At 47.7% G+C, this 144179-nt stretch overlaps 3 protein-coding genes across 12 annotated transcripts in view; 2 read left to right on the plus strand and 1 right to left on the minus strand.

Moving 5' to 3' along the window:
* The first annotated feature begins 13455 nt into the window (after positions 1–13455).
* timmdc1 (translocase of inner mitochondrial membrane domain containing 1) lies at positions 13456–52321 on the plus strand. Of its 5 annotated transcripts, none has more exons than XM_038803777.1 (8): positions 13456–13552; positions 32532–32804; positions 34537–34702; positions 45097–45185; positions 47807–47874; positions 49162–49240; positions 50426–50536; positions 51095–52321. In XM_038803777.1, exons 1-8 carry the CDS (start codon positions 13497–13499, stop codon positions 51231–51233), a joined length of 981 nt encoding a protein of 326 aa, XP_038659705.1. In that variant the 5' UTR covers positions 13456–13496; the 3' UTR covers positions 51234–52321. The 5 variants fall into 5 exon arrangements, with proteins under 5 accessions (XP_038659705.1, XP_038659708.1, XP_038659707.1 ...); XM_038803780.1 differs by lacking the exon at positions 13456–13552 and adding an exon at positions 20357–20390; XM_038803779.1 differs by lacking the exon at positions 13456–13552 and adding an exon at positions 20366–20443.
* Positions 52322–57159: 4838 nt separating this feature from the next.
* poglut1 (protein O-glucosyltransferase 1) lies at positions 57160–82699 on the plus strand. The gene is made up of 11 exons (XM_038803776.1): positions 57160–57238; positions 61163–61253; positions 64262–64405; positions 68374–68509; positions 68603–68724; positions 69448–69507; positions 71079–71178; positions 72300–72358; positions 79666–79833; positions 81131–81187; positions 81523–82699. Exons 1-11 carry the CDS (start codon positions 57160–57162, stop codon positions 81677–81679), a joined length of 1173 nt encoding a protein of 390 aa, XP_038659704.1. The 3' UTR covers positions 81680–82699.
* A 28025-nt stretch (positions 82700–110724) lies between these two features.
* LOC119969738 (death-inducer obliterator 1-like) overlaps positions 110725–144179 on the minus strand; it is a 188794-nt gene continuing 155339 nt past the window's right edge. For all 6 annotated transcript variants that reach the window (XM_038803761.1, XM_038803758.1, XM_038803760.1 and 3 more), the window contains 6 exons: positions 138080–138209; positions 136454–136982; positions 132468–132621; positions 130574–130663; positions 127972–128167; positions 110725–113220 (listed from right to left, as the gene is read on the minus strand). In XM_038803761.1, coding sequence (XP_038659689.1) covers positions 110954–113220; positions 127972–128167; positions 130574–130663; positions 132468–132621; positions 136454–136982; positions 138080–138209 — 3366 coding nt within the window. In that variant the 3' untranslated portion in view covers positions 110725–110953. The remainder of the gene's footprint in view (positions 113221–127971; positions 128168–130573; positions 130664–132467; positions 132622–136453; positions 136983–138079; positions 138210–144179) is intronic.

Raw genomic sequence — 144179 nt, forward strand, 5'->3', positions numbered from 1 at the left:
CAGGAACGACCTCAACTCTGTCGTGTTCTTGGGTGTCGGGGACGCATTGATGGTTTGGAATTTCTCCTTTACTGAGTGCAACCCGTCTTTGTCAACCTGGTATCCCAGGTATAAACTGCTTTTATCTGAAAGACACATTTACCCCTCTACAGGCAGACACCTACTTCTGAAAATTGACAAAGGACGTCTTCTAGATTGTCCAGGTGTTCATTCTTGGTGGCTCCTGTAATGAGTACATCACCCAGGTAATAATAATAATAATAACCTTTTATTGTAAGTATGAAGTCACTGTGAGAAGCCCGTAGTCGCCACATTCTGGCACCTGGTAAACAGCCACCCTGGGGAGCCCTTGGAGGATGCCCTTCTATTACCCACTAGAAAATTGCACATGCAGACGACACCCCAAATGGGAGCTGGATGTACTCACACAATCTCCTGTGGGTGTTAATGGTTATCTATTTTCTGGATGCTGCGTCTAACTCCAACCGGAGGTACACGTGGCTAATGTCCAGCATCGTGAATGAATGGCCCCCGCTCGTGAGTGAGCGCTGCCCACTCTGCGAATTGGACCGGGCTTACAATGCTTACTCCGGTTTATTAGTCCAGTGACAATATCACTATGCCATCACCTCCCCGGCCGGTACACAGTCCTCCAGGAGTGGTCTCACCATTGTCCTGTACAACTGAAGCATAACCTCTCTACTTTTGTGTTCAATTCCCATCACAGTGAACAATAACATTCTACCAGCTTTGCTAATTACTTGCTGCACTAGCCGACTAACCTTTTGCGATTCATGCATTGTTTAAAATTACAGATGTGTTACCTTTGCAGTTAGTTGAGTGACTGGATCAGTTCTCCAGAGTCATGGACTTGTAATCGGGAGATTTGGGTACAAATTCTACCAGGGAAGTGGGGAATTTCAATTCAATTATTTCCCCTCTGTACATAAGAACATAAGAACATAAGAACTAGGAGCAGGAGTAGGCCATCTGGCCCCTCGAGCCTGCTCCGCCATTCAATTAGATCATGGCTGATCTTTTGTGGACTCAGCTCCACTTTCCGGCCCGAACACCATAACCCTTAATCCCTTTATTCTTCAAAAAACTATCTATCTTTACCTTAAAAACATGTAATGAAGGAGCCTCAACTGCTTCACTGGGCAAGGAATTCCATAGATTCACAACCCTTTGGGTGAAGAAGTTCCTCCTAAACTCAGTCCTAAATCTACTTCCCCTTATTTTGAGGCTATGCCCCCTAGTTCTGCTGTCACCCACCAGTGGAAACAACCTGCCCGCATCTATCCTATCTATTCCCTTCATAATTTTAAATGTTTCTATAAGATCCCCCCTCATCCTTCTAAATTCCAACGAGTACAGTCCCAGTCTACTCAACCTCTCCTCATAATCCAACCCCTTCAGCTCTGGGATTAATCTAGTGAATCTCCTCTGCACACCCTCCAGCGCCAGTACGTCCTTTCTCAAGTAAGGAGACCAAAACTGAACACAATACTCCAGGTGTGGCCGCACTAACACCTTATACAATTGCAACATAACCTCCCTAGTCTTAAACTCCATCCCTCTAGCAATGAAGGACAAAATTCCATTTGCCTTCTTAATCACCTGTTGCACTTGTAAACCAACCTTCTGTGACTCATGCACTAGCACACCCAAGTCTCTCTGAACAGCGGCATGCTTTAATATTTTATCGTTTAAATAATAATCCCGTTTGCTGTTATTCCTACCAAAATGGATAACCTCACATTTGTCAACATTGTATTCCATCTGCCAGACCCGAGCCCATTCACTTAACCTATCCAAATCCCTCTGCAGACTTCCAGTATCCTCTGCACTTTTCGCTTTACCACTCATCTTAGTGTCATCTGCAAACTTGGACACATTGCCCTTGGTCCCCAACTCCAAATCATCAATGTAAATTGTGAACAATTGTGGGCCCAACACGGATCCCTGAGGGACACCACTAGCTACTGATTGCCAACCAGAGAAACACCCATTTATTCCAACTCTTTGCTTTCTATTATTTAACCAATCCTCTATCCATGCTACTACTTTACCCTTAATGCCATGCATCTTTATCTTATGCAGCAACCTTTTGTGTGGCACCTTGTCAAAGGCTTTCTGGAAATCCAGATATACCACATCCATCGGCTCCCCGTTATCTACTGCACTGGTAATGTCCTCAAAAAATTCCACTAAATTAGTTAGGCATGACCTGCCTTTAACGAACCCATGCTGCGTCTGCCCAATGGGACAATTTCTATCCAGATGCCTCGCAATTTCTTCCTTGATGATAGATTCCAGCATCTTCCCTATTACCGAAGTTAAACTCACTGGCCTATAATTTCCTGCTTTCTGCCTACCTCCTTTTTTAAACAGTGGCGTCACGTTTGCTAATTTCCAATCCACCGGGACCACCCCAGAGTCTAGTGAATTTCGGTAAATTATCACTAGTGCATCTGCAATTTCCCTAGCCATCTCTTTTAGCACTCTGGGATGCATTCCATCAGGGCCAGGAGACTTGTCTACCTTTAGCCCCATTAGCTTGCCCATCACTCCCTCCTTAGTGATAATAATCCTCTCAAGGTCCTCACCTGTCATAGCCTCATTTCTATCAGTCGCTGGCATGTTATTTGTGTCTTCCACTGTGAAGACCGACCCAAAAAACCTGTTCAGTTCCTCAGCCATTTCCTCATTTCCCATTATCAAAACTCCCTTCTCATCCTCTAAAGGACCAATATTTACCTTAGCCACTCTTTTTTGTCTTATATATTTGTAAAAACTTTTACTATCTGTTTTTATATTCTGAGCAAGTTTACTCTCATACTCTATCTTACTCTTCTTTATAGCTTTTTTAGTAGCTTTCTGTTGCCCCCTAAAGATTTCCCAGTCCTCTAATCTCCCAGCACTCTTTGCCATTTTATATGCTTTTTCCTTCAATTTGATACTCTCCCTTATTTCCTTAGATATCCACGGTCGATTTTCCCTCTTTCTTCCGTCCTTCCTTTTTGTTGGTATAAACCTTTGCTGAGCACTGTGAAAAATCGCTTGGAAGGTTCTCCACTGTTCCTCAACTGTTCCACCATAAAGTCTTAGCTCCCAGTCTACCTTAGCTAGTTCTTCTCTCATCCCCTTGTAATCTCCTTTGTTTAAACACAAAACACTAGTATTTGATTTTACTTTCTCACCCTCCATTTGTATTTTAAATTCCACCATATTGTGATCGCTCCTTCCGAGAGGATCCCTAACTATGAGATCATGAATCAATCCTGTCTCATTACACAGGACAAGATCTAGGACCGCTTGTTCCCTCGTAGGTTCCATTACATACTGTTCTAGGAAACTATCGCGGATACATTCTATAAACTCCTCCTCACGGTTGCCTTGACCGACCTGGTTAAACCAATCGACATGTAGATTAAAATCCCCCATGATAACTGCTGTACCATTTCTACATGCATCAGTTATTTCTTTGTTTATTGCCTGCCCCACCATATCGTTACTATTTGGTGGCCGATAGACTACTCCTATCAGTGACTTTTTTGCCTTACTATTCCTGATTTCCACCCAAATGGATTCAACCTTATCCTCCATAGCATCGATGTCATCCCTTACTATTGCCCGGATGTCATCCTTAAATAACAGAGCAACACCACCTCCCTTACCATCCACTCTGTCCTTCCGAATAGTTTGATACCCTCGGATATTTAACTCCCAGTCGTGACCATCCTTTAACCATGTTTCAGTAATGGCCACTAAATCATAGTCATTTACGATGATTTGTGCCACCAACTCATTTACTTTATTCCGAATACTACGAGCATTCAGGTAAAGTACACTTATGTTGGTTTTTTTACCTCTGTTTTGAATCTTAACATCTCCAGTTTTATTCCTTTTGTTATTACTGGGCCTATTCACTGTGCTCCCCTCAGTCACTTTACCTTGTACTGTCGCCCTTATGGATTTCTGACTATGAAATAGTACAGCTCTGAAGTTTAATCGTACAATGATGCTGAGGATTTTTGCTCCCTAATTCTTTTGTCCCTAATGCGAGGTACTGCTACACAGCATCTTGTATCATTTTGTATGTATCAGTGTGTGTGGCTTCACATTCAATTTGATACTTTCCAGTCACCGGCGATCCACGCAATCGACTACTGATAACCTTTTCTACCAGGGAGCCGCAGCTGCCTTATTTCGGAGCCTTTAAACAAACAATGCATGAGGCCAAATAGTTTTGTGAAGGAAAGGAAAAGCAATGTTTTCAATCAGATTGATAGCTGTACTCTCAGCTGCGGCTAAAACTTCTAAAATGATCACTTTCATCGTGTGAAATATACCGGTAGATTTTTATTCCATTTGCGTCCTTGTGTTCAAAGTCCCTCCATGGCATTGGGCTTCCCTATCTCTGTAATCCCCTCGGTACACAACCCTCCGAGATATTTCCATCAACACTGGCCCCTTAAGCATCCCTGGCTTCCATCGTTCTACCATTGCTGGCCCTGTCTTCAGCTGTCTAGGCCCCAAACTATAGGATGTTGTCCTTAAACCTCCCTACCTTCCTCTCCTCCTGCCAGGTGTTTCTTATAACTTACTTATTTGACCATATCTCTTTATGAGGCTGACTATGAAATTGTTTCATAATGCTCCTGCAAATCACCTTTGGCCATTATATGATGTCAAAGTTGCAATGTGAACGCAGGGTTGTTGGTGACTGTCACTGACTTTGGTGAGATTACTGGGCTCACGAAATGTGAAGCAAATATTGCCACTTGCGTGCCTCGGGTAACAGTCAATTTGCCCTGAGCGTAAAACCATCAGAGCTGGTCAGACAGAATTATAAAAACCACTGGATTTTCCTGACTATTCTCCCCCATCCCGCGCTCACTATTTCCTGCAAAACGTTTGCCGCGTGATAACGGCCCATATTTTCCTTGAATGGGGCATCGCAAGGTGAGTCGCATTAGGTAGACTTTGGGTGGGATACTCTACCCCCACCCCCCCTACCCCCCACTCCCCCACCCCAGCCGCGTGTTTCTCAGCGGCGCACCGTTCGCTGGAGGCGGGATTCTACTTTCCCACCATTTGTCAATGGGATGGTCCATTGTAACCAGCCCACGCTGCCACCAGGGTAGGGGGGCGCTGCCGGCAGGAAAAGTGAATAGCAACGAGCGGGGAATTCTGGCCTTTCTCTCTCACCTGCACCGTAAGTGGCTGGAAGTGTGAGCCAAGAACACAAACCTCAGTGAATGCCAGGACCAACGGTCTGTCATCCAAAGAGATTGAGACTGGAGATCGAGAAAGGGACGACGGAGAATGACGGAGAATGACGGAGAATGACAAAGAATGACGGAGAATGACGGAGAATGACAAAGAATGACGGAGAATGACGGAGAATGACAAAGAATGACGGAGAATGACGGAGAATGACAAAGAATGACGGAGAATGACGGAGAATGACGGAGAATGACAAAGAATGACGGAGAATGACGGAGAATGACGGAGAATGACAAAGAATGACGGAGAATGACGGAGAATGACAAAGAATGACGGAGAATGACGGAGAATGACGGAGAATGACAAAGAATGACGGAGAATGACGGAGAATGACAAAGAATGACGGAGAATGACGGAGAATGACGGAGAATGACAAAGAATGACGGAGAATGACGGAGAATGACGGAGAGAAATAAAGAGAGAATTACGTGGAATGTTAATCGCAGAAACAAACCATTTGGAACAATCAGTGTATGCTGGCTTGCGAAAGAAACAGAACATAGAAAAGACTTTTAAAATTTGTAACCTTTAAAGCCACTTGGGGGCGATTAATTATCCATCTTAGTGGGCAGCACGGTAGCACAGTTGTTAGCACAATTGTTTCACAGCTCCAGGATCCCAGGTTCGCTTCCCGGCGTGGGTCACTGTGCGGAGTCTGCACATTCTCCCCGTGTCCATGTGGGTTTCCTCCAGGTGCTCCGGTTTCCTCCCACAGCCCAAAGATGTGCGGGTTAGGTGGATTAGCCATGCTAAATTGTCCTTGGTGTCCAACAAGGGTGGGTGGGGTTACTGGGTTACGGGAATAGGGGGGAGGCATGGACTTGAGTAGGGTGCTCTTTCCAAGGGCTAGTGCAGACCTGATGGGCTGAATGGCCTCCTTCTACACTGTAAATTCTATGATTCTATGATTCTAAACAAGAGTCCACATTTCAATTTTTTCTTGTCTGGGCAAGAGAGATTAAGTTGTGTTGTTGGATCATAATGCTGCCCTTTTAAAAAGGTACTTACGCTCTTTAGTGCCAGCCCTAACTTTCTGTGGAAAGTTTCACGTGTAATTAATGTTAGTGCAACAACTTCCCAAAACACATGGTGAGGCTAACAGGTGCAAATTGTTTTGAAACTTGGGTGATCCCCAATTCATGGGACAACTCCCCCTCGCCTCAAGATGCTGGACAATTTGCCACTGAGCAGTACTACACTCCGTATGCTTCATCCGATGTCCGTATCTATGCATTTACATTGTGTATTTATTGTAAGTCCTATGTTTTTCTTTTTTTTTTACGCTTTCAAATCGATGGCCTTTATTATTTTCTCTCTAAACTATACGCAAGTGTAGGCAAAACTACAAATGGCTGTCTTTTCCAATCATTATTGCACTTATCTTGTTTACCTCTGGGTGGAATTAGTACCCGTTGGGTAGGTTTCAAACTGGAAGAATGCCGGCATTAGCGTTAGATTCTGTTAAACTTTTCTTTCCGTTGGTACCCCATGTCTTTGACGATATCTGCAGCACACACGACTCCGCTATTCTCTCCTGCTCGGCTGTGGTGTCTCTCCCCCACCCTGGAGGTGACTGGAGGGCGAGGTGGAAAGGCCACTCTCCCGGGGCTGGTTTAGCACACTGGGATAAATTGCTGGCTTTGACAGAAGACCAAGGCAGGCCAGCAGCACGGTTCAATTACCGTACTAGCCTCCCCAAACAGGCGCCGGAATGTGGCGACTATGGGCTTTTCACAGTGACTTCATTGAAGCCTACTCGTGACAATAAGCGATTTTCATTTCATTTCATTCGTCCTATGTTTTTGATGTGTGGGACGATCTGTCTGGACTGTATGCAGAGCAATACTTTTCCATTGTACCTCGGTACACGTGACAATAAATTCAAATCTAAAATCATTAATAATGGCAAAGGTTTACCCAATCTCTCGGGGTACTACTGGGCAGCCATTGTGTCGATGGTGCGCAAGTGGGTGATGGAGGGGGAGGGGGCAGCATGGAAACGGATGGAGAGGGCGTCCTATGGAGATACAAGCCTGGGGGTCCTGGTAACGGCGCCGTGGCCGCTCCCTCCTACGAGGAATACCACGGGTCCGGTGGTGGCGGCTACCCTCAAGATTTGGGGGCAGTGGAGGCTACATTAAGGGGGAACCATAGGTTCGTCCCGGGGAACATTGATGGGGGATTTCAGGGTTGGCACAGAGCGGGCATCAGACAGCTGAGGGACCTGTTTACTGATGGGAGGTTTGCGAGCCTGGGGGAGTTGGAGGAGAAATTTGGGCTCCCCCCGGGAAACATGTTCAGGTATCTGCAGGTAAAGGCATTTGCTAGACGGCAGGTGGAGGGATTCCCTTCGCTTCCCGCGAGGGGGGGTGAGTGACAGGGTGCTTTCGGGGGTCTGGGTCGGAGAGGGGAAGGTATCTGATATCTACAAGGTTATGCAGGAGGTGGAGGAGGCGTCAGTAGAGGAGCTGAAAACTAAGTGGGAGGGGGAACTGGGGGAACAGATCGAAGACGGGACATGTTTGACTATGTTTGTTTATTTAATTTAAATTTATTTTTAAGTTCTTTTGTTGGGGTTGGGGGGGTGGGGGGGATATGATACATGCGTTGAGGCGGTCTGGGGGGTGTTACAGTTGTTATGGGTTATTTTGTTGCATTTCATTGTTTGTTGTTATATTTTATATTTTCTGTAAAAAATTCCAATAAAAATTATTTAATTTAAAAAAAATAATGGCAAACGTTTCTAATCTCACCATTTCTCTGGCAGCCAAAATCTGACGAAGATGTTGCCCCTTTAAGATTAGAAACGCTCTTTGCGACATTTCTGAACATGCTGTCATCAGGTAAGAAACTGTCAACATGGAGGGCAGTATGTGACTCACAACCGACACATTAGTGATGGCAATCTACTGTTGTGGATTAGTGATTCATAGCACAGGAGATTGCAAGCATACTGCATCTGTGCAGAAATATCACACCGGTCACTCTGCAGGCATTTTCCTGCCCATTATGTCTCATTGCCTTATCACAGAGGTATTCCCATTTAGAATTTTGTACGTACCGTTTGCATCATCCGCCTTGATCACCATCTGTTCGCGAAAGAGGTGCTACAGAATGTGCCGCTTTAATCTGCTGGCAAGCAACAATGAGCTTGTCGTATTGTTCCTGCCTCCCAAAACTTGCCCCCTGCTTCATTCCAGCTACCAGCGTCCTGACTCGATTATGATTATCGAGTTTAATCATTTGTTTTGTCTTGAGGGGAAATCTTGCGAACACCAACACTCCCGTTACAAACCTCTCCATCAATAACTCCCCATTTCTCCTCGCCCCCGTGCTATCCATTTCATCCGACACCTTGCCCTATTAAGACGACACAGAATTGCAATGAAAACAGAAAATGATGAGCAGGTCAGGCAGCTTCTGCGGCGAGAGAAACAATCCTGGTAAATTTCAGCTATCTCTCTTGGGTTTTAAAGTTATACGTTTTAAGTCATCGACCCCAAGGTTTACAGATTGGGTCAATGGCCTTTAAGCAGAACTCGGAACTTCTTGATTCTGTCTGGACAGGACTGATTATAGCCTGAGGGTCGGCAGCACTTGACCAAGTTAATGGTTTAAAGCAGGGTTTATCAAAGTGCAGTTCGCGGTCCGCAGGTGGTTCACAGGCGGGTGTCGGAAGGGTCACCGAGTGATTGGTCACAGCACTCCTGCAGTGGCACCAATCACAGGAGAAGCAGCCAATGGCCACTACCGGCATTTTTATTGAGAACAGTGGCCGGTATCTCATTTTAAGTGAGAAGGAAATGAGACTGTGCACAGTCTTTCGGCCAGAAGCAGCAGCGGTAAGAAGGTCATGTGCCCTGCACCGACACTTGACACCAAGCACCCTGTATGGACGCTTTTGGTGCCAAATCACGGTGGAGATGACTGTGAAGATGGATAGTTTTGTTGCAAGGAAGAGATGGTCAGATACACAAATAGGCAAAGTACTTACTGGCCAGGACTTCACATCTGAATCTGCTGGAGAGAGCTGCCCAGGAGGGTCCAGGGCAGGACAGAGCGATGCTAGTGTTAGCTCTGTACACAGCTTCAGGGCCTCTGGTTAACAGCCTACAGAGAAGAACCTTAACTCGGGAACAAAGCTGTATAAAGATGATTTCTTGAGGTATGGTTTTGTCATTCTGTCAGTGCAAATAAGGATGCAAAGTTCATGTGTGTTATATGCAGGGAAGCACTGGCAAATGAGAGGAGAGGTCTTCTGAATAAGAAGTGGTGGGCGATTAATTCCTTTTGAGGCTGAGACCTCAGAATCAGTTATTAACTGAAAGCTGGCTCCAAATGAAAAGACTATGCTGCTGTCCCTGACCTGTGACAACACATTACAAACATAGCAAAAGCCCATGAGGTTTTCAGCATTCTGGAGTAGGATCTCCTACGAGTATTCAGCGCTGAGTAAAACAAGCAATTTGTTTCTCTAATAATAACCTTTATTGTCACAAGTAGGCTTACATTAACACTGCAATGAAGTGACAGTGAAAAGCCCCTAGTCGCCACATTCCGGTGCCTGTTCGGGTACACTGAGGGAGAATTCAGAATGTCAATTCACCTAACAAGCATGGCCTTTGGGACTTGTGGGAGGAAACCGGAGCACCCGGAGGAAACCCACGCAGACACAGGGGAGAGCGTGCTGACTCCACACAGACAGTGACCCAAGCCGGGAATCGAACCTGGGATCCTGGAGCTGTGAAGCAACAGTGCTAACCACTGTGCTACCTTGCCGACCTATTGCACTTCACAGTGGCCTACTTGCGCAAGATTGGATTTTCCATTCTCACAAAGGTGAAGACGGCACAAATGAACTGGGTGAACTCTGCAGCTGATATGTACATTGCCCTCTCCCCCTGTGAACCTGCTTGGAGTGAGATTGTGAGGAACAAGCAGGCTCCCTTTTCACATTAAAGGTAAGCGAACGTGGCATGGGTTGTGAAGGTCGGCCAGTTTGCAAAAGTGATTCCCGGGAAAAAAAGTTTGATAAACACTGGTTTCATCTTTCAAGCAATGGTGACTGTCCTTCCCTCCTCTGTTTAAAGATCAAAATAAAACACCAAGAGCAATTGGATGTGCATTGAAAACCGACGTGGCCTGCTACGATACTGGTTAACATTGCCAGTCAGAATCATAGAGCTGTGCATCATGGAATGAGGCCATTTGACCCATCACATCTTTGCCAGCTCTTTCCGGGGACAATCAGGCTTACCTTTTTTCTGCTGAAATGCTTTCTCTCTCAAGTATTGATGCAATTCTCTTTTGAAATCTACTATTCAATCTGTACCTGCCAATCAGGCAGCGTATTCCAAAACTAAACTACTTGTAGCATAAAAAGGTTTCCCCATGATTGCCTCAAGTTCTTTTGCCAATCATCTGAAATTCTGATGAACTGAATCTGATAAGTTATTGATTACAATAAATGTTCTTAAAGACCTACCAATTCACCGAAGTTCCTTTGACAGTACCTTCCAAATCTGTGACCTCTCCCATCGAGAAGGACAGTGCGGATAATGATGGGAACACCACCACCCTCCAAGCCACTCACCATCCTGACTTGGAAATATATCGGCTGTTCCTCCATTGTCACTGGGTCAAAATCCTGGAACTCCCTTCCGAACAGCACTGTGGGTGTACCTACATTATGGGCCAGGGTTTAGAGACCCCAAAGTGTATCATGGAGTTCACCTGACCCACAACTTTTAATAGATTGGGGTATGGGGAGCACACGGCCCACTCTACAGGTGTGGTACAGCAGAAATGGAAAAGTATTTTTTAAAGCAAAACAATGTTTGTGCTATGAACTCAAGTTAACCTTTTTGAAATATACAGTGAACATCTTAGCAACCATCAATTCAAATACAACCCCCAAAGAATACAACACTAAGTAATTCTTAATAACTTCCCAAACAACATCCAGAAGACAGAAGAAACACCTTTCAACTGAAGCACATTAGGTTGATATTCACTACTGAGAACATTTATAATTCTGAATTCATCAAATGATGAAGAGATAGTCTTTTGATGGCAGAGAGAACAGCAGTACACCTGCTTGGTCTGGTTTCAGCTCCAACACTAAAAGCGAAACTAAAAACACTCTGCAGCAAACAGCCTAAAACAAAAGTAAAAAGCTGACAGACAGCCCAGCTTCACTCACACTCTCTGACATCACTGCAGTAATAAACACCCATTTCGCAAAGGTTCTGTCACATGACACCTACACCACATGGACTGCAGCGGTTCAAGAAGGCAGTTCAGCACCACCTTCTCAGGGGGCAAGTAGGGTTTGGGCAATAAACAGTGGCCAAGCCAGTGAACGAATAAATTTTAAAAATATAACAAATGGCTACAATTGTTCCTCGTTACCCTGAACGGTGCGATTTGATGGGCCATTTCTGAGGGCAGTTAATAGTCAACCACGCTGGTGCAGGCATTATACATAGACCATTAACGAGGAATCTTAAACCAGGTGGGTTTTAAAAAGACAATTGGAAACTTTAAAGATGCTTCATGGTCGGGATTCTCCATTGCCCGATGGCGAAATCATAATCGGCGATTGGGCGGAGAATCAATTCCGAGGGTGGAATAGGGGGTGCCGCCGATTTGACGGCAATTCTCCGCCCCCTCCAAACGCTGTCACCGTGACGCACCGTGTGCGGAGTTGCAAGGCCGTTGGCGCCTCATCGGCCAGCCCACCTGCGATGCTCCGCCCCCAATGGGCCGAATTCCTGAGGGTGCGGGACACGTGTGGTGTGAGCCGGCAGGCCGGCTGTAGGCTGTGTCCAGCGTCACCACACCCGTCCAGGGTCCGTGCCACTGGCCGGGGGGGGGGGGGGGGTGTCTGCTAGGGCTGGGGGGACTGGTGGGGGGGTGGACTGTGGGGTAGCGGTTTGCGGGTTAGTATACGCCACGGTGCGACCGGTGCAGGTCTTCAGCCAAGCGTATTGGCGGCCCCGGAGCAGGCCATTCTCTGGCTGCTTTCAGCCTGAACCGCAGGTGTTTCACTTGGCGCTGATGCCAGCTCCTCACCGGTACCGGAATCGGTGACAGGTTTGCTCCAATTGGCGGGTCGGGAAACACCACGGGCTGGATTCATCGATCCCCGACGCCGAAATCATGTTTGGCGACGGGGGGGGAGAATCCTCGATGACGCCGAAACCGGGGGTGCCACCGCTTTCGCGATGCTCCGCCGCCTGAAAAGCGACACACTCACAGATTACGGCGCACGCCGTATCCACGGCCTCCGTACGTTACCTGAGGCCCGCACCCTCGATGCTCTGCCCCCAACCGGCCGAGTTCCTGACGGCGTGGGACACGTGTGTCTCACCCTATTTTGCGGGCCGGTCCGTGAGCAGCCTCCGCTATGACGCACGGCGCGGCGGCGCTGCCTTGCAAACACGTGGCCACGAACCCGGCAATTCTCCGGGCCATATTGGTAGCTAGAGCCAGGTGCTCTACGCTGCCTCTCTGCTAGCCCCTCCGGAATGGAGATTCGGTGGCTGTTTCACAACAATATTTCCATCGTGAAACGCCACCGTTTTCATGTTGGAGTGGGGACATAGTCTCCAGACGGAGAATCCAGCCCCACGGGTCTCACGCTGGCATCGGCACTTAGCCGCAGAAATGGAGAATTCCGCCCATTTGAAAAGCTATTAATTTATATACTCAAATGTCTTGATGGGATATAAACTTAAATCCTCTCAATTATTAGTTTAAAACTCAGGATTACTGGTCTAGTAATATGACTACCAGATTGCCGTACTATATTAGCCCGGTATACTTTCCTCCCCTGTTGTGGTGTTGATTTACTCTCAATAACAGCCGTTCAATCTTGAGTTGATTCGATCAGATAGTCTGTACTATTCAGGCCCGCCTCCACCTGTCACTTCAATATGGAATGTAAGACAGCAGTGTGACATATTTTTGCATGTTCTGGAGCACAGCCAAGTCTTCAGAGTGAAAGCTTATCTATGATGAGTACATTTCCATGTGTGGGACTTAAACAGGACCAACGGCCTGTCCTGAAACTGAAATACCACTCGTGCTTTAGAAATACCTTCCAGCCAACGTTCTATATAAAGCACTCTCATCCAGCACTGGGTTAAACCTCGACAAGGCTGAACTTTCAGTTCCTCACTCTCGGTGCTCCTCACACAACGATGAACACTGAGCCCAGGTCTCCGAGGCCAGGCAGCAAAGCCATCAGGAAATTCAGGTGCGTCTCTTTGGTGGGCAGCTTGACCAGGAATTGGCAGAAATGGGCAACTGAGCATTCGCATAAACAGAAAACAGAGCCTCAAGGCTGGCTACCTGACGGATTTAAAGATGAAGATTCTGTCAATCAAGACACAAGCAGGGTCACCAATGAGCCATGCTCAGTAAAGGTGGCCCCGCGTAAATCCCAAAACACCCTCAGCTGTGGAAATGCGGATTCCAGCCAGGGGCTGAATGGATGTCAAGGAACTGAATCGACCATCAGAACCATTCCCGTCACTAAAACAGTTGGCACCAAATCCAGTTCAGGGAGAAATGAGATGGTGAGCTTCATGGCCGGCCGCTTCAATCAGACGGTGCCAGATGTGGCGCCAAAACCATTCTTGAGCAACAGGTCACCAACCAGAAGGCGGTTGTGTCAGAACAAGGCGTCAGAGATCTCACAATCATGGGAGAAGGAAGGGGAAGATCTGTTAAACTTCAACCGCAGTGTGGCCAACAATGCTGAAAGCAATGAGGAAGGGAAGAGGAAAGAGGCGAATGAGGAAGAGCCCAAGGAGAAGGATGGAAGGGTCGACTTGGGGAAGAAGAAGAGGTCAGTTCCGCGCATCCAGGTGCGCACAATGCAAGACCTGAAGAAGGCCTGGCTGAGTTGGGCCGAGGATCACGTCGAGAGGCAAAAGACCAACCCTTTCAGTGACGACTTTGACTATGATTACGCCAAGGGGCTCCGATTAAAGAAGGGAGATGAGGGCTACGGGCAGCCGAAGGAGGGGACCAAGACAGCAGAGAGAGGCCAGCGAGCTCAGAAACATGTGCAGAAAGAGATGCAAGAAATGTGCTTCATTATCAGGGGCATGGGTGCCCAGGGAGGAGACGGTAAGATCAGGGTCACCTTTGGCAGACTGTTTGACAGATACGTCACTGTCTCAGATAAAGTGGTTGGGATTTTGATGAGGGCTCGGAAGCATGCACTGCTGGATTTTCAGGGTGAAATGTTATGGAAGGGAGAGCACGATGATGTCGTTATCACTCTTAATTAATGACTAACGACAGGCCAGTGATTTGGAATCAAATGCATTGCATGTGCACTGATTGGTTCTTTAAAATTTCTTTCAAAATGAAAGTGCGTTATCTCCTTGGAGTAGATTGATTGGGTTTGAAGCTCCAAACATGGAGAGTTTTGTATTTTCTTTCAATGCTTGTATTCTGATTTCCGATGTCAGTGTTTCAATCAAAATAAAGATGTGTTGTGTTGAAGATTTGATTTGATACACTGTCCGTGACAAATGGATCATTTTTAAGTAGACCGGGAGGGAAGTTTAAAGAGGGAATTCCAGAGCTGGGGACCCAGGCAGCTGGAGGTACAGCTGTCAGTCATGGAGTGATTAATATCGGGGATATTCAAGAGGTCAGAATGTCTGGAGTGAGTGTCGCATGGCTGGAGGAAGTTATATAGGTTTAGAGAGATCCCATGGAAGGATTCGAAAATAACACAAAGCACTCTCCCCACCCCAACACTCCCACAGAAAAGCAGGATCATATTATCCGATATTTGTACATTATTGGGACGGAGATAGAGGTGGATTGGGAAGGGAGGAAGGCACAAGGCAGCAACATAACTCAATGTGGGTCAATTTTCAAATGTGGGTAGACTTCAATGAGCAGCAGTACAAGTCTCCAAACCTATTCACCAAACAAACATCCCAGAAGCTTTTTCCATAAGCTAGATAAGGTTAATTTTCCTTCACGATGCTGTGCTTAGATTTAATGAACGTACATCTTGTGGTGAATGAGATTCACATGGCATTATAGTTACCAATGTCACTCTGTTCCAAGTAGACACATGTATCAATATTGTAAGTGTAGTTGCACTACCTGACCACCAAGGGGAGTAGCTCTGGGAGTACTCGAGAGTTTGTACTGGGCTCCTCCCTTGGCTCCGCCCAGAACTCCTCCCCCTGGAGCTGCTGTATAAAGATCCGCGTCACAGAGTCAGCCAGCCAGTTCACAGAAAGTTCAATGGCTAACAGGCTGGCTCTGTTGTAAGTATATTAAAAACGCTATTCTAATCCTACAAGCAAGTGTCCGTAGAATTGTTGGTTCCAACACATCTTTCATATGGGTCGCTGATGTTGCCACAGATATGAATGTTGGATAAACACTGTGGCCTGCAAGAGACGAGAGAGCCAACACCGTGGGTTAAATTGTGAATCCGGGATGTATCTCGGGAATTTGTTCACGCAACACCTGTTTTCAGACAATATTTATATTCTGTTTATTTTTAAAGACACGTGTGTGAGAGGAATTAGATCCATCAGAAGCATTGATCATTCTGCTCCAAGTATTCCTCCATTCCACCATTCTCAATTCCATACCTCCCATCCACATTTGTTATCTCTCTTTCGCTAATTTACCCTCCCCATCATTTCTCCTGGATTCTGCTCCTGCACCTCAAACTCCTGTCCATGTCCACTCCACTCTCCCCACATCACCCTCAGCCTCCGCCTCCATCTTCCTCCTCTGTTCCATCCCACCTCCCTCACCGCTGACCCCACCTCTTCCCACCCTAGCTCCCCTCATACCTTCCCCCCCCCGATCTAACCCATCACGTCTCCACCCACTCCGCCCCTCCCTCTTCCCCTTTTCTACCCTCTCATTCTCTCCCACCTTGCCCCTCTGTTCACTCTCATCTCCGCTCCCCCACCTTTCTCCAAGTTCCCTCAACTCTTCCACCTCCCCCTTACTATTCCTGTCCTCCTCCTTCTCCATCCCTCTTCTCCCCCTCCAACCTCATTCCCCCCTTCCCACCCTCCTTCACCAGCACCCCCCATGCTTGCCTCTTCCTCCTCCCTCCTCCTTCCCATCCCTCCTCAACCCCTCCTCCAAGCACTCTTACCCCTTCCCCCACCCCAATGCCTCTTTGCCCTCCCCAACCACATGCCCTCTCCCCCACAGCACCCCGGCCTTTCTCCCCCTCCCCAATGGTTCATTGACCTCCCCCAAGCCCAATTCCCCCTCACCTACCCCATCCCTCCTCCACAATGCCTCTTCTCCCTCCCCCTCATCTCCCTGGACCTTACCCCAATTCTCTTCCACATTCTTCAACTTCTCCCCTCCCCAATCCTTTACCCATCCCCCATCTTCCCACCTCCCCTAAACCATCTAAACTCCTCTCCATCTTCCCACCTCCCCCAACACTTCCACCAACACGTCTACCCCAACCCCACTTCCAACAATCCCTCTTTCCCCACTCCTTCCAACACCTCGTCTTCCTCCCTCCCTTCCCCAACCCTTTACCCCCAAATCCACCTCCTCATCAACTCGCCCTCCCAAACCGCTATTAGCCCTCCTCTCAAGCCATCTTTCCCCAACTCATCTTCCCCTTCCCCATCTCCTCCCTTCTTCCTGCCTTCTTAACCTCTATTCCCCTCTCCTCCTGCCTCTGCACCAATCTCCCCCTCAAACACCTTTTCCCCAACCCTCCCCCCACCCATCCTCCCCCCAACATTTATTTCCCCTACCCCCTCTTCCATCCTTCATTCCTCCTGCCCACTCACGCCTCCGCCCTGCACAACCTTCTCCCTCCATTCCCCCTTCCTTTCCCCATCCCTCTCCCCTCTTTCCAGTTCCCCCCTCCTCCCCCTCTCCACCCTTCCCTCCCCTTACATAGAACAGTACAGCACAGAACAGGCCCTTCGGCCCTCGATGCTGTGCCGAGCCATGATCACCCTACTCAAACCCACGTAACCACCCTATACCCGTAACCCAATAACCCCCCCTTAACCTTACTTTATTAGGACACTACGGGCAATTTAGCATGGCCAATCCACCTAACCCGCACATCTTTGGACTGTGGGAGGAAACCGGAGCACCCGGAGGAAACCCACGCACACACGGGGAGGACGTGCAGACTCCGCACAGACAGTGACCCAGCCGGGAATCGAACCTGGGACCCTGGAGCTGTGAAGCATTTATGCTAACCACCATGCTACCGTGCTGCCCACTTCTTCCCTCTTCTCTTCTCCCGCTCCCTTCTCCCCCGCCCCCTTGCATCACTCCCCTCCCCCTCCTGCTCCTCACTCGCCCCCCTCTTCCCCAATCCCCCCTCAACAGAAACAGGAGAAAGGAAGGAAATTATGGGGTTCAGAGATACAGGAGGGGGAAAGATTCAGTTGGGGGAATAGCCGGAGCGATCAATACTCAGCCTAGCCCAGGCCCGTGCAGACTCTCAGCTAAGATCAAGCATCAGATCACATCCAAAATCAGGTCTGATGCCTTATCTTGCCAGCTTGGATCTAGTTTCTCCCTTTTATGGGGACCAGGAATTGGATTCAAATTGAATTGGTTCCTTCAATCGCCAAAACCCCACTCCCACCCTTCCCCCACTTTGCCATCACTCCCCCATGCTTGCATCATCCCCCTCCCTCCCACACTTCCCCTAATCCCCCTCCCCAGCAACTCCTCTCCACAATGCCTATTACCTCAGCCCATCTCAGAATCATAGAATTCTACAGTAGAGAAGGAGGCCATTTGGCCCATCGAGTCTGCACCAACCCTCCGAAAGATCACCCTACCTAGGACCACAACCTCTCCCTATCCCCGTAACCCCACCTAACCCTTGGACAATTAGGGACAATTGATCATGGCCAATCCACCCAAACTGCATATATTTGGACTGTGGGATAAAACCGAGCACCTGGAGGAAACCCACGCAGACATGGAGATAAAATACAAACTCCACACCCGAGGCCGGAATCAAACCACGGCGCTGTGATGTAGCAGTGCTAACCATTGTGCCACCCATCGTCTCCCAACCTCCTACTGAAACCCTCCCACCACCTCCCCAACCTCTTTACCTCAACCTGCCCTCCCCTCTGTCCATCCTTCTTCGCCCCCTCCACTACACCCTCACCACCTCCTCTCCTCCCCTCATCCCATCCGCTCCCCCTCCCTTTACCCCTTCGCCTTTCTCCCTCTAACCTTCCACTATCACCCTCCCCTCCCTCCTATTTCCCCATATCCCCCAACACCTCCCACTCCCTCCTCACCCCCTCCACCTCTCAGCAGCCCTCTTCCTCCACCTCTTCTACCCGTCCTTTTCTCTCCTTCCACTTTTCTCCCCCTCTCCCCTCTCCTACCCCTTCCCTCCATCTCACACCCCTCCCCAGTTTCCCCACCTCACTACCCTCCTCCTTCTCTACTCCTCACACTCCCCTCCTCCTCCTCAGTTTCCTCACACTCACTCCCTCCTCCTCTCCCACCCCTTCTCCTGCCCTCTCCGCTCTCATGCATCCCCTCCCCTCTTGTCCACCTTCCCTCTTCCACCTTCCTCCATCTCCCTCCTGTACCACCTCCCCCCATACAATCCCTACATTGCAGAAGGAGGCCATTCAGCCCACCTAGTCTCACCAACACTCCGAAAGAGCACCCACCTAGGCCCACTCCCCCACCCTATTCCCACAGCCTCACCTAACCCGTACACCTTTGGACACTTAAGGGGTAATTTAGCCAATCCACCTACTCTGCACATCTTTGAACTTTGGAAGGAAACACCAGAGCACCCAGAGGAAACCCACGCAGACACGGGGAGAATGTGCAGACTCCGCAGTCACCCAAGGCCAGAATCAAACCTGGTTTCTTGTGCTGAGAGGCAGCAGTGATAACCATTGTGCTGCCCTCCCCTCTCCCTTCCTCCTCTTCCCCATGACCCATCCCCACCATCCTCCCCCACTCCTATGTCCCCTCCTTCTCCCCCTCCCTGCACATAGTCCTGGGCTTTGGAATGTGGCAGTCTGCAAAACTCAGTCAGGGACAACTCTTTGCGCTGGAAGACCAACAAGTTTCGGGCAGACCAAAGAGCATCTTTCACCGAGCTGATGATCCTCCAGCAATCGCTGAAGTTCGTCTCAGTGTGTGTCCCTGGGAGCAGCCCGTAGAGCAGAGTCCTGCGTCATGGAGCTGCTCGGGATGAACCTTGACAAAAACCACCTCATCCCTCTCCAGACCTTCTTTCCAAAGCCACATTCCAGAGGAAGTGGGCAACTGACTCTGCCCCACCGCAGTCATGTCAAAGGTAAGATGCAGATTTCAGGAGCCTCTGGGCACGTAGGAAAGATCTGAAGGGGAGGGCCTTTCTCACCACCTGCCAAGCTAGATCTTGGTGCTTGTTTGAAAGTTCTGGTGATGAGGCGTTCTGCCAAATGACCTGACAGTCTGCTCAGCGAACCAGCTGGCTCAATCCGCCATCTTCTTTTCCCACAGGGCCTTCAGGACGTTTTGTACAGACTGATGGACTAATATTCAAAGGGGTTTCTCTGCATTACCACGAGGGACAAGTGGTAAAGTGGTACGGCACGGTCCAACTACTTGGAGCCTGGCGCAGCAGCGCAGCCAGATGCGTCCCAACACCGCGGACAGGAAGAACCACCGCACATGGTGACACTTGGTGTTTGCCAACCCAGGGTCTACGCAGCCACACACAGAGGTGGCCATCAGGATTAGAGTGAACCCGGCCCACGCAGACTGTTAGATCAGATGGAGCAGCAATTCAAGCCCAGGTGTCAAGATCAGGTTTCATGCCTTATCCTCTCAGTTTGGGTCTTGTTTGTCCCACTTGTGGAGACCAGGGGTCCGCGCCTGCGCAGACTCTCAGTCTTGCCGGGAACGGCGCCTGCGCAGACTCTCAGCCTTGCCGGGGACGGCGCCTGCGCAGACTCTCAGCCCTTCACGGAACGACGCCTGCGCAGACTCTCAGCCCTTCAGGGAACGGCGCGTGCGCAGACTCTCAGCCTTGCCGGGGCCCGCGCCTGCGCCTGCGCACTCACATCCTTGCTGAGGTAAGCGGCTGGCGGGGGAAGCGAACCAGATCCGAGCTGCTGCTGTCACCCCGGTGGGTCTGAGCCGCAGCTGGGTCGGGAATGGGGAGCCGGAGTCCAAGCCGGGGCAGAGAGGCAGCTGCATTTCTGTAGCGCCTCCCTGGGCGTCCCAAAGGCGCTACTGAAATGTAGTCACCTCAGAGGCGGGCAGTGAGGAGGAGGAGGAGGAGGAGGAGGAGGAGGAGGAGGAGGAGGAGGAGGAGGGGTGGGGGGGGGGCAGTGAGGAGGAGGGGTGGGGGGGGCAGTGAGGAGGAGGGGAGGGGGGGGGGCAGTGAGGAGGAGGGGGGGGGGGGGGGGCAGTGAGGAGGAGGGGGGGGGGGGGGGGCAGTGAGGAGGAGGGGAGGGGGGGGGGCAGTGAGGAGGAGGGGTGGGGGGGGGCAGTGAGGAGGAGGGGTGGGGGGGGGCAGTGAGGAGGAGGGGTGGGGGGGGGGCAGTGAGGAGGAGGGGTGGGGGGGGGGCAGTGAGGAGGAGGGGTGGGGGGGGGGCAGTGAGGAGGAGGGGTGGGGGGGGGGCAGTGAGGAGGAGGGGTGGGGTGGGGGCAGTGAGGAGGAGGGGAGGGGGGGGGGCAGTGAGGAGGAGGGGTGGGGGGGGGGGCAGTGAGGAGGAGGGGTGGGGGGGGGGGGCAGTGAGGAGGAGGGGTGGGGGGGGGGCAGTGAGGAGGAGGGGTGGGGGGGGGGGCAGTGAGGAGGAGGGGTGGGGGGGGGGGGGGGGGGCAAGTGAGGAGGAGGGGTGGGGGGGGGCAGTGAGGAGGAGGGGTGGGGGGGGCAGTGAGGAGGAGGGGTGGGGGGGCAGTGAGGAGGAGGGGTGGGGGGGGCAGTGAGGAGGAGGGGGGGGGGGGGCAGTGAGGAGGAGGGGTGGGGGGGGCAGTGAGGAGGAGGGGTGGGGGGGGGCAGTGAGGAGGGGGGGTGGGGGGGGGCAGTGAGGAGGAGGGGTGGGGGGGGGCAGTGAGGAGGAGGGGTGGGGGGGGGCAGTGAGGAGGGGTGGTGGGGGGGCAGTGAGGAGGAGGGGTGGGGGGGCAGTGAGGAGGAGGGGTGGGGGGGCAGTGAGGAGGAGGGGTGGGGGGGCAGTGAGGAGGAGGGGTGGGGGGGGCAGTTGAGGAGGAGGGTGGGGGGGGCAGTGAGGAGGAGGGGTGGGGGGGGCAGTGAGGGATGAGGGATGGGGGGGCAGTGAGGAGGAGGGGGTGGGGGGGTCAGTGAGGTGAGAGGGTGGGGGGGCAGTGAGGAGGAGGGGTTGGGGGGGGCCAAGTAGTAGGAGGAGGGGTGGGGGGGGGGCAGTGAGGAGGATGGGTGGTGGGGGGGGCCAGTGAGGAGGAGGGGTGGGGGGGGGGCCAGTGAGGAGGAGGTGTGGGGGGGCATGTGAAGTGAGGGAGGGGTGGGGGGGCAGTGAGGAGGAGGGGTGGGGGGGGCCAGTGAGGAGGTGTGGTGGGGGGGCAGTGAGGAGGAGGGGTGGGGGGGCAGTGAGGAGGCGGGGTGGGGGTGGCAGTGAGGAGGAGGGTGTGGGGGGGGCAGTGAGGAGGGAGGGGTGCGGGGGGCTAGGCAGTGAGGAGGAGGGGGTGGGGGGCCAGTGAGGAGGAGGGGTGGGGGGGGCAGTGAGGAGGAGGGGTGGGGGGCAGTGAGGAGGAGGGGTGGGGGCAGTGAGGAGGAGGGGGGGGGGCAGTGAGGAGGAGGAGGAGGAGGGGTGGGGGCAGTGAGGAGGGAGGAGGAGGGGGGTGGGGGCAGTGAGGAGGAGGAGGAGGAGGGGTGGGGGCAGTGAGGAGGAGGAGGAGGGGTGGGGGCAGTGAGGAGGAGGAGGGGGGGTGGGGGCAGTGAGGAGGAGGAGGAGTGGGGGCAGTGAGGAGGAGGAGGAGGAGGGGGGCAGTGGGAGGAGGAGGAGGAGGAGGGGTGGGGGCAGTGAGGAGGAGGAGGAGGAGGGGTGGGGGCAGTGAGGAGGAGGAGGGGGGGGGGCAGTGAGGAGGGAGGAGGGGGTGGGGGCAGTGAGGAGGAGGAGGAGGGGGGGGGGCAGGAGGAGGAGGAGGAGGAGGGGGGGGGCAGGAGGAGGAGGAGGAGGGGTGGGGGCAGTGAGGAGGAGGAGGAGGGGTGGGGACAGTGAGGAGGAGGAGGAGGGGGGGGGGCAGTGAGGAGGAGGAGGAGGGGGGGGGGCAGTGAGGAGGAGGAGGAGGAGGGGTGGGGGCAGTGAGGAGGAGGAGGGGTGGGGCAGTGAGGAGGAGGAGGAGGGGCGGGGGCAGTGAGGAGGAGGAGGAGGGGTGGGGGCAGTGAGGAGGAGGAGGAGGAGGGGTGGGGGCAGTGAGGAGGAGGGGTGGGGGCAGTGAGGAGGAGGAGGAGGAGGGGTGGGGGCAGTGAGGAGGAGGAAGAGGGGGGGTGGGGGCAGTGAGGAGGAGGAAGAGGGGTGGGGGCAGTGAGGAGGAGGAGGGGTGGGGGCAGTGAGGAGGAGGAGGGGTGGGGGCAGTGAGGAGGAGGAGGGGTGGGGGCAGTGAGGAGGAGGAGGGGCGGGGGCAGTGAGGAGGAGGGGCGGGGGCAGTGAGGAGGAGGAGGAGGAGGGGCGGGGGCAGTGAGGAGGAGGAGGAGGAGGGGCGGGGGCAGTGAGGAGGAGGAGGAGGAGGGGTGGGGGCAGTGAGGAGGAGGAGGAGGGGTGGGGGCAGTGAGGAGGAGGAGGAGGGGTGGGGGCAGTGAGGAGGAGGAGGAGGAGGAGGGGTGGGGGCAGTGAGGAGGAGGAGGAGGAGGGGTGGGGGCAGTGAGGAGGAGGAGGGGTGGGGGCAGTGAGGAGGAGGAGGGGTGGGGGCAGTGAGGAGGAGGAGGGGTGGGGCAGTGAGGAGGAGGAGGTGTGGGGGCAGTGAGGAAGAGGAGGGGTGGGGGCAGTGAGGAAGAGGAGGGGTGGGGGTAGTGAGGAAGAGGAGAGGTAGTGAGAAGGAAGGGGTAGTGAGCATGAGGAGAGGGTAGTGAGGAGGGGGGGGGGGTAGTGAGGCAGAGTGGAGGGGGTAGTGAAGAGGAGGGGTAGTGAGGAGGGAGGAGGGGTCGTGAGGAGGGGTGGCGGGTAGTGAGGAGGGGTTGGGTAGTGAGGAAGGGTGGGGGTCATGAGGAGGGGTGGGGGTAGCGAGGAGGAGATGGGTGGTAGTGAGGAGGAGATGGGGTAGTGAGGACGAGGAGGGCAGAGTTGGGGGGGGGGGCAGAGTTATTGAGCTGGGGAGATGGTACAGAGGTGAAGCCATGGAGGGATCTGAAAACAAGAATGAGAATTTTAAAATCAAGATATTGTTTAACTGGAGGCAGATGTAGTTCAGTCAGCCCAGGATTGGATTGGATTGGATTGGATTTGTTTATTGTCATGTGTACCGAGGTACAGTGAAAAGTATTTTTCTGCAAGCAGCTCAACAGATCATTCAGTACATGGGAAGAAAAGGGAATTAAACAAAATTCAAGAAAATACATAATAGGGCAACACAAGATATGCAATGTAACTACATAAGCATTGGCATCGGATGAAGCATACAGGGTGTAGTGTTAATGAGGTCAGTCAATAAGAGGGTCATTTAGGAGTCTGGTGACAGTGGGGAAGAAGCTGTTTTTGAGTCTGTTCATACGTGTTCTCAGACTTCTGTATCTCCTGCCTGATGGAAGAAGTTGGAAAAGTGAGTAAGCCGGGTGGGAGGGATCCTTGATTATGCTGCTTGCTTTCCCCCGGCAGCGGGAGGTGTAGATGGAGTCCATGGATGGGAGGCAGGTTCGTGTGATGGACTGGGCGGTGTTCACGACTCTCTGAAGTTCCTTGCGGTCCTGGGCCGAGCAGTTGCCTTACCAGGCTGTGATGCAGCCCGATAGGATGCTTTCTGTGGTGCATCTGTAAAAGTTGGTAAGGGTTAATGTGGACATGCTGAATTTCCTTAGTTTCCTGAGGAAGTATAGGCGCTGTTGTGCTTTTTTGGTGATAGCGTCGACGTGAGTGGACCTGGACAGATTTTTGGTGATGTGCACCCCTAGGAATTTGAAACTAGGTGATGGACGAACAGGGTTGTGAGAGTTGGGACACAGACAGCAGAGTCTAGATCATCTTAGGCTTACAGAGACTGGCCAAGGTGTGTTGGAAAAATACCAAAGCCAGGAAATGATGTTAAACCCCCGAAATCGCTGGTTAGCCTTCAGCTGGAGTATTGTGTCCTGTTCTGGACACCACATTCGAGGAAGGGTGCAGAGGTGATTTATTCACATCAGAGTTGAGGGACTTCTAGAGAAGCTGGAATTGTTCCCCTGAGAGCAGAAAAGATTAAATAGAGGTATGTAAAATTAGGAGGAGTTTTGATTAAAAATAAATAGGAAGAAACTGTTTCTAGCAGCAGGAGTCAGTAGCCAGAGGGACACAGGTTTAAAATAATTGGTAGAAAACACAGAGGAGCTGAGTATTGTGCACAGATTTGGTCCCCTTATTTGAGGAAAGATATAGTGGCTTTGGAGGCAGTTCAGAGGAGGTTCCAGAGATGAGGGGTCTGTCGTGTGAGAAGAGATGGAGCAGTTTAGGTTTATACCCTCTAGAGTTTAGAAGAATGAGGGGAGATCTAATTGAGGTATACAAGATGTTAAAAGATTTGGATAAAGTAGACATTGAGCTGATGCTTCCTCTTGTGAGGCAGCTAACCTACACGAGTACGAAACCACCGTCACAAACATCATCAGTAAGTGTGTTGAGGACTTTGTACCAAAGACGACAATATGGGTATTCCCCAATCGACAACCCTGGCTCAACCAAAAGGTTCACTCCCTGCTGAAGTTCCGGACAGAGGCGTTCAAGCATGACGACCCTGACCTATATAAGAAATCCAGGTACGACGTACGGAAAGCCACCAGGGATGCAAAAAGACAATACTGCATCAAAATAGAGTCCCAGGCCAACGACACTAACCCACGACGACTATGGCAGGGCCTACACAGGATCACAGGCTATAAAGCAAGGCCAGGCGGAATATCTGGCGCTGGAGCATCCCTACCCGATGATCTGAACATGTTCTATGCCCGCTTTGAGCAGTCAGCCAATGTATCAGTGCCACCCGCCCCAACAGCCCTGGACACACCCATACCCACTATTACAGCCTCGGAGGTAAGAGCTGCCTTCTTGAAAGTGAATCCGCGGAAAGCGACGGGCCCTGACCGAGTCCCTGCGCGAGCACTCTGAGCCTAGGCAGACCAGATGGCGAGTGTATTCGCAGATATCTTCACCACCTCTCTGCTCTGAGGTCCCCACCTCGTTCAAGAAGACCACCATAATACCAATACCTACCAGTACCAAAGAAGAACAAGGTTGCCTGTCTCAACGACTACCGACCGGTGGCCCTGACGTCTGTTATCATGAAATGCTTGGAGCGGTTAGTCATGAGACGGATAACTGCCAGCCTCCCAGACGGTCTCGATCCACTGCAGCTTGCTTATCACTGCAACCGGTCCACAGCAGATGCTATCTCCCTGGCTCTCTGAATCAACACTCGGAACACCTCGACAACAAGGGCACCTATGTAAGACTGCTGTTCATAGACTACAGCTCCGCCTAAAACACCATTATCCCAACAAGACTAATAAACAAACTCTGCAATCTTGGATTTGACCCCTCCCTGTGCAGCTGGATCCTCGACTTCCTCACCAACAGACTGCAATCTGTCAGGATAGGCAACAGCACCTCCTCCACAATAGTCGTCAACACCGGGGCCCCGCAAGGATATGTGCTCAGTCCTCTACTGTACTCCCTATACACACATGACTGTGTGGCAAGATTTAACTCCAACTCAATCTATAAGTTTGCGGATGAGGCAGCGCGGTAACACAGTGGTTAGCACAATTGCTTCACAGCTCCAGGGTCCCAGGTTTGATTCCCGGCTTGGGTCACTGTCTGTGTGGAGTCTGCACATTCTCCCCGTGTGTGCGTGGGTTTCCTCCGGGTGCTCCGGTTTCCTCCCACAGTCCAAAGATGTGCGGGTTAGATGGATTGACCATGCTAAATTGCCCATAGTGTCCAAAATTGCCCTTAGTGTTGGGTGGGGTTAGGGTGGGGGTGTGGGCTTGGGCAGGGTGCTCTTTCGAAGAGCCGGTGCAGACTCGATGGGCTGAATGGCCTCCTTCTGCACTATAAATTCTATGATCTATGAAACGACTGTGGTGAGCTATATCTCAAACATCGACGAATCAGACTGCAGAAGGGAGATAAATCACTTGGTTGCAAGGTGTACCGAAAACAACCTCTCTAAATGTTGGAAATACCAAGGAACTGATCATTGCTTCAGGAAGCGCAGCACGACACACACTCCTGTCTGCATCAATGGCTCCGGAGTGGAGATGGTCGATAGCTTTAAGTTCCTGGGGGTCACCATCACCAACAGTCTGTCCTGGTCCACTCACGTTGATGCAACAGTCAAGAAAGCCCAACAACGTCTCTACTTCCTACGGAAATTAAAGAAATTCGGCATGTCTGCATCGACTCTCACAAACTTCTACAGATGTGCGATAGAGAGCATCGTATCCGGCTGCATCACAGCCTGGTATGGCAACTGTTCGGTCCAAGATCACAAGAAACTGCAGAGTGTGGTGAACTCAGCCCAACGCATCACACAAACTTGCCACCCCCACATTGATTCTGTATACACCTCCCGCTACCTCAGGAAGGCAGACAGCATTATCAGAGACCCCTCCCACCGAGGCATTGCCTTCTTCCAGACCCTTCCATCAGGCAGAAGATACAGAAGTCTGAAGACCCGCACATCCAAACATAGGAACAGCTTCTTCCCCACAGCTACAAGACTCCTCAACGACTTCCCCTCGGACTGATCTGTTCCCTGTAAGAACACTATTCACGACGCCCTCTGCTGCTCTTGCTCATGTATTTGCTTTGTTTACCACCTTGTCCCGCACTGTAACCAATCACTGTTTGTCGATGTACCATTTGTTTATGTTCTCTGTTGATTATTCTTGTGTCTACTGTGTGTGTTCCTCAGCCGCAGAAAAATATTTTTCACTGTACTTCGGTGCATACGACAATAAATCAAATCAAATCAAATTCTAAAACCAGAGGTCATAATCTTAGAATGAAACAGATTTAAGAAAAACGACTTCTCCCAAAGGGTTGTGAATCTGTGGAATTTGCTATCCCAGAGTGCGGTGGATGCTGGGATAGTGAGTAAATTTAAAGAGGAGTTAGACAGATTTTTAATTGGTAATGGGTTGAAGGTTATGGAGAATGGGCAGCACAGTGGCGTTAAGGCCAGGATGGGATCAGCCATGATCACATTGAGGGTGTTAGGCTCGGGAGGCTAAATTGCCGACTCCCACTCCTAGGTACTAGGGAGGAGATGACCTGGCTGATTTTGCAATCCAGCTCTTGGCCTGTAACATTGTAGGTAGTCCTGATAGAATGACGGAGCAGACTCGATGGGCCTAATTCTGCTCCTATATCTTACGAACTTTTGAATTAAAGGGTGATGGAAGCAGATTCAATAATAATCTTCCAAAGGCAACTGGATAAATACTTGAGAAAATTTTCAGGGATGTGGGGAAAGAGCTGGGCAGTGGCATTAGCTGGGTAGCTATTTCAAAAGAGCTGGTACAGGAAGGATGGACTTACTGTAAAATCCTGTAAGTATGCATCCTGTAACTGAAGGTATCTTGCATACATTTAGCTTTGGAGGTGAAAATCTGACTGAGATTACAAAAGGTGCATGATATTTTCCATATGTAATTATCATTTTTAATTTCCGACATACATACCTGATGCCAATTTTCCAAACACTGAATCAGATCATGGTTCTCAGCGCAGGCAGTAGCAGGGGCTGGATTCTCTGTTTTTGGGACAGTAGCAGGGGCTGGATTCTCTGTTTTTGGGACAGTAGCAGGGGCTGGATTCTCTGTTTTTGGGACAGTAGCAGGGGCTGGATTCTCTGTTTTTGAGGCAGTAGCAGGGGCTGGATTCTCTGTTTTTGGGACAGTAGCAGGGGCTGGATTCTCTGTTTTTGGGACAGTAGCAGGGGCTGGATTCTCTGTTTCTGAGGCAGTAGCAGGGGCTGGATTCTCTGTTTCTGAGGCAGTAGCAGGGGCTGGATTCTCTGTTTTTGGGACAGTAGCAGGGGCTGGATTCTCTGTTTTTGAGGCAGTAGCAGGGGCTGGATTCTCTGTTTTTGGGACAGTAGCAGGGGCTGGATTCTCTGTTTTTGGGACAGTAGCAGGGGCTGGATTCTCTGTTTTTGGGACAGTAGCAGGGGCTGGATTCTCTGTTTCTGAGGCAGTAGCAGGGGCTGGATTCTCTGTTTCTGAGGCAGTAGCAGGGGCTGGATTCTCTGTTTTTGGGACAGTAGCAGGGGCTGGATTCTCTGTTTTTGAAGCAGTAGCAGGGGCTGGATTCTCTGTTTTGAGGCAGTAGCAGGGGCTGGATTCTCTGTTTCTGAGGCAGTAGCAGGGGCTGGATTCTCTGTTTTTGAGGCAGTAGCAGGGGCTGGATTCTCTGTTTTTGAGGCAGTAGCAGGGGCTGGATTCTCTGTTTTTGAGGCAGTAGCAGGGGCTGGATTCTCTGTTTTTGGGACAGTAGCAGATGCTGGATTCTCTGTTTTTGAGGCAGTAGCAGGGGCTGGATTCTCTGTTTTTGAGGCAGTAGCAGGGGCTGGATTCTCTGTTTTTGAGGCAGTAGCAGGGGCTGGATTCTCTGTTTTTGAGGCAGTAGCAGGGGCTGGATTCTCTGTTTTTGGGACAGTAGCAGATGCTGGATTCTCTGTTTTTGAGGCAGTAGCAGGGGCTGGATTCTCTGTTTTTGAGGCAGTAGCAGGGGCTGGATTCTCTGTTTTTGGGACAGTAGCAGATGCTGGATTCTCTGTTTTTGGGACAGTAGCAGATGCTGGATTCTCTGTTTTTGGGACAGTAGCAGATGCTGGATTCTCTGTTTTTGGGACAGTAGCAGATGCTGGATTCTCTGTTTTTGGGACAGCAACAGGGGCTGGATTCTTTGTTTTTGAGGCAGTAGCAGGGGCTGGATTCTCTGTTTTTGGGACAGTAGCAGGGGCTGGATTCTCTGTTTTTGAGGCAGTAGCAGGGGCTGGATTCTCTGTTTTTGGGACAGTAGCAGGGGCTGGATTCTCTGTTTTTGGGACAGTAGCAGGGGCTGGATTCTCTGTTTTTGGGACAGTAGCAGGGGCTGGATTCTCTGTTTTTGGGACAGTAGCAGGGGCTGGATTCTCTGTTTTTGAGGCAGTAGCAGGGGCTGGATTCTCTGTTTTTGAGGCAGTATCAGGGGCTGGATTCTCTGTTTTTGAGGCAGTAGCAGGGGCTGGATTCTCTGTTTTTGAAGCAGTAGCAGGGGCTGGATTCTCTGTTTTTGAGGCAGCAACAGGGGCTGGATTCTCTGTTTTTGAGGCAGCAACAGGGGCTGGATTCTCTGTTTTTGGGACAGTAGCAGGGGCTGGATTCTCTGTTTTTGGGACAGCAACAGGGGCTGGATTCTTTGTTTTTGAGGCAGTAGCAGGGGCTGGATTCTCTGTTTTTGGGACAGTAGCAGGGGCTGGATTCTCTGTTTTTGAGGCAGTAGCAGGGGCTGGATTCTCTGTTTTTGGGACAGTAGCAGGGGCTGGATTCTCTGTTTTTGGGACAGTAGCAGGGGCTGGATTCTCTGTTTTTGGGACAGTAGCAGGGGCTGGATTCTCTGTTTTTGAGGCAGTAGCAGGGGCTGGATTCTCTGTTTTTGAGGCAGTAGCAGGGGCTGGATTCTCTGTTTTTGGGACAGTAGCAGATGCTGGATTCTCTGTTTTTGGGACAGTAGCAGGGGCTGGATTCTCTGTTTTTGGGACAGTAGCAGGGGCTGGATTCTCTGTTTTTGGGACAGTAGCAGGGGCTGGATTCTCTGTTTTTGAGGCAGTAGCAGGGGCTGGATTCTCTGTTTCTGAGGCAGTAGCAGGGGCTGGATTCTCTGTTTTTGGGACAGTAGCAGGGGCTGGATTCTCTGTTTTTGAGGCAGTAGCAGGGGCTGGATTCTCTGTTTTTGAGGCAGTATCAGGGGCTGGATTCTCTGTTTTTGAGGCAGTAGCAGGGGCTGGATTCTCTGTTTTTGGGACAGCAACAGGGGCTGGATTCTTTGTTTTTGAGGCAGTAGCAGGGGCTGGATTCTCTGTTTTTGGGACAGTAGCAGGGGCTGGATTCTCTGTTTTTGAGGCAGTAGCAGGGGCTGGATTCTCTGTTTTTGGGACAGTAGCAGGGGCTGGATTCTCTGTTTTTGGGACAGTAGCAGGGGCTGGATTCTCTGTTTTTGGGACAGTAGCAGGGGCTGGATTCTCTGTTTTTGAGGCAGTAGCAGGGGCTGGATTCTCTGTTTTTGAGGCAGTAGCAGGGGCTGGATTCTCTGTTTTTGGGACAGTAGCAGATGCTGGATTCTCTGTTTTTGGGACAGTAGCAGGGGCTGGATTCTCTGTTTTTGAGGCAGTAGCAGGGGCTGGATTCTCTGTTTTTGAGGCAGTAGCAGGGGCTGGATTCTCTGTTTTTGAGGCAGTAGCAGGGGCTGGATTCTCTGTTTTTGAGGCAGTAGCAGGGGCTGGATTCTCTGTTTCTGAGGCAGTAGCAGGGGCTGGATTCTCTGTTTTTGAGGCAGTAGCAGGGGCTGGATTCTCTGTTTTTGGGACAGTAGCAGGGGCTGGATTCTCTGTTTTTGAGGCAGCAACAGGGGCTGGATTCTCTGTTTTTGAGGCAGTAGCAGGGGCTGGATTCTCTGTTTTTGGGACAGTAGCAGGGGCTGGATTCTCTGTTTTTGGGACAGTAGCAGGGGCTGGATTCTCTGTTTTTGGGACAGTAGCAGGGGCTGGATTCTCTGTTTTTGAGGCAGCAACAGGGGCTGGATTCTCTGTTTTTGAGGCAGCAACAGGGGCTGGATTCTCTGTTTCTGAGGCAGTAGCAGGGGCTGGATTCTCTGTTTTTGAGGCAGCAACAGGGGCTGGATTCTCTGTTTTTGAGGCAGTAGCAGGGGCTGGATTCTCTGTTTTTGGGACAGTAGCAGGGGCTGGATTCTCTGTTTTTGGGACAGTAGCAGGGGCTGGATTCTCTGTTTTTGAGGCAGTAGCAGGGGCTGGATTCTCTGTTTTTGAGGCAGTAGCAGGGGCTGGATTCTCTGTTTTTGGGACTACGTCCCCACGCCGTTGTCAAAACTGTGGACTTTGCCGGCAGTAAGGGGCCACATATTCCTCGCCCTGCAGGGGGCTAGCAGAAACACGGCGTAAATCGCGCAGCTTTTGCTGCAGACACGGGGCCCCCCGCACTTCCGGATGGGAGGCGGCGTATTGTCACGGCGGCGGCCTCCAACGGCTGTGCTCCATGGCGGACTCCAACCCCGGATCTGGACACTAAAAATAGGCCTCCCCGATCGGCGACACGCCCGACTGCCCGCCTGAACATTGCCCGGCCGAGTATAAGGCCCACCCTGTCCTCTGATCGGCCCACCCCCCGACGAGGACGGACGTGGACTGAGTCCGCAGCCGCCATGCTAGCATCCCGAACGGCAGGACCATGTTAGATCCACGCTGTCAGGACTGTGGCTGGTCGGGGGTGGAGAATGACGGGGTGGGCCTCCAGCAATGGCCTCAGATAGGTGCTTTGCGGCGCATGTATGCCGCTTACCGGGGCCTGGAGAATCGGGGAACCGGTGCCGGGCCCAATTTCATGCGCCAAAATGGATTCTCTGCCCCGGCGCCAACCGCGATTTTGATATCAGGATGCGGAGAATCCAGCTCCAGATTACTCTCAATCAAGGCGATTAAGACAATCCTCATCTAATGGAAGGTTGGGGGACTGTAGGAAGAGCAATCTTTTACAGCACATTATTGTTTCATTTAGAAAGTATTAGCAAACTGATGCATAGTGTGTTATGTGAGCATTCGTTTTATATTTGTAATTCTCCCGTCTGATTTCTCAAAAGCTAGCTTTGTAATTATCTCCCACCCTGCACCCCTCACTGAGTCAGGGTGACCAGGAGCTGCTCCCATAAGTTAACCCTGAGATCGCCCGTAAAGAAGGTTGAACTGATGTCACCAGTGCAACCTAGTTGTTTGGTGGTGGGTGGCTATAAATGGATACTAAGATTTGGCTAATTCCTGTTGTCAATTTGTAGTGGGACGTTGCAGGCAAGGATGAAAGATGAAGGAAGAGGAATGGTTGAGACCAATGCATCAGACTGCAAACTTGCACGTACGACATGGAATTGTCAGGCAGTGCGTTTTCTACAGATCTATCAGAACTGCTCTTTGAGAGAAATGTTTCACTTCCCTCGAGTACATGCAGCAGAAGATGTGGGAAGGCAACCTGAAAATCTCCCTAAGTATGTCGGCAGTCCCCAGGCACCAGAATCCGGGTGGGACAGAATCCGGGAGCTATTTGATCGCGAGTGAGTATGACTTCACCGAGTTAATGTATCGATTAAGCCAGAGAAAATGTCATATTTTTAATATAAAAGTCTTGGAAAGGTATGTGACAAGGAGGCAAGAACAGCGTGCGCGGTCTCGAACCTCTGAGCATCATGAAAAATAATCTCTCGTCCACTATTCTCTCATGGAATGTTGTTCTTATGAGGTTTGCTGCCTGTGTGTATTCTGCATTATTATTGCCTGCCTCGTGCTGTTCACTGCCAGCAAGATTGATTTTTTTGTGCCTTGTATTGTGCAGTTGCCATTTCTTTAGACTATGTTCTGCATTTGCCCTTTCTTCTTGTCCAGTATGATTGCCTTGTCTTGTGATCTCAGTTCCACTCTGGCTCAAGATCAAAACCTTGCAACTTGTTTTGGATTATTGGCTATGGATTCCAGCTCTGGTCACCACACTTTGCGGAGGATCCTTGAGAAAGTCCTGAAGAGATTGACCAGCTTGGCTCCAGGACTTTAGTTACAAGGTCATATTTGAAAAGTCGGGGCTGTTCTTCTTGGAAATTGAGAGGATATTTGGAGAGTTGTGAAAGACTATGACAGGTTTAGATATGGCAGATAGGCAAAAACCGTTCCTGTAAATTGATAGTACAATGACTGGGGGACATAGAATTTTGGACCAGGGATACAAGGGAGGAATATCCAAGTGTTCTTTAAATGCAGCGGGGGTTTCTGCCTCTTGCACTCTTTCAGGCAGTGAGTTCCAGTTCCTACCATCCTCCAGGTAAAAGTATTACTCCTCAACCCTTCCCCCTAATCCTTCCAACAATTATTGACCTCTCTGCAAGTGGGAGTAAATCCCGCCTTCCCACTGTATCCCTGCCGCTGTAATGTTTTACACCTCAATTGAATCTTCCCTCAGCCTCCTCTGCTCCAGAGAAAACAAACCCAGCCAATGTAATCTTATCGCGAAGATCCTCCATTCCGGGCACCATCCTCCCAAATCTCTTCTGTACTGTCTCTGGTGTGGTCACATCCTTCCTGTAATGTGGTGACCAGAACTGTGTGAAGCACTCTCGCTGGAGTCTAATTAACTGTTTACACAATTCTAGCGGAACCTTCCTGCTGCTGCTATACTCGGGGTCTGGCTAATGAGGGAGGATATCCCTTAACCCCCCCCCCCCCCCCTTTCTCCACTTTATCTACCTGCCCTGCTACCTTTAGGGATCAGGAGACATTCACGCCAGGGACTCTCAGTGACTGTATACATTTCAGAATCCTACTATTCACAATTAGCCGTAGTCCTCAAGGGACCCTAGGCATCTCGCTCTTTCAGAGAGAGCTTGAGGGTTACTACTCTGCATCGGGCTGACCAGGAATCTGTCCCACTCTCACCGCCTGCCATGGGCATGTTGGATGGATTAGTAGGTTGAATGTCTATCATGAACCTTCCTTGGCCAACATGTCCTGCCGTGCGCTTTGAACCCAGAGCGTCTGGTTCAAAGGCAATGCCATTGCACCACAAGAGCCCTACTCACCAAAATCCAGCAGTTCATTGTGCATTCCCTTGCCTTGTTTGTCCTCAACAAATATATTCTTGTTTAATAAATGTTTAATTTTCTGGCAATAGCATTCTAGTTTGGCAATCATAAAGTTTGCAACAAATGGCATCTTCAAAACCGAAATGCTTTTGACGGAGCACTGGATAGGTGTTTTAAAATGACAGCGTGCAACTGAATCCATGTACTATGCACACAGTGAGCTGAAGAGGTATCCGGAGGAAATAACCAACATCTGGAAGAGTGTTATCGTAGCTGCATGCGTTGGGATGTTGTACGGTGGCATTCCCGCTGCCAAACATGCTAAAATACGTTACATCGAGCAGAGTCAAGCTGAGGTGTACAAAAATCGTTTGGAGGCTGTGGTGAGTTTGCTGGGTGAGAAATTGAGTTACGCAAGAAATCAGGAGGTGACTTTTATTTTGGAGGGAATTGTCCTGGGGAGGAGGGGCACCGATAGCAGCAGAAAGTAGCTTCAGCCCATCTGTCAGGCTCATTTTCTGCTGTGACTTTAGGTGGTGCTCAAGCAGGTGTGAATAGAAGCCGATCGCAGGCTGCACGCCAGTATTTCTTTAGGAAGATGATGCATCCTTGCTCCTCTGAGCTGAGAAGTTGAGTGAGAGAGATACCTTCCTGAACCCACCACCTCTCTCTGAGAAAGCTGTCTGCTTACACTCTGCAATGGGACTAAGAAACCTCTGCAATTGAAACAGGATAAATCTCCAAGCTCTCTGTGAGTTACATTCTACCCTAATCCACAGGCCATCTTGTGGAAACATGCCATCCTGCTTGCATATCTCCTTTAATATCCCTTTTACACACAATCAATTCTCTTTCAATAAAATTCATGTGCCTTGCTTCAACAATGGACAATTTTCACATCCTGATCTCCCCATTAATTATGTTACTGACCACCAAGGTGTGCGCGCACATTTCCACATGATTGAGCAGTGAAAGCTATCGTGTGTGTGCAAGAGTTGTACGGAGGCATTTTCCCAGATGGAGTGGGAATTCTTATTGATCATATTTGGCTGAACCCTATCCTTCAACGGCTGCCTCATCCAATCTGCATCCCCCTCCCCACAAGCTTCCAAACAATTGAGTCAGGCCAACTCTGGTAATGCAAATTTAACTGTTCTCAGGATGGAGAAAGCCACCCTCACTAAGGATGTCTCCACACAGGTCTCAGAGTCTGACCCCCTGCCGGTCACATTTGGCCTTCAAATTCATACGGGGGATTGTAACTCCAAACCCTTTATAGTCAAAACATATCCTCCAAACTCCCTCTGCCCATCCTGACCAGAATACAGACAGATGGAACTATCGGCCGACTTCATCCTTGAGAAGGGAAAAGAATAAAAGTGAATGTCCCCCTTAACCACTCTGACAGAAACATTAACAGAAAAACCTGATCCAGAATGTAAATTACGCAAAAAGATGGAAACCCTACTTTTGAGGTCTGGGTATCTAATCCTCCAGTCTGAACCTTGCCATTTTAGTTACAATTGATTTCACTGTATCTTTCCAAGTCCAAAGATGTGCGGGTTAGGTGGATTGGCCATGCTAAATTGCCCGTAGTGTCCTAATAGTAAGGTTAAGGGGGGGGAGTTGTTGGGTTACGGGTATAGGGTGGATACGTGGGTTTGAGTAGGGTGATCATTGTGCAACATCGAGGGCCGAAGGGCCTGTTCTGTGCTGTACTGTTCTATAATCTATAATTTCCCCCACATTGTGCTAATCCACAATGATCTGTATTTGCCACCTATCCAACCAGTCCACCAGCCTGCCGTATATCCTCTTATTCCACAAAGTTTGCCAGATGCCATCATTTTGTATCTCCACCAATCTTTGATATCACATAAATCATGTATATCAATGGAAATGGATGTCAGCAACAATCCCCGTGATAGACACACACATTCCCCAATCCCCGTGACACACCCACTCCCCAATCCTCATGACACACACACTCCCCAATCCTCATGACACACACTCCCCCAATCCCCGTGACACACACTCCCCAATCCCCGTGACACACACACACTCCCCAATCCCCGTGACACACACTCCCCCAATCCCCGTGACACACACACACTCCCCAATCCCCGTGACACACACACTCCCCAATCCCCGTGACACACACACACTCCCCAATCCCCGTGACACACACACACTCCCGAATCCCCGTGACACACACTCCCCAATCCCCGTGACACACACTCCCCAATCCCCGTGACACACACACTCCCCAATCCCCGTGATAGACACACTCCCCAATCCCCGTGACACACACACTCCCCAATCCCTGTGATCGACACAATCCCCAATCCCCGTGACACACACACTCCCCAATCCCCGTGACACACTAACACTCCCCAATCCCCGTGACACACACTTCCCAATCTCCGTGACACACACACTCCCCAATCCCCGTGACACACACACACTCCCCAATCCCCGTGACACACACTCCCCAATCCCCGTGACACACACACTCCCCAATCCCCGTGACACACACACAGTCCCCAATCCCCGTGACACACACTCCCCTATCCCCGTGACACACACTCCCCAATCCCCGTGACACACACTCCCCAATCCCCGTGACACACCCACACTCCCCAATCCCCGTGACACACCCACACTCCCCAATCCCCGTGACACACCCACACTCCCCAATCCCCGTGACACGCACTCCCCAATCCCCGTGACACGCACTCCCCAATCCCCGTGACACACACACACTCCCCAATCCCCGTGACACACACACACTCCCCAATCCCCGTGACACACACACTCCCCAATCCCCGTGACACACACACACTCCCCAATCCCCGTGACACACACACACTCCCCAATCCCCGTGACACACACACACTCCCCAATCCCCGTGATAGACACACTCCCCAATCCCCGTGACACACACTCCCCAATCCCCGTGACACACACGCCCCAATCCCCGTGACACACACTCCCCAATCCCCGTGACACGCACACTCCCCAATCCCCGTGACACGCACACTCCCCAATCCCCGTGACACGCACACTCCCCAATCCCCTTTACACACACTCCCCAATCCCCGTGACACACACACTCCCCAGTCGCCGTGACACACACACACACTCCCCAATCCCCGTGGCACACACTCCCCAATCCCCGTGGCACACACTCCCCAATCCCCGTGACACACACACTCCCCAATCCCCGTGACACACACACTCCCCAATCCCCGTGACACACACACTCCCCAATCCCCTTTACACACACTCCCCAATCCCCGTGACACACACACTCCCCAATCCCCGTGACACACACACTCCCCAGTCGCCGTGACACACACTCCCCAATCCCCGTGGCACACACTCCCCAATCCCCGTGACACACACACTTCCCAATCCCCATGACACACACTCCCCAATCCCCGTGACACACACACTCCCCAATCCCCGTGATACGCACACTCCCCAATCCCCGTGACACGCACACTCCCCAATCCCCGTGACACACACACACACACACCCCAATCCCCGTGACACAGACATGCACCACACAGACACGCGCACTGCACACAGAGGCACACGCACTGCACACAGAGGCACACGCACTGCACACAGAGGCACACGCACTGCACACAGAGGCACACGCACTGCACACAGAGGCACACGCACTGCACACAGAGGCACACGCACTGCACACAGAGGCACACGCACTGCACACAGAGGCACACGCACTGCACACAGAGGCACACGCACTGCACACAGAGGCACACGCACTGCACACAGAGGCACACGCACTGCACACAGAGGCACACGCACTGCACACAGAGGCACACGCACTGCACACAGAGGCACACGCACTGCACACAGAGGCACACGCACTGCACACAGAGATTTGCACCGCATGCAGACACACATTTCCCTCCCAAACTAAAGAAAAATTAATTTTCACAGATTTTTATTTTCTGCCTGCACTGCACTGCGTTTAAATACCATTGATACGGTTACTGCTGGCAGTGTCCAAACCTGGCAGTGAGATTTGTTTATGGAAATCATGGAGATATTTATAGATATAATACACTACACCATCAAAGTTACTATTTGAAGCTTATTTGGATCGTGACAATATCACAAGTTCAACGTTGCTGACTTAAAGGTTATTAATGTATGTAATAATCTTAGACATTAATCAATTCAAAGAGCAGGATAATTATTATTTAACCTCAGAGGTCTGACATGTGTTTATTTATTTCCAACGGTTTGGGAGAGTCCACAGTAGCTGACATTGCCCATGATCTGTTAGACTGCGGTATTGGCTGAAGGGCCTTTACTTCTGTCAGTTTCCAAGTGCTGGGCCCAAGTGGAGCAGAGCCTGTGATAGCTGTTCAATAAGCCAATCAGAGTAGAGCAGGGAATCCTGTAATCTGTGTGAATGTAATGGGAATATGCCTGTTTTGTAACATTACATAAGAACATAAGAACTAGGCTCAGGAGTAGGCCATCTGGCCCCTCGAGCCTGCTCCGCCATTCAATGAGATCATGGCTGATCTTTTGTGGACTCAGCTCCACTTTCCGGCCCGAACACCATAACCCTTAATCCCTTTATTCTTCAAAAAACTATCTATAGAACATAGAACATAGAACATAGAACGATACAGCGCAGTACAGGCCCTTCGGCCCTCGATGTTGCACCGACATGGAAAAAAAAAAAAACTAAAGGCCATCTAACCTACACTATGCCCTTATCATCCATATGCTTATCCAATAAATTTTTAAATGCCCTCAATGTTGGCGAGTTCACTACTGTTGCAGGTAGGGCATTCCACGGCCTCACCACTCTTTGCGTAAAAAACCCACCTCTGACCTCTGTCCTATATCTATTACCCCTCAATTTAAGGCTATGTCCCCTCGTGCTAGCCACCTCCATCCGCGGGAGAAGGCTCTCGCTGTCCACCCTATCTAACCCTCTGATCATTTTGTATGCCTCTATTAAGTCACCTCTTAACCTTCTTCTCTCTAACGAAAACAACCTCAAGTCCATCAGCCTTTCCTCATAAGATTTTCCCTCCATACCAGGCAACATCCTGGTAAATCTCCTCTGCACCCGTTCCAAAGCTTCCACGTCCTTCCTATAATGAGGCGACCAGAACTGTACGCAATACTCCAAATGCGGCCGTACCAGAGTTTGGTACAGCTGCATCATGACCTCATGGCTCCGGAACTCAATCCCTCTACCAATAAAGGCCAACACACCATAGGCCTTCTTCACAACCCTATCAACCTGGGTGGCAACTTTCAGGGATCTATGTACATGGACACCGAGATCCCTCTGCTCATCCACACTACCAAGAATTTTACCATTAGCCAAATATTCCGCATTCCTGTTATTCTTTCCAAAGTGAATCACCTCACACTTCTCCACATTAAACTCCATTTGCCACCTCTCAGCCCAGCTCTGCAGCTTATCTATGTCCCTCTGTAACCTGCAACATCCTTCCGCACTGTCTACAACTCCACCGACTTTAGTGTCGTCTGCAAATTTACTCACCCATCCTTCTGCGCCCTCCTCTAGGTCATTTATAAAAATGACAAACAGCAACGGCCCCAGAACAGATCCTTGTGGTACGCCACTCGTAACTGAACTCCATTCTGAACATTTCCCATCAACTACCACTCTCTGTCTTCTTTCAACTAGCCAATTTCTGATCCACATCTCTAAATCACCCTCAATCCCCAGCCTCCGTATTTTCTGCAATAGCCGACCGTGGGGAACCTTATCAAACGCTTTACTGAAATCCATATACACCACATCAACTGCTCTACCCTCGTCTACCTGTTCAGTCACCTTCTCAAAGAACTCGATAAGGTTTGTGAGGCATGACCTACCCTTCACAAAACCATGCTGACTATCCCTAATCATATTATTCCTATCTAGATGATTATAAATCGTATCTTTTATAATCCTCTCCAAGACTTTACCCACCACAGACGTTAGGCTCACCGGCCTATAGTTACCGGGGTTATCTCTACTCCCCTTCTTGAACAAAGGGACCACATTTGCTATCCTCCAGTCCTCTGGCACTATTCCTGTAGCCAATGATGACTTAAAAATCAAAGCCAAAGGCTCAGCAATCTCTTCCCTGGCTTCCCAGAGAATCCTAGGATAAATCCCATCCGGCCCCGGGGACTTATCTATTTTCACCTTGTCCAGAATTGCCAACACTTCTTCCCTACGCACCTCAATGCCATCTATTCTAATAGCCTGGGTCTCAGCATTCTCCTCCACAATATTATCTTTTTCTTGAGTGAATACTGACGAAAAGTATTCATTTAATATCTCGCTTATCTCCTCAGCCTCCACACACAACTTCCCACCACTGTCCTTGACTGGCCCTACTCTTACCCTAGTCATTCTTTTATTCCTGACATACCTATAGAAAGCTTTTGGGTTTTCCTTGATCCTACCTGCCAAAGACTTCTCATGTCCCCTCCTTGCTCGTCTCAGCTCTCTCTTTAGATCCTTCCTCGCTTCCTTGTAACTATCAAGCGCCCCAACTGAAACTTCACGCCTCATCTTCACATAGGCCTCCTTCTTCCTCTTAACAAGAGATTCCACTTCCTTGGTAAACCACGGTTCCCTCGCTCGACCCCTTCCTCCCTGCCTGACTGGTACGTACTTATCAAGAACATGCAATAGCTGTTCCTTGAACAAGCTCCACATATCCAGTGTGCCCAACCCTTGCAGCCTACTTCTCCAACCAACACATCCTAAGTCATGTCTAATGGCATCATAATTGCCCTTCCCCCAGCTATAACTCTTGCTCTGCGGGGTATACTTATCCCTTTCCATCACTAACGTAAAGGTCACCGAATTGTGGTCACTGTCTCCAAAGTGTTCACCTACCTCCAGATCTAACACCTGGCCTGGTTCATTACCCAAAACCAAATCCAAAGTGGCCTCACCTCTTGTTGGCCTGTCAACATATTGTGTCAGAAAACCCTCCTGCACACATTGTACAAAGAACGACCCATCCAATGTACTCGAACTATATATTTTCCAGTCAATATTAGGAAAGTTAAAGTCTCCCATAACAACTACCCTGTTACTTTCGCTCTTTTCTAGAATCATCTTCGCCATCCTTTCCTCTACATCTCTAGAACTATTAGGTGGCCTATAGAAAACTCCCAACAGGGTGACCTCTCCTTTCCTGTTTCTAACCTCAGCCCATACTACCTCGGAAGAAGAGTCCCCATCTTGCATCCTTTCTACCACCGTAATACTGTCCTTGACTAGCAGCGCCACACCTCCCCCTCTTTTGCCCCCTTCTCTGACCTTACTAAAGCACCTAAACCCCGGAACCTGCAACAACCATTCCTGTCCCTGCTCTATCCATGTCTCTGAAATGGCCACAACATCGAAGTCCCAGGTACCAACCCATGCTGCCAGTTCCCCTACCTTATTTCGTATACTCCTGGCATTGAAATAGACACACTTCAAACCACAGACCTGAACACTGCCGCCCTCCTGCGAAGTCAAAACTGTGCTCCTGACCTCTCTACTCTCAATCTCTCGCACCCCAAAACTACAATCCAGGTTCCCATGCCCCTGCTGAATTAGTTTAAACCCCCCCAAAGAGTACTAACAAATCTCCCCCCCAGGATATTGGTGCCCCTCAGGTTCAGATGTAGACCATCCTGTCTATAGAGGTCCCACCTTCCCCAGAAAGAGCCCCAGTTATCCAGAAATCTGAATCCCTCCCGCCTGCACCATCCCTGTAGCCACGTGTTTAATTGCTCTCTCTCCCTATTCCTCATCTCACTATCACGTGGCACGGGCAACAACCCAGAGATAACAACTCTGTTTGTTCTCGCTCTGAGCTTCCATCCTAGCTCCCTAAAGGCCTGCCTGACATCCTTGTCCCCTTTCCTACCTATGTCGTTAGTGCCAATGTGGACTACGACTTGGGGCTGCTCCCCCTCCCCCTTAAGGACCCGGAAAACACGATCCGAGACATCACGTACCCTTGCACCTGGGAGGCAACATACCAAACGTGAGTCTCTCTCGCTCCCACAAAATCTCCTATCTGTGCCCCTGACTATTGAGTCCCCAATTACTAATGTTCTACTCCTTTCCCCCCTTCCCTTCTGAGCAACAGGGACAGACTCCGTGCCAGAGGCCCGTACCCCATGGCTTACCCCTGGTAAGTCGTCCCCCCCACAAGTATCCAAAACGGTATACTTGTTACTCAGGGGAACGACCGCAGGGGGTCCCTGCACTGACTGCTTCTTCCCAGTCCCTCTTACAGTTACCCATCTATCTCCAGTCTTTGGTGTAACTACTTCCCTGAAGCTCCTATCTATGACCCCCTCTGCCTCCCGAATAATCCGAAGTTCATCCAGCTCAAGCTCCAGGTCCCTAACACGGTTTTTGAGGAGCTGGAGTTGGGTGCACTTCCCACAGATGAAATCAGCAGGGACACTGACGGCGTCCCTCACCTCAAACATTCTGCAGGAGGAGCATTGTACTGCCTTCCCTGACATCCCCTCTAGATTAAAAAAAAAACAAGAAAAAGAAAAAGAAAGGAAGAGCTTACCTGATATTACCTCAAACCCTGATCCCGCTGAAAGGTAAGCAAATTTAAAGGCACTCACTCACCTTCACGACAGGCCCCTGCTCCCGCTTCCCAACCACCGTGGGGTGGGGGGGTTGGTTAGAGGAGGAGGTAGGGTGGGAAACACTCACAAAGTGTTTCGGGTTTAACTGTCACTTGCCAACAGCCCCTCCACAAACCACCTTCAACTTAGGCTGACCGCACTGCACGTATGCAAATTTCCCCAGAACAGCTGATCAGTAGCTCTGCTCTGCTGCCCTCTGCTGGTTGCTTGCCTTTACTCAAACTCCTTGGGTCTTCTTCGCAGGTTCACCTTCAACTTAGGCTGACCGCACTGCACGTATGCAAATTTCCCCAGAACAGCTGATCAGTAGCTCTGCTCTGCTGCCCTCTGCTATCTTTACCTTAAAAACATGTAATGAAGGAGCCTCGACTGCTTCACTGGGCAAGGAATTCCATAGATTCACAACCCTTTGGGTGAAGAAGTTCCTCCTGAACTCAGTCCTAAATCTACTTCCCCTTATTTTGAGGCTATGTCCCCTAGTTCTGCTTTCACCCGCCAGTGGAAACAACCTGCCCGCATCTATTTTATCTATTCCCTTCATAATTTTAAATGTTTCTATAAGATCCTCCCTCATCCTTCTAAATTCCAACGAGTACAGTCCCAGTTTACTCAACCTCTCCTCATAATCCAACCCCTTCAGCTCTGGGATTAACCTAGTGAATCTCCTCTGCACACCCTCCAGTGCCAGTACGTCCTTTCTCAAGTAAGGACAGTAAGAAGTCTTACAACACCAGGTTAAAGTCCAACAGGTTTGTTTCAAACACGAGCTTTCGGAGCACGGCTCCTTCTTCAGGTGAATGGAAAGGCTTGTTCCAGAAATGTTTATATAGACACAGTCAGAGATGCCCCGGAATGCGAGCACCTGCAGGCAATCAAATCATCAAAGATGCAGAGAGAGAGGTAACTCCAGGTTAAAGAGGTGTGAATTGTCCCAAGCCAGTTCAGTCGGTAGGCCTCTGCAAGTCCAGGCTTGTTGTCTGCAAGACATGCCAGATCATCGACATGGACACCACCATTACACGTGGAAACACCACCCACCAGGTACGCGGCGCATACTCGTGCGACTCGACCAATGTAGTCTACCTCATACGCTGCAGGAAAGGATGTCCCGAAGCGTGGTACATTGGCGAGACCATGCAGACACTGCGACAACGAATAAACGGGCATCGTGCGACTATCAACAGGCAGGACTGTTCCCTTCCAGTTGGGGAACACTTCAGCAGTCAAGGACATTCAGCCTCTGATCTCCGGGTCAGCATTCTACAAGGAGGCCTTCAGGAGACGCGACAACGCAAAATTGCTGAGCAAAAACTTATAGCTAAGTTCCGCACGCATGAATGCGGACTCAACCGGGATCTGGGATTCATGTCGCATTACATTCGGCCCCCACCAACAAGCCTGGACTTGCAGAGGCCTACCGACTGAACTGGCTTGGGACAATTCACACCTCTTTAACCTGGAGTTACCTCTCTCTCTGCATCTTTGATGATTTGATTGCCTGCAGGTGCTCGCATTCCGGGGCATCTCTGACTGTGTCTATATAAACATTTCTGGAACAAGCCTTTCCATTCACCTGAAGAAGGAGCCGTGCTCCGAAAGCTCGTGTTTGAAACAAACCTGTTGGACTTTAACCTGGTGTTGTAAGACTTCTTACTGTGCTCACCCCAGTCCAACGCCGGCATCTCCACATCAAGTAAGGAGACCAAAACTGAACACACTGCTCCAGGTGTGGCCGCACTAACACCGTATACAATTGCAACATAACCTCCCTAGTCTTAAACTGAGTAACAGGATGCAAAAGTTTTCCTTTACTTCAGATTGATTTGAAAAGAATAGCTGATAGTTACACTTCCCGTCATTCTAGTCTGGTATAGGTCCCAACATAACCCATAGTTTCAAAAAGACAATACCACAGGAAAAGAGTAACTGCAGCTCATGCAGTGTGTCGCAAATTCGTACAGAATGCACTTGCTCTGTGGGGACCTGGGGAATTTCTGTGTGTTTGGGACATTGACTAGTTTGTGTAACCTAAGTGACTGAGCACATCTGATTCCCTGTATCATTACTGCATCTTTTTGTCGAACAGAGGTCTGCACAGGATGCTGCAGTCCGGGGCTTTGTTCGATATGGGTGGCGATGGAGCTGGAGAGTCACTGCATTTGTGGCAATATTCAAGTGCGTGAAATTTAAAATAATTATTGTAGCTTTTACAGGTGTTTGTAGTGTATTGGGTACAGTGTGGTCTGCCTATATGGGCAGTATGGGTTAGAACTGTGCTTGTATTTCTCATTTGCAAACAAAGCATGCCAGATAAGGAAAGGAATTACATTTACATTTACACAGCATCCTCAACCTCCGAAGATCCCAGTGCATTACTGCCAATGAAGAACTTCAGAAGTGAAGTCATTGTTGCAATGTTGGAGTCACAACAAACAATTAGCAACCAGCAATGTCCCATAATCAGCAGTGAGATACATAACCAGGTTGTCTTGTATTAGTATTGTTAGTTGAATGACAAGTATTGGCCAGGACACCTTTAGCATGGCCAATCCACCTAACCTGCAAATCTTTGGACTGTGGGAGGAAACCGGAGCACCCGGAGGAAACCCACACAGACACGGGGAGAACGTGCAGACTCTGCACAGACAATACTGCAGTGAAGTGTCAGCCTGGATTAACTGCTCAAGTCTCTGCAGTGCTAAGTGAACCCATGAGTTTGTGACTCTGGGGAGTGTTAGCCCTACAAGGGGGGGGGGGGGGGGGGGGGGGGGGGGGCATTTTAGCTCAGTTGGCTGGATAGCTGGTTTGTGATGCAGAGCAAGGCCAACAGCGGGGGTTCAATTCCCGTGCCAGCTGAGGTTATTCATGAAGGTCCCACCTTCTCAAACTTGCCCTTCGTCTGAGGTGTAGTGACCCTCAGGTTAAATCACCACCAGTCAGCTCTCCCCCTCAAAGGTGAAAGCAGCCTATGGTCACCTGGGACTGTGGCGGCTTTACCTTTACCACTACCAGGCTGACAATGTTACCATGTATGTTTGGAAAGGGTGATTACAGTGCCTTTGCTCGGTAGAAATATTTTAGAGATGACCTGCACTTGCTGTTGTTATGGGCCAGGGTTTAGAGAACCCCAAAGTGTATCATGGAGTTCACCTGACCCACAACTTTTAATAGATTGTGGTATGGGGAGCACACGGCCCACTCTACAGGTGTGGTACAGCAGAAATTGAGAAGTATTTTTTAAAGCAAAACAATGTTTATTCTATGAACTCAAGTTAACCTTTTTAAAGCATACAGTGAACATCTCAGCAACCATCAATTCAAATACAACCCCCAAAGAATACAACACTAAGTAATCCTTAATAACTTCCCAAACAACATCCAGAAGACAAAAGAAACACCTTTAAACAGAAGCACATTAGGTTTACATTCACTACTGAGAACATTTATAATTCGGAAGTCACCAAATGATCAAGAGATAGTCTTTTGATGGCAGAGAGAACAGCAGTACACCTGCTCTGTCTGGCTTCAGCTCCAACACTGATAACGAAACGAAAACACACCCTGCAGCAAACAGCCTAAACCGAAAGTAAAAAGCTGACAGACAGCCCAGCTCCACCCACACTCTGACATCACTGATGAACACCCATTTCTTTAAAGGTACATTTCTTAAGCACTCATTTCTTAAAGGTACTCTCGCTACAGATACTTGTATACACACCCATTTATAAACACCTATTTCTTAAAGGTACTCTCACATGACACTGTTAAGTGTGTTTGCCCTGTGTTGGCTAACTCCTTGTGTGTATCTGCAGTGTTTTCTCTCTCTGCTTGTGGGGGAGGCGAAGTTGGGGCACTGACTTTACTGTGAAATAGATCCTCGGCCAATCGAGATGAAACAGCTGCTGATTACAGAATCTGCCGTGGTAGCCAGTGATTTATTCCTTGGTTCAGTCGAAAGTGTTAATTCTCATCACATAAAATGGGCTATTCCTGTAACCGCTATAATACGAGTGGTGGGGGGGAGTGGATCCGAGAACTAAATTGTTGGTCTCCGTGCAGCTAAAAATAAGCTGGAGAGTCAACACGTCCTAGAGGGTGGTAAATAGCATTGCATGCGCATTTTCAAGATGTTCCTGAAAATTCCCACAGTCCTGGCGTCACCGATCTCCGGAGAGTAACTTGATGAACAAGTAATCTCTGTGAGCTCAAATGATCTCATAAACTGTTCATTGGCAGCCCGTTGTTAAACTTTAAGCTGCTCTTTGCAAGTTTCATCCGAGGCCACTTCAGTGCAGTCAGCCAAGAAGACCCAGTGTTCTTCAATTTCACCTGGTAATTTCAGTGGTGTGATTAGGTCAAACATTAATACCTTGTGACCTGATTAGTGAAAGAGCTGGCTTTGAGATCCTATCTTCAGCCAGTCTGGAACCATGAATCAATGGTTTTGATCCCAGCTCTCGAAACGGGGATCAGATCTGTGGAGAATGAGTGAAGATTAGTGAGTAAGCAGTAAAGTGAAATATCAAGCAAAGGACGCAGTAAAGATGAGATAATACAAAAAGAGGTAACAAATGCTGAGCGAGTTAAGTAAATGAGTTGAGAAGCATAGTAGAATTCAAAAATATGAGTTGGTTCTGCATAATTCGGTAATTGAACTGCCCAGAGAAGGTATATCTGTGCTGCAGTTGTGCAATTATTATGGTATTTGATTGCAACATTGATTTTCTTGATGGGGTACAGAGATGTGATTGCACAAGTTCTGTTTATTAATTTACTGTTGTTGTTTTTCCAAACAGTACAGTTAGCACAGGTCTGTCTGTGTATCATGATCGGAATTTACTGAGGCATTACTCTGCAGCTGGAGGTGAGAGCCTGCTTAGAGGTTACCCTGTAGATGTTACTAAGTTAACCTACTTAGCAGTATTCCAACCCTGGGAGTGCAGATATTTTTGTTAAACAGTCATTCAGGTCAACTAATCCATACATGAGCCTCTCCCATTTATCTTCACCTTGACCTGTCAACATAACCTATTCCTTTCTCCCTTATCAAGCTTCGCCTGAAATGCCTCAATATCATGGGCGGCACGGTAGCACAGTGGTTAGCACTGTTGCTTCACAGCACCAGCGTCCCAGCTTCCATTCCCAGCTTGGGTCACTGTCTGTGCGGAGTCTGTACGTTCTCCCCGTGTCTGCGTGGGTTTCCTCCGGGTGCTCCGGTTTCCTCCCGCAAGTCCCGAAAGACATGCTGTTAGGTGAATTGGACATTCTGAATTCGCCCTCTGTGTACCCGAACAGGCGCCGGAATGTGATGACTGGGGGATTTTCACAGTAACTTCATTGCAGTTACTGTAAGCCCCCTTGTGACAATAATAAAGATTATTATTATGTGGCAGCAAGTTCCACACTCTAACGACTCTGTGCAAAGTGTTTCCTGATTTTCTTTTACTTCTTTGTTAGTGACTTTCTTGTATCTATGGCCCCCTAGTTCTGCTGTTTCCACAAATGGAAACATCTTCTGTTTTGTCTATCTTCCTCTCTGTTCATTAACTGGCTTTCACCCCACTCCCTGAAGGAATTGGCCCAATTGGCGATCCTTCAAATGTGAGGCTGGACAGAGGATTCCAGTGCAACATTCAGCCGTGGGAGTATCATCGTGTCCTACCACAGACATGCACACGTCTTCCTAAAGGAATTAGGTGCAGGTTTCTTGGCTGCATCATCAGCCAATTTTAACAGACTTTTCCCTCCCATCGCCACTGGCACCAATTGTTCTATTCATAAAGCCAGGCAGTGAATGATCGAACTGGAGCCTAATCTTTACAGCTTTTATTCACATTTATTTACAGAGGTGCACATTACAAGCATGCACTTCCTAACCCAACCACCAGAGTTCTAGTCTATTCCTATGTATAGGATCACAAATGAATCCCCATCACTTGAACACAATTAATATACAATTAACACCAATCAGTTAACTCACTGCATTTTCTGAATTGAACCTAGAACCATCTTGTCAGTGTGGCTCGGTTATAAACCAGAGTTCATTCACACTATATGAGCTTTATGTTTGCAGTTATGTTTTGTCTGTTGATACCATGCTAGAGCTGATTTATCGACATGAGCTAATATGAAAGGATTTTTACATTTGTAGCAATCACTGGAGGAGTATTCCGGATGAATCTTGGAGTGGGTGGGTTCTTAGCCGGCACAGCCATCGGTGCATTAATGGGGTAAGTTCATAAACCTTTATTCCAGGCCATTGAAGGCTAGTAATTGTTATTATGTAATAACATTTAATATTAGTGTTTAAAAAATACATAGATCCTCACAATAAGCCTTGTGTCCAAGAACATTAGAAACAGGAGACCATTCGGGTGCTTAAATATATTCTGTTATGGGTTAGCCCTGCAGCCTCACGGCGCCGAGGTCCCAGGTTCGATCCTGGCTCTGGGTCACTGTCCGTGTGGAGTTTGCACATTCTCCCCGTGTTTGCGTGGGTTTCGCCCCCACAGCACAAAGATGTGCAGGCTAGGTGGATTGGCCATGCTAAATTGTCCCTTAATTGGAAAAAATGAATTGGGTACTCTAAATTTAAAAATTTTAAAATAATATATTCTGTTAGATCAAGGCCGATTTATATCTCAACTCCATTTACCTGCTTCTGATTCCTCGATGTCCTTACTTAATAAAGTATATCACTCTGTCTCTGTCTTGAAAATGTCACTTTTTATACCAATAAAAATCTGGAATCGAAAGTCTAATCACAACCATGAAACCATTGTCGATTGTTGTAAAAACCCATCTGGGTCACTAATGTCCTTTAGGGAAGGAAATCTGCCGTCCTTACCCGGTCTGGCCTACATGTGACTCCAGACCCAGAGAGATATGATTGACTCTTAAATGCCCCCCTCTGAAATGGCCGAGCTCTCAGTTCAAACTGGCCCAGCCATCGACTCCCACATCCGCAAAACAAAAAAATACACCATCTGCAGCTTTTTGTGTGGACAGTTCCATATTTCCACTCCCCTTTTTGTGAGAAAGATCCTCATTAGCAGCCTAACTTTAAGGCTACTTGAAGAAAACGGCAGAATTCAAGTGTAAACTACAAAAATATACAAATTGCTGCTAAAATTACTTCTACGTAGGTGTAAGCCATGGTTCTCACTTCTGAGTCAGAAGGTTGTGGGTTCAAGTCCCACTCTAGAGATTTGAGCACAAAATCTAAGCTGACCCTCTAGTCCATTACTGAGGGAGTGCTGCACTCTCAGAGGCCCTGTCTTTTAAACTGAGGTTCTGTCTTCCCCTTCAGGTAAACGTAAATTTTCACTCTAAATTGGCGTTGATTTGGATTGTGGACTATGAGTAACTTGTGCTGACAGCTGTATCTGAATCTCGCTGCTGGATTTGTCTTTCAGGGTTCCGGCTGGGGCTTTGATTCTGGCAATGCAGAAAGTTGGTGGAGAGACCGTCCGGGAAAGGCGACGTAGAGAACGACGAGAGATGTTCGAACTAAAGTTGGAAGAATGGTAAGAAGTAGCAATTCTGTGATCACAAATAAATCACTGAAATCAGAATAGCAAACAGGGGAAATGTTCAAAACTTTCTTATACAAGTTTAATGGCTTTAATCTATTGAGTTCCGCCTCAAACATATCAACCTAATTTTCTTCTAAGTGCTGAGCAGACTGGAGTACACACCCTGTATTGATTTTCAATATTGATTACCCGTTTCAAGCACTATAAATCATACAATGCCTCCCTTTAAATCGCCCTCTTAAAGCCATTTCGTTTTTTTAAATTTAGAGTATCCAATTAATTTTTTCCAATTAAGGGGCAATTTAGTATGGCCAATCCACCTACCCTGCACATTTTTGGGTTGTGGGGGTGAAACTCGTGCAAAGACAGGGTGAATGTGCAAACTCCACACGGGCAATGACCCAGGGCTGGGATCGAACCTGGGACCTCGGCGCCATGAGGCAGCAAGGCTAATCCACTACGCCACCGTGCTGCCTACTTATCAGCCATTTCTTAAAGCCATTAAGTTGTTTTTTGTTGAGTATTCTTGCGTTTGTGTCACCCTCCCAGGAAAGCCAGGCTCCACGTGACAGAAGGTTTAGTTGATGAAATTGCTGGAAAAGATTCCGTGGAAAGCGATTTGGTGAAATTGGAAGAGCTGTTGAATCAGCCCAGAAATTCAGAGTTAACGGTTGGAGAGAAAATCTGACTGAATTGGAGAATTAAGAGGAAGGGAGTTTGCACAGATTGCATCAACTGCAATGGACTTCTTGAGAAAATATTGTACGTGTCTGAGCCTGTTACGAAAATTACACCCTTGACTGTTATTGAAGGACAGTGTAGTCAAGGTAAATTCCAGGATAGGATTTATTGGAACTATATCATCTGGAACTTCTGGCTTGTAGTTTGGCTTGTGATTGTGAATATATGGGACTACTTGCTTTTCAAGATGTCCAGTGTGATTGGTGTTTGTACCATTCCCTCCAACTGCGTCATTTTGAAGAGTTAGGGGAGTATTTGAAAATTATGACTCTCTCTAATGAAGTTTGCATCTCAGTTGATTTCATTGTTCTAATCTGTGTCCACTCTTCCCTTGCTGACTTGGGAGAGTGGATGAAATTTGCAATTAAACTGTGTTCAGTGCTCGTTCCCAACTGTTCGGCAAATTAACTTGGCTGAGAGCGGGGCAGTTCCCTCCACCAGAAACGTGCGAACCATCTCTCAGGGTAGGCCACACCTCAACAGAGTGACCAAGATTAGAATGTCGCCTGATGATTCTTCCAAAACAAGCACATCGAAGCTCCCGATGCCACCGCGAACTCGTTTTTTGATAGTCGCAGTTTAGTTTTCTGTTTCGTTATATTTTTAATACAGTTTAACATCATGACATTAATTCCCAAGTGCAGCATTTTAAGGCAAAGTTTATGAGTTAATGCAGCAAGAGATGAGTTTGTACAACCAGGGTTAAACCAGAGTGCTGAACTGGAATGCAGTGTACATGAAACCCACATCCATTTAATTTGGGCTACAGTAGCATGTATTTTTAAAACTAAAAACACATTCTGATCTTATAACAAAATGTATCAATGTACTAGAAATCGATATATGTAATATAAATGATAAAAGCTTTTTCTTGAAGGCAGGTCAACGCAAGATAAATTCTGCTCAATCTACTGAATGTGGTTTGTGGTTACAATAAAGTATTTAAAATTTGTGCGATATTGCAGCAAAGTTCTACAAAGCAGCAGATTAGGAAATGGTTTTGATTAATAAACTGTTATTTATTTTTGAGAGTTAGAACAGCTTCTCAAAGCGAAGTTATCTGTACCGACTGCAACATTTTTCACAAAAATATTGTTTTTGCAAAAAACAAAAGAGTTAAAGCTTTTAAGTAAATCATTTTGCAAAGAGCAGGCTATAGCATGGAGCGACCAACAAAATACAACATGTAATAATCTATAGTAATCTTTATTGTCACAAGTAGGCTTACATTAACACTGTAATGAAGTTACTGGGAAAATACCCTAGGTACCACACTCTGGTGCCTGTTCGGGTACACTGAGGGAGAATTCAGAATGTCCAATTCACCTAATTATGTATACTTGGGCAAGGCACAGGATGGGTAAAAATTACTTACATTCAAACCATTGCATTTAAGCAGGTCGGTTGTTGAACTTGAGCATCATTACATCTGATGCAGGTTTGGGAGACGGTTCTAAAACAGGTACTCGTGGCATGGGTAAGCCAGGAGGGGAATGGAAGAGTTGGAAAAACGATGACAAAAAGAAAGGAGCCAGAATCATAGAATTCCCACAGTGCACAAGGAGGCATTCGGCCCATCGAGTCTGCACCGACTCCACGAAAGAGCACCCTACCTGAACCCAATCCCTCACCCTATGCCCACAACCCCACCTAGGGGTAATTTATCATGGCCAATCCACCTATCCCACACATCTTTGGACTGTGGGAGGAAACCAGAGCACCCGGAGGAAACCCACGCAGACACAGAAGAACGTGCAAACTCCACACAGTCACCTGGGGTCAGGATTGAATCCGGGTCCCTGGCGCTGTGAGGCAGCAGTGCTACCCACTGTGCCATGGTGCCGCTCCTAAGGTGGAGTCAGGTGCCAGGCAGACAGAGAGGGAGCTCAGATTAAAATCAGCTGATTCTTGTGAGGTTTGAAGATCAATCAGAAACAGTTTCTGAAGCAATCAAGGAGTTTGGTGGAGAGAATGGGGACCATGTGTCCATGGAGCATTGTGTGATCAGGAAGGTCAATGAGCGTAGGCATCAGCTGTTAATGACTGGGGAACAGAATCCTGTATCTTTGAGCGTATCACAACTGAAGAGTGACGAGCAGAACCTTTATGAACCCCCCCCCCCGCCATTGCAATTTCAGACTATTAAAGAGGAAATGTTGTGACATGCACCATTGAAATTGTCTGCTTTGTGATCTTATTCTGCCCTCCCAAGTCTGAGAATTTTCACATCCAAAATCTATCTTTTTACCTTCACTACTTCCTTGATTTAAAACTAATGTTCTTTCTGATTTGGGTACTGTTTACGTTTATGGTTTCACATAGTTTTCATCAACAGCAAAATAATTAACAGGCCTCAAGTCATGATTATAACCCCAGAGACACCTATTGTTGCCAATTCTCCGGGGAACAACTTGGAGACTCCAGGAAATAGAATTGAAGATTTTGTTTTCCAATTAAGGGGCAGTTTAGCGTGACCAATCCACCTACCCTGCACATCTTTAGGTTGTGAGGGTGAGACCCACTCGGACACAGGGAGGATGTGCAAACTCCACACGGACAGTGACCCGGGAATGGGATCGAACCCAGATCCTCAGTGCTGTGAGGCAGCAGTGCTAACCACTGTGCCGCCCGTAATTGAAGATTAATCTCTGCGACACTGCAGTGAGTAATATCCAAAAGTTAAATTATAGGTAACCGAAAATGGTGGGTTTTTTTTCAAACACTTCTGTTTATTAGTTATAAAAGCATTGGAAAAGGAAAACAAAAATGATGTTTGGAATAGGCAGGAGACCAATTAGGTAAGCAAAAGATTGTTTGCTTAACTCCAATGGTGTGGAAAATCAGGATATTGTAATGGAAAGTTGAGTGATTAAAGTGTAAGTGTGGACGCAGACATGATGTAAATGGATATACTTGGCTACCACTGGCAGGACACAAGCTTTAGGGTTGCCAACTGTGATTAAATATATTCCTTGAAGTTTCACCAAATCTATAGAGGCCTACAGCACAGAAAAGCCCTTCGCATTTATGCCGGTCAAAGACAACCACCTAACTATTCTAATCCCATTTTTCAGCACTTGACCCGTAGCCTTGTCTGTCTTGGCATTGTACATGCACACCTAAATACTTTGGGCGCGATTCTCCACAAATGTGGAGAGTCGTGAAGGCTGCCGTGAAACCGGCCGTGTTTCCCGGCCGCCTCCGCGCCCCCTCCCGGGACCCGATTCTGCTCCCCGGTCGGGGCTAGCAGCGGGGCCCGTGAACCTCAGCATCGCAGGCTTGGCGAAATTCGCTAAGCCCGCGCGCCAAAGTTAACGGCGGCTGACGCGCACGATGACGTCAGCCGCGCATGCGCAGATGGATGGCTCCAACCCGCGAATGACGTCATCACGCATATGCGTGAAAACCGTGCATGCGCGGGCCGGTATGCCCCTCAGCTGCCCCGCGGAACAAAGAGTGCGCGGGGTTCGGACCCGCTGCCCACGATCGGTGACCACCGATCGCGGGCCCATGGCACCCGTGGTGCGGCCGTGCCAATCGGTGCCATGGTTACCCAGAACGGCACTTTGCAGCCGTTTTCACGAACGGTGAGAGCAGGTGTGTTGCCGTTCGTGAAAACGGCTGTAAAGGCCTGGGAAATCGGCCCATCGGCTAGGGGAGAATCGCTGCTCGCCGTAAAAAAACGGCGAGCAGCGATTCGTGTCGGGGGGGGGCGGGCGTGGGGGGGGGGAGAGAATAGCGGGAGGTCAGGAAAAATGTCGGGAAGGCCCTCCCGCTATTCTCCGACCCGTCGTGGGGGGCGGAGAATCGCGCCCTTTGTAAGTGTTATGAGGGTCTCTGCCTCCACTACCCTTTCAGGCAGTGAGTTGCAAACTCGCATCAGGTGAAAAGGTTCTTCTTCGCATCCCCTCTAAACCTCCTGCCCCTTACCTGAAATCTGTGCCCCTGGTCATTGACTCCTCCAACAGGGGGAAAGAAAATCCTGTTTATGTCCCTCATAATTTTATTCATCTCAATCGTGTCCCCCCTCAGTCTCCTCTGCTCCAAGGAAAACAATCCCAGTCTATCCAATCTCTCTTCATAACAAACTCTCCAGCCCAGGCAACATCCTGGTAAATCTCCTCTGCATCCTTTCCAGAGCTATCACATCCCTCCTATAATGTGGATTCTAGAACTGCACACATTACTGCTGTGGCCTAACCAACATTTTATACAGTTCCAGCATAACCTCCCTGCTCTTAAACTCTATGCCTCAGCTAATAAAGGCAAGAATACCATTTGCCTTCCCAACCAACATATCAACCTGCCTTGCTACCTCTCGGTGCTTCCCAGGGTTCTGCCGTTTATCATGTATCCTTTGCCTTGTTTGTCCTGCCCAAGTGCATCACCTCACTCTTACCCGGATTGAATTTGGGGCAGCACAGTGGTTAGCACTGCTGCTTCACAGGGACCCGGGTTCAATTTCAGCCTTGGGTCACTGTGTGGAGTTTGCACATTCTTCCCGTGTGGGTTTCACCCACACTAAATTGCCCCTTGATTGGAAAAAATAATCGGGTACTGTAAATTTATTTATTTTAAATGTTACGTGATGGGGTGACCAGGATAGGGCGGGGTGGCATAGGTGGGGACATGGGTAAAATGCTCTTTCGAAGAGCCGGTGCAGACCCGATGGGCTTAATGGCCTCCTACCACTGTCGGGATTCGATGAATTCCATTTGCCACTGATCAGCCCATCTGAACAGCTTGTCTGTATCCGCCTGTAATCAAAGGCTATCCTCCTCGCTATTTACCACCCCAGCAATTTTTGTATCATCGGCGGACCCTCCTAAATTCATCTCTAAATCATTTATATAAACCACAAACAGCAAGGGCCCCAACACTGATTCCTGCGGGACCCCACAGGACACAGGCTTCCAATCAGATTATTAAAGCAGTTCATAATACAGTTGTACTAAAAACACTAACGATACAAGCACTAAACATTGCACTGGTGAGACCAGATACCCTCGCCTCTGTGCACGACAGAAGCGGGGGGGGGGGGGAGGGGAGGAGTCGGTGTGTTGGTGGGGGGGAGGGGGGAGGAGAGAGGGAGTTCGTGTGGGGGAGGGGGATGGGGGGACCCAATTGCCTAAACTATGTACGGAGGCAGAAAAACAAAGGCACCTTCATTTATGATGTGCCAGATTCCAGGAGTCCCCCAGAGGGGGGGATCGGTGGATTGGCCATGCTCAGGGCAGCACGGTAGCACAAGTGGATAGCACTGTGACTTTATAGTGCCAGGGTCACAGGTTCGATTCCCGGCTTGGGTCACTGTCTGTGCGGAGTCTGCACGTTCTCCCCGTGTCTGCGTGGGTTTCCTCCGGGTGCTCCGGTTTCCTCCCACAGTCCAAAGATGTGCGGGTTAGGTGGATTGACCATGATAAATTGCTCTTAGTGATTAAAAAGGCTAGGAGGGGTTATGGGTTACAGGGATAGGGTGGAAGTGAGGGCTAAAGTGGGTCAGTGCAGACTCCATGGGCCGAATGGCCTTCTGCACTGTATGTTCCATGAAAATCTATGTAAATTGCCCCTTAGTGTTGGAAGATTATGTGGGGTTACGGGGATGAGGTGGGGTGACGGGGATGAGGTGGGGTGAGGGTGCTCTTTCAGAGGGTCAGTATAGACTCAATGGGCCGAATGGCCTCCTCCTGCACTGCAGATTCTATGATTCTAAATTGCTGGAGACTCCGGGTTGGTAAACCTTAAACTGGCCATTTTCTAAACTGGGATGTTTCCATCCCCGAGGGGGCGGGGCTGGGGAAGGGGGCGGGGCTCGTCCTCTGCGTCATCTCCATGGGAACGGGCGGCCAGGCTGTGCGCAGGCGCAGTGCGCCATGGCGCTAAAATGGCGGCTGTTGGCGGCGGCTCTCTGCGCGCAGAGTCTGTGGGCGGCCGCCAGCCGCTCCCCCGCAGGTAAAGCGGCTCCCGGCCCGGCCGAGGCGCCATCACCGCGATCGCAGAGCCCGAAGCCGGCAGTGGCTCCTCACAGCCGGCCGTTTGGGCCAAAGGAGATCCGGAGGCAGATTAGGGAAATCAGACGGGGCGGGGTCAGAGGTTGTTGGAGGGTCAGAGGTTATGGAGCAGGGTGGTTCAGAGGTTGTTGGAGGGTCAGAGGTTATGGGGCTGAGTGGTTCAGAGGTTGTTGGGGGATCAGAGGTTATGGGGCAGGGTGGTTCAGAGGTTGTTGGAGGGTCAGAGGTTAGGAAGAACAGGTTATGTGGAGGGAGTGGGTTCAGAGGTTGTTGGGGGGTCAGAGGTTGGGAACATCAGGTTATGGGGGAGTGGGGTGGGATCAGGGAGGGGAGAACAATAGGTTACAGATTGGACATAGGGTACAGTGTGGGGGAGGAGGAGAAACTGGGGATACATATGGGGAAGGGTGGAAATGGGCCAGGGGTACAACACGGAAATCCAGGGGTTACAGGATTGGGGGGTGGACACGTGTGGTGTGGGGACGTTTGGAGATGTTTAGGGCAAAACTGGGGGGGGGGTCTACAATATTGGGGAGGTACCAATCCACAAAAAGGTGGCTCTAGAGGATACAGAATGGAGATAGGGGTTAACTGAGGACCTGAGTAGTATTGCACAAGGTGATGAGCCTGGTTGATGAGACGTAACTCCATCATCGGAGAACCTATTGAATCAGATTTAACCAGTATCAGAATTGCCTGACGGTGGCACTGCTGCACTGCAGGGCATGCTGAGCGAGAACCACCATTAATTCATTGAAATCATTCAAACCTGCTGGCCTTGCCATGATATCAGCATTAGAAGTGGACCACTTATCACTTCGCCAGTCAATTAGATATTTTCTGATTCGTACTTTAATTCCTTTTACCTGTGTTTGTTACAAATCGATTGACAACCTTACTGAACAAAAATCTTGTGCCATATTACAAGTGCTGATTAATCGCACGTTTCCACAGGAGAGAGACTTAAAGATTTCCACTCTCGAAAATGTTTCCCGATTTCATTCTTGAATAGCTTGGCTCTTATTTTATTAATAATAATCATCTTTATTAGTGTTACAAGTAGGCTTACATTAACACTGCAGTGAAGTTACTGTGAAAATCCCCTGGTCACCACATCCCGGTGCCTGTTCATAGAACATACAGTGCAGAAGGAGGTCCTTCAGCCCATTGAATCTGCACCGACCCACTTAAGCCCACCCTATCCCCGTAACCCAATAACCCCACTTAAGCTTTTTTTTGGACACCCAAGGGCAATTTAGCATGGCGAATCCACCTAACCTGCACGTCTTTGGACTGTGGGAGGAAACCGGAGCACCCGGAGGAAACGCATGCAATACGGGGAGAACGTGCAGACTCCGCACAGACGATGACCCAGCAGGGAATCTAACCTGGGACCCTAGAGTTGAAGCCACCGTGCTGATGACTTGTGCTGCCCGTTGAGGTGCACTGAGTGAGAATTCAGAATGTCCAATTCACCTATTAGTAGGAAACAACGTTTTGTATATACCCGATCAAGTCCTTTTAACATTTTACATAACTCCAATCTTCTAAATTGATATACAAGTAGTTTTATGAAATCTATTAGAATTTAACCCTCTAGGCTCTGATAATCTGACAAAATTACAATGTAGAGATAGCTGCAGAGCTAATAAACAGATGCTTTGAATATAATTTTCCCAAGCTGCATAGATTCTGGAACAGACCCCGCAAATTGGAAGTTAGCAAATGTGTCACTGCTATTCAAGAAAGGGGGAGAGGACACTTCATGCCAGTTAGTTTGAACATAGTCAATGGGAAAGTGCTGGAATCTTATTCAGGAAGTCTGAACAGTTTACTTTGAAAATCATAGTTGATCAAAGACAACATCGTTTTACGAAAGGGAATTCACACTTGATAAATGTATTGAGAGATTTTTGAGGATGTAACTAGTAAGGTAGGTAAATGGGATCTGGTAGATGTATTGGTTAACGGACAGGAAGCAATGAGTAGGCATGAATGGGCATTTTCAAGTTGGCAGACTAACTAGTGGAGTGTCATAAGTATCCGTGCTGGGGCTTCAGCTGTTTAAAATCCATATTAATGACTTGGACAAAGCAACAGAGAGTAATGTCATAAAAACAGAAAATGCTGCACTCAGCAAGTCTGGCAGCATCTGTGGAGAGAGAAATAGAGTTAATATTTTGAGTCCATGACTCCTCTTCTAAGTTTGGAGGTTTACTGACGATGCAAAGCGAGGTGGAAATGTAAGAGAGGCTGCAAAGAGATATAGACAGGTTCAGTGAGCGGACTACAGGATGACATGGAGTATTAAGCAGGGAGGTGTCAGGCAGTTCATTTTGGTTGCACGAGTAGAAAAGCAGAAGTATTTTGAGGAGGCCTGAAATGTTGATACTCAGTCTTAGATGTACTTGTACAAGAAGCTCAGAAATTTAACATGCAGGTACAGCAAACAATTAGAAAGGCAAGTGGCATGTTGGCTTTTATTGCAAGATGATTCATAGAATCCATACGGTGCAGAATAGGTCATTCAGCCCATCAATTCTGCACCGTCCCTCTGAAAGAGCGCCCTACCTTGGCCCACTCCCTCATCCTATCCCCATAAACTCTACAGTCACCCAAGGTTAGAATCAAACCCGGGTGCCTGTGAGGCAGCTGTGCTAACCACTGTGCCACCGTGCTGCCTGGGGTACAGGAATAATGAAGTCTTGCTACAATTGATGAGACTACACCTGGCGTACTGTATACAGTTTTGGTCTCCATATTTAAGACAGGATATATTTGTACTGGAGGCAGTACAGCAAAGCTTCACGAGATTGGGCGCTGGGATGAGAAGGTCGTCTACTGATGAGATGTGGAGTAAATTGGGGCCTGTGCCCTCTGGAGTTTTGAAGAACAAGAGGTGATCTCATTGAAACAGCTGGCAAGATTTTGAAGGGCCTTGACGGGGTAGACATAGGTTGTTCCCCCTGGATGGGGAATCCAGAACATCAGACACAGTCTCAGAATGTGGGATTGATCATTTAGGACTATGATGAGGAGAAAGGTCTTCACTCAATGGGTTAGAAATCTTTGACATCTGTGGATGATCCATCGTTGATTATTTTTAAAGCTGGGATAGGTAGATTTTTGGTGTCTCGGAATGAAGGGATATGGGGAGCGGTGAGAAAGTGGGTTTGAAGGTCGGGATGAGCCACGATTGGATTAAATGGCGGAGCAGGCTCAGTGGGCCGTGTGCTCTATTCTTGTTCCTATCTCTTGTGCACTGGTCATTTTGGGAAAACTACAAACATAATATTTTGGACTGGTGAGTTACCTAGTACGGTGATGGTAACTCATTTCTGAGCATTAACTATGTAACTCTGACCTGTTAGACTCTTCCTGCTCCACGGCCACGGTCACCTGTTAATATTTGTGCTTTTTGAAGTTTGGGATGTCAGTCCTTCCTTAGAAATACAACATTTTCCACTGGGTGTCAGCACCACCGACTTCTAGCTGAGGCACAGGACACACAATGCAGTTAAACTCCCTCTTCTCTTTTGCTAATCCAAATGTCATTTTGCAATTAGCATTACTCTGTGACTGGATTAGGTTATTCGGTAACATCCTTGTCTGGCGATGCTTTTGCAATCTGGAGTTTCCAAAGTTAATTTTTTTTTAAATTAACATATTAAACATTTACACAGGTGGTTTGTATATTTGTTCATTAGATTTACAGAAAATGGGTCCCTTTGCTATCACACAGCAGTGAGGGGACTGAATGGTATTACCGGCACCTCTCTTAATTCAGCCGGTATCAAACTGTTAAATATTCTCAATATGCGTTGATTATGACTCCATTTCTAACAGTGTGGTCTTCATTTTCTAGATGAAAGTTGGCACAAATACAAGGACAGGATATTGGCAGCTGTGGAATCTTACCAACCCTGTACCCAGCACAATTGCAGCTGTCACCTCAGGTGTGGCATTACCCTTTAGTATTTTAAATATTTTTAAAGTGCATTATGGTTTGTGAATCATGACTTAATGTTGTCACTTTCCTCTAGCTGTGAGCGGCAGTGGCTTCAGCTACCTCGCATTCTCCTGCAATCAGGGAGCAGATGAGGTTCCATCCTACCCCGACCTCTGCCCATAAAGCGTGTGGTGGCAAATATCAGATTGAAGCCACATGCACGGGGTAGAGGTCAAATGCACTATTTTATATTGTTGTAACTCTTCCATAGTGGTGAGAATACTTGGCAGTCAGGTTGCACTTCACCAGAGCACTGGAGGAAATGACTCCCTCTGCCACACACAAATTAACATATCCCCTGCTGCTCTCTGCACCTTTTTACCCTGGTACTGGGCAGCAATCACAAGTCAGGAGTTAAAATCCCACCAGGGCATGTCGTGAAACCACTCTGTTGTAAAACAGTTCTCAAGATTTGGGTCATCATCATCATCTTCTTGGACAATAAATGCGCACATTCATAAGAATGTAGAAAAGTTAATTCTTTCCCATGCCAACTTGGGTGATAAACAGGTGAAAGTTAAAGGGCAAATGTTTTGGATTTCTTGTACACGCAAGCCACGAGCTCCAGTCATGGATGGAAAAATCCGCTCCCCTCCCATCTCCTCCTCCTCCTCCTCTCTCTCCTCCCCCAAAGAAAGGCAATCTTTGGCTAAGGTCAGCATTTGTTGTCCATCCTTTGTTGCCCTTGAGAGCAGTTAAGAGCCAAGCATGTGCCCAAAGTTACATGTAGGCCAGAGCAGGTAAGGATGGCAGATTGCTTTCTCTATATTAGTGAACCAAATGGGTTTTTACGACAATCGACAATAGTTTGATGTTTGCCATTACTGAGATTAACTTTCAAATCCAGATTTTTCCAATTAAATTTATTAACTAAATGTAATTTCCACCAGTTGCCCAGGTGAAACCCCTGTTGTCATAGCTTTAGCCTGGGCCACTAGGTTACGAGCCCAGTGACATTACCGCAATGCCACCATCTCCCCCAAATAGGACATATCTGACACATCATTATTGCTTCACTTTTCTTGAAATCCAGTCAGATGAAGTCAGACATTGAGTCTGACTTCCTGTCTGCAATGAATTGAATGTTTCTCCATTCTTGAATTATCAATGTTCTTTCAACAGCAGCAAGGGGGCTGCAGAAAGACTTGGACAGGCTAGGAGAGTGGGCCAGGAAATGGCAAATGAAATACAATGTGAAAAAGTGTGAGTTTATGCACTTTGGAAGGAGGAATTTAGGCATAGACTATTTTCTAAATGGGGAAATGCTTCGGAAAGCAGAAGCACAAAGGGACTTGACAGTCCTTGTTCATGATTCTCTTAAGGTTAACGTGCAGGTTCAGTCGGCAGTTAAGAAGGCAAATGCAATGTTAGCATTCATGTCGAGAGGGCTAGAATACAAGACCAGGGATGTACTTCTGAGGCTGTATAAGGCTCTGGTCTGACCCCATTTGGAGTATTGTGAGTAGTTTTGGGCCCCACATCTAAGGAAGGATGTGCTGGCCTTGGAAAAGGTCCAGAGGAGGTTCACAAGAATGATCCCTGGAATGAAGAACTTGTCGTATGAGGAACGTTTGATGATTCTGGGCCTGTACTCGTTGGAGTGCAGAAGGATGAGAGGGGATCTTATTGAAACTTACAGGATACTGCGAGTCTTGTATAGAGTGGACGTGGAGAGGATGTTTCCACTTGTAGGAAAAACTAGAACCAGAGGACACCATCTCAGACTAAAGGGACAATCCTTTAAAACAGAGGTGAGGAAGAATTTCTTCAGGCAGAGGGTGGTGAATCTGTGGAACTTGTTGCTGCAGAAGGCTGTGGAGCCCAAATCACTGAATGTCTTTAAGACAGAGATAGATAGGTTCTTGATTAATAAGGGGATCAGGGGTTATGGAGAGAAGGCAGGAGAATGGGGATGAGAAAATATCAGCCATGATTGAATGGCGGAGCAGACTCGATGAGCCAAGTGGCCTAATTCTGCTCCTATGTCTTATGGTCTAAGAATTGGATAATATCTGGGCTTGGGCTAGTGAGTAACATTTACACTACACAAGTGCCAGACAGTGACCATCTCCAACAAGAGGAAATCTAACCATTGCCCCTTGATATTACAATGGCATTACCTGTTCACTATCTACGAGACACAAATCACATGTGATGGAATACTGCCCATTTGCCTGGATGAGTGCAGCTCCAACAACACTCGATTAGCTCAACACCATCCAGGGCAAAGCAGCCCCGCTTGATTTCTCCCCCTTCCACAAACATTCAAACCCTCCACCACCCACAAACTATCGCAACCAATTATTATTATTATTCAGGATGCACTGCAGGAACTCACCAAGATTCCTTAAACAGCACCTTCCAAACCCATGACCACTACCATCTAGAGGGACAAGAGCAGCAGATACCTGGGAACCCCACCACCTGGAGGTTCCCCTCCAAGTCACTCACCATCCTGACTTGGAAATATATAATAATAATAATGGCTTATTGTCACAAGTAGGCTTCACTGAAGTTACTGTGAAAAGCCCCGAGTCGCCACATTCCGGCGCCTGTTTGGGGAGGCCGGTACGGGAATTGAACAAGCGCTGCTGGCATTATTCTGCATCACAAGCCAGCTATTTAGCCCACTGTGCTAAACCAGCCCCGGCATTCCTTCGCTGTTGCTGAGTCAAAATCCTGGAACTCCCTCCCTATCAGCACTGTAGGTGTACCTATAGCGAAGCTTATACCCCTTGAATGAATAAATAAGATGTGATGCTTGTGAATTGTGTGTCAATCATATCCTTCAAACATTGGTGTAGAGCCTCATTAATTATTCAGATTCCACAGGCCGCAAACGCATTAATCGACTATTTTTTTCTGTGCCAATAATAACATGGACTGGAAGAATATGAATGCATGTCTTTGACCAGAAAGCCTTTTCTCAGGACCTTTTTTCCCATTTTATTCAAGTGTCCTAGAAGATGACCTGTCACACTTCAAGCAAGGAATCTCCAGTGACATGATGGCAGATACTGTTGGTCAAAATGTAGGAACTCACTACCAGATAATAAAGGGCAAGCTGTATCGCCAGGAGGACTGCATGTTTCCTGCCAGGTGGGAGAACAACTAGGCCTGCGGGCATTTGGTACATTTATAATGTGGAACTGAAATTAAACTAAGAGGTAGAGAGTTTTCCTTGGCGAGGTTTCTGACCATGAAATTGTCCCAACACCTGTTAACCACAGGAAGCCCGAGTCTACCATCCACAATGCTGCATGTTCAGACAGATACTCCAGTGAAGTGAAGAACGAGTAAAACCTTTGGTAGGATAGCCTAGATGGGAATCACACAATGGGATAAGGAAGAGGAAAAACAAGTGGGCAGCACAGTAGCATGGTGGTTAGCATAAATGCTTCACAGCTCCAGGGTCCCAGGTTCGATTCCCGGCTGGGTCACTGTCTGTGCGGAGTCTGCACGTCCTCCCCGTGTGCGCGTGGGTTTCCTCCGGGTGCTCCGGTTTCCTCCCACAGTCCAAAGATGTGCGGGTTAGGTGGATTGGCCATGCTAAATTGCCCGTAGTGTCCTAAAAAGTAAGGTTAAGGGGGGAGTTGTTGGGTTACGGGTATAGGGTGGATACGTGGGTTTGAGTAGGGTGATCATGGCTCGGCAAAACATCGAGGGCCGAAGGGCCTGTTCTGTGCTGTACTGTTCTATGTTCTAAGTCAAAGGATCAGCAAATCACGGGGCAGCACGGTGGTGCAGTGGTTAGCACTGCTGCCTCATGGCGGCGATGCCCCAGGTTCGATTCCGGCCCCGGGTCACTGTCTGTGTGGAGTTTGAACATTCTCCCCGTGTTTGCGCGGGTTTCGCCCCCACAACCCAAAAGGTGGATCGGCCACGCTAAATTGCCCCTTAATCGAAAAAAATTAATAGGGTACTCTAAATTTTACAAAAAGATCAGCAAATCATCTTGAGTTCATTCCCTGGTGTTTGCTCCTAAACTGTGACATCCAGTTTGTTACCAGTTCTGCCTCCTTCACATTTGGAACATTGCCCCCAACATGCTATCTCTCCCACTCTATGTCTGTAATACGAATGCATTCAGCTCCAAGGTACATTTCTTAAATGGCTTCCTTTCTGGTTTCCCTGCCACTACTGTCCTGAAGTTTTGGTTAATCCAGAATTCTACGGCCAAACTCCCCCTAACATACAAACACCTCCATACAATTTTGGCCTTTGCTCTGGTAAATTCACTTCAACACCCTCATCCTGTCCCTTGGTAAATCCCTCCATGGCCAATCTGAATAGTCTCTTCAAGCCATAAGTGTTAATTCCACACTTGGTGATGCTCAGACTCTGGGTTCCTGTTTGATCGCTGCTGCACCAGTGGAGGTCAATCCTTTGATTATTCTGCTCCTGCCCTCGGGAGCTCTCAGCTCCAAAAGGATTTTGCTAAACTGCCCCCTTCTCTGCCTTCCCAAGTACTGCCTTCCCAAACCATTGATAACCTCACCTGTCACACAGGTTTACTAAATTAATTCCTGGGATCGAGGGATTGTCCGAGGAGGAATGATTAAATAGACTGGGCCTTCATTCTCTGGAGTTTAGAAGAATTCAAACATAGGGTAGATGGAGAAAGGATGCTCTCCCTGTTTGGAGGGTCTAAAACCAGAGGATGTGGTCTCAGAATAAGGGGCAGGCCATTTACGACTGATGTGGGAAGGAATTTCTTCACTCAGAGGGTGGTGACTCTTTGGAATTCTCTGTTCCAGCAGGCTGTGGGGGCTCAGTTGGTGACCATGTTGAAAACTGAGACGGATAGATTTCTACAAATTAAAAACATTAAGAGATATGGCGACAGTGCAGGAAAATGGTGTTGAAGTCCATTAGCCACGATCTCATTGAATGGTGGAGCGGACCCGGAGGGCTGAATGATCTCATCCTATTCTGACCTTAACGTATCTCTCTCCATCTCTCCTGTTCACCTCCTTGTTGATCAAGCATTCTGAGCTGAGCTGTTACACAAGTTCTACACAAACACCAGTGGTCGATAGAGCACCCAAACATTTTCAAATCCTTGTGTGGGTAGTTAGGATGATTTAAATTTTTGGTTATTTCATATAGTAAAATGATTGAAAATTTGAAAGATGTGGACAGAGTTGATTTAGAGAAACTGTTCCGATTGAAAGAAGGGTCAAAACCAGAGGATGCGGTGCGAAGATAATTAGCAAAAGAAGCAACGCTGACGTGAGGAAATCTTTTTTGCGCAGTGAGTGGTTAGAAACATGGGGCGGAATTCTCCGACTCCCCGCAGAATCGCCCAGGGCCGGCGTAAATCCCGCCCCCGCCGTGGCCGGAATTCTCCGCCACACTAGAATCGGCGGGAGCAGGAATCACGCCCCGCCAATCGGCGTGCCCTCCCGCACCGATCGGCGTGCCCCCCCCCACCGATCGACGAGCCCCCTGCGGCGATTCTCCGGCCCGCGATGAGCCGAAGTCCCGCCGCTGACAGACCAATCCCGCCGACGTGGTTTCAACCAACTCTGGTGGCGGCGGCATTGGCGGCGCGAGCGGGACGCCGGGGTCCTGGGGGGGCGCAGGGCGATTGGACCCCGGGGGGTGCCCCCACGGTGGCCTGGCCCGCGATCGGGGCCCACCGATCGGCCGGCGGGCCAGTGCCGTGGGGGCACTCTTTTTCCTCCGCCACGGCCTCCACCATAGCGGAGGCGGAAGAGACCCCCCCCTACCGTGCATGCGCCGGTGGGCGGGACCCCCCGCCCCGCCGGGTAGGGGAGAATCCCGGCCATGGAAACTAGGGTCTGGAATATCCTGCCTCAGAGTGTGGCGGCCTTCGACAGAGAATTGGATTAGCATCGAAAGAGGAAAGCTTTGCAGGGTACAGGTAAAGGGCCTGAGAGTGGGACAGTTGGCACAGACTTGATGGGCCAAATGGCCTCTTATGCTGCAACCATTCGATGATTCCATGTCAGTTGGGCATTTAAAATGATATTAATGCTATCTGTGCACGTTGTTTAATGACATACAAAACCAGGTTCATTTTCAAGATACTCATTTTTAAGCGATGCTAACAATTTTCAAACTAGGTGATGGCCAGTCACCCAAACAGACACTTTTTGATTGCTTTCAATCACTCTTTGGGTGAAAAAGTTAGAACATAGAACATAGAACGATACAGCGCAGTACAGGCCCTTCGGCCCTCGATGTTGCACCGACATGGAAAAAAAAAAACTAAAGGCCATCTAACCTACACTATGCCCAGCTAGTTACAGCTAATTTTATTAATTTCTGTGTCTGGTATTTGAATGGTTCAGGAACTATTTGTTCCCTACCCTTTTCCTATAGCATTTAATATCTTCCATCTTCAATTGTTTGTGCAATTTTCTGTTAACCACTGTGATTGAGACATTTCACTGGCTATTTACAAGTGTACGCATTGCATTGACCAAGAATTCTTCTGTCCAAAATATTCTTTGTTACCTTTCAGTGCTAAAACTGCATTTATGGTCCCTTCGTTATCAATTCAGTCAGCATTGAATATAACATTGCTTTGTTTATCTACCCCCTCGAATCCTTTTAAAGTTTTGAAACGTATTGCATAAAAGTTCTGTCGAACGTATTGGTGGCATTCCCAGTGGGACCATTGGAATATCATTGAGTTTGTAAGGATAAAGTAAATTAGGCTGCACTGTCAACATGATACTCTTGTTAACTGGCTGGGAAATTTATCGGGAAGAAATTTCAAGTGTTTCTCTCACTGGTAGAATGCAGTCAGACCCCTCAGAAGGTCCAGTCATTTAGAGACTGCTCATTCAGGGCAAAAACAGAAAACACTGGACAATCTCAGCAGGTCTGACAGCGTCTATGGAGAGAGAAGGGAGCTAACGTTTCGAGTCTGGGTGACTCTTTGTCAAAGCTGTCTGTAGCAATATGCTGTGGGGCGCTACAAATGCAGCACGTTTTTTTCCCTCTGCTTCTCTTTATATCTCTGTTTGTAGTTCAGACACTGCTGGTTTTTGACTAGTTACTGAGCTAACAGATCACTTGTTTTGTTTTGTGTTTAGGTGCAGTGGGGTAGAGCATTTTATTCTGGAAATAATCGACGATCTCCCTGACATGGAATTTGTGCTCAATGTCCGAGACTATCCTCAGGTTCCAAACTGGATGAAGCCCGTTCGGCCTGTTTTGTCATTCAGTAAGGTGAGTGTTAAAGGAAACTTTGAACAATGTCCAGGTTTCAAGCTGGTCTTTGCAGTGGATTAAAAAATGCTGTCACTTATTTCTCCCTTACAGACATCAGAATATTATGACATCATGTACCCCGCATGGACATTCTGGGAGGGAGGCCCAGCAGTTTGGCCCATTTACCCCACAGGGCTTGGGCGCTGGGATCTAATGAGAGAGGAGTTAAAAACGTGAGTCATATTTGCCGAATAGAATTGGTGCGAAGAGAACTCTTAGAGAGACTCTAACCGTATGACTGGTGGGAGCAGCCCTGCTCTGTCTCTCACTGAGTTATTTATGCCTGAGATCGGGTGATTGGCATCGCGCTTGGAAGACATGAGGAAGGCAGGCAGATTGGTCTCGCTGAATCATGTTGCTGCTGATGCTGTGTGGCTCAACATGCTTGTGTCAGTCTATGATATCATTAGAAGCTACAATAATCACTGCAAATACACGTTGAACTGAAAGGAAATGTAGAATTTGATTTATTTCTTTCTCAGTCTTTGTTTACGAACCGCACCACACTTATCCACTGCAGAGAAGGAAAATGTATTCCTGTAACACCTTTAACAGTCTCAGAACACCCCAAGGCGTAGTTACTGTTTCCTACATTCCAATATATCCTGAGGTCAGGAAACATGCCTTGGAAGGTGAGTCTTTCTTTCTTGAAGGTTTACAGGAGAATTGTTACGGTAGTGACTTTGTCACAGTAGTTTGCATGTGGAGAGAATGGACACAAAGAACATTTCTTCTTTTTCATTTCTAAATGGGGCATGCTACAAATACAACAGTCTATACAGAAGTCATGGAATCCTGAGTTTGTGATATGTCACAGGGCCAGATGTCCACAATGAATAGCACCTGTACCCATTACTTAAAAATTTAATTGGTTCTTTTTTTGTTCCCTCCGCTAGATCTGCTGAAAAGTGGCCTTGGCAGAAGAAAGTTTCAAAAGGTTTCTTTAGAGGATCAAGGTAAGGCTAATAATTAAAACTGGTTACATATGGTGGCTGGGTATCAATATAAAATTAGATGACTAAGTCTCATCTCCCTGAGCTCCCTGCATTCTGCTCTTAGCATTGGGAGCACAGGGATTGATCCCACAATTTTGCTTTGTAAGATCCACAGTGGAAATACGTTAGATCAATGCAATCTGGATTCATAGAATGACTGTTGAGGAAAGTGGAAACATAAATACGTGTGCAGCTGTAGTGGTCCTTCCTGTTTATTCTCTTATTTCTCCTTTCTCTTATTTTGCCATAATTATTTCTCATCCATGGATGATTAATGGACATGTATCTTTAAAGCAAGCAGCATAATTCAGAAGTTACAGGAGAGAACACTCTCTGCTGGTTTAAACAGGCTCCAGAGAGAGATGGAGTGGGACTCGGTTTAATTAATTGGCTGGTGGTCCACGAATTGGCCCAAAAGGCAGTACTCTGCCCGGTAACATGTGATGACTGGATCACATCTCAGTTGAATGATTTTCAGAGTCTCGAGGAGTTTCAGTTTGATTCTGACAGCACAGACATAAGGTCCTGCTGCTCTTTCTACTCCATCTTTTATACAGAAGAGCTCTGAGTACTGTATTTCTGAACTTGCAGAGGACCTGTGTCTTCAGGAAAACCACTGCAGGTGGCAAACAAACAAAGACCAGCTCCTGCTAGCTCTCTCCCGAAAGGCTGTGACTACTGTATTTCTGAAATTGCAGAGAAACTGAATGAATGAATCTACAGCAAAGATAATTACAGGCTGCAGTCAGAGACTGTAATCTGCCAGCTGGCTGTGAGGAAAGGTGTGCGAAGAAACACCATCTGAAACAAAGACTCTTTTTTTCCTTTTACTTATGTTTTTTTTAAACCCCCTCCTTCCCCCCTGTTTGTCTGTCTTGTGTGTGTATAGAGTGTGGGGGACAAGTTAAAGCAGGGAATTAGGAATTAGGTGACAGTTAACCAGTTGTATTTTCTGCACTTTTCATTATAACTCTTGTCATAAATAAACAGTAATTGTGTTTACATTTACAAACTTTAATGGACTTTAATTATTGGGCAGCCAAGGCCCAAAGAATTTGGGCATTTTTCTAAGAATTGTTAGTGAATCCACTTGTGTTGTGACTCTGGGTCAAGTGGGGCTGGAATTTACCGCGCACTAGCCCAGTGCGTTGGAACACAGTAGAATGCAGTGTTTTGAGGTTGGATCACTTGGAGAAGCACCTAAATGTGACTCCAGACACAAGGCTAATTTGGTTGACTCTTAACTGCCTTCTGAAATGGCCTAGCAAGCCACTCAGTTACATGCTGGAAAGGGACTGACCATAATCTTTTCAAGGGCGATTATGGATGGGTAATAAATACTGGACCTGACAGTGATGCTGTCCATCATATGAATGAATAAAACAATGAATAGTGTCTTACCATTCTCAAACATGCATGCTCGCACATAACCACAGTGGGGCTCCCCTTCCTCTCTCTCTCGCTGCCTCTCATGCACGTGTGTATATATTAAGCTGTACTGATGGAATTAAATGACCTTGTTTCACTTTCAGGACAAGTTCTGAACGGGATCCTCTTATTCTGCTCTCTCGGGAAGAACCTTTGTTGGTAGATGCAGAATACACAAAAAATCAAGCCTGGAAGTCTGAAAAGGTAAAATCCTGGAGTTAGTTTGAGAATTGAAGTCTCTCGTCTATGGAAGAAGTCTCACATGAAGCGAGATTGGGCATTCTGAACCCAGTTGATCGTGTGTGGAATCGCTGTATAAAAATACTCCTAACTGGATCAAACTGGCATTGCATGAGGATCTTTACTCAATGTGCATTTTTCTCATTCCCGACTTTCTTCACCACTCCATTGGCAGCCCTGCCAGCAGTCATCTAGACCATACGCTTGGGAACTTGTACCTAAAACGTCTTTACCAGAATGTTGCCTGGTATGGAGGGAAGATCTTATGAGGGAAGGCTGAGGGACTTGAGGCTGTTTTCGTTAGAGAGATGAAGGTTAAGAGGCGACTTAATTGAGGCACACAAGATGATCAGAGGTTTAGATAGGGTGGACATGAGAGCCTTTTTCCTCGGATGGTGATGTCCAGCACGAGGGGACATAGCTTTAAATTGAGGGGAGATAGATATAGGACAGATGTCAGAGGTAGGTTCTTTACTCAGAGAGTAGTACGGGCGTGGAATGCCCTGCCTGCAACAGTAGTGGACTCACCAACACTAAGGTAATTCAAATGGTCATTGGATAGGCATATGGACGATAAGGGAATAGTGTAGAGGGACTTTAGAGGGGTTTCACAGGACGGTGCAACATCGAGGGCCGAAGGACCTGTACTGCGCTGTAATGTTCTATGTTCTCTCCTTACCACCAAGCTCTTTGAGCTTTTGTTCACCTGTCCAAATGTCTCGTCCTTTCATTGCTGTTGATTCTTTTTGTCTGATTACGCTCCTGTGGGATGTATTACAACATTAAAGGTGCTGTGGAAATGCAGTAGTTGTCTTGCACATCCCCAATTTTCACCCCTCAGCCCGTCCTCCAGCTGCTTAAACCTTAAGATCTGGAATTCCCTCCCTAAACCTCTCCACCTCTATCTTCCGTTAAGATGCTTCATAAAACCTATTGCGGTGACCAAGCTTTTTGTAATTTCTCCTCATACTTCATTATGTGGCTCCCTGTCACACCTGTTTGATGAAGCTGCTTGGGACGTTATACTCTTTTAACGGTGCTATATAAATGCACGTTGTTGATATACTCATTTGATTTGTTTACAGGATACACTAGGAAAGCCTCCTGCTAAAGAAATTCCATTGGTGGACCATTGCAAATACAAGTACGTTGTTAGAAACCTTCTTGCTGCCAGCTTAGTGCATCCGATATCTTCCTGTTCCCTCCCCCTCCTCTTAGCATTGGGATAATGACAAAATGATGTGAGTACACAGCTAGCCAGTCAGCACCTGAAGAAGAAAAGACAGGTTGCCATCTGTGTTGGGTCACTTCATCAAACTTCAATGAGCGTAAATCATTAGCCCATCATCTTTCTTTCAGACGGTAAGGGCTGTTCTGCGTATTCCTGGAAATTCTTGTCTCTAATTAGCAGCCTGCTTGCTGTGGAATCAACTCAGGGTCAGGGTCCCAGGTTCGATTCCCCGCTGGGTCACTGTCTGTGCGGAGTCTGCACGTTCTCCCCGTGTCTGCGTGGGTTTCCCCCAGGTCTCCGGTTTCCTCCCATAGTCTAAAGACGTGTAGGTTAGGTGGATTGGCCATGCTAAATTGCCTCTTAGTATCCAAAAAAGGTTAGGAGGGGCTATTGGGTTACGGGGATAGGGTGGAAGTGAGGGCTTAAGTGGGTTGGTTCAGACTCGTAGGGCTGAATGTCCTCCTTCTACACTGTATGTTCTATGTTCTATTATAGATGAGGGAAGGGGAGAGAGATTTAAAGATAAACCCATAAAGGGAAAGAGCTGTATAATGAAACAAGCTTTAGGAGTGTGTCAGGGTCGTGGTGTGTTATGGCCAAGGTTAGTTGTAATTGTCACTACGCTCTGCTGGTATAAGATCTATTGTAGAGTTTGTGTTCGGTTCATGGGAACATAGGTCCTACGTTGCTTCTAACCCCCAAATATCTTGATTTTAAAATGTTCATATTTGTATTAAAATCCGTGCATGATACCCATCCCTCGGCATGATTCATGCTATTGGCCACAGAGACTTACCGTGCGTACGGTGTGGAATTCTCTCCATAAACTTTAACACGTCTCTTTTACGATGCTCTTAAACCTGCCTCTTTGAACAAGCTTCACCTTTCCTAATAGATCCTCCACTGGTTTGATGTCAACATTTTTGTCTGATTTCACTCACTTTATATTTCACCATGTTAAAGGCCTGAATGTCCTATTGGATTTATTGGTGTGTAGGTATTGTGGCTCAGACAGGTGAATTATCAGAGTAATTGAATACACTCAGTCATTTATCAAATTTTATTCGGTCATCCAGTTATGAATCACATTTCTCAGCTGCTCCTACCCGACTGTGACAATTAAATATTCATGAAATATAAAACAAGCAAAGTAGGGCAGCACTATAGCACAGTGGTTAGCACAGTTGCTTCACAGCTCCAGGGTCCCAGGTTCGATTCCCGGCTTGGGTGACTGACTGTGCGGAGTTTGCACGTTCTCCCCGTGTGTGCGTGGGTTTCCTCCCACAAGTCTCGAAAGATGTGCTGTTAGGTGAATTGGACATTCTGAATTCTCCCTCTGTGCAGTGTTAATGGAAGCCTACTTGTGACAGTAAAGATTATTATTATGATTACAGCCAATCACCACACACGGCCCATGTAACCAAGTTACTCACTCCTTCCAGTTGCAAAACTGAAGTTTCATTTTATACGTTTATTTTTTAGCACCTTTATATCATTTTTGTAATATGGAGACCAAGACAGAGCAAGGTATCAAAATATGATCCCACCGAGGTTCTCTACAATATTAACATAATTATGCTGCTTTGCAATCTGGAAAGTAACCTCTTATGACCTGATTAAACTGTGTTGCTACTCTAACTGATTTGTGTATCTGCATTCCGAGATCCCTTTGCTCCAATACTCCCATTAACACTTTCATCATCCAATTCTTCTAAAACAAAATGTAGCACCTCACACAAATCTATAGTGAAATTAATGTGCTTTATGTTGTCCTCGGAATAGAATGGGCCTGAATTATCTGCAGTTTAGAAGAATGAGAGATCATTTCATTTTATTGTTTTTTTTTAAATATAAATTTAGAGTAGCCAATTTTTTTTTTTCCAATTAAGGAGCAATTTAGCGTGGCCAATCCACCTACCCTGCACATCTTTGGGTTGCGGGGGTGAAACCCACGCAGACACGGGGAGAATGTGCAAACTCCACACGGACAGTGACCCAGAGCCGGGATTTGATTCGGGTCCTCAGCGCCGCAGTCCCAGCGCTAACCACTGCACCATGTGCCGCCTCATTTTGGTGGTATTGACAGTGTAGGTGGCAAAGAGGTTGCTTTCTCCTGACTGGGGAGTCTAAAACTGAAGGCCGTAGTTTCACGCTAAGGGCTCTTTCAGAGAGTCGGTGCACATTTATTGGGCCGAATTGCCTCCTTCTGCGCTGCTGTAATTCTAACCTTGCACCCCCTCCACCCACCGCAACCCAGGGCTGAGATGAAGCAAAATATCTTCACTCGGGTTGGTGAATCGTTGGAATTCTCTACCCCAGAGTACGTTCAAGACTGAGTTCAATAGATTTTTTGAACTCAGGAAATCCCAAGGATTTGGGATATGGTGGGAAGGTGGAGTTGAGGCAAAAGATGAACCATTATCTTATTAAGAGGAAGGCGATGGTGTTGTGGTTTTGACACTGGACTAGTAAATCCAGGGACACAGGGATGAATTCTCCGCCGCGCCACATTTCTGTTTCACCCCGCCGGCAGGTTGCTCCGTTACGCCGGCCGGTCAATGGGGTTTCCCATTGTGGGGCAGCCCCACGCCGTCGGGGAAACCCCCAGGGCTGCCGGCAAACCGGAGCATCCCGCCAGCGGAGAATCCCGCCCAGAGTATTGCTCGGGAACCTGGGCTCGAGTACCACCATTGCTTGGGAACCTGGGCTCGAGTACCACCATTGTAGATTGTAAAATTTGAATTCATTAAAAGTCTAATGATGACCATGAAATCATTGTCGATTGTTGTAGAAACCCATTTGGTTCACTAATGTCCTTTAGGAAAGGAAATCTGCCTACACGTGACTGCAGACCCACAGCAAAGTCATTGACTCTTAAATATTTCAGCAAGCAATTAGTTCCAGATCAGTTATGGACAGGTAATAATGCTGCTCTAGCCAGCAACACCCACATTTCATGGATGAACTGAAAATATAATTAAATAGTGGAGCAGACTCAAGGGGCCATGTTCCTATTTCCTATGCTCTAACAAAGAGGCTAGCTCTCTTCTTGTACCAAGGAGTTTGCTTGATTTTGTTTGTGATAAAGGCCAGGCAAGTCGCTCGGACAGAACAATTCTTATGCTGTGTGAGACCTTCCCACAGGCAAACCTCCAGTTTTTCATTTTCAGTTACCCCCTGGTGTCAGTTGCAGCGGTTGCAAGATTAGAATTACTGCTGCGCAGAAGGAGGCAATTCGGCCCATCAAGTTTGCTCCGATCCTCTGAAAGAGCACCCTACCTAGGCCCTATCCCCATCACCCCGTAACTCCACCTAACCTACACATCCTTGGGCAATTTATCATGGCCAATCCACTAACTGCACATCTTTGGATTGTGGGAAGAAACTGGAGCACCCGGAGGAAACCCGCACAGACACTGGGAGAAAGTGCAAACTCCATAAAGACAGTCACCCGATGCCAGAATTGTACCCGGGTCCCTGGCGCTGTGAGGCAGTAGTGCTAACCACTGTGCCACCCTGCTGGTGCTGCTTCTTCCATAAAACCCTTAGTTCTGGTTTTCAAATCATCCAGGAATAGGCCATCTTGGATGTGTTATTGGGTAATTAGGCAGGTTTAATAAATTACCTCAGAGTAAAAGATCCCCGAGGAAGTAGTGATCATAACATGATAGAATTTAATATTCAGTTTGAGAGTGAGAAACAACTGTGTTTAACTTAAATAAAGGGAATTACAAGGAAATTAGCAAAAGTGGACAGATAGTTAATCAGGAAAGACTGTAAACAAACAATGGCAGACATTTCAGGAGCTAATTCATGACTCTCAGCAAAAATATATCCCAGAAGGAGAAAAGATTCCAAGAGAGAGATAAACCAACCGCAGCTAACCAAGGCCGTTAAGGAGATTATTAAGTTGAAAGAAAAAGCATATAATGAGGCAAAAGTTAGTGAGAGCAACGAAGACTGGGATAAATTCAGAATCCAGCTAAATGATAAAAAAGGGGGGGGGAAGAAAATAAACTACAAGGAAAACTGTCATGGAATATAAAAACTGACAAGAACTTTTTCAAAGGTATAAAAAGAGGAGAGAGGTCCAAGTGGACATAGGCCCTTGAGAAAATGAATCTGGGGAAATAAGTTATGGAGAACAAGGAAATGGCAGAGAAGTTAAACAGAATTTGCATTAGCCTTTATGGTACTTCAAACATCCCATTAATACTAAAGAATACGGGGAAGGAATTAAACACCATCACCACCACGAGAGAGAGTCGTATTAGACTTAAACTAATGGGGCTAAAAGCAGATAGGTTTCCTGGCCCTAATGGTTTACCCCTGATGGTTTGCATCCTGGGATCCTAAAAGAAGTAACTACAGAGATAGTGAATGCCTTGGTTGTAATTTTCCATAAATCCTGGATTCTGGAGAAGTACCGGGGGATTGGAAAACTGCCAATGTGACACCCCCATTCAAAAAGGGAGAGAGGCAAAAAGCGGGTAACTATCGGCCGATTAGCCGAACATCTAAATCAGGGGTGGGCAAACTTTTCCGTGCAAGGGCCACATTCAGAAATTCACAATTCACAAAGGGCCGCATAGTATATTAAGTAAAATAATTACTTCACCCGGTTATGATTCTGGGCGCCTCATATAGAACATAGAACAGTACAGCACAGAACAGGCCCTTCGGCCCTCGACGTTGTGCCGAGCAATGATCATCCTACTCAAGTCAACGTATCCACCCTATACCAGTAAGTAACCCAACAGCCCCTCCCCATTAACCTTAAAAAAAATTAAAAAAAAAAAAAAATTAAAAATTTTTTTTTTTTTTTTTTTTTTTTTTAAATGACTTGGAGGGCCTCAGAAATACCTTTGGCGGGCCGCATGCGGCCCGCGGGCCGTAGTTTGCCCACCCCTGATCTAAATCAATTGTTAAGAAAGTAATAGCAGCACATTTGGAAAATCATAATGTAATCAAGCAGAGTCAGCATCGCTTCAAGAAAGGGAACGCGTGTCTGACTAATTTGTTAGAGGTTTTTGAGGAAGTATCATCCAGAGTGGATAGAGGGGAACCAGTAGATGTGATGTACTGGAGCTTCCAGAAGGCGTTCGACAAGGTACCTCACAAAAGGTTATGAGATAAGAGCCCATGGTATTGGAGATAGTATATTGGCACGGATAGAGAATAGGCTAATGGGCAGGAAAGAGCGAGTGGGATAAGGGATTCTTTTTCAGGTTGGTGACCTGTAATCAGTGGGGTTCCACAGGGATCAGTGTTGGGATCACAACTGTTTACAGTGCATATTAATGACTTGGAAGAAGGAAGTGAATGGACTGAAGTCAAATTTACAGACGACACAAAAATAGGTGGAAAGGCAAGTTGCAGCACAGATACAGTTTGCACAGAGATATTGACAGGTTAAGTAAGTGGACAAAAAGTTGACAAATGGACCAAAATGTGGGAAAATGTGAAGTTGCTCATTTTGGAAGTGACAACAAAAGTACAGAGTATTATTTATATAGAGAAAAACTGCAGAAAGCTACAACACAAAGGGACTTGGAGATACTTGTGCATGAAACACAGGAAACTAGCAGACAGGGACAGCAGGTAATCAGGAAGGTGAATGGAATGTTACCTTATTTCAAAGGGGTTGGAATATAAGAGTTGAGAAATCTTGTTGCAACTGTGCAGGGTGAGACCACAGCTAGAATACTGAGAGCAGTTTTGGTCCCCTTATTTAAGGAAAAATATTATTTTATTGGCGGCTCGAGGGACCGAATGGCCTCCCCCTTATTTCTTATGGTCTCATGTACCGCCAGCCCAACATATATACCGCCAGCCCAACATATATACCGCCATCCCAACATATATACCGCCAGCCCAACATATATACCAGCATATATATACCAACATATATACCGCCAGCCCAACATATATACCGCCAACATATATACCAACACATATATACCAACATATATACCAACATATATAACACCAGCCAAACATATATACCGCCAACATATATACCAACATATATATACTAACATATATACCGCCAGCCCAACATATATACCGCCAACATATATACCAACATATATATACCAACATATATACCGCCAGCCCAACATATATACCGCCAACATATATACCAACATATATATACCAACCTATATTTACCAACCTATATAACGCCAGCCCAACGTATATACCGCCAACATATATACCAACATATATACCGCCAGCCCAACATATATGCCACCAACATATATATATACCAACATATATACCGCCAGCCCAACATATATACCGCCAACATATATACCAGCATATGTATACCAACATATATACCGCCAGCCCAACATATATACCGCCAACATATATACCAGCATATATATACCAACATATATACCGCCAGCCCAACATATATACCGCCAACATATATACCAGCATATATATACCAACATATATACCGCCAGCCCAACATATATGCCACCAACATATATACCAACATATATACCGCCAGCCCAACATATATGCCACCAACATATATACCAACATATACACCGCCGGCCCAACATATATACCACCGACATATATATATATACCAACATATATACCGCCAGCCCAACATATATACCGCCAACATATATACCAACATATATATATACCAACATATATACCGCAAGCCCAACATATATACCGCCAGCCCAACATATATGCCACCAACATATATACCAACATATATATACCAACATATATACCGCCAGCCCAACATATATACCGCCAACCCAACATATACACCGCCAACATATATACCGCCAGCCCAACATATATATCACCAACATATATACTAACATATATATATACCAACATATATACCGCCAGCCCAACATATATATCACCAACATATATACCAACATATATATATGCCAACATATATATATATGCCAACATATATACCGCCAGCCCAACATATATACCAATATATATAACACCAGCCCAACATGTCAGAAATGGTCTTTGGTAATGAGGGATAATTCAGCGTGCTGGCTCAGAGGGATAATTCAGCGTGCTGGCTCAGAGGGATAATTCAGCGTGCTGGCTCAGAAGTCAATAGAGAACTGCTGGTCTGTGACCTTCACTTTAACTACAAGCAAATGTTGAGGAGTAATTGAATTTATTACATTCAGTTACTGAGAATAACAAACAATGTGTTTCCCCCCCAGGTATTTATTTAATTTTCGAGGTGTTGCAGCCAGTTTCCGATTTAAGCACCTCTTCCTGTGCGGCTCGCTAGTCTATCATGTCGGGAATGACTGGCTGGAGTTCTTTTACCCACAGCTGAAACCGTGGGTACATTACATCCCGGTCAATCAGGACCTCTCAAACATTCGGTAAGTCTCTTGTTTGGACAAGAGCATCAGTGACAGATCTTTGGTCCATCTCCTCCAGGCCACACAATTGCTCATTGGATTGGGAGTCGTGTTTGGATTCATCCAGAGGACAATGTAACAGCACTGACTCCATCTGCAGCAGAAGCAAAAGGAATTAATCTGCAGAGTAATGTTTTATTCCTCCAGTGGGTCCCATGGATATTCAACAGTGATTTTTGCAAAATCCTAGCGTGTTTACAGGGACAGTAATCGTGTAATTATAGTGTGTACAGGGGACAGTAATTGTGTAGCTACAGTGTGTACAGGGACAGTAATCGTGTAATTACAGTGTGTACAGGGGACAGTAATCGTGCAGCTACAGTGTGTGCAGGGACAGTAATCGTGTAATTACAGTGTGTACAGGGACAGTAATCGTGTAATTACAGTGTGTACAGGGGACAGTAATTGTGTAGCTACAGTGTGTACAGGGAGCAGTAATCGTGTAGCTACAGTGTGTACAAGGGACAGTAATCGTGCAGCTACAGTGTGTACAGGGGACAGTAATCGTGCAGCTACAGTGTGTACAGGGGACAGTAATCGTGTAGCTACAGTGTGTACAGGGGACAGTAATCGTGTAGCTACAGTGTGTACAGGGGACAGTAATCGTGCAGCTACAGTGTGTACAGGGGACAGTAATCGTGTAGCTACAGTGTGTACAGGGGACAGTAATCGTGTAGCTACAGTGTGTACAGGGGACAGTAATCGTGTAGCTACAGTGTGTACAGGGGACAGTAATCGTGTAGCTACAGTGTGTACAGGGGACAGTAATCGTGTAGCTACAGTGTGTACAGGGGTAGTAATCGTGCAGCTATAGTGTGTACAGGGGACAGTAATCGTGTAGCTTCTGGGCTGCTAGGATTTGCTTGACAGAGCAGTGAGGAGTAGTTGATTGTAATTAGCTGCTCCTCCTTAATTAATGCTGTGGCTCCGTGTTTGACTCAGTGAGTTCAGTTACTGACCAGAAAAGTTCCATTCTGTGTCGCACGGTGGCGCAGTGGGTTAGTCCTGCAGCCTCATGGCGCCGAGGTCCCAGGTTCGTTCCCGACGCTGGGATCCCGTCCGTGTGGAGTTTGCACATTCTCCCCTGATTTGCGTGGGCTTCACTTGCACAAAGATGTGCAGGGTAGGTGGATTGGCCACGCTAAATTGCCCCTTAATTGGAAAAAATGAATTGGGCACTAAATTTAAAAAAAAGGAATGTTCCATTCTGTTCTCCTGTATTGATAAGATGATCTTATTATGTTTTCTGTTGTTTTAGGGAATTGTTACAATTTTTTCAGGACAATGACCACCTTGCTAGAGAGGTCGCTGAGAGGTGAGTATAAATCTTGCTGCTGAAGTTTGAAATAGACCCCAAAAAAATTCCTAATGGAGTCCGACACCCTTACTAAACCCAAACTATGCTTTCTATGGTCTTTTCAGTATACAGAGTTATTTTCCGCTTTGTTAAGTTCAGTTCATGAGGGAACGCACAGTGTTGTTTAGCGACATTCCAAGATGTGCTCTGGTCTATCCCTATTGGATAGTTTCCAAATTTTACCTGTTGTGCTGAAACAGTGGATGTGTACTTTCTCCATGCAGGTTTCTACCCTGTTTAACGATGTGTAATCCAATAACTTTGTTTCCCAAATGTTACCTTTACCTCCACAGGGGCCGCCAGTTTATCCTGGATCACCTGAAGATGGACGATATTTCTTGCTACTGGAAGCAGTTGCTGTTGAGATATTCCAAACTACTGCTGTATGAGCCGAAGAAACAAAAGAAATACAAGCAGATCTTTCCCAGGCACGGGCGAAGTGAGTTATAGCTCCCGCAGCTCCTGGACATAGAGACATTCAGGAACTTCTGGGTCCCTTTGAAAGAGACGTACCACACATTCTCTGAAAGTTCCGTCAGTCGACCCGGTTTACGGAGCCGGATAACATTCTCATTCCCGTTTGATTTGAATTTGTATCTGTAAACAATCAGAGTCATTCCATCTTGCACAGGCTCCAGCCATTTAATGCTTCATCCCTCCATCTGACTTCAATTCAGGGGTAATTGTATTATGCAGAAGGACATCAGAAAAAGGAACAAAAAGCAGCCATTTGACTTTTTCAGCCTCGCACAAAGCATATGCAATCTCTTTGATCATAAACTCGACGCCGTCCATTTATTTGAGTGAAGCAAAGTCCAACAGAGATGTCACAATGTGGTGGAAATGGAAGCAATTCAGAAAGACGTTCACCCATCTTCATCATTCATGTCTTTGGAGTGACAGTTCTGATACTCTCAGGAGCTGCATTTTCTCACATCATTCCACTATCCCCTGCCTTTAGTCTATTCCTGGCCGTATGTTGATCCAATTGATAAATTCTGGAGTCCATTCCACACACGCTGATCAAACAGAGGAAAGCTCAATCACTGCCTGGCACCTCTCTGTCCCTCTCCCTTTCTGTCCCCCGGTCCATGTTCCAGGTTTTCTGGTTACAGAAAGGTCAGCAGCAGAAGTTCTGACCTCATGGACACGCCCTCGACATTGGTATGTACTTTGCTGCAGTGGCGTGTGAAGGTGAAGCCAGATGCCCCCTTGTCTGTGGAGATAAGGCAGCCGATTATGCTTTATCTTCAGGGTATGAGATTCCGTAACTGGTTGGATAAAAAGGTATATTTTTTCTCTTGAGCCCTGATGTGACGAAGCCGGTTAGATTAATCAAACAAGGTGTGTTGGGCAGAGAGAAGCTTGAACTGTAACAGCAGCAGCCACCAAACTGAATAAACCAATCACTGCAACTCAACAATAAAATGATGGGTTTGATCAGTTTAATAAAATGAATTTTTTAATAAATTGTGTTTTTATTTAAGTGTTTCTTAATTTTATATTCAAACCAATAACCAGTCTCTAAATTGCAAGGTACATGTTGAGAATGTGCATGAACTAATGCAACGTACTTCCTGCTGGCCGCAGACATGGTAACGCAGTGGTTAGCACAGTGGTTGCTTCACAGCTCCAGGGTCCCGGGTTTGATTCCCGGCTCGGGTGACTGTGCGGATCTGCACGTTCTCACCGTGTCTGCGTGGGTTTCCTCCGGGTGCTCCGGTTTCCTCCCACAAGTCCCGAAAGATGTGCTTGTTAGGTGAATTGGTTATTCTGAATTCTCCCTCTGTGTACCTGAACAGGCGCCGGAATGTGGCAACTAGGGGCTTTTCACAATAACTTCATTGCAGTGTTAATGGAAGCCTAATTGTGACAATAAAGATTATTATTATTCAAGTCTCTATAAAGTCCAAACCTCTGCTGCCCATGTCCTTACAGCTCCTGTTCTCCGAACCTGCAAATGCGCTTGACCTGCATTGACTATGAGATACTTGCCTTCATTAGCCAAGGCATTTCAGAATATAATAGTAGGGATGTTATGACGGAGCTGTAGAAAACGCTTGTTAGGCCACATCCAGAGTACTGTGTACACTGGCCGCCCAGTGGTCGCTGGAGCAGCTGGTGGAGTTAACTACTCTGCACATTCGGCAATAGCTGCCTTCCCTTCACAAAATCCGCCTGGTCTTCCCCTATCATCCCCGGCACACAGTCCTCAATCTACGATGCAAGCTCCTTCCGCAACAGTTTGGAATCAAAGTTCAGCAGCGATATCGGGCGGTACAATCACCCTGCTCCAGATCCTTATCCTTCGTTAAACTCAGGGAGATGGAAGCTTCCAACAAATGCCCCCTCTCCCTCCCGTCATTCTCCATCCTCACCAACAGTGGCCTCAGCTCCACCCCAAACCTTTTATAAAAACTCCACTGGGACCACGTCCAGACCCGGGACCTTCCCTGCCTGCATCGCCCCTATGCCATCAATCACCTCCCTCAACCCAATCAGGGCCCCCAGGTTATGGTCAATAATTCCCTGCTGTCTCTCCATCTCCCTTTTTAATACCCTCCAATCTGCAGGAACCGTTCCAGAATCCCGGAAGATGACCTCCAATCCAGCCTCTATTTCTAGAACCACTTCCTTAAGTCTTCTGGGATGTAGATTATCAGGCCCTGGGGATTTATCAGCCTTCAACCCCATCAATTCCCCCAACACCATTTCTCAACTAATATTGATCTTCTTCAGTTCCTCCCCATCACTAAACCCTGCCTTCCACAGCATTTCTGGTATCTGATTTTGGTCCTCATTTGTGAAGACGTGTTTTAGTTGCTCTGCCATTTCTTTGGTCCCTATTATACATCTATAATAATAATCGCTTATTGTCACAAGTAGGCTTCAATGAAGTTACTGTGAAAAGCTCCTAGTCGCCACATTCCGGCGCCTGTTCGGGGAGGTTGGTACGGGAATTGAAGCCGCACATCTCGCCTTGTTCTGTATTGCAGGCCAGCTGTTTGGCCCACTGTGCTAAACCAGCCCCTGATGGTCCCTCTTTCTGACTGTAAGGGACCTACATTTGTCTTCACCAATCGTTTTCTCTTCACGTACCTATAGAAACTTTTACAGTCAGGTTTTATGTTCCCTGCAAGCTTACTCTCGTACTCTAATTTTCCTCTTCTTAATCAGTCCCTTGGTTCTTCTTTGCTGAATTCTAAACTGCTCCCAATCCTCAGACCTGTTGTTTCTCTTGGCCAATTTGTATGCTTCTTCCTTTGATCGAATGCTATCTCTAATTTCCCTTGTAAGCCATGGATTGACGACCTTTCCTGTTTTACTTTTGCACCAGGCAGGAATAAACAATTGCTGTAGTTCCCCCATTTGCTGCTTGAATGTTTGCCATTGTCTATCCACTGTCATCCCATTAAGTAACATTCACCAAATGATCAAAGCAAACTCATACCTCATGTCATCGTATTTTCCTTTATTAAGATTCAGGACTCTAGTCTCAGAATCAACTGCGTCGCTCTCCATCTTGATCATTACGGTCGCTCATCCCCAAGGAATCTCGCACAACTAGATTGCCAATGATTCCTTTCTCATTACACGGTACCTAGCCCAAGATGGCCTGCTTTCTAGTTGGTTCCTCAACGTATTGGTCCAAAAAAATCATCCCGAATACACTCTTGGAATTCCTCCTCTACGATATTGTGGTTAATGTGATTTGTCCAATCTGTATTCAGAGTAAAGTCATCCTAACAGTCTATGCTGATTGGCACTGACCGTTCTGGAATGTTCTGCCAAGGGCAATAAGGCTTCACCTGGATTTCAGCAGAGCTGAAGGAAGCACGTTTGAATTTCTGCTTCCCCCCAAAAAAGTAAATCTCTCTCAAACACCCTCGGCGGAGGCTCTGTTTCCTTCTCAGCCGGGGCGTAGACATTCTAGTGAGACTGGACACCAAGTACGAATAAGATCCAAGCTGAGGGCTGAGTTTGAGGGGAGGCAAGGAATCTTAAAGATCCAATCTAGCCACGAACTGAAAGCCAGGTCAGTTGTTTAAAAAACCCTTCTTGCAATCTCGTGTGGAGAACTCTGTTCTTTCCTTGGCGAGGCTGCTGGTCATTCTGGTGGAGTTGAAAGCGAGTCAGAATTAAACAGACTTGAGGCGGATACGTCAAGTGAAAGCCGAGGTTAAAAAGAGTTAAAGTGACTCCCCAGGGGGCATCCCACAGCCTGGGAATTCAGACTGAATGTTTCAGCCAGGAAATCCTCATTAGCCATCCAACTGATGATTTCAACACTCTGTGTCCTGGGACAATAGGCGGCTGCAACAACTCCAACATCGAAACCAAGGGCACTCATCTTCCATCTCACATTAATCCTCTTTTCATTTTCCCCTCCTCCTCCTCTGTCTTGTGTGTGTTTAGGTAGAAGGTGGGACGGTAAAATGGGCGGGGGGGGGGGGGGGGGGAGTAGTAGATTAGTTGGCCATTATTCTAGTATAATTATTGCTTGTCTTAACTCTACTGTTGTTACAAATAAACAGTTGTGTTTCACTCACCCCGACGCTGAAATTGCGTCCGGCACAGGGGTGGCGAATCCAGTTTGACGCATGGAATCGGGACCGGCGCCGGTTCCTTGATTCTCTGGCCCCCGAAAAGTGGGGTACTCGGGGAGTACGCCGCGCCGCGTATACCCTACCAGCGGCCATTGCCAGAGGCTCGCTCTGCTATTCTCCGCCCCCGACTGGCCAAACACCTGGCGGCGTGGACCACTCATCGTCCTGCCATTCAGGATACTCGAATGGCGGCTGTGGACTCAGTCCCCAGCCTCCATGATCAGGGACAGGCCGATTGGAGAGCAGGGGTATTTTCGAGCAGGCGGTCCAGGTCGGGCACGTGGCCAATCGGGGGCACTATTTCCGCAGTCCAGCTCTGCGGTCTGAGTCCGCCATGGAGGACATCGCGGACGCTAGAGGCCCCTGCCGTGCACATGCGCGGCCTCTGACCCGGAGGTGCCGTTTCTGCAACTCGAGCTGCTTGCTCCACAGCAGCTGCCTGCTCGCCCCCTGCAGAGCTGTGAATCTGTGGCCTTTTGACGCCAGTTTTTCTGGTGTAAAAGTCCAGTTTTCATGACGGCGTGGGGGCATAGTCCCTGAAATGGAGAATCCAGCCCATGGTGCCTGTTAGTCATTGGAGCAAAGAAAGGCCAAAGATCTCTGAAACTTTATGTGAATTATTGGTTAATTCACTTGGCCGGAATTGACCAGACACCAGCCTAGGGCATTGGAACATAAATTGGGGGTTCGTCCGGGATTTGAAGCTTATATGGCAAATTTGGGTTACAGTGTAAATTTAAAAACATGACAGCAAAACTGGTGCCGCACCTTCAGCGACTGCGAAGGGGCAGCACCGGCGCCACGTGCAACACAATCGATTCTGGATTCACCGGGTCCGGGATTGACACTCAGAATGTTGACAAGCTGCAGCCGCACGCACACACTTCTCTCCCGACACACACCATCCCAGCCAACAAGACGGCAGCAAGACGATCAACCCCATGTTCCATGGATGCCAAGCTGGAGACCCTCCTGCGTGCTGTGGAGGAGAGGTGGACCACACTGTACCCCAGCCCGGGAAGGAAGGGCTGCCATACACCATGTCTGGGCACAGACGGCAGAGTCGGTCAGCGTCACCACTAACCGGACCGGCCAGCAGAACAGGGATAACTGCACAACCTCCTCAGGGTGGCCAGGGTGAGTAGGCAGCACTGTGCCCCTGGCAGTAACCCCCGTCCCACACACCCGTGACCCCCCCCCCCCCCCAGGGCGGCCGAACCCCCAGCCTGAGCCACATGCTGGCACCCATACCCGCCGTCATGGCTGGGAGCGCTGGCCACTGAAGCCACCAGCCACCCACCCCCTGGGGTGAATGTGTCAGACTGTCTGTCCGTCCACCCCCACCAAGGGGAAGGCCGCCATAGCTGTCAGGAGCAGGGAAAGCTGGGGAGCCACCGGACCTGCGGCCCCTCACCCTGGCAGATAGCAGGCCTTGGATGTGGTTGAGGGCCCGGAAGAAAGGGAAGTCGCCGGGGCGGAGGGACCCCCCCCCCAAACACAACCCTCACCCCCACCCTCACCCCCACCCTCACCTTCACCCCCACCCTCACCCCCACCCTCACCATCACCCCCACCATCACCCCCACCCTCACCCCCACCCTCACCCCCACCCTCACCATCACCCCCACCCTCACCTCCACCCTCACCCCCACCCTCACCATCACCCCCCACCCTCACCTCCACCCTCACCCCCACCCTCACCCCCACCCTCACCCCACTCTCACCATCACCCCGACCCGCACCCTCAACCCCACCCTCACCCCCACCCTCACCCCCACCCTCACCATCACCCCCACCCTCACCCCCACACTCACCCACACCCTCCGCATCACCCCCACCCTCACCCTCACCCCCACCCTCACCCCCACCCCCACCCTCACCTCACCCCCACCCTCACCCCCACCCCCACCCTCACCCTCACCCCCACCCCCACCATCACCCTCACCCTCACCCTCACCCCCACCCTCACCCCCACCCCGAACCTCACCCCCACCCTCACCCACACCCTCCGCATCACCCCCACCCTCACCCCCACCCCGATCCTCACCCCCACCATCACCCTCACCCCACCCTCACCCTCACCCCCACCCCCACCCTCACCCCCACCCCCACCCCCACCCTCACCATCACCCCACCCCCCCAACATCACCCCCACCCTCACCATCACCCCCACCCCAACATCACCCCCACCTTCACCATCATCCCCACCCCAACGCCCACCCTCACACCACCCCCACCCTCACCCCCACCCCCACCCCCACCCCCACCCCCACCCCCACTCTCACCTCCACGCCCACCCTCACCCCCTCCCTCACCCCCACCCTCACCCTCACCCCCACCCTCACCCCCACCCTCACCCTCACCCCCTCCCTCACCCTCACCCCCTCCCTCACCCTCACCCCCTCCCCCACCCTCACCCTCACCCCCTCCCCCACCCCCACCCCCACCCCCACCCTCACCCTCACCCCACCCTCACCCCCACCCTCACCCCCACCCTCACCCCCACCCTCACCCCCACCCTCACCCCCTCCCTCACCCCCTCCCTCACCCCCACCCTCACCATCACCCCTCCCTCACCCTCACCCTCACCCTCACCCCCACCCTCACCATCACCCCACCCCCCCAACATCACCCCCACCCTCACTCCCACCCCCACCCTCACCCCCACCCTCACCCCCACCCTCACCCCACCCTCACCCCCACCCTCACTCCCCACCCGTACCCCCACCCTCACCATCACCCCCACCCTCACCCTCACCCCCACCCTCACCCCCACCCTCACCATCACCCCTCCCTCACCCTCACCCTCCCTCACCCCCACCCTCACCCCCACTCCCCACCCTTACCCCCACCCTCACCCCCACCCTCACTCCCCACCCTCACCCCCACCCTCACTCCCCACCCTCACTCCCCACCCTCACTCCCCACCCTCTCTCCCCACCCCCACCATCATCCTCCCCCTCACCCCCACCCTCACCATCACCCTCACCATCACCCCCACCCTCAGCCCCACCCTCACCAACACCCCCACCCTCACCAACACCCTCAGCCCCACCCCGACCCTCAACCCCGACCCCCACCCCCACCCTCACCCCGACCCCCACCCTCACCCCGACCCTCACCCCGACCCTCACCCTCACCCCGACCCTCACCCCCCACACTCACCCTCACCCCAACCCCCAACCCCACCCTCACCCCCACCTTCACCCTCACCCCCACCCTCACCCTCACCCTCACCCTCACCCTCACCCTCACCCTCACCCTCACCCTCACCCTCACCCTCACCAAACTTTTGTCCTAGGTTAATCCTATATCTTGTCTTGTCGGACACTAAGGGCAATTTATCATGGCCAATCCACCTAACCTGCACATCTTTGGACTGTGGGAGGAAACCGGAGCACCCGGAGGAAGCCCACGCACACACGGGGAGGACGTGCAGACTCCGCACAGACAGTGACCAAAGCCGGAATCGAACCTGGGACCCTGGAGCTGTGAAGCGATTGTGCTATCCACAATGCTACCGTGCTGCTCCAACATGATTCGGCCATGTTGGAGGACGAATCAGTGCTGGGGACTCTGTTGCTTTCCAAACCATTAACCGTCGGGTTAATAGAAATGTTTAAAATGCTGTGGGGAGGGGCTTGGGTTTTGGGGGGTAGGACATGGGATGGGGGAGTGTGGGGGCTGAAGAGGGGGCAAGCCAATTAAGGACTGGAATAATCTAATCTGCATGTCCACTAAGGACTAATTGTGATGAATGTGGGCATTTCAGATGCATTGTAATGTAGGTGTCTGGTACAGTAAGGGTTAAAAGCCTGGGTTAGTGTGTGTGTGACTGCTGCAGCCATGTTTGAAAATAATTTTAGTTTGAAAGGTTGGGAGCCAGGGGTGTAATTGAAGCACCATAAAAAGTTCAAGCTAATGGAAAGTTGTTTTTATTAAGGGAATTCCCTGTGGAATTAATTAGTTTCAGCTTGGTAAGATGATGCCGTTGCTGGGTGGAGCTAAGGCATCAGGCATTTTGAGAAAGTGGTTCATTTCTGAGCAGAATGAAGCTGTGACCAGACGTGAAGTCGTTTTACTTTCCCTGCAGTTCAGTTAAAAGAGGTTAACAGTCTTTAAAGCAGTTCTGACTTATCTGAGAACAAGGGGGAGATGTAACGAGCTGAGCAGCATCTTCTGAAGGCATACAGCCAGAGTTTCTGCATGGGTCTGACGGGAGTCAGATCTTGTCCTCGAAGCAGTGTCAGAAGATCTCTCTTTCTCAAAGAACATGGCTGCAAAGTAGATTGCGAACTGAGATGGTTTTCTTTCTTGTTGTTTATGTGGGACTAAAAATAGCAATTAAGGGTATTGTATTTCCATAGCCAAAGCACTGGCATCCTCCTATATAAAGAGCTTCACTGTCTCCAATAGCTGGAGCTCTCACAGTCTCCATCTTCCAGAACCCTCACTGTCTCTGATTCCTGGAACCCTCACTGTCTCTGATTCCCAGAACCCTCACTGTCTCTGATTCCTGAGGGGGTGGGGGAGAGAGAGAGAGAGAGAAAGAGAGAGAGAGAGTGAGAGAAAGACAGAGAGAGAAAAAGAGAGCGAGAGAGAGAGAGAGTGAGAGAAAGAGTGTCGGAGAGAGAGAGAGAGTGAGAGAGAGAGAGAAAATGAGAGAAAGAGAGAGAGACAGAGAGAGAGAGAGCAAGAGAGAGAGAGTGAGAGAAAGAGAGAGAGAGACAGAGAGAGAGAGAGAGAAAGAGAGAGAGTGAGAGAGAGACAGAGAGAGAAAAAGAGAGCGAGAGAGTGAGAGAAAGAGTGTCGGAGAGAGAGAGAGAGTGAGAGAATGAGAGAAAATGAGAGAAAGAGAGAGAGACAGAGAGACAGAGCAAGAGAGAGAGAGTGAGAGAAAGAGTGTCGGAGAGAGAGAGTGAGAAAGAGAGAGAAAATGAGAGAAAGAGAGAGAGACAGAGAGAGAGAGCAAGAGAGAGAGAGTGAGAAAGAGAGAAAGAGACAGAGAGAGAGAGAGAGAAAGAGAGAGAGAGAATGAGGGAGAGACAGAGAGAGAAAAAGAGAGCGAGAGAGAGAGAGTGAGAGAAAGAGAGTCGGAGAGAGAGAGAGAACAAAGAACAAAGAAAATTAGAGCACAGGAAACAGGCCCTTCGGCCCTCCCAGCCTGCGCCGATCCAGATCCTTTATCTAAACCTGTCTCCTATTTTCCGAGGTCTACTTCCCTCTGTTCCCGCCCATTCATATACCCGTCTAGATGCCTCTTAAATGATGCTATTGTGCCCGCCTCTACCACCTCCGCTGGTAAAGCGTTCCAGGCACCCACCACCCTCTGCGTAAAAAACTTTCCACGCACATCTCCCTTAAACTTTCCCCCTCTCACCTTGAAATCGTGACCCCTTGTAACTGACACTCCCACTCTTGGAAAAAGCTTGTTGCTATCCACCCTGTCCATACCTCTCATAATTTTGTAGACCTCAATCAGGTCCCCCCTCAACCTCCGCCTTTCCAATGAAAACAATCCTAATCTACTCAACCTTTCTTCATAGCTATCCCCCTCCATACCAGGCAACATCCTGGTGAACCTCCTCTGCACCCTCTCCAAAGCATCCACATCCTTCTGGTAATGTGGCGACCAGAACTGCACGCAGTATTCCAAATGTGGCCTAACCAAAGTCCTATACAACTGTAACATGACCTGCCGACTCTTGTACTCAATACCCCGTCCGATGAAGGCAAGCATGCTATATGCCTTCTTGACCACTCTATCAACCTGCGTTGCCACCTTCAGGGTACAATAGACCTGAAGTCCCAGATCTCTCTGTACATCAATTTTCCCCAGGACCCTTCCATTGACCATATAGTCCGCTCTTGAATTTGATCTTCCAAAATGCATCACCTCGCATTTGCCTGGATTGAACTCCATCTGCCATTTCTCTGCCCAACTCTCCAATCTATCTATATTTTGTTGTATTCTCTGACAGTCCTCCTTGCTATCTGCAACTCCACCAATCTTTGTATCATCTGCAAACTTGCTAATCAGACCACCTATACCTTCCTCCAGGTCATTTATGTAGATCACAAACAACAGTGGTCCGAGCACGGATCCCTGTGGAACACCACTAGTCACCCTTCTCCATTTTGAGACACTCCCTTCCACCACTACTGTCTGTCTCCTGTTACCCAGCCAGTTCTTTATCCATCTAGCTAGTACACCCTGAACCCCATACGACTTCACTTTTTCCATCAACCTGCCATGGGAAACCTTATCAAACGCTTTACTAAAGTCCATGTATATGACATCTACAGCCCTTCCCTCATCAATTAACTTTGTCACTTCCTCAAAGAATTCTATTAGGTTTGTAAGGCATGACCTTCCCTGCACAAAACCATGCTGCCTATCACTGATAAGTCTATTTTCTTCCAGATGTGAATAGATCCTATCCCTCAGTATCTTCTCCAACAGTTTGCCTACCACTGACGTCAAGCTCACAGGTCTATAATTCCCTGGATTTTCCCTGCTACCTTTCTTAAACAAAGGGACAACATTAGCAATTCTCCAGTCCTCCAGGACCTCACCCATGCTCAAGGATGCTGTAAAAGCATCTGTTAAGGCCCCAGCTATTTCGACCCTCGCTTCCCTCAGTAACCTGGGATAGATCCCATCCGGTCCTGGGTACTTGTCCATCTTAATGTCTTTTAGAATATCCCAAATTTCCCCCTTCCGTATGACAACTTGACCGAGGGTATTTAAACATCCATCCCTAGCCTCAACATCCGTCTTGTCCCTCTCCTTTGTGAATACCGATGCAAAGTACTCATTAAGAATCTCACCCATTTCCTCTGAGTCCACGCATAAATTCCCTCTTTTGTCTTTGAGTGGGCCAATCCTTTCTCTAGTTACCCTCTTGCTCCTTACATACGAATAAAAGGCTTTGGGATTTTCCTTAACCCTGTTAGCCAAAGATATTTCTTGACCCCTTTTAGCCCTCTTTATTGCGCGTTTGTGATTTGTCCTACTTTCCCGATATTCCTCCAAAGCTTCATCAGTTTTGATTTGCCTCGATCTTATGAATGCTTCCTTTTTCATCTTAGCTAGTCTCACAATTTCACCCGTCATCCATGGTTCCCTAATCTTCCAATTTCTGTCTCTCATTTTCACAGGGACATGTCTGTCCTGCACTCTAATCAACCTTTCCTTAAAAGACTCCCACATTTCAAATGTGGATTTACCCTTAAACAGCTGCTCCCAATCCACATTCCCTAGCTCCTGCCGAATTTTGTTATACTCTGCCTTTCCCCAATTTAGCACTCTTCCTTTAGGACCACTCTTGTCCTTGTCCATGAGTATCCTAAAACTTACGGACTTGTGATCGCTATTCCCAAAGTAATCACCGACTGAAACATCAACCACCTGGCCGGGATCATTCCCCAATACCAGGTCCAGTATGGCCCCTTCCCGAGTTGGACTATTTACATACTGCTCTAAAAAACTCTCCTGGATGCTCCTTACAAACTCTGCTCCATCTACACCTCCAACACTACACAAATCCCATTCAATGTTGGGGAAGTTAAACTCTCCCATCACAACCACCCTATTGCTCCGACATTTTTCTATAATCTGTCTACATATTTGTACCTCTACTTCATGCTCGCTTTTGGGAGGCCTGTAGTAAAGTCCCAACAATGTTACTGCACCCTTCCTATTTCTTAGCTCTATCCATATTGCCTCAGTGCTCGAATCCTCCATCGTGCCCTCCTTAATCACAGCTGTGATATCATCTCTGATGAGTAATGCAACTCCTCCCCCCCTTCTACCTCCCTCTCTATCCCTCCTGAAGCATCTATACCCTGGGATATTCAGTTGCCAATCCTGCCCTTCCCTCAACCAAGTCTCAGTAATACCAATAACATCATATTCCCAGGTACTAATCCAAGCCCAAAGTTCATCTGCCTTACCTGATACACTTCTCGCATTAAAACAAATGCACCTCAGACCACCTGTCCCTTTGCGTTCATCAAGTCTTCCCTGTCTACTCTTCCCCCTGTCACATTAGTTTAAAACCTCCCCAACAGTGTTAGCAAAAGCGCCCCCTAGGACATTGGTTCCAGTCCTGCCCAGGTGTATACCATCCGGTTTGTAATGGTCCCACCACCCCCAGAACCGGTTCCAATGTCCCAAAAATCTGAACCCCTCCCTCCTGCACCATCTCTCAAGCCACGTATTCATTCTGACTATTCTTGAGTTTCTACTCTGACTGTCTCGTGGCACTGGTAGCAATCCTGAGATTACTACCTTTGAGGTCCTACTTTTTAACTTATCTCCTAACTCCCTAAATTCTGATTGTAGGACCTCATCCCTATTTTACCTATATCGTTGGTGCCTATATGCACCACGACAACTGGCTGTTCACCCTCCCCCTTCAGTATGCCCTGCAGCCAATCTGAGACATCCCTGACCCGAGCACCCGGGAGGCAACATACAATTCGGGAGTCTCGTTTTCGACCACAGAAACGCCTGTCTACTCCCCTTACAATTGAATCCCCTATGACTATAGCCCTGCCAGTCTTTTTCCCGCCCTTCTGTGCAGCAGAGCCAGCCACGGTGCCATGAGCATGGCTACTGCTGCCTTCCCCTGGTGAGTCATCTCCCCCAACAGTATCCAAAACGGTATACCTGTTTTGGAGGAAGATGACCGCAGGGGACACCTGCATTGCCTTCCTGCTCTTTCCGTGCCTTTTGGTCACCCATTCCCTGTCTCTTTCACCAATCCTAATCTGCGGTGTGACCAACTCACTGAACGTGCTATCCATGACCTCCTCAGCATCGCGGATGCTCCAAAGTGAGTCCATCCGCAGCTCCAGAGCCGTCATGCGGTCTAACAGGAGCTGCAGCTGGACACACTTCCTGCACATGAAGGAGTCAGGGGCATCGGCCGCATCCCTGAACTCCCACACTGAGCATGAGGAGCATAACACGGGTCTGGGATCTCCTGCCATTTTTAGCCTTTACCTTAACTGACTACAAACTATACTATTAAATAATTAATAAGTGACAGGAGAGTGAGAGAGAGAGAGAAAATGAGAGAAAGAGAGAGAGAGAGACACACAGAGAGAGTGAGAGAGAGAGTGAGGGAAAGAGAGAAAGAGACAGAGAGAGTGAGAGAGACAGAGAGAGAGTGAGAGAGAGAGAGCGAGAGAGAGAGACAGAGAGAAAGAGAGAGACAGACAGAGAGAGAGAGGGAGAGAGAAAGTTAGAGAGTGAGAGCGAGTGAGAGAGAGACAGAGAGTGAGAGAGAGAGAACAAGAGAGAGAGACAGAGAGAGAAAGAGACAGACAGACAGAGAAAGAGAGGGAGAGAAAGGGTGAGAGATTGAGAGAGAGTGAGAGAGAGGCTGGATTCGCCATCTGGAATACTATGGGCTGGATTCTCTGTTGCCCGATGCTGATGTCGTAATCGTCGATCGGGCAGAGAATTCATTCCAACGGCCAAATCAGGGCTGGTGCTGGTTAGACGCCGGTTTGTGAGTCTCCGCCCCCTCTGTAATGGCGTCATAACGTTGCACGCCATTGCAATGGCGTTGGTGCATCATTGGCAGGCCCTCCTGCGACGCTCTGCCCCCGATGGGCCGAGTTCCCGGCCGCGTGGTTGACGTGCGATCTGAGCGGTCGGTAAACCAATGTGGTGGCTGCAGACTGTGCGCAGTGCTACCACACTCGGCTGGGATCCATGCTGCTAGCTTGGGGGTGGGGGCTTCCACGAGGGTTGGGTGGGCTGATGGGGGGTGGCCATGGGGTGGTCTGTGGGGTCGCGGATAGCGGGTTGGGTCTGCGACGGCTGGTGCCATGTTGTGCATTGCGACTGCTGCAGGTCATCGGCGTGCGCCAGGGACCCAGCCATTCTCCATTTTTGGCGTGGGCGCCGGGAGTTTCACCGGTCCCGGAATCAGAGAGGGGTCGGCGCTGGTTGTTGTGTCGTTAAACAGCCGCAGATTCTCCATTCCAGCCGCCTCTTAGCCCTGAAATGGAGAATACAGCCCCCGGTTCTACTGCCAGAGGTAAATTGCAACCAGGTTATGATTCCCCCTTGTGAGCACAAACCAGAAATTCCCTGGTCAAAGGGGCCCCTGTAATAGGCCTGCCCCCCCCCCACTCCCACCGAGGGACCCCCTGCCTAAAGGGACCTTCTCACAGACCCCCCTCCCCCACACAGCCACCCCTTCCCAGTAAAGGGACCCCTGTTGGAAGCTATAGAGCAGTATGGACAGCCACAGTGTGAAGAATTACAGCTGTAACACTGACTTTGAAGATCCACGTCCATTCCTGGAAGGAGAACAGCTGTGACCTGCCCCTGGTTCCCACAGATTCATTCGCTGCAAGCCATTCATAGTTTTCTTGAAGTGGTCTGTGATTGACAGCGTCTACAAACCATTTGCTGCTTTCAGTCATTCATCTTCCTTCAGGGTTCATAGCTTCCACGGTGAGACCCCAATGTTTACAAACACTGACAACATCAAAGAGAGGTAAGTGCATTCCAAGCACTAAGTGCACTCCAATCACTCAAACTTGTGATTACACTGCACCTATCTCTCTTTGTGGGGGCCTCCTTATCACAGGGATCACTGTGGGGCGTCTCCCTGTTACAAGGGTCCCTGGGGGGTGGGAGCGAGGGGGGATTTGGTAGCAGGAGAGTGGACAGGCAGTACATTGTGGGAGGGGGTGGGGATGGATTTCAGTTGGGCTGGTATGGTCTCCACCAGCATTGCCCTGGCGTGGTGGACCTCAGAGTGGGTCAAGGAGGTTACTGCTTGGAGGAGGTACCCCCTTTGGCCAACAACGAGGTCCATCACAACAGGTCCACGCCCATGTGACTCCCGGTCATGAGGCCGCGAGGATCACTGAGGACCGGGGCACAGGGCGACGGCTCCCTTAAATAGATGTCAATGCTTCATTAAGACTCATTGGCATTCATTTAAATGATCTCGCTGGTATGAGGACCTCGATTCCAGGGATCCGAGCATGGCATGTGGGTCAGTGCCCGGCATCGATCCCGATTTTACCCCATACCCGAGTCTCCCTCTCATTGGGAAATGCAATCCTGTTGTCAAAGTTCGGAGAATCCCACCCATGGTCTTTGGTTGCAGCCTGTGTCAGGGCCCTTCCTGTTTATTCCCATTTCTTTTATTTTGACATTCTTTTTTGATCCATGGATGATTAATGGACATGTCTCTTTTGATGTGTTATGTACTCTGGGATAACACAGGCTGCAACTGGATGCAGCTTTAACCAAAAGATACTCCAGACCTTGAAGTTAGTTCAATCTGATTTATTGAACCAGTCACACAGTTAGCACAGTTCTCTATGTGTTCGATTCTCTGCTAACCTAAGTGTGGTTACTCTGTCTGACTGAACCAGACTAGTTCTTAGCCATGTGTTGGAGGTGTGATACTGTACATACACCCTGACTCACTCTGCAGATGTTCATCAGTGGAAAGAGGTGGTGTCTGGGTGCCTCGTGCCTTTTATAGTCAGATCCCACCCCTGAGTGTCCTGCCTGCTCATTGGTCATGTCCTGTTCCCTGTGTTCATTAGCTGCTTGTCTGTATATCATTATGTGCGTGTTTGCATATCATGACATCTTTAAGGCAAGCAGCTCGCGTCTTTAATTCAAGCACAATAATCCAGAAGGTACAGGAGAGATCACTTTGCTCGTCTGTGCTGGTATAAACGGAAGACCACAGACTTGTCGGCATCATGGAGAGCAATGGGCTGGGACACGGTTTGATTGATTGTCTGGGGATCAATGAATTGGCCCAAAAGGCTGCACCTTGCCCAGTAACGGGTGGTGATTGGACCCTATCCCATTGGGATGGTTCAGAGACCTGAAGGTTTGATTCTGGCAGCCACAGGGTACGAACCTGTGAACTCTCCCCAGAAAAGCAGTTTTGAGGGCTATCCCTCTCTCGCCACAAGGACAGAGGCAGAACCGACTATGTCTCCCTCCAGAAAGCCTGCTATTGGCTGTATTCCTGAAATTACAGAGGCCTGAATACAAATCACAAAAGTTTGAAGAGAATCAAGGTGCCTCTCTATAAAAGCTGTGAATACTGGATGTTTAAACTACAGAGAACATGAATTAATGATTCTACAGAGAAGACCGGTACAGGCTGAAAACAGAGACTTTAACTGCAAGAAAGCTGTACTAAACAACACCATCTGAACAAAGACTCTATTCCCTTTCATTTATGATTTTTATAATTTTCTATCTCTGTATTTGTCTGTTGTGTGTGTGTGTGCGCGCATATAGAGGGTGGGGGCGGGTTAAAGTGGGAATTTGGTATTAGATAATAGGTAACCAGTTGTATTTGCAGCGTAACCCATTACAGTCCTTGCTATAAATAAACAGTAATTGTGTTTACATTTACAAACCTGGTGACTGTAATTATTGGGCAGCCAAGGCCCAAAATCCTAAGGTATATTTTCAAAGAATTATTGGTTAATTCACTTGTGTTTTGAGTCCGGGACATGTGGGGCTGGAATTGACCGTGCACTAGCCCAAGATGTCACAACATAATTTGGGCGCTGGTCCAGGATCTTTGGAATGGTAGATGGCAAAGTTGGGTTCTGATATACATTAGACAGAGACACTGGGTTGTAGTAATATAACAGGATGGCCTTGGAAGCTGCTAAGATTATCTTTCAGGAGGAAGACTTATCTCTGTTTTATTTAAAAGACCTTCAAAAAGACAAGCTGGTCGAATTAGCAGGGGCATTAAAAATAGAGATACCAGCTAGAGTTGGAAGGTGGAGATAATTGAAGAAAATTCACAACATTTATATTTGAAAGAGATGCAAGGAACACAGGAGGCCCACAAGGTAGTGTAGCATCAAGGACATACAGGGGCTGGTTTAGCTCACTGAGTTAAATCGCTGGCTTTTAAAACAGACCAAGCAGGCCAGCACCACGGTTCGATTCCTGTACCAGCCTCCCTGAACAGGCGTTGGAATGTGGCGACTAGGGGCTTTTCACAGTAACTTAATTGAAGCCTACTCGTGACAATAAGCGATTTTCATTTCATTTCATTTTCTGCTGGGGAAATTGAGCTGGAGCAATTTGATCAAGAAAGCGAATTAAAAAGAATAGAAAAAGAGATGGAGATGGAAATAAGGAGGTTGGAGTTATAGAGAGAGGAAAAAGCAAAAGAGAGGAAGAGGTGAAAGAGAGGAAGAGATAGACTTCCGGGTTAAGTCACTAGAAATTAGTGGGGAGCTGCCAGAAATTAGAGGGAAGCTTGATTCTAGAACAGAACCTAGTGGGGATATGTTTACATTTCTAGCACACTGGGCTAAATCGCTGGCTTGTAAAGCAGACCAAGGCAGGCCAGCAGCACGGGTTCAATTCCCGTACCAGCCTCCCCGAACAGGCACCGGAATGTGGCGACTAGGGGCTTTTCACAGTAACTTCATTTGAAGCCTACTTGTCACAATAAGCGATTTTCATTTAATTTCACATCTACACAGCCCCCCCCCCCCACCCCCCTTCTCCCCCCCCCTTCTCCCCCCACTCCAAAATTCGATCAGAAGCATGTTGAAACTTTTTTTAGGGTTTTTGAGAAAATAGCAATCCAAATGGATTGTGCGAGAACACAATGGACATTACCCACGCAGGGTAAATCGACAGGGTGGGCACAAGAATTTTATGCTTCCCTGTCAGAGCGGGAGTCTAAGAATTATGACGTGTTAATAAGGGTTATTCTATGCATATGAATTGGTTCCTGAGGAATATGGGTAACGTTAAGGAGACAGCTGGGACAGATTTATGCAGAATTTAAAGGGGTTATCAGAACAATGTTAATAGGGTGGGTACGAGAATTGGGATTTGAAACTATCCATTAGGCTCTGAGAGAGGCCATTCTCTTTGAGGATTTTAAGAATTCCTTACCTTCTATAATAAGAACCCATGTTGAAGACCAGAGGGTGAAGACAGCTAGGCAGGTGGCAATAATAGAGGATGATTATGAACTAATCCATAAATTTAACCCTTCGTTCCATCACCACCATAATGTTGAAAAGGATAAGAAGTGGGAGAGTGGAAGGAACACAGGTAGCCAAGGTAAAGGTGGATAGCTGGGAAGGCTCGGAGATCTCCTGCTCAGTCCAGTACTGAGGGTGGATGCGAGACTCAGAGACCAAGGTGTTACCATCGTCATTAAGCGGAACATGTTTGTTCAGCAAGTTGGAAGTTGTGAGGGAAGCCCACGGGACTTGTTGAGATTCACAAGGAGGATTCTGAAAAGGGGACAGAGGGGGAGAATACTACAGATCAGACTGTAACTTTAACTGGACAGGAACCCTGAGGTAAACACTGCTGTGGGAGCAGGTGTGAGGGATGAGGTAGATGGGAGATATGCTGAGTTTCTGTCTAAGAGGAGATCACCCCGTTTCCCTCAAATGATGTCGCCAAACCCACAACTATTTTCAGGGACACAGGGGCTACTCAAGCTCTCATATTGGAGAAGGATTTGGTTTCCCCTCCAGAGAGCTCAATGAAAGCTAAAGTATTAGTGAATGGGATAGGTGGAGATTATATCCAAGTTCCATTGTATAAAGTACAATTGGAGCGTAATTTAGTGCCAGATCCAGTGGTGGTCAGGGTGGTCACCCCAGAAAAGCTGCTACGAGTGCCACCTCTCTCGCCAGAAAGACAGAGGCAGAATCAACTATATCTCTCTCCAGCAAGCTCGCTGTGGCTCTATTCCTGAAACTACAGAGGCCTGAATGCAAACCACAAACTGAAAGTAAAGTTTGAAGAGAAGTAAGGTGCCGCTCCAGAAAGGCTGTGAGAACTGCATTTCTAAACTACAAAAAAACCTGAATGAACGAATGAATGAACAGAGACATTGACCTGCAAACTTGCTGGGAAGAAACGTGCTAAGAACCATCATCTGAAACAAAGGCTCTTTTTCTTTTCATTTATGATTTTTACCCCTTTCCACCACTCTGTGTTTGTCTGTCCTCTGTGTGTGTGTGTAGAAGGTGGGAGCAGGTCAAAGTGGGAATTAGGTAATCATCAATAGTTAGCCAGTTGTATTTTCTGTGTATCTCATTATAACTCGTTATAAATAAACAGTAATTGTGTTTACATTTACAAACCTGGTGACTGTAATTATTGGACAGCCAAGACTTGGGGGAATTTTTATAAGAAATAGCGGTTAATTGACTTGTGTTGTGACTCCGGGATCAGTGGGACTTGAATTGACCGTGCACTAGCCCAGGGTGTCGTAACAGCTATAATGTTTTTTTCCTGCAGATTCATTCATACAGTTTCTCTGCAGCTTCAGGAACACAGCTTTCATAGCCTCTCTGGAGAGGGAGAGAAATCAAGTTCCTGCCTTTTTGTGTCTATGGGTCAAACTAAACTCCTTGGGACAGGATCTGATCACCACCTGTTACTGGGCAGAGTACAGTCTTTTGGGTCAATTCATTGTTCCCCCGGCCAATCAATCAAACCAAGTCCCACCCCATCTCTCTCTCTGGTGCCGACAAGTCTAAAGCTCCTGTTCAAACCAGCAAAGACCAGCAGTGTTCTCTCCTGTAACTTCTGAATTCTTCTTTTTCTCTGCTGCTTGACTTAAAGGCACATGTCCATTAATCATCCATGTATCAAAAATTCTAACAGCAAAATAAAAGAGGACATAAGAAAATAAACAAGAAAGACCCTTACATTAAACAGTGAAAATGTATTAAAATTGTTGACAAGTTTTGTTTTAATATTGAATCTTCTAAATGAATTGTTAGGTAGGGGGAGGGGTGGGCGGTCAGGCAGGTCACATGGCTGGAGTGGTGTTGACTGCTGTGGCTGCCTGTCAGCTAAAACAGGGCTTACTAGGAGAAGCTGCGGATGGCAGTATCATCCATCAACCTTGTCTGGGACACTTAGAGGATGTAGGGCCTTACTTGAGAACCGTTGATTTGGATTGTGCAGCTTGGAGGGTTAGTGGAAGCAAATCCAATAGTAACTATCAATGGGGAATCCGGAGAATACTTGTAACAGTAACATTACAGGGTTGTGGAGAAAATGAGGAGCGAGGTTAATTGGATAATTCTTTCAAAAAGCTGGCACAGGCCTAATGGGCTAAAGTATATTCTTATAGAATAATGTTATTTATGCTAAAAGCTGTGACCAATATTAACTATAAATATCCCAATTCAACAGGAGGGTCTACACACCATTCAATACTTGATTGGGGACTTCCAGTGGCACTCCTCCGGTGTGGAGAATTGGACCAGAAGTGGCCGTGTGAGATGACAAAAGTTCTATAAGGGAGACGCAAGTAGAGCTGGTAACACGGGACAGCATGGCGGAGAAGCTGGGCCGCGGGGAGGTGGCACAGTGGTCAACGGAGCAGCTGGTGAAGTTTTTTGAGGATTGCTTCGCCAAACTGAAGAAGGACAAGCTGGACCCGATTAAAGCTTCGATTGATCAAGTGGTTCAGAATCAGGAAACCCACGGGAGACCAATCCAGGAAGTGGAACAGAAGTTGTCCGAGCACGAGGAGTATATAACCGCGCTGGAAAACAAGGTGGGGATGATGAGCGACCGCCAGAAAAGAATGCAGGAGAAACTGGAGGGCCTGGAGAATAGGTCCAGGAGGCAGAATCTCAGAATTGTTGGCCTCCCTGAAGGCAGTGAGGGATCGGATGCGAGGGCCTATGTGATTGGCATGTTGGAGAAGTTGATGGGGGCTGGGGCGTTCCCTCGGCCCCTGGAATTGGACAGAGAGCACAGAGCCCTCGCGAGGAAGCCCAGAGCGAACGAGCCGCTGAGGGCCATGGTGGTCCGTTTTCACCGTTTCATGGACAAGGAACACGTTTTGCGGTGGGCCAAGAAAGAACGGAGCAGCAAGCGGGAGAACTGTGAGTTGCGCATCTATCAGGACCTGGGAGTGAATTTGGCCAAGAGACGAGCTGGGTTCAATCGGGCAAAAACGACCCTCTTTAAGAAGGGGCTGAAGTTCAGGATGCTGTACCCAGCCCATCTGTGGGTCACACATGAGGAACGGGACTTCTACTTTGAAATGGCGGATGAAGTATGGACCTTTATTAAAGAAATGAAGCTGGAGGTGAATTAAAAGACACTTCAGCCTTGGAGAAGTTCTGTGGCAGCGATTTGTGGTGCTGAATTGTATAAATTTAAGTAGCTCTCTGTGAAACAATGGGCTGTGTGAATGGTTAAAGGTTGCTTTGTCTCGCAGGGAGCTGGTTAGGGGGGGGGGGGGGGGTTGGCTTTGAATTTGGTTCTGCTTTTTGGGTGACTATTTTTCTAAAGTAATTGTTTCTTCACTGTTTTTTCTGATGTTTGTTTACTGGGGAATGTGATGCTTTTAAAATGTTTGTCCATGTGGGGGGAGAGGGGAGAGATCAATAGGGAGACAGACTGCTTGGTGCCAGGGCGGACGCTATCAAGTCAGCATGGGTCAGCTGACTCTCAGAAGCGCAGTGGGGGGTGAGCAGGTATTAAGCTGGAGCTTGAATTGGGGGATTGGGTTTCTAGTGTTGTTGCTAGGGGGAGGGAGGGGGGGGGAGATGCTTTGCTGAAGGGGAGGAACTGTTACTAGGGGACAAATGGGAGTTCAGAACGGCGACTGCCCGAGTGGGGACTCGAGGAAGCGAGCTTGAGGCTGGCCTAAAAACGGTGATGGCTAGTCGGCAGGGGTGGGGGGGGGGGGGGGGGGGGTTGGAAGCCCCCCCATCCAGGCTGATCACATGGAACATGAGAGGACTGAATGGACCGGTCAACAGGGGTGGGGGGGGGGGGGGGTGGTAGGTACATAATGGTGAGTGGGAAGCTGGAGAGTGTGTGAGTGGTACTTGTGAACATATATGCTCCTAATTGGGACGACGTGGAATTTATGAGGCGGGTGTTAGGTAAGATCCCAGACTGAGAGTAAGATAACTTGATCATGGGAGGGGACTTCAACGGAGTCATGACCCGGAATTGGACCGGTCAAAATCCAGAACAGGGAGGAGGCCGGCTGCGGCAAAGGAATTGAAGGGTTTTATGGAACAGGTGGGGGGGAGTAGACCCATGGAGGTTTGCATGGCCGAGGACAAAGGAGTTTTCCTTTTTCTCACATGTCCACAAGGTATACTCTCGCATCGACTTTTTTGTTCTGAGCAGGGCGCTAATACGGAAGGTGGTGGATACGGAGTACTCGGCAATCGCAGTGTCGGATCGTGCCCCACACTGGGTGGATCTACGGGTTAGTATGGAGAGAGGGCAACACCCACTGTGGAGACTGGATGTGGGGTTGCTAGTGGACGAGGTGATCTGTGGGTGGGTTAACAAGTCCATCCTGAACTACCTGGAAACAAATGATCCGGGGGAAGGTCACTGCAGCGACGGTCTAGGAAGCTTTGAAGGCAGTAGTCAGAGGGGAATTAATCTCGATACGGGTCCACAGAGAAAAGGTGGAACGGGCTGAAAGGGACAGGTTAGTGGAGGAGATACTCCAGGTGGACAGGAGATACTCGGAGGCCCCGGACATGGAGCTACTGAGGGAGCGGCGGAGGTTACAGGCGGAGTTTGGGCTGGTGATCACAGGGAAAGCAGTGGAACAGTTGAGGAAGGCAAGGGGGGGGGGGGGGGCGATCTGTGAGTACATGGAAAAGGCAAGCAGAATGTTGGCGCACCAGCTCAGGAAAAGAGAGGCGACCAGGGAGATAGGTAAAGTAGAGTAGAGACGGTCATACTGTCCTGGACCCAGCGGGGGTGAACGAGGTGTTTAAGGACTTCTGTAATAAATTATATGAGTCGGAATCCCCGGCTGGGGTGGAGGGGATGAGGCAGTTTTTGGATCAGTTGAGTTTCTGCAATTACTACTGAGCGGCTAATATAACCATGATTGGGAAGTGGGGGAGGGGTCGACATGGGAGTGGATGGAGGTGGAGTCATGTAAAGACACCAGTTTGGGAGCACTGATAACGAAACCTCTTCCGTTCTCGCCAGCCCGGTGGTGGTGGCGGCTCTGGGAATCTGGGGGCAATGGAGGAGATATAAGAGAGTGGAGGGAGCAACGATTTGGACCCCGATTTATAATAACCATGGATTTGCACTGGGTAGGCAAGATGTCGGGTTGCGGAGATGGCAAATGGCAGGAATTAGAAAGATGGGGGATCTATTTATAGACGGGAGCTTTCCCAGCTTGAAAGCTTTGGGGGATAAATTTGAATTGCCAGCAGGAATGGGTTTAGGTATTTGTAGGTGCGAGACTTCCTGAGAAAACAGGTGATGGCTTTTCCGCTGCTGCCGCCACGGGGGATACAGGATAGAGTAGTTTCCAGTACCTGGGTGGGAGAGGGGAAGGTATCGGATATTTACCAGGAGCTTTCGGAGGTGGAGGAAACTCCAGTGGAGGAGCTTAAGGGCGAGTGGGAGGACGAGCTTGGAGGAGAGATAGAGGCGGGTCTATGGGAGGATGCCCTAAGCAGGGTTAATACCTCCTCATCATGTGCCAGGCTCAGCCTGATACAGTTCAAGGTAGCCCACCAGGCACACAGGACAGCGGCTTGGATGAGTAAGTTCTTTGGGGTAGAGGATAGGTGTGTGAGGTGCGCGGGAAGCCCAGCAAATCATGTCCACATGTTTTGGGCATGCCCGAAGCTTAGAGGGTTTTGGCAGGGTTTTGCTAAGGCAATGTCCACGGTGCTAAAAACACGGGTGGAGCCGAGTCCGGAGGTAGCGATTTTTGGAGTGTCAGAAGAGCCGGGAGTTCAGGGGGTGAAAGAGGCCGACGTCTTGGCCTTTGCCTCCCTGGTAGCCCGGAGACGGATCTTGTTAATGTGGAGGGACTCGAAGCTCCCGAGTGTAGAGACCTGGGTCAGTGACATGGCTGGGTTTCTCAGTCTCGAGAAAATAAAGTTCACCTTAACAGGGTCAATGTTAGGGTTCATCTGGAGGTGGCAGCTGTCCGCCTACTTTCTCGGGGAACATTAAAATGTCAGCAGATGCAGTATTCCAAGGCGGCGGCGGCGGGGGGGGGGGGGGGGGGGGGAGCGGTGCAGATTGTTGTATGGTTGAAGTGTATGAAGATTGGGCTGGGGGGGAATGTTTATTTTGCCATGTTGATGTCATTGTTTATGTTACTGTTATAAAAATTTTTAAATACCTCAATAAAATATTTATTGAAAAGAAAATTCAATTCTTGATTGGTTGTAAAGTGGTTTGGAATGTTCAGAGGTTGTGAAAGGCACTATAAGAATGCAGCTTCTTTATTTCATGTTAGTTTCAATCTCCTCCCACTGTTTGGTTTGCCCTCGTTAATTTCATTTCAGTAAAGACCATTGGAGTTATAAAAGGAAAGGCTCGGAACCAGCCTGAACTGCTTTACAGTGAAGTGTAATCACTATTGCAAAGCAAGAGGTGTGGCAGCCAATTAGTGCACAGCAAGCTCCCACAAAAATAGAGGTGGTAGTGAGAAGGTAATCTGTTTTTGTGATCTTGACTAAGGGATAAATAAATGATCAAGACACCAGGGATAACTGAGTTGCTCTTCATCAAAGGAATGCTTTAAGATATTTAGCATTTACCTGAGGGAGCAGTTTAGTGTTTCATTTGACAGTGCAGCACATCTGACAGTGCAGCACATCTGACAGTGCAGCATATCTGACAGTGCAGCACACCCTCAGTAATGCACTGGAGCTTCAACCTTCATTTTTGGCCTGGAGTGGGGCTGGAATACACAACCTATTGATTCAGGGGCAAGGGTGCTGCTAACAGTCACAGTTGACACATCTGGCCATTATATTAGAGTTCACAGGTTTTCATTTTACCTATTATCCATTTCACCTGGAACCGGTTTTGGGTTATATTGTCAGAATCGTTTAACAAACTCCCAAACTGTTACTTCGGACATGAGGAAGCACAGTGGCTCACATCACTAGGGTCCCAGGTTCGATTCCGGCCTTGGGCAGCACAGTAGCACAATGGTTAGCACAGTTGCTTCGCAGCTCCAAGGTCCCTGGTTCAAATTCCTGGCTTGGGTTACTGTCTGTGCGGAATCTGCACCTTCTCCCCATGTTTGCGTGGGTTTCCTTTGGGTGCTCCGGTTTCCTCCTACAAATCCCGAAAGATGTGCTGTTAGGTAATTTGGACATCCTGAATTCTCCCTCTGTGTATCCGAACAGACGCCGGAATGTGGCGACTAGGGGTTTTTCACAGTAACTTCGTTGCAGTGTTAATGTAAGCCTACTTGTGACAATAAAAATTATTAACGGTGACTGTGTGGAGTTTGTACGTTCTCCCTGTGCCTGTCTGAGTTTCCTCCGGGTACTCCGGTTTCCTCCCACAGTCCAAATGTATGCAGGTTAGGTGGATTGGCCATGATAAATTGTCCCTTAGTGTCCAAAGATGTGCACTGTTGTCACTGTTCTTGCACCCAGAGAGTGAGATTTCTCAGCTCCAATGGTCCATTTGATTAATATCTCAGGTAGAGATCAAGTATCTATCTTCCTCTCCTGTCTGGAATGCCAATATGCAAGTTTTAGCTTTGGACAGTTTGAGGGAGATAGCCTAAGAGTCCTGTCAGTAAACTCAGCCGAGGTGTGAAAGTTAGAAATCCTTGTAGAATGAGCAAATAGCAAATAGGTCAATCTCAATGTGAGATTGGTATTCAGCTCATCACATGTAAAAGTCAGCAATTTTGTGGTTCACAAGAGGCCTCATTTCACTAAAGTGTTGTAATATGTATCTGTAACTGTCATTTACTGGTGAGATTACAATGTTTTGCCCAATTAGTAGGTTGCTAAAGGACCATCAATTTCATTTTCTTCAATTTTGCAGTTTAAACAAATGAATTTACCCAAATCCTGGTAGAAAATTGTAAATGGAACCAATCTTCAATGGAATGTCTCACAGGGTTAATAGGCGAAGCACAATGTGTACTGGGCAAAGATTGAATTCAGTTCTCACCTAAAAGTTCAGTTGTAAATTTCTGCAGTGTCTCTGCTGGTGGCGAGGTTTACATAGAAATATAAATAGAAAATAGATGCAGAAAGAGGCCATTCTGCTCTGCCATTCATTATCATAATGGCTGATCATCAAATATGAGTAGACTTTTATAAGATATTGGAAAGATTGTGGAAGCTGGGCTCGCATCTGAAAAGAGAAACTTTGGGGGTTTAAATTTCAGCTTAAATTTAAAATGGGTTGGCCGGTTGTTTTGAAGAAACCCATTGACATTCCTTGCTTTGCGATTTTTAAAAAGTTATAATGAAATGTAATCGACAAACTGACCAGCAAGTTGTTTGTGATCAAGTCCAAACTGGGAGAAAGAAGCAAAGTCAGATTATTCAGCCAAGCAGGGGATTGAATGTGAATACTAAACGGGAATGTGCATTTGAAATGGGTGGTCTCAATGCTGCTGGTGCTAGTGCCCAGCACAGATATTTGCTGACGGAACCCAGTTGCCTCACTCCATCTCTATTGCCAGTTGTGCTTCCTGACCAGACTGTAAGATAGGAAACTATGGATGGGCTGAAACTTCCTCTGGTTGAACTCTGACAACAATAGTCTGCATTGTATCAAGGGCTGGTTTAGCTCAGTAGGCTAGACAGCTGGTTTGTGACGCAGAACAAGGCCAGCTTACCCGAACAGGCGGCAGCGGAATGTGGCAACTAGGGGCTTTTCAGTAACTTCATACTTGTGACAATAAAAGATTATTATTATTATTATTCTTGGCTCATCCTGAAGCTTTGTCCCTACTACCAGAATTAAATTTCCACCTTGGCTCTGCTGATGGAGGCCAGGTCCATTAGGGTGTAGCAGAGTTCAACCATTCTATCCACTGCCAAGACACGTATTCCATAATAAGCCTGCGTCTTACCTTGACCGACAGTTAAGTTGCATTTCTATCGATACCAACATACAAATTAACAATCAGCCATTAAGCCCATCCAGCCTGCCCCACTGCAGATGGTGAAATTTGAATTCAATGAAAATCTGGAATTAGAAGTCTAATGATGACCATGAAACCATCGTCATTAAAACCCATCTAGTTCACTAAATAGGGGCTGGTTTAGCACGCTGGGCTAAATAGCTGGCTTGTAATACAGAACAAGGCACCAGTCTCCCCGAACAGGTGCCGCAATGTGGTGACTAGGGGCTTTTCACAGTAACTTCATTGAAGCCTACTTGTGACAATAAGCGATTATTATTATTAATGTCCTTCAGGGAAGGAAATCTGCCATCCTTATCTGGTCTGGCCCTACATGTAACTCCAGACCCACAGCAATGTGGTTGACTCTGAACTGCCCCTCAAGGGCAATTAAGGATGAGGAATAAATGGTGGCCCACTCTGTGATGTCCACATCCCATGAACAAATAAACACTATCCCAATCTAGAAGCTCATTCTGCATTGCTCTTCTGTCTCACAAGCCCATTCACCTCCTCACCCTGGGTTACTTTTTCTGCTTCCTATTCTCATTTAACCCAGCGCTCTCCATATATTTCCAGCCAGGTCAACTTTCAACCAATCTTGTCCTCTGGAATTTTGACCCTCAACATCTCCGGCTACCCTCTTACTCCAGGCGATTGGCCACCTTCCCTCACCCATCTGAAGCCTAGTTGATGCCCAAACGATCCTTTGACTGTAGAATTAAGACTGAAGATACTGCACCGGTCCATATCAGTGGAGAGAAGGGGGTTGTTGGATTGATGATCTCAGGCGGTCTGGTTTCTGGCTGCTCCTGGAAGCTCCAACATTTAACAGAAACATTACATTGGTCTCCAAGTGAAATCAAACGCCAGATGTGTTTTTATCTTGTTTTTTTTTATTGTACTGTACATTTTTTCGTTACCCCCCCTGTAAACAAATCAAACCCGGTTTCTATCCAGTGATAAAGTCTGCAGTTTCAGTAACACATTCTTTAAAAAAAATCAGGTCAGTGTAACCCGGGGGCTGAACCAGTGAATTACACCGAGTTACACCAGATTGGAAAAGCTGGCTGCAGACAGAGAGATTTTATTAATATTAAAGTGGGGGACGTTTGTGTATCGATGATAAATCGGAGATTTCATTTCCCGCTGACTTTTGCAGAACTGCATTTAATAAAAGTAACGGCCGCTCATCTGCATCGTTGCCACAAATGCACTTGTTGTCCCTACCTCAGCGTCGCTCTTTAGTTGCATTTTAGTATGGACAGAATCCCCCAAATCCCCCTCCCCCCATAGGAACTGGATGGGACAGGAACACTGGGATGGGAGGCTGGAGGATTAGGGAGCTGACACATCTACAATCACCCCGTGGCTACTGAGAGGTTATTGTCAACATTACAAAAAAATTTGATCAGTAAATTAAAAAAAAGAAATGATAATACAAACCCAGGGACAAACTCTCATTCCCCCGATATTCCTCCTGTCCCCCCACCCCCCGGCTGGGTCTGTGGGGGGGGGGGGGGGGGGGGGGGGGGAGAGAGAGTCACTGTCGAATTCTCCCTCACACTGTCATCACCCACAATCCACAATAAACGGCGTGAACGTTGTATTTTGATCCTGAATGATTAGTTTCAACACCCCACCCCTTCCCAGGATACTTTCCCCCCCCCCCCCCCCCCCCCCAACATACACCCTTCCCGGGGTACTCCCCATCCCCTCAATGCTCAGTTTACAATTGGAAAGCAGCAAGTTTAATGGAGAGAATGCCTGGAGGCTGTGGCAGGATGTGTGTGCGGGTGACTGGGGGCAGGAACTCTCTCTGTCTCTCCCCACAGACGCTGTGTTTGATCCAATTTCTTCACTTGGGAATTAACAAGACAGGCGGGAGGTTGGACGCGTTTCCCATTTTAAGCAGCCTGGAGCAGGGATGGGCAGAGGCTGGGGACAGGATGGCGGGGGGGGGGGGGGGGGGAAGAGAGAACAGGACAGATCTGTGGGTGGGTGGCAGCTTCTCACTCAATCTCCCTCCACATCAAACTCATTTACAACATCACGTTGTCCAAAAGGGCCATCACCCCGGGGCCGAGAAGACTGAAGCGGGAATTCCAATAGGAAAGTGATGTGGAGGAAGCTCCTGTCCCGCGGCTGCAATCCCACACTGAGTCCAGATATTCCCAACAGGACCCTCACGATGCCGGTTTGCTGTTGGCTGTTTCTGGGGCAGTTTTTTTGCTCTCCAGTCCCTCGCTCTTCTTGTCCTTTTCCTGCTCCTTGCTCTCCTCCCTGCGCTCTCTCTCCTTCCCTCTGTCCCTTCCTCTGTCACGTTCCTTCTCTCTGCTCCTGTCCCTGTCCCGGCCCCTATCCCGCTCCCTCCTCCTGTACCTGTCCCTGTCCTGCTCCCGCTCCCGGTTCCTGCTCCTGTCCCGCTCCCGGCTCCGTTGCCAGTCCCGGTTCCAGCCCCGCTCCCGCTCCCAGCCTTTCCCCAATTCCCGGCGCCGCTCCTCGCTGCCTCTGCGGAAGCGCTCGGCCGGGTTGCGGGATTGGGGGCGCTCCCCCCGGTACCCGTCCCGCTCCCGGCCTGGGTGACTCCGGGATCTGTCCCGCTCCCGGGAATCCGGGCTGGAATGGCGGGGGGGTCCTAGGCGCTCAGCCGGGGGGGGTTTGGGGGCAGGGGCGGGGGGCGGTTCCTGTTGGGATGGGGAATGGTCTCCCACGGGATGGGGGGGCTGGGAGCTGAATGGGGGGAGGGTCTGTCCCGGGAAGCGGTACCGGGGACCGGGAGCTCCTCTGGTGAATACGGGGTTGGGGGTCTGGAAAGGGGGGGGTGGCTCCCGGCTAAATTCCTGCCTGGGAAAATGGGGGCCGCTGTTGGGATGTTGGAAAGTTGGGAATGGTCCCATTGCTTGCTGCATGTTCCCGGGATGGAAGCTTTCCTGGGGATTTGTAAAGGGGTGAGGGCCCCGGGGAGGGGAGGGGAAGGTGGCGCGTTCCCCGGGGTAAGGGGGCCTCAGTAGGGGGGGCAGGATGGGGGTGGGTAACAAGCCTTTAGGGGGAGGCTGGGCAGCTTGGAAGTGGGTGTGTTCCCCCAGGGGGGCGGAGGGCTGGCCCTGGACACCAGCTTCCTGGGATACAGGGGGGTGGAGTGTGTCCCCTGGGGCTCTGCCCTCCTCAGCCCCCCAGGGCATAGCGGGGTGAGGGCTGCTCCCCTCTCTGGGGAGCTGGGTTTGGACTGGCACCTCCATGGCAGCAACTTCCTGCAGCCTGGGGCTGAGATAGGGAGCATTGAGGGTTGGGTTGTAGAGCAGGGGGAGCGGCTGGTCGACCGGGAGGGCTGCACTATCCCCAGGGGCCGGGCTGCGGAGGGATTGTGTCTGGGTGGGGGTCAGCCTCCTGACTGCTGCCTGCCGAGGGTCTCTGCTTTGGTCAATCATCTGGGAGAGTGCGGAGGGGGCAGTGCCCTCCAGCTCTGGCAGCTGCCCAGTGCCAGCCTCTGGCACCTCGAACAGCTCGGGTTTAAATGAAGAAGATTTGGGTGGAGGGGACATCAAGGCGTCAGAGACGGAGAAACAGGCCATGGACACCCCCACCGCTGCCCTCTGCTGCCTCAGGGCCTCTTCCTGTTCCTGCACCTCTCTCGTCTGCTCCTCAATTTGCTGGTTTAAGGTCTCCAGCATTTTCTGCTGCTCTTGGAGTGAGGGGGCAGAGAGGGAGGTTAGATACAATTCATTGGTCACCCCCATGCCCCTGGCCCTGGGCTCCCCTCCTGCCACCACCTCACTACCCACTGGCACCATCGCCTCCTCCAGGATAGTCTCATCCGCCGGGTCGTAGGCATCCTCCAGGTCATAGCCCCTGTCCGCCTCGGGCTGGTACTCCTCCTCCGGGTCGTACGGACGGTTGTCATCATCCTCCACCTCCGGAGTCGCCTTCTCCTCCTTCAACTGCCCAAACTGCTGCACGATGGGGTCCAGCAGGGGGGTGGCACAGGCGGCTTCTGGCTCCGGGGTGGAGACCGGCGAGTCTGGAGAGTCCTTGGCTTTTTCAAAACTCTTCTTGCCCCCGAACAGGGTCTGGAGGATGTGCTGGAGCGGGTTGGCCACCTTGGCAGGGGCTGTAGGGGTGGCCTTGCTGCCAGCTGGCTGCTTGGCAGAGCTGCTGGCTTTGGCAGGGGCTGGCATAGCTTCCCCCCCGGGCTCAGGAGGGGGGGATCCGGGAGGAGTGGCAGCCAGGGGCCCCTCTCCGTACAGCACCGTGCTCCTCCCGGCCCTGGCATCCCTGCTGCCCAGGACAGGCGGCACCTCCAGCTCCTCTGGCACCGCCCCCCGGCTCCTCTTCTCCTGGGCTGCTGGAGGCTCTCCTTTCTCAGCCTCGGCTTCAGGGTCCAGACCCCGCCGCTTGCCCTTCTGTCTGATCACCAAGCCCAGGATGAGACTGGGCCGCTTCCTCTCCAAACCTGAGAGAGAGAAAGAGAGAGAGAGGGTAGGTGAATACCCACTGGGCAAAATCAATCATTTCATTCACAACAACTCTGCTAATCAAACAATAACTGTCAGGAGATTATTCTGAACTTTCTGGTCAATAAAATGCTTGATTTTTAAAATTTCAACCAATTAATGCAGTGCCGATTAATGTTCCCCCCAATCCAGACACATCCCACAGAGAGAGAGCAGAACCCAGCAACTTGACAAAGTGATGCCCCAGGACAGCTGGATCCAGAGTAAAGATTCCGAAACCCGTATCCAGTGCTGAATAAATAATTCACATTGCCAGATTGGGAGCAGAATTGTCCCTCTGCATTACAGCAGATGAACCAATGCGAGAGGTCGACAGTATTGACTGAAAATACACCGTTGCTTAACCTGTAATTGTACACAAGGCGGATCACAACATCCAATAGGACTGAGGGATCCTCTTAAAGTAATTTCGCCTGATGAAGGAGCTGTGCTCCGAAAGCTAGTGATTCAAAACAAACCTGTTGGACTTTAGCCTGGTGTTGTAGACTTCTTACTGTGCCCACCCCAGTCCAACCCCGGCATCTCCACATCAAAGTAATTTCAGCAGAGTAACAGACCACTCTGAGGAGGGGGATGAAAGGAGGAGGGAGGAAAGGGGCAGAGAGAAAAGGGGAAAGAGAAGAGGGGATGACAAAGAGATAAAGGGGTTAAGGGCAGATGGGCAATGGGAGGGGCAGGGAATGGGGGAGGGACTGGGGTGGGTCTGAGGAGGATGGACTGAGTGGGAATGGACTGAGGGGGGACTCGGGTAGAGGATGAGTGCATGAGGGGGAGGGGCTGAGGGGGAGGGCATGAAGCGAGATGGTGATGGATCTGTGGATTGAGGGAGAGGGTGAGGTGGAGGGTGAGGGATGCGAGGGTTGAGATGCAGGGCAGACAGGCAAAGGGTGGGAGTGAAACGGCGAGGATAGTGGGTGAATAAGTGAGGGGGAGGGTGTGAAGTGAAGGGCTGTGACAGGTGAGGAGGGGGTGGGAGTGGCGGGATAGAGGGGAGGGAGTGGAAAGGATGGAAGCGGCAGGGTGAAGGGGAGGGAGCGGCGATGTGAAAAGGGGAGGGAGTGGCGGGGTGAAGAGGGGAGGGAGTGGCGGGGTGAAGAGGGGAGGGAGTGGCGATGTGAAGAGGGGAGGGAGTGGCAATGTGAAGAGGGGAGGGAGTAGCGGGGTAAGAGGGGAGTGGCAGGGTGAAGAGGGGAGGGAGTGGCGGGGTGAAGAGGGGAGTGAGTAGCGGGGTGAAGAGAGGAGGGAGTGGCGGGGTGAAGAGGGGAGGGAGTGGCGGGGTGAAGAGGGGAAGGAGTGGCGATGTGAAGTGGGGAGGGAATGGCGGGGTGAAGAGGGGAGGGAGTGGTGATGTGAAGAGGGGAGGGAGTGGCGGGGTGAAGAGGGGAGGGGAGTGGCGATGTGAAGAGGGGAGGGAGTGCCGATGTGAAGAGGGGAGGGAGTGGTGGGGTTAAGAGGGGAGTGGCGGGGTGAAGAGGGGAGGGAGTGGCGGGGTGAAGAGGGGAGGGAGTGGCGGGGTGAAGAGGGGAGGGAGTGGCGGGGTGAAGAGGGGAGGGAGTGGCAGGGTGAAGAGGGGAGGGAGTGGCGATGTGAAGAGGGGAGGGAGTGGCGGGGTGAAGAGGGGAGGGAGTGGCGGGGGGAAGAGGGAGTGGCGGGGTGAAGAGGGGAGGGAGTGGTGGGGTGGAGGGGAGGGAGTGGCGGGGAGGAAGTGGCGAGGTGAAGAGGCGAGGGAGTGGCAGGGTGAAGAGGGGAGGGAGTGGCGATGTGAAGAGGGGAGGGGAGTGGCGATGTGAAGAGGGGAGGGAGTGGCGATGTGAAGAGGGGAGGGAGTGGCGGGGTGAAGAGGGAGTGGCGGGGTGAAGAGGGGAGGGAGTGGCGGGGTGGAGGGGAGGGAGTGGCGGGGAGGAAGTGGCGAGGTGAAGAGGGGAGGGAGTGGCAGGGTGAAGAGGCGAGGGAGTGGCAGGGTGAAGAGGAGAGGGAGTGGCGATGTGAAGTGGGGAGGGAGTGGCGGGGTGAAGAGGGGAGTGGCGGGGTGAAGGGGGAGGGAGTGGCGGGGTGAAGGGGGAGGGAGTGGCAGGGTGGAGGGGAGGGAGTGGCGAGGTGAAGGAGTGGTGATGTGAAGAGGAGAGTGGTGGGGTGAAGAGGGGAGGGAGTGGCGGGGTGAAGAGGGGAGTGGCGGGGTGGAGGGGAGGGAGTGGCGGGGTGAAGAGGGGAGGGAGTGGCGATGTGAAGAGGGGAGAGTGGTGGGGTGGAGGGGAGGGAGTGGCAGGGTGAAGAGGGGAGGGGCGGCGGGGTGAAGAGGGGAGCTACAGGGTGCTGAGCGAAGGGGATGAGTAAGGTCTGAGGTGAGGGAGGATTGAGGGTTGTGGTGGGGTGAAGAGTGAGCATTCAGGAGTGAGGGTTGAGGTGACGGAGGAGTGAGGGTAGAGGTGGGGTGAAGACTGATGTGAGGAGTGAGGGTAGGGGTAGGGTAATGAGTGAGCGTTGAGAAATTATGGTTTAGGTGGGGTGAAGAGTGAGCATTGTAGAGTGAGGGTTGAGATGGGGAGGAGTGAGAGTTGAGGTGGGGATGAGGGGCAGGAGTGATGTTTGAGGCGGGAGCAAGGACTGAGGGTTGAAGTGGGGATGAGGTTGAGGTGAGAGTGAGGTGCGGTGAGGAGCGAGGTGGGGAGGAATGAGCGTTGAGGTGGGGTGAGGATGGAGGTGAGAAATTAGGGTTGAGGCGGGGGTGGTTTGTAAGAGTGGGGGCTGAGGAATGGGGGTTGGGGAGGGTGTGAGGAGTGAGGTGGGGTGAGGAGCGAGGGTTGAGGTGGGGGTGAGGTGAGGGTTGAGGTGTGGGGTGAGGAGTGAGGTGAGAAGTGATGGTTGAGGTGAAGAGTGAGGGTTGAGATGAGGAGTGAGGGTTGAGGTGTGGAGTGAGGGTTGAGGTGGGGGTGAGGGTTGAGGTGTGGAGTGAGGGCTGAGGTGAGGAGTGAGGGTTGAGGTGGGGTGAGGAGTGAGGTGAGGAGTGAGGGTTGAGGTGGGAGTGTGGGTTGAGGTGAGGAGTCAGGGTTGAGGTGGGGGTGCGGGTTGAGGTGTGGAGTGAGGGTTGAGGTGAAGAGTGAGGGTTGAGGTGGGGGTGAGCGATGAGGTGAGTGAGGGATGAGGTGAGTGAGGGTTGAGGTGATGAGTGAGGGTTGAGGTGGTGGTGAGGATTGAGGTGGGTATTGGCAGTTTTGGTATTGGGGTGGAGAGTGAAGGGAGATCTAGGGATGAGGGATGGATGGAGGGGGAGCTGGGGATGGATGGAGGAGCTGGGGATGGAGGGAGATCTGGGGTTGAGGGATGGATGGAGGGGAGCTGGGGATGGATGGAGGAGCTGGGGGATGGATGGAGGGGGAGCTGGGGATGGATGGAGGAGCTGGGGATGGAGGGAGATCTGGGGTTGAGGGATGGATGGAGGGGGAGCTGGGGATGGATGGAGGAGCTGGGGATGGAGGGAGATCTGGGGTTGAGGGATGGGTGGAGAGGGAAGCTGGGGGTGGAGGGTGGGGGGAGCTGGGATGGATGGAGGAGCTGGGGATGGATGGAGGAGCTGGGGATGGAGGGAGATCTGGGGTTGAGGGATGGATGGAGGAGCTGGGGATGGAGGGAGATCTGGGGTTGAGGGATGGATGGAGGGGGAGCTGGGGATGGATGGAGGAGCTGGGGGTGGATGGAGGGGGGAGCTGGGGTGGAGGGGGGAGCTGGGGATGGAGGGAGGGGTGAGGAGAGGAGTTGGAGGGAGGGAGGTCAGGCAGAGTGAGTGCAGTGGAGGTGAGGTGGCCTTTTCCCTGTCAGGCGGAGTTGTTGATCCTCCAGGAGAACTCGCATCAAGTCTGTCCCGTTTGCTGATTGCTGGAAGTACCAGCCTGGGACAGGCTGTCGCTGAGACAACAATGGTTTTTTAAATGGGTGTGTACTTGTTCAGAATGAGTTATCCTCCAGCAGATGGAAACATGTTGGGAATGATCCTTAAACCCAACTGGGATGGTGTGCTTCCCTCGGTCACTTCGAGTTCTGACATCTGCAGTTGAGACGCTGAGTAACTGGAGGATTTCTTGCTTCACAGCAGCACTTCCCTCCCGACTATGAAGCAGGGAGGTCCCTGTCCGTACACGCTTCAGTTGGGAATCTGGTGGCCTGGAAGCCAGACTCAGGGTCTTCACAGATCATTGCATTCCGCAGCTTCCTGGCACCTTCAAGCTTCCCAGAGATCCAGTCACAATACACATCAAATAGGGAACAGTTTCACCAAATGCATTACCCAGCCAGACTAAACACTGGATTGTTTTTATGTTTTTAAAAGGATATTTACATCGCGTCTCCCCCCCGCCCCCGCCCCGCAAAAGCTTCACGACCAACTATTTTTGCAATAGTCACTGAGAGAAGCAGCAAAGCCAACTGGGCACAGGAACAGTGAATACAGCACACAACTGCCTGGAGCCTCTTGCAATACGCGTGCTGGGGTTTAAGTCAATGAATACATTAGCTCCTGTCCAATACTCCTGAGCATCATTTTGGACAAGTCCGAGGTCAGCATTGAGGTGCCCAGTGTGCTGGGCCAGGCAGTGGGAGCCCTGCATTGACTGACACATAAACACCACCATTCTCGGGGAGGCAGACCTGGAGAGCACCTTCTGTTACAAAGCCCAGCCCACACAGTCTGCAAGACCACCAGAACCAGAAAGAGTTGGGTCTTCATCAAGTCCCACCAGAGGTAACTAATAACCCGGTGAGTAAAGCGGCGATAGGTTTGGTGGGTAATGTAGCAGCTTGGGGCTCTCCGGGAAGGCAAATCTCCAGCAAGGTGCATTGAGGGGAGAGTTAAACAGGGCTCCCGCTTCCTGATCATTGCACTCCAAAGTCCTGCTCAAGGGGATGTCTTCCAGGGTGGAATAGCGGTCAATACGTTAACAATAGCTATTCGGCCAGGGAGCGATGGGTGTTCTCATGTTTCAGGAACGGAATACTAACAAGAAGCAGCTCCTACAGGAGAGGGGGCACAATGTAGTATTGACACGTGTATAATTCCCCACACACAGACCCACCCCAAACCCCCATACACAGACCCTCCCAAAAAACCCTCCCCCATACACAGACCCACCCCAAACCCCCATACACAGAGCCACCCAAAAAAAACCCCTTCCCCACACAAACCCACCCCAAGAACCCCCCCCAATCCCACTCTTCCCTCCCACGTTGCCAAGAGCTGCTTCAGTTGAACACAGTGTCCGGGGGCTGCACTGTGTCCCGTGCAGAGCCTGGAAGCGGAGTTGCCGGATGGAATGCTCCAGCTAGCCAGGCCAGTGGGCATCCCAGACACAGAACGGTGGAGCTGATACTCAGCTCGGTCCTCCAGCTTCCTCGCTGCACAGCGGCCTCATTTCCTCCAACAATCAATCGTTCGCACGACTGAAGCTGGTCGCAGAGAGAGAGAGAGAGAGAGAGGCCAGCTCCAGTCAGAGCTTCACAACCGGCTCAGACAACCCGAGCAACACAAAAAACAAAACAGGATTGTATTTGGTGATAGGACATTAGCTCAATGGAAATAAAGCAGCCGAGGGAAGGTGGGAGAATTGATCAAACTGTTATCTTTTATGAAGTTAGTTGGGGGGGGGGGGGGGGGGGTTCTGATCTGGAATGCATTGCCTGAATGTTAGATTCAATTATTTTTAAAAAAGCAATTTGAAGATGGTGGGTGATTTGCAGGTTATGGTAAAGAGCAGGGAGTGTGAGATAGCACAGGTCCCTGGTCCGAATGGCCTCCTGTGTTAACATTGATGTTGTGCAGCCTGTTGCCAGGTTGTGGAGGACTCACTCCGGGATCCTTCCTTTCATTCAGGGCAAACATACTCGAACAGAGTAACTGGGGTGTGAGCATCCTCAATACTTCAAACAGAAAGTTGCAGCCGGCGACATCTTCGCACTTTCCCCCCAAAGCTGGAAGATCACCGAGGCGGATTCCGCGGCTTGTGTTTGGGCTGCTGCAGCGAGGAGACTGGCTCTTCCTTTAACGAGCATATTTAAAATAACCCGCTATCCTCAACTTAAACATTTTACACAAGAACTGCTCCAAATCCGCCGCTCATTCGGCGGTGAATGCAGCTGCTCAGGATCTGACAGGACACAATCCCTGCTGCTTACTAATGCTCCCTCTCTGTAACCTACTTCAATAACCGTCCATCCCTAACGCTGGACTTCCTTACCGACAAGGGCAAGCTAGCCTCTGGCAGGTCCCAGTGCACCCTGGGGATATAGAGTATAATACTGACCATAGACCAGCCAGCTTCAGCTCCTGTCACTCTGTCCACTTTGGACGAGCTGACACAGAGCCCTGAATGAATTTCTGCCCTATGTGTGAATATAGACCTGGTTTCTCAAGACTTGTAAAAAAAATTATTTAAAGGACATGGTCTGTGGTCAGGTCAGCATTTATAGCCCATCCCTAGTTGCCCTTCAGAAGGTGGTGGTGAGCTGCCTTTTTGAACTCTGCAGTTCTTGAGGTGTAGGTACACCCACTGTGCTGTTAAGGATAGTGTTCCAGGATTTTGCTCAGCAAAGGAACTGCAATATATATTTCCAAGTCAGGATGGTGAATGACTGGGAGGAGAACCTCCAGGTGATAGGGTGCACAGGTATCTGCTGCTCTTGACTTCTAGATGGTAGAGATCGTGGATTTGGAAGGTCCTGTTTAATGAACCATGGTGAGTTACTGCAGTGTATCTTGTACACACGGCTGCCACTGTTCATCAGTGGTGGAGGGTTTAAATGTTTGTGGAAGGAGGAGCAATTAAGCGGGGCTGCTTTGCCCTGGATGGTGTTGAGCTTCTTGAGTGTGGTCGGAGCTGCAGTCATCCAGGCAAGTGGTGAGTATTCCATTGCACTTCTGATTTGTGCATTGTAGATGGTGGACAAGCTTTGGGGGATGGGGGGTCAGGAGATGAGTTACTTGCCGTAGGATTCCTAGCCTTTGACCTGCCCTGGTAGCCATAGTATTAAGATGGCTAGTCCAGTTCAGTTTCTAATCAATGGTAACCCCCCAGGATGTTGATTGTGGGGGATTCAGCGATGATAATGCCATTGAATGTCAAGGAGTAGTGGTTAGATCCTCTCTTGTAGGAGATGGTCATTGCCTGACACTTGTGTGGTATGAATGCCACTTGCCAGCCTAAGCTTTAATATTGTCCAGGTCTTGCTGCATTTGGACACTGACTGCTTCATTATCTGAGGAATCATGAATGGTGCTGAACATTGTGCAGTCATCAACGAATATCCCCACTTCTCACCTTATCATGGAAGGGAGGTCATTGATGAAGCAGTGAAGATGGTTTGTCCCAGGACACTTTAGGGTGAAACAGAGCACTTGCACAGTCAGATTACACACACAGTGAAGATGGCTGTTCTGCAGCAGAGTTCCCATATCACACTCTCAAGCCGAGGAACTCCGACCAACAGCTCAGCCAGTTTCAGAACCATGCAAGGAGGTCATTCGGCCCATTGCAACTGTGAAAGTGAAAACCAATTAGCCTTATTCCTCTCTTTCTTTGAAGCCTGAGTTCTTTGTCTTTTCTTTATCCAATTTCCTGTGAAAGCTACTATGGGATCCTTGGTCCACTCCATTCAGCCAGTGCATTACGGATCATAACCACAGAGTCCAATTTTAAAAATAACCCTGTCCAAGTCAGAAACACAACTCCTGCTGGCAATTAACATCGCTCTCAAGTGTAAGGTACATTCATAAGTGATTTACATTCAGTGAGAAGGAAGAAGCAGGAGAAGTTGAGGGTTGAAGAGGTGTATTCTTTAGTTTTTGGACAGAGGGAAGGTGGAAGGAAGCAGGTGCAGAGCTCCAGTGAACAAGAGGCAAAATGTTGAGTGCAGTGAGCAAGGGAACATAGACAAACCTGGTAGTGTGGAGGGTAAAGAGAAGGATTGATGAGGTACATAAAGCTTAGAATATAAGAAACAGGTGCAGGAAAAATCATACAGTCCTTCCATACTGATACTACCTGACCTGTACCAGCTGAGGTTATTCATGAAGGCCCCGCCTTCTCAACTTGTCCCTTGCCTGAGGTGTGGTGATCCTCAGGTTAAACCACCACCAGTCAGCTCTTCCCCTCAAAGGGGAAAGCAGCCTATGGCTATCTGAGACGATGGCAACTTTACTTATTTACTTTTACCTGATCCTCTACCTCAACTCTTCCCAGATCCCCATATCACCTTAGAGTCCAAGAATCTGTCCGTTTGAACACTTAACCACTGAGTGTCCATACTTTCTGGGTGAAGATATTATTCATCTTGGTCCAAAATGGCTGTTAGCTCATCCTGAGATTCTGTCCCCTAATTCTGGACTTCCCACCATTAGGGGAAGTAGGGAAGTAACCTCCCAGCATCTGTCCTATCAAATTTTCTAAGAATTCTATTTCAATGAGACCATCTTTCATTCTTCTAAACTCTAGAGAGCAGAGGCCCATTATATTCAATCTCTTCACAAAGGAGTACCCTCTTATCTGAGGAATCAATCTAATGAACCTTTGAGAATGGGAAGATGGTGAGTGAGAGAGGCTGCAGGTCACAGTCATTCTGGATGGATTTACCCTTGTGGAGTGTTGAGGCAGGGAGACTGTTCATAGATCATAGAATTTACAATGCAGAAGGCCACCTGGCTCATCGAGTCTGCACCGGCTCCTACAAAGAGCACCCTACTCAAGCCCGCGTATCCACCCTATCCCCATAACCCCCACTTAACCTTTTTGGTCACTAAGGGCAATTTAGCATGGCCAATCCACCTAACCTGCAAATCTTGGACTGTAGGAGGAAATCGGAGCACCCGGAGGAAACCCACGCAGACACGGGGGGAACGTGCAAACTCCGCAGACAGTGACCCAGCCGGGAATCGAACCTGGGACCCTGGAGCTGTGAAGCAAATGTGCTAACCACTGTACTGCCCATGTTCTTGGAAGTCAAGCCATGAGATAATGAAGCAATGGGCTTGGCATTGGCAGAATATGGTAGGTTATAGACACTGACCGTTTAATTATACTTTGTTCAGCTGATTAAATTTAGTTTGATAAACCAAGAACAAAAGGATTCAGAAATAAAAAGGCTTACTATCAAGGGCTGCACAGTGGTTAGCACAGCTGCCTCGCAGCACCTGGGACCTGGGTTCGGTTCCGGCCTTGGGTGACTTATGTGGAGTTTGTATGTCCTCCCAATGTCTCCGTGGGTTTCCTCCCACAGTCTGAAGAAGTGCAGGTGACGTGGATTGGCCATGCTAAATTGCCCCGTAAGTGTTCAAAAGTAAGGTGGGATTATGGAGATAGGGTGGGGGAGCGGGCCTGGGTAGGGCACTCCTTCTGAGGGTCGGTGAGACTTGATGGGTCAAATAGCCTCCTTCTGCATTGTAAGGATTCTATGTCCTTTCCAATAACTGCTCACTCTCTATATCTCTGGAAACCTTGTTCAGATTTTGTTTCATGACCTTCCTTGGAAAGCTCTCTTGCACCCCCCCCCCCCCCTCTCTCAATTAAAAAAAACATTCTACAAAAGTTCTGCCTGACTTTCGTATGTACAACTCTGTCATTCTGGATTCACGTTCTTCGTTTTTGAATCGTTCGGATTGATCATCAGTAACTGGGTTTGAAACTCTATAGAACCCATGCTGATTACTAACCCCACAAGTGTGGTTATTTGAAACCGCTCTGCACTGCAGTGTTTAACCTTCAGCACAAACCCCACAGTATGGCAAATACTATTTTCAGCCCAGGCCTGTAGAGTTGGTTCAAATGAGCCAAAATTTAGTCAGTCTTATTCTGAAATTACTTACCAAACCTACCCAGAATTGTTTTGCTGCCTCATTGCTTATTTGTAAGCTCAGTGAGATGTACAGGTTGGAACAGTTAGACACTGTTTAACAAAATTGAAAACTTATGCTTTTGGAAGTTGAAACAAGCCTCAGAAAATGCAGCTGTAAAAACCATAAATGAAAAATGTGAGGACACATATTAGAATGTAAAGAAATTACTGGAAAGCCATCAACAGCCTATTTGATACTGAAGATGATCAGAGCCATTGTTCCTATCGACTGGTCAGCTAACCTTAACTGCAGCATTCTTGCCCATTATGTTTGCAGCCTCAAATGCTACTTCAGGACCTGAACAATCCTGGTTGACATTCCTGTGCAGTCAGAATGCAGCACTGGTTTTTGGATGCAATGTTAAACTGAGAAGGGCAGCATGGTAGCACAGTGGTTAGCATTGTTGATTCACAGCGCCAGGGTCCCAGGTTCGATTCCTGGCTTGGGTAACTGTCTGTGTGGAGCCTACACGCTCTCCCCGTGTCTGCGTGGGTTTCCTCCGGGTGCTCCGGTTTCCTCCCAGAAGTCCCGAAAGATGCGCTGTTAGGTGGATCGGACATTCTGAATTCTCCCTCCGTGTACCCAAACAGGCACCGGAATGTGGCGACTAGGGGATTTTCACAGTAACTTCATTGCAGTAAGCCTACTTGTGACAATAAAGATTATTATTAGATCAGTGTCTATCTGTTCCACTGGTTCAGATGGACATAAAAAGATCCCTTGGTGCTACTTGAAGAGCAACAATTTCCCCATGTGTTCCAGCCAACATTCCCCCGAAACCAACAAATGAAATGGTTATTATTTATCCTGTTTTCTGCCAGTTGTAGGATCATGCTGTGAGTAAACTGGTTGTTGCATTTACCAACATAAGTGCCTGTGTGTTCAAAGTCACTCTCTGCTCATGATTGCAGGACAAACCTCAATTTCAAAGCAGGATATAAATTAAGGCAAAGCTCATGATCTCTACCCAAGATTACCATATAAATTCAATTCTGCATTTCACGGTAAATTCTCATGAGCTAAAAGCGACACTGGTAAGAACACCCTAATCGTGTGATTGTTTCTAATAGTCATAAACAGATAATGACTGTTCACAATCATGTGATTTTTGTTTTAGACTAGCAATCCTGAGTGATGAGTTGAATTCCAGCTTTGTAGGCTGTGAAACTGAATTTGGTTGGCACCCAATATAATGACCAGAACTCGGGGACACAGTTTAAGAATAAAGGGTCTCCCATTAAGTTGGAGATGAGGTAAAACATTTTCTTCCCAGAGGGCATGAGTCTGTGGAATGTTGATCTCCAGAAAGTGGTGGAGAGGCAGGGCGATTGAATATTTTTATGGCAAAGGTATACAGATTCTTCACTAACAAAGGAGTCAAAGGGGATCGCAAGCTGCCAGGTTAGTGGCATTGAAACCACAATCAAATCAGCCATGATCTTATTGAATGGCGGAGCAAGTTTAAGGGGCCGAATGGCCTACTCCTGCTCCTAATTTGTATGTTTGTTAGCTGCGGTAGGTTGTAAAAACCCAATAACCTTATAGAAGGAGATTTTTGTTCCATGTAACTCCAATCCTATACTACATTGGCTGTGTCTTACTGCCCGCTGTGCAATACTGCATTGCTGGTGTAACTAGAACAAATTAAACAGAATCACTACCAATTGTGTAAAACAAACCATTGCTGGCCTGTTAAGGTAATACTTTAAACTTTAATAAATTATCAACAAATGCTGTTGTAGCTGACAGCATGTGTAGCTTCCAAAGATTATTCATAGTGAGAAGGTAGGTAGGGTGGGTAGGACACATGGATCAAAAGGAGCAGATTTGGTGGCTTATAGGTCATTTCCTAACTATTCTTGTGTTTTTAATTTAAGGGAAGGGATAAAGCACGGTTCGTCGCTATCATACCGAGTTTACTTTCACTCAACAGTATATGGGTTAACAGAATTGATCACAAAGGCATCTAAAAAAAAGTTACAAACCGCACAACATTGTTAATGGCAGTGTGGTAGCTGTAATCACACAGCACAAGGGCAGCACGGTGGTGCAATGGTTAGCACTGCTGCTTCACGGCGTCGAGGACCCAGGTTCGATCCCGGCCCCGGGTCACTGTCCATATGCAGTTTGCACATTCTTCCCGTGCCTGCGTGGGTCTCACTCCCACAAGGGTAGGTGAAGTGGCCACGCTAAATTGCCCCTTAATTAAGAATTGGGTACTCTAAATTTTTATATATATATATTATATATATATTTATATAAAAAAAAAAATCGCACAGCACCAACCTCCAGGTCAGCGTCCGAGTTGAAACTACCCCAGTCAACTGCTCTGAATGGACAAGTGTTATCTGTACTGAATCAGATTCAGAGATAGATAAGAGCAGAATGCAGGATCTGCGAATAATACAAGAGAAAGGAAAAACTGATCGCAGTCCCATTGATCATGGAATACATGCAGGGAACATTAGAACGGGGAAATAAAATGGGGTAGAATGCAAGATCCAACAATTAAACCGAAATGATACCTAGTTAATTTAATTTAATTTATACATTAGAACAAATTAAAACCTATTAGAGAGCGGTACCGTAAGACCATAAGAAGCAGGAAGAGGAGTTGGCCGCCTTGAGGCTGCTCCTCCATTCAATAGGATCAATGGAAACTCAGGAATTTGTTTTTGTAAACAGATAATACAGCTTAAATGAATATCAGGCAGGGATAAACCTCCCAAATGTTAAGCAACGGTGGCAAGCTGTTACCTGCAAACATTGGATTAACCCACATTCACCATGACCAACGAAAAAAAGAGCAGGGACTGAATTCGACATCCAGCACTGCAAAGGTAAAGTACGCAGGAGTCTCCCCACATTGAATGCTGCAAAAAGAAAGTATGCAGCATCTGGACTGCATCAAATCCTAACACAGTGTCAGTTGCTGAATCTCTCTCCCATTAGAAGGCGCTGAATTTAAACACTGTCAAGGGTGTAAACCCATTGAACGCGGACATGGTGCCTGGAACTGAACCTCATCCAATGCTGAACACTTCGAACTCACAAGAATCCCAAATACAATGTTCTGGAAATAACTTTATTAATAATTGTAACGATGAAAATAAAGTTACAATACTGAAAATAACAAAAAAAAACATTTATACAGAAAATATACAGGTGTGAGGAAATCAGAAACTACCCACTGTAAAAATCAGCTCCAGAAGGGAAGATACTAAATAAAAGTCAAACCCGAAATGCACACAGAGAAGCGGAGTAATTATTCTCTGATGCAGAATTACCTGCAAATTTTATACCTCCAAATAACACCAGGTTTCATACCTCTGCTTATGTTTCAAGCCATTGTTTCAAGGTCATACTTGTGAGATAAAGTAGCATGTATGACGGAATAGAAAAAAAAAACTTCAAGCATTTTAATTTATAAACTATTAAAGGGCAAATATGTAGTCAAACAGTCACGCTGTTGCTTTAAGGGGACACCATACTTGTTAAATTCTCCAAACCTCTATTGCCTAAATGCATAGTGCTATTAAAACCTATGATATTGTCAAGTCTGCGTCCAATTCTAGGGATGTTGTCATGCATGAGAGGAAGTCAATTTATCATTAAATGAAAGTCTTGGGTGTAGACAGTTCTGAAAGTAGTGTCTAACAGTGACAGGTCACAAGTCCTATCCTGGAAAAGCTACAATATGATGGAATACCATCATATTATGCCATAAATATCTAAAATAATTTTTTTTAAAGGTAATGAAAGTATAAACAAGGCAAGTTCATGTTAAATTACACCTCTTTCAGGAGTGTTGGCTACCACGCGGACAGACATTTCAAATTGAATGGACTCACCTTTAAACCACGAAGCTGCTCCGGTTGTTTCAATATCAGCCAAAAATCAAAACCTTGAAGCTAAGACTGCTCAATCTATTTAAGTTCTTAAGAAGTTCAAATGAAACTGCTTCCCCTTTAACGTGCAAAGACATCTGGAGGTTGATTGCCACTTTCAGTATTGGGCTCATAACACCAAACACTGGGGCAGTTCCTATAGTGAACTGCTTCTGAAAGTATCATCCTGCATAGCGAACCAATTTTCTAAAATCACGTTACAGTTTGTAACGATCATTTATTCTGTTTTCAGAACTTATTTTAATTAGTGGGTGTAGAAAGTCACATGATACCAAACGGTGACTATACTGCTACAATGTCGATTATGACCATGTGAGATTTATAGATTCCACTCGCTACCGTGTGCACTGAGAAGATGCTACTTACATACTTAATGTGGTTAAGTATTAGTGTGTAAATGCCACAAAGCACTGGGAGGTGCATGTGCACCTGTGGTTGTTGCTTCAGACATCTCACCTGTACTGTTGGCTAAGGTGGGAGGAATCGAAGAGGAAGAGGTGTAGAGTTGAAGCCACGTTACTTCTGCATGTGGCCTCTCTCTCCCACCCCCCCCAAACTAAGTTGATATTACACCCACTTGCAGTCAGTTTTAAGGTATTCAGCCTGGATTCCCACAAATGGTGGTAGGTGAGGGGTGTCAAATAGTGGGCTCTCACACACAATGGGAAGCGGGATGGTGAGCCGTCACAATTGGTGCAAAAAAACTCGAAAACAGGGGATGAAATTGGAGAGCCAATTCCGTTCCAAAAAATAGTGCTGCCACCATACATGGACATGAGTATACCATGGAGCGGTGTGTTCGTATAGTGTGTATGCATTACAGCAGTGTTGCCAGGTTATCTATGACTGTTTTAGTTGTTGTTTAACTTGCATTTTGCTACTCATGTTTCTAAATAATCTGCTCTTACCTGGGCCCTCAAAAGGTAATAATTTGGAGGGAATCGGGTCATTAGCAGCAAGTGGAATTAGATAGAGGTCCTTGATGTGCCTGGCGTTATTTGCCACCACGCCGAAGCGTCCCCGGCTGTTGAAGTAGGAATAGAGCGAGATGTAGGTGACTTCCTCTTCCTCCGTGGCTGGGTGAAAACGAATCAGACAGACTTCCTGTATTTGTCATGGTAAGAAACAAAAACAAAAAACACTTAAAACAAATGCTAGACTGCAATTATAGTTCTAACAGTAGCTACATCATCACAAGGATAGCCCTTCCCCACCCAATCTCAATATTTGCATACAGGACGCTGCGGGGGAGGGAGTGGAGGCAGAGGATCAGGATGTCATCCAGCTACTTGAGCCTGTTCCATCATTCAACAAAAGCATGGGTGATTTTCACCTCAGCTTAAGTTCCTCGCCAAAATATGTTTGTTGGGACAGCACTGCTGGACACACACCTGCACACTCACACAAAAAGAATGGGAATGTGCCCTGCGGAATGAGCATGCCATTGACAAGTCAAATCCTCTCAATTAAACACAAATTCACCCAAGTTGTTCTTTTAGCACTGTTTGCCCATATAGGATGTGCGGTGGAGAGTTTTCGTGGTCGAGACTTGAAGACACAGATCTAAATTTTGAGTGTTGAATTAATTCTTGAAGTTATTCCAAGCTTACCCCCAATACATTTTCTCTAACAGTCTTGTTCATCAGTAGCTTATTTCACCAGTAGCAAGCAATATTCAACCAGTAAAATCCTATGGGCATTCCCAGATTTGGGTGAGAAAGGAAAAGAAAATGGACACATACAACTTTCAGTCAGGGAGTCTTGTGCTCCAGTGACCCGTTTGACTAAAATGATTGTTCTGATGCTGCACAAACAGCTCTGCCCCATTTTTCACAATGCAGTGGCCCACTCAACACCATCCTCTTCATTACTTCAACTACCAATATAAGTCTTTGGCTCTCCGTACAGTCTTTGGGCTCACAAATATTTTAAAGCAACTCAAAGCCTTCCAAAAGGCCGTAACAATATTTGTCCCCATATGCGGCCACTTACCTCTGAACGGGTACATCCCTTTAAATGTGACAGCCGTTTAATGGTTACAGGCTCATGAATTTCAGTGGCCTTCTATGCCATTGTATTCTATGCACCAGTCCTAAGTGGCAGAGGTCACATATTTAATTGATATGCATGGGTTGGTTTTGATAGATTTTGGGGTAGTCAGCTCCATTTGGACCTCGCACAGAAGCCCCAGGAACTTGGTAGCCAGGATGACTGAATCGGTTTGGCATTATTTCATCCAGTTTGCAAAAGTTTGAATCTCATTAAATTGCTTAAGTCACAGATTGAATTGAAATAGAAATTTGGAAGAGTTGCTACAGTTTACAGTACATACTGATAACAAGCTACTCCTGTGAAGCACCTTGGAATGTTTCATATTGTCATATAAATGTAAATATATGTCAACCAATGTCAAAAATCAACCAAGACTGCTTTCATATGTTACAACTTTTCAGACCCATATTTCAATAATCTCATGAAATCACTCAGTAGCTTTGTTATCTACCTCAGTACACACTTATTAATTATTGCTTGAGAAAGCCAGTTTGGCCCTTAAGGGACTCAAGCATATTTCTACTCCATTTTTTTGACAACAGTTCCACAAGTAAACCTACTGTTTTGGTTTCACAACAGTATTCTCATGCAGTCAAACACTGCATACATGCATGTATTTGAAATCATTATCCTTAGGAATCCAGTATTCATTAATCGCTGGTGGGAGAACATTTGCGACAGATGTATGCAGATAAACACACACACGGGAACTTGTCAGAGACAATAGTTCTGGTCATTTTTTCTTAAAAGTGTTTAGAATTTTGGGCACTCATTTGGAATATATTATTCCGAAGAGCATTCTTTATGTTCTCCAATTCTAGTAAAAAAGCTGTTTCATCACGAAAACTGTTGACAAACACTTGCACTAAGAGGGCTACAAAATGCACCCTAGCTACAAAGCTGAGATCAGGTATTTACAACGGAATCAGAGGGAAGAAATTCTGCTGTCAAGTGGGATTTACAATCTGACCCGCAGTTGCAATATGCTGTTAAATGTAGCTATTCTGTCAGGTCAAATTTAGCTCTACTGTCACAGTAACTGGGTAATTTTAAAGAACTTACTTAGCAAATCTGCTATTGGCAATCTCTTATTACAAAGGTACCAGTACTGTCGCAACCTCAAATCAGTGCACTAGTTTCTATAAACAGAAACAGTGGAAGAGATGATGTGAACAGAATGCGTTTGGCTGACTGGGTTTGTCAGAAACGTCTGTCCAGAAATTGTTGAATGGATAATTTTATCAGCTGAAAAGTCAGACTAACACACTTGCAACAAAAAGGTGAAATATTATATTTATGGCTACATTTTGCTGCATGACAGATTAAATTTAAGAACTAACTATAAATACGTGCAAATCCCCAATTACTAATCCTGAAGTGAAAGCAAAACGTAATGAATTTTACATAACAATTGTTTTAATAGATAACTATGACACTGACAAAATCACAGCACAATACCTTGGAGAGAGATGACTTCAGTTTTCCTACGTAATCCCAGACTGTGTGGGGTGAAATCCTGCCACCAATATGAATTGTATCTGGCAAATCCTAAGTATACACACAAATAGTTATAATTTTTTTTAAATGCGAAAAAACAAAATAATAAACTCTGCACTACAATCAGGGTAGTTTAGAGCAGACAAAAATAAAGTTTTAATTTGCTAAAAATGCTAAGATGAGTTGAGGTTGGCACAGAATCGCAGGTAGAAAACTCAAACAGGAAGACAGGTGAAGACCTTTACTAAAACCAAGCACAAAATGTGCAGCACGTGTGAAAATTTCCCTCCTCCGCTCACCTCATACCAACATTAAATCTCAGGCGACTGGAATTATGTAAATTAGTCAATATTTATCAGCTGTACAAATTCCTGCTTTTTAGTGACTAATAAAAAGTAGAAAATTCTCTCTCAAAATTGATGACAATGGCTAATGCAGATGTGATTAAAGACAACATTTTGTTTTGGTTTCCTGGTGACATCAAAATGTGCAACGGCATTATTTTAAATCAGAATTGAGAATAATCAATTGAGGCATACGTAAAGTGAAGTGATTCAAGAATACGGTTAATCACTTTACAATTACTTTTTAAATGATTAGCCATGTCTTTTCTTCCCTCTTAGGGCCATTTTGCAATAATTTAGTTTTAAACTTGCAATACAAGAAACATATTTAATGTCGTAATTTCTAAAGATCCTATCAGGCTTCCAAACTCCACATTCTGTACTTCAAAACTAACATGCAGAAAATATTTTAATAAATAACCTGAACATGGTTAAATATTATTTTAAATCACTACACTTCCAAAGACCTGGGAAATATCAAAGTTTGAACAGTTACGTCTCATTTGCTGCTACACCTTGCCAGCAAGAAAATGAAGAGAGTTTTTTAAAACACAGGTTGGTGTTGAAAGCCACACAGGAACTGCACTTTAATCATTTCCTGGACCTTGTCTTGTATGCTATCCCAAACACAAGTCAGATGCACTAAATATATATCACTTGTGATATATGAAAATTAAAACTCAGTGTCCAGTTTCCACATTTAATTACACATTAAGTATAAACATGATTCATGGCTGTTCCTGCGCATTGTGGTAAATATCCTTAAAGTGTCATCGGTCTCCTCAGCTCGCAGAAAAGTGGAAGAGTTCACTTGTGTTTAATGTGTGTGCCCTATCATTATTGGTCCTAAAATTTTAAACAGGATCCAATTCCCATCCCAGCTCCCGTCTTCCCAGTTCTCAGTGCGAATTACACCTGCTAGGAATTAAATATAATCGTAAAACTAGCAGTTTGCAGACTGAATAACGCTCTCGCTATAGGGCTGGTTTAGCTCAGTGGGCTAGACAGTTGGTTTGTGATGCAGAACAAGGCCAGCAATGAGGGTTCAATTCCCATACCAGCTTACCCAAACAGGCGTCGGAATGTGGCAACTAGGGGCTTTTCACAGTAACTTCATACTTGTGACAATAAAAGATTATTATCATTACAAATTGATGCAGGAGTTCTCTCAGAGCCAGCATACTCATTTAATTTCCAGACATCATTTCCAGCAGGAATAGCGAGGTAGCAGTCAGGAGTGGGAACTTTTGCAGATTTATTTCTGGCCCAGCCTTGTAACATCGAGTATTCTGCTTGAGTAGGTATCTCAGCCCAGAGTACTCAGAAAAGCTTAGCATACGATGGAATTTGGTTGTGATAGCATTCATTGTTCCATGTCTAGATCATCATCTAGGCCTAAGCCAAAGGTGAGTCAATTCAGTAAAAGTGCTGCTTGTGAAATTTTACACCAATGAGTCAATGCCATCTGTAAAATTCAGATGGTGGGAGTGAAAAAGAAAAATGTTTCTTACCTCTAGGAGATAATCAATAGATCCAGAGACTGGATAAGCTTTAGTGACAAACTTTGCTACACCATGCATATTGATAAACCCTTTCCAAATTGCATCCAGGTTAGAGAGGAACAATGAAGTATCTAATTCTGCTGGAGTCTTTGCCTCTGAAACCCTGTAACAGAAAGTGTGAGTCAGGCAAACCTGATACAGCAGCAACACTACCTCAAAGTGCCTATTTGGTGGAACATTTACCCAGAGTCCACATCCCTGAATAATTTCACATTCGGTTAGATATGAAGTATTTTTGTAACATTCAGGTTAGATGTTCAAACAATGGCATTTGTTTGTCTTTAAAAATGCTGAGTCAATAGGGATTTGATGTGCCAGTGAATCACTAACCTGCCTTTTCTTTCCAAATGTTGATTAGCACATAGGAACAGCTGAATAAAAAAACAAGACGAAGGTCCATCTAGTTCACCTTCTATCATCCTGACAGCCACATGACATAACGATAATGGAGTTGTTGGTTAAACATAGCAATCAATTTCTCAATTCATCTACAACAAAGGTGAGGAAAATCCAAGTGGATTATGAAACTGACAGCATCAGGTGTAACAATGGTTTTGCATTCTGCCTGATTTTCCTCTCCACTGAAATGGGGAGCAATAGCAGGCAAGGTGCAACCCAGATGTTTCACCCAATCTCCTAGGATTCTTGTCTTGCGAGGTCAGAATTAACTCCATTGTTTCTGCAGGTAAGTTTTGAATTTACCCAACTTTCAAGTGCAGGCCATGTCCTTTTGTAGTGGATGAGGTGAAATAGTTTGCAACAATCTAAGTTATTCAATCCATTTCGAATCTTAAAAATAGCAATCATATCACCTCTCAACCTGGTTTTATCCAGTGAGTACATGCCCAATTTCCAATGTTGTCCCTCCAACTCCAATTCCTCCAGTCATCCTGGTTTGCTTTCTGTATTTTTTAAAAGAACTTTAATATCAGGGTCCTGTAGCCACCATAACTGTTTACAATATTGTACATTCAGTGCAATTATTGATAAAATAGCAGGTTTGCTTCACTATATTGCCTCAATGTTGGCTGTTTAATATTTCTCGACAACTGATTTTCTTTACTCAATGCTCTCAAGCATTGTTGCAACAGCTTCAATTGTCAATCAGGATTCCAATACCTCTAATGCACACGCGCATCATTGCCTTTCCATTTCAGTAATAGTTCTTCCTCATGGACATGTTGTTTGCATTTCTCTATATTAAATTGCATAGATCATAGAATTTACAGTGCAGAAGGAGGCCATTCGGCCCATCGAGTCTGCACCGGCTCTTGGAAAGAGCACCCTACCCAAGGTCCACACCTCCACCCATCCCCATAATCTCACCCAACACTAAGGGCAATTTTGGACACTATGGGCAATTAAGCATGGCCAATCCACCTAACCTGCACATCTTTGAACTGTGGGAGGAAACCGGAGCACCCGGAGGAAACCCACGCGCACACGGGGAGAATGTGCAGACTCCGCACAGACAGTGACCCAGCGGGGAATCGAACCTGGGACCCTAAAGATGTGAAGCAATTGTGCTATCCACAATGCTACTGTGCTACCCTGGCCATCTGTCTGTACAATTCCCAAATCCTCCTGTAATGTATCCTGTGCAGTTTTACAGTCTGCCATGTTCATTGCATCTGCAAATTTAGCCAGTATGCTTGTAGCTCCTAACCCCAGATTATTTATAAAGGTGTTAAATAAGAGGCATCAAAACAGGCCCAGGAGCGATCCCCCTGCCAATATTCTCTTTGGCTGACCACAACCCACTGCTCGAGTGTGGCGAGAGTACTATGTTTGGAAGGAACAGGTTCTCTCAGCTCTCCACTACCGGGCTTTTCTAGATTGGCAAGATCTGTCCTTCATGAATCCATATTGACTACCTTTTATGGTGATTTTTATCCAGATTTTCCATATCATCTTCAGCAAGGGTTTCAATAGGTTTGCATGAAATGGAGGTCAAACCCACTGGCTTGTCATATCCTGGATTACTTTTTCTACCTTTTTTAATTGAATGGTTTCCCTATGTAGAAAGATAGGAGTAAGAAACCCCCTGGAACCATTCAATTAGATCATGGTTCCCAACACAATCTATTGGTGGATCCCCTTAAAGTCATAAATTTAAATCCACCCATGGTCTTGCCTCATCTCAAATCTCTTCCAGCCTAATTCTCCCAAACTCTCCATTACCCTGGTTTCCTCTGTAACCACGCATCCCTCACCCCACGGCATCCATGTCTTCAGCTGTCTCGGCACCAAGTCTCTGGAATTCCTTCCCTAAAATGCTCAGCCTCTCTATCCTTCTTTAAAACCCTCCTTAAAATCAACTTCTTTCCCCAACTTCTGATCATCCCACTTCATTTTCTTTGGCTTGGCATCATGCTTCAGTGAAGTTGTTGTTGGAACGGTTGATTTGTCCCAATTGGTAGTTAGCCAGCAGAAACAGGTGCATTGTATTGTTGCCAGGCCTAACTTTGGAATGGTCATCAGACAACTGAAATATTTGCTTCAATGTGGAGTGTACAACATGCAAAGGAGATTTGCTGATTTTTTTCCTCATTGGTACATTCTGGTTGAGAGGAGAACGCTTTCCCCACACTGTTCAGGAACATAAACTTCCCTCCTCCCAATGAGCAATCATTACACAGTTCATTGCATTTATAGCAAGCACATTCCTATCAATCAAGTTTTCTCTGTCTGGAAAAACTTGAGTTTGACATTGTTGAGCAGTTGGCCTGGAGTACAGTTCTGGGCACCATATCTTAGGAAGGATATGTTAGCTTTGGAGGGAATGCAGCATAGATTTACCAGCATGATACCTGAACTTCCAAAGATTAAATTAGGAGATGGGATTACACAGACTATGGCTATATTTGTGAAATTTATGAGGTTAAAGGGTGATTTTATTGAAGTTTAAGATACTAAAGAACTTATAAAATAGACAGAAACTATTTCTGCTCATTGGTCAATCCAGGACTAGCAGCATAAACTAAAAATTGGAGCCGGAGCTTTCAGGATTGAAATTAGGAAACATTTGTACACACAAAGGGGAGACTTTGCTCAATCAGTTGAGAGTGATTGACTTTGTTATCAAAAGACATTAAGGTATATGGAACAAAAGCACACGGAGTTAGGTTACAGATCAGCCATAATCACGTGAAATCGTGCCGTGGATTTAAGGGGTTAAATAGCCTATCCCTGTTCCTATTTTCAGACATCTTGTATTCTGAAAAGTGTTGGCAATAATATTCAAGTGGGGAAGTATTTTAACTGTTCAGATGAGTTAATCCAAATCTTACATGTTGAGTTTCAGTCAGACAGGGATTTTAGGATGGAGGCAAAAAAGTAGATATGAGAAATTGTTCTTAATATGAATTCAACAGAAGAAATTAGTTTGGATAGATTAAGTGAAACCAATTAGGATTTCAGGCTGGCCCCCTATCCAGCCCCACCATTCCACGCCGCCGTATCACCCCTACAGTATAAATCTGACCCCATTTCCAGTTCTCAATAGCTTTGACAAAGGGTCATCAAGACTCGAAACGTTAGCTCCCTTCTCTCTCCACAGATACGGTCAGACCTGCTGAGATTGTCCAATATTTTGTTTTTGCTTCAGGCTGTTGTGTCGAGTTCGATTACAGCCCTTCTCCAGGGCAAAGGTTATCTGGTCTTTATTTCGAATTTCAGTGGTATTAAGTATCACATGTTTTACTGACTGTCTATGCTTGTTTCAATAATACAAGTAGCCAAAATGCTCTCGAGCTACAGCAATGTTTACAAATGGCTGGATGAACTGTTGTGCAGCACACACAACCACACTTCCTGTTTGAGAGCTACTTCCCCCCCACCCCCATTTTTGGGAATTGTTTTGTATGTAAGCCTGAATGTTGTGACTGGTGGATTTGGATTGCTTAAGTAGCTCCCTCCTTATGAATCTTACACACCTTACTGTTGATACGGTGTAGTTTTTCTCAGATGCAGTTGATGGTTTTGTCAGTATAGATTTGGGCGCTGCAGATGTCAAAATGGATTTTGGTGCCTCCTCCTCTTCAGCACCAAAAGTTCTCCTCATCGCTGACTCAGAAAATGTGGGACCAGCTGAATATACTGACAATATAGGCTTAGGGACAATGGAGGCGCTAAATGAAGAACCTACAGTGATGGATGCTCTATCTGTCCTGGCAACTCCAGTTGGATTATTTGCTGGTGATCTGAAGGAGTTGGTGACAGATTCTGAAGTAGATTGTGAAGTAACCGCATTGGTAGCCATAGAGACTACTGAAGGAGTGGGAAGAGAGGTCATTTCTTGGTTTGAAGCACGATTTTCTCCCCGTGCTGAAACAGTCACTGTCGCTTTGTCTTGTTCATGCTGACGTCTCACATCAGGCCTTGATTTCGTTTTTGGTTCTATTTTTTTGGTCACCACTTTCGGCTTCTTAGGTATTGGTTCATCTTCCGAGACTTGAACTTTTCCTAAAAGAGAATGTGCAAATCAATAAATGAATTAAAGGTCTGAGGTTAAGTTCAAAAAGACGTCGCTTGTGTTAGAGCTAACTGGCATTACTCCTAAAATAAATAGTCTGAATTTATGCCTATTTTACTGTCACTATATTCACTACACTTAAGTTCATAAGCAAGCTCGTTGATCTTCAGTAATGTTGCACAGAGACAAAATTTAATATAAATTAGAATTAGGCACAGGTAAGATTTGCTCATTAATTGTTGTTCCATATTAATTTGGGCGTCATTTGCTTGACCAGATCCTGGTCTTCAAAGCAGCGAAGAATTGGTACTCAAATCATTAGACATTATCCAACTTAACATGCAATTGTCTTGGCTATCTTTTGTTTTGTGAAATGAGGTAGTTGGATCTGCTTGGACTCTACTAAACACACAAGTCCTTCCAAAGTACTGAGTGTCAACTAATTATAAAGCAATATTGTAAGCATTAGATGCAACTTTCCAAGGACTTGCAAAGTGGCGGATCAGCTGTACATTATTTGTCTGCTATGAGGGGCCTTGCCAGATATGTAGGGCCTCAGAAGGTACAACCTTACAATTATTCAAACTTCTTTTTATTATGTCTCAGACTGTCTATTTATATCACTGCCCATATGCCTCCATAAGCAATTAGTTTGCAAGGTATTAGCTTACAATCCAATTAAACTACAAAAATGTTAGATTGTCGAAACACTGCTGAGCACTGAATATGGTTGCATTGGTCTCTACATGGCCAACCAACATCCAGACACCGGGTTACGTGATGTGGAATGCACTGCCTAAAAGCAGTGGTGGAAACAGATTCAACAGCAACTTTCAAAAGGAAATTGGATATACTTGAAAAGGAAAAACCTGCAGGTGTGCATGAAAGAGGAGTAATTGGCAGCTATTTCAAAGATTCAGCAGATAGGATGGGCCCAATAGCCTTCTACTGTGCTGCATAATCCTATGCATTCCATTGGCGTAAAGGCAATAGAGGCTGCACAATTCTGGTTTTGCTCACACGCCACGACTGCACAGTACCGTAGTGATGTAAATGTTAATGATGAATCCTAAAGCATGCTGTTTACCTGTACAAATTCTGCAGTTCAGATCAAACAGGTGAGCTCGGTGTTCGTCTGTCGTGTCCTTAAGCATGCTGCTGAAGATGTCAAGTAGGGGGTGGCTAGTCTTCTGTGCAGGGCGCATATCTTCCTGCTCCTAAGAAACACACAAACTTCAACTTAATTGAAAGACATTGAACAATAGTAAAAATAGAACAATGCACTTGCAACTACTATGGATCTCGCATATAAATCCAAATTGCAAACAAGCACAACCTAAAGCATATTTACTGGAGTAGAATATAGATCATTTCAACAGTCTACACCACATTTTTTTCTTTACACAGCGAGTTATGATCTTGAATTCACTGTTTGAAACGGTGGCAGAAACAGATTGAATAGTAACTTTCTAAACGTAATTGGATAAATACATAAAGGAAACAAATTGATAGAGCAATGGATTACTCTACTCATACCAAAGAGCTAGCATTGGTACGATGGCCTCCTTTTGTACAGCAAAATACTGTATTTAGGGAATATAGTAAATTAGGGTGCATTAGTTTTATCATTTTCAGTATTTCTAATCCATTTCCTCTACTGTATTCTGCAATCACCAGTTAATTGCGTTACTCAGGGTCTGTTTTGAGTGATTCAGTTCTGTTGAGTTCCAATGGCACTACTGTCCATTAAATTGTAGGTTGGGCAATAAATGCTGACTATGAAAGTGACCCCCATATCCTGACGCATGACGACAGAAATGAGCGATGTAATTTTTAAAAGAATCATTAATAAGTCGAATTCTGCCTTGCATTACATCCTTTAGCTCTGTTTGAAGTGAGCCAAGCAGAATATGCCATCAGTTGAACTCGAAACCTTTCTAGGTTACATGATAAATAACAAATTATATTTAACCCAGAATACAAATCATTTTTAGCATATTTTGAAAGCAATCTGATTAAAGACTTCACATGTTGAACCCCATCACAAACCAAAACCATCAGTATTTTTTTCTATCCACTAATCAATTTTATAACAGCGAGATCACAGAAGGAACGGAAAGGGAAAAAAATGAAGCAACATAGCAGTAGGCCATTCATTATTATGGGTGATCATCCAATTCAATAGCCTGTTCCTGCCTTTCCCCCAATAATCTTTGGCTCCCTTTGCCCTAAGAGCTAGATTTAACACTTGCTTGAAAACATACGTTTTTACATCAACTACTTTCCGTGGTAGTGAATTCCACAGACTCATCACTCTCTTTAGGGGCAGCACAGTAGCACAAGTGGATAGCACTGTGGCTTCACAGCGCCAGAATCCCAGGTTCGATTCCCCGCTGGGTCACTGTCTGTGCGGATCCGGTCTGCATGTTCTCATCGTGTCTGCTTGGGTTTCCTCCTGGGTGCTCCGGTTTCCTTCCACAGTCCAAAGACGTGCAGGTTAGGTGGATTGGTCATGATAAATTGCCCTTAGTGACCAAAAAGGTTAGGAGGGGTTATTGGGTTACGGGGATAGGGTGGAAGTGAGGGCTTAAGTGGGTCGGTGCAGACTCGATGGGCTGAATGGCCTCCTTCTGCACTGTAAATTCTATGTTCAATGTAAAGATGTTTATCCTCATCTCAGTCTGCGTGGGTTTCCTCTGGGTGCTCCGGTTTCCTTCCACAGTCCAAAGAAGTGCAAGTAGGTGGATTGGCCATGTTAAATTGCCCCTTAGTGTCCAAAAGGTTAGGTGGGGTTACGATGGAGGCATGGGCTTATGGTAATCTTTCCAAGGGCCGGTACAGACTCGATATGCTGAATGGCCGTTCTGTACTGTTGGGATGCTATGATTAAATGGTATACCCGATATCCTCAGGCTGACTGGTCTATAATTCCGTTTTCTCCCTACCACCCTTTTTAAATAATGGAGACACATCAGCTACCCTCCAACCTGTAGGAATTGTTCCAGAGTCTATAGAATCTTGGAAGATGACCACTAATGCATCCATTATCTCTAGGGCCATTTCCTTCAGTACTCTAGTGTGTAGATTATCAGGCCCTGGGGATTTATCAGCCTTCAATCCCATCAATGTCCAAACACCATTTGCCTGCTAATACCGATTTCCTTCAGTTCCTCCCTTTCACTAAAGATATTGTCTAAATCTGTGCCCAAAATATTGTATCTTTGAAGTTCGGCACTAATTTTGTTTTTGCTCCAGTCACTTCCAGCACTTAATTAATCTTTTGTCTGTTTATGATTATGTGGAACATCCTCCGATATGCCCCTATCTCAAATTCATTCAGCTTATCCAGTCTTTCTTTGTTGTCCATGTCCGCAAAGCATTTAACATAGAAGATAAGATGCAGCACCTCAGCATTCTTTTCCTAAGATTCAGTTTGTTTCTTTGATGTTAACACAGCCATCTGACAAAGCTGGCGTGGCTATGTCAATTCTCCTTTGCAACTCCCATCATTTGTGATAATCTACCCACGGTATGGGAAAACTTTCACATGTTCCAGAACTTCTCCATTTACTTCAATTTTCATTTCTGGGATTAGGTGTTTGATTATCATTGCTTTGGTCTTCTCCACATTCATTCTTAATCCATGTTTCTCACTCTGCTTGCAATTTCCTTCCTAAAGCTGCCACCAATGCAGTGTCATCTGCATATTTTGAGTTGTTGAGGTTCAACCAATGTTGCAACCTGGTCGATCATCGATGTCTCTGAAGATAGCTTCAATGTACAGATTGAACAGGTTTGGGCACAAATCCCTGGTTCACTCCACTTTTGATTGGGAAATTGTCGAACAAGCCACAATTAAGTCTCATCACTGCTTACTGATTCAATGTTGATTCTAAATTATCCGATCATTTGTCAATTTCTAGCTTGTTTAAGCACAGCATTATTTTCTGACTCAAATGCCTTCTCATGATCTGTAACGCATACTTGGTTACTTCCAAGTATCTTTCAATGACTACACTCAAGTTTAAAGTTTAAAAAAAAATTTAGATAACCAAATTAATTTTTTCCATTTAAGGGGCAATTTAGCGTAGCCAATGCACCTATCCTGCACGTCTTTGGGTTGTGGGGGCGAAACTCATACAAACACAGTGGGTTAGCCCTGCTGCCTCACGGCGCCGAGGTCCCATGTGGAGTTTGCACATTCTCCCCGTGTTTGCGTGGGTTTCGCCCCCACAACCCAAAGATGTGCAGGATAGGCAGATTGGCCACGCTAAATTGCCCCCTAATTGGAAATGAATTGGGCACTCTAAATTTTTTGTTAAAACAGCATGGCGTGTGACAAGCTTTCAACACAGGTCCACAATGAGATATTTATCAACCTTGAATTCAGGATTACTTGCAGGTGGCTTCAGGAATTTATTAAATAATCACAGATTAAAAGTGATACATACTTGAAAAATAACTGGAATATGCTTATAAAAGGATTTTAATATCAGGCGTGAATTTATAAATGGTCTCGGCACGTAGAGGAGCTGAGCAAGACTAGAATAGAATTACTACCGATCCCCATGTGCCCTAAATTCGTGTTGGTGGCAGAATTGTGAGCATTGATGATCTGCATCAGTGAGTGGTTTGCTTGGTTACTTCAGAGGGTATTAGAGAGTCAACCATATTGTGTGGACTGGAGTAATGTATAGACTAGGTGAGAAAGAAGTTCCCCTCTCTAAGATGAGAGAACCAGTTGGATTTTTCTAAGACAATTGAGCAGTCATTGTTATTATCATCAGTTCTCTCATCAGATATATGGAATTCCAGTTCAAAATATGAACTTTAACCTCTCTAGGGTTGCTGCTCCATTTTGTTTCAGATCACAATATCTTAAATCCATCGAGAGTATATTTGGAATTTAGAGCATGGCAGTATTGTAACTGAGCATTAGTTTCAGTTGCTACTTACAGATGAAGGTTATCTGCCTGTGTGTACAGATTATGCAGTCCACATTGTAAGTCCCTTGTTCAGTGAATAGTTAAATCTTTGAAAGGGTAACAGTTCTTCTTGGCTCTCTTAAACACCATTTAATTTTTTTAGTCCTGTAACATACAAGGTGATTTTACAGGCCGTGCACTGTATTTGGCAAAGTAACCAGCTAACTTCTTAGCTCAGTCAAGTGGTCTTCTGGATTGTGTTGGAGAACTCATAAAAAACTGGCAGAGGTTGTCCTTTTTGACTCGTGCTGAAAAACTTGATTTCATTCTGTTGAGCTTGACTCGTAGCATGTAACAACCTCACGGTGTTCAAATGGCCCATTAACAAACTTGGCCGTGTTTTACAAGTTTGATGTGAGCCGACCTAGAACCTAAACTTCTCCCATAAAAGCTGTGTACATAAAGCAGGTCGTCACACTGCTTGTTCTCGGTGGTTTTAAAAACAAAGTGTAAGTTGGTATTTCTTTCTTCCTTCATTTTAATCCAAAATGGAGAGGCCTCCATTAATTTTACAATTTTATTTTTGAACTTTTTTTTGCTTTACTTTGGTGTAACACAGGCCAAATACAGGGATTCTGAGGGGGGTTTCCATAAGTATTGTAGGTTATGAAGCGGCAATGATCTTGGAGGTATTTTGTTCGTATCTGACAGAATCGGTAACGGAGCATGTGAAGAGTTCCCCGTCTTTGTAAACTACACTTCACATGATAGGCTTCCCCAAACTTGTGTCACCTGTTGCTCAATAATCTACATATCTGGTTCAAGAATGGTTCTTACTGTAGAAGTGGAGGTCACCATGTCATGAAGCTTTCTATCCTTCTATCTTATACTAGGAGAAACTTGAAACACCAGGCAATCTGCAGTGCACACATATTAGTGATAACAACAAAGATAAAAAATCTTCATCAATTGCACAATAGAACAAAGGAATCAGCTAGAAAAAACAGAATGGCGATGCTCCCTTGCGTGAAGTAAATTTTGCAAGTTACTTGGAGGCATTCAGGGACCTTTGTTATCAACTCCATGGACTGGATACAGTATCTTTTTCCAGGAATTTCCAGTTTGGATCAGCAGCCATTAATCAAATGCAATTGACATCCAGATCAATCTTCCTGAGCATCTTCATTGCATATTGTGTTCACCCAATATTAGTGGGTCCCAATTGGATGGTTTGCCTACCTAACAAATACAATTTGGCGGCAATAGTAATTTTATGTCTAAGAATGTAGCTGTAGTTTGAGGGGTTTGCTTCTTCAAGCAGGGAACCTAGAAATCTGAAGGCTCCCTTGGAAGTGCTGCCTGCAATGCATTTAAGCATCAACTTTATGGCCTATAGGGCAAAATATAAATGTGGAAATGAATGGCATTTCCATCAACCCCTCATTATTATGATTGAATGACATTAGAGCAACCAAGGTTAACAGATGTAGTTATGGCTTGCAACAATGTGCAGTAATTGGCACTTTTCCAAATTGCAACATCACTGTGTTGAATACATTTGCCACACACCATGTGCAAACAGAACTTCACAACCCTTCTTGCAAGCGTTCCTTTATTTTCAGCTGGACATGTAGGCAAGTAGTGGAAGGTTCGGATGATAGTGAAATACCGATAAGCACCGTTGCATTCTGTACGATGGCATGCATTACCCCTTTCCTCTACTTTCCTGAGGGGAATAAAGCCCCTAGTCAAAAACCAGAAGCTTCCAGCCGAATGGCCAAAGCGTTTGCTGAAAACTAGCCAGCCACCTCATAACCATCTGTAGATGAAGGTAGCTGCGATTGAAAGTGTACAAAACTGGAGACACCGAGGGAAGACATAATAGATGTAACATTTTTTCCCAGCGAAGTGTTTTTGTCACTGCTGGATTTCATGCTGGAAGATTTTGGGCATGGGTGAAGATTATTTCTCAGAAGGATTCAAAGAATGATTTCCAAATGCACATTTGGTAGTACTGGAAAACTGCAGCATACCAGTGAGCAGCTGAATTATGTTGGTCTCCAATGGGACAGTGATGACAGGACTAAATTGAGGTGTGCTTATTTTGTGAAGGTGTCCTGGTACAATACCTGTAATTGGATGAGCAGATGGAGCTGGATATCAGCCGAGGTCAGAAGCTACACATGATAACTATTCAGCCTAGCATCTTGCAGTGGCTGTCCTCATAACAGCGGAGAACATGAGACATAACCATTGGTTCCT

Source organism: Scyliorhinus canicula, chromosome 7 (genome assembly GCF_902713615.1).
Source record: "Scyliorhinus canicula chromosome 7, sScyCan1.1, whole genome shotgun sequence".
Taxonomy (NCBI): Eukaryota; Metazoa; Chordata; class Chondrichthyes; order Carcharhiniformes; family Scyliorhinidae; genus Scyliorhinus; species Scyliorhinus canicula.

Excerpts from the sequence above, each read along its gene's own strand:
- timmdc1 (XM_038803777.1), top strand. The coding sequence starts at position 13,497 with ATGAACACTGAGCCCAGGTCTCCGAGGCCAGGCAGCAAAGCCATCAGG. Across the intron at positions 13,553-32,531 it reads AAAGCCATCAGGAAATTCAG|TGGGACGTTGCAGGCAAGGA; the intron begins GTGCGTCTCTTT and ends GTCAATTTGTAG. Across the intron at positions 45,186-47,806 it reads GCATTTGTGGCAATATTCAA|TACAGTTAGCACAGGTCTGT; the intron begins GTGCGTGAAATT and ends TTTTCCAAACAG.
- poglut1 (XM_038803776.1), top strand. The coding sequence starts at position 57,160 with ATGGCGCTAAAATGGCGGCTGTTGGCGGCGGCTCTCTGCGCGCAGAGT. Across the intron at positions 68,510-68,602 it reads CTGTTTTGTCATTCAGTAAG|ACATCAGAATATTATGACAT; the intron begins GTGAGTGTTAAA and ends TCTCCCTTACAG. Across the intron at positions 79,834-81,130 it reads CAGGACCTCTCAAACATTCG|GGAATTGTTACAATTTTTTC; the intron begins GTAAGTCTCTTG and ends CTGTTGTTTTAG.